Source organism: Stegodyphus dumicola, chromosome 9 (genome assembly GCF_044657685.1).
Source record: "Stegodyphus dumicola isolate Sdum_Otavi_A_Nest chromosome 9, ASM4465768v1".
In the NCBI taxonomy this organism is placed as follows: Eukaryota; Metazoa; Arthropoda; class Arachnida; order Araneae; family Eresidae; genus Stegodyphus; species Stegodyphus dumicola.
In genome coordinates, this window is record NC_140776.1 from 91,230,130 (window position 1) to 91,374,308 (window position 144,179).

The 144,179-nt window shown below is 33.0% G+C and overlaps 1 long non-coding RNA gene across 1 annotated transcript; it reads right to left on the reverse strand.

Annotated features, from left to right (window-relative positions):
- Nucleotides 1–37,001: 37,001 nt before the first annotated feature.
- Nucleotides 37,002–107,752, reverse strand: LOC146995416 (uncharacterized). The gene is made up of 3 exons (XR_015043214.1): nucleotides 106,501–107,752; nucleotides 84,447–84,552; nucleotides 37,002–37,409 (listed from the first exon to the last, which is right to left on the reverse strand). It is a non-coding gene; the product is annotated as an uncharacterized LOC146995416 (long non-coding RNA).
- Between the last annotated feature and the right edge of the window lie 36,427 nt (nucleotides 107,753–144,179).

A 144,179-nucleotide genomic window follows, 5' to 3' on the forward strand; every position in this document is an offset into this window, starting at 1 on the left:
CGCCCTGTATTATATGTAAAGAAATTAAATAATGAAGAATCTGCATTAATACATGTATGTTTCTCGCACTGTTACAAAAACGACAGTATCTAGAGCCCTCAAATTTTGAATAATGTAATCCTCCACCCGAACATAGGCATCTGGACGGCCGAATTTCGAATTTGTTTTAATCTATTTCATATTTTGTAAAACTTTAACGAATTTTTGATTAACAAACTCAACGAGTTCAGAGCGAGCACTGTACGGAAAATAACAGTTTTATCTCCAGTGCGGAAATTCTAAAGATATGCTGTTTTCAAATGTATGTGGTTTACGGGCGAAGAACATAATATTCAATAAATATAGGTAACACACAAAACTTTAAAAAAGAGTGCTTCTAGATTTTATTTTATCTTTTTTTTCTCTTCATTACGCTCAAAATTTTATGCTCCGAATTTTATAAATTATTAAAATAACGTATCCACATTAATGTTAATAATTTAATGATCATATAATCAAATAAATATGATCGTTTTGTAATGTTATTATAGTTTGGAAAATCACTGCCTGAAAATGTTCATTAAATTAAAAAAAAAAATATCAGATCTTGTTTAATTTTACCTTATTTATTTCAAAGCATCGCGTACTAATAATCTTATTTAATTTTGCTTTATTTTTACACAAAATTAAGTTCATAAATTTTGTGCTTAGAGTTTTTACCGTTTTACCAAAGTAAAGATGTTTGTACAAGAAAAATGCGTGAAATGCAGTAAAAAGTGCTTGAATGAGATATATTCAATCCTATTTGGAAAACACTTTGGCTTTCATAATCTCATCACTATTCAAAATTATATCACATTTAATAATTAAAAACAGTTATGTGATACAAACGCCATAGGTTTCAGTGTTAAAGTAAGTTTCAGATCGTCGAAACTCTTTCTTGTCGACATGTCGGTGACGCGCGCCCCGCAACTGGGTTAGTCTCTTATAAGGTCCATGATGGGAACAAACACGCAGTTCAACCATCCACACAGCCCGTAGCCCGAATCGAACACGGGTAGAAGTCATTAGCGACCTAATCACTCGGCCACTAGTGGGACTAGTAGTAAAAATATTATACGTAAAAACGTTTGTCAAATATACGCGTAGGCAGTCTTATCCTCGGCTTCCGAATAGTGTAGAACTATATCTAAATTTCTTTGAAACACCAAATCTTATGGTTGATGTATTCGTCTTTGACTGAATATTTATATTTTGCATTAAATAAATAATTATTCAGAAGTTTTATTTTAAATTTAAGCCTTGGAAAATAAACAAATATACACTATCATAAATTCTGAATAAAAGAAGTATAGAAGAGTGTCTAAAAGAACGCATACCCTTATTTAAATTTTACTGTTGCATGTTCACCATGTAAAGAGAATATTTAAATTTCAATGGGATCTTAGAATTTGGTCATTTTGTTATTATACGCATCTGAAATTTCATATAAAAGAAAAAAAAGTTCTTTTTGATAAGCCGTGAACTCCTCTTCTGATTATTTTAAAACTACCACCGATACTCATAAAGAAGGCTAGAATTGCTAATGTTTCCTGCTAGATTAAACTTAATTCTTTAGAGTTTTAATAGATTTAGAGGAAATGAGTATTTTGCTCTCGAAACTTTCATTTGAACTAAGTGTTCCAAACACTATTATAATGCAGCTCAATTACTTTAAGTGTAGAATCAGCGTCTTCGAGGGTAAATTTAAGACCGCAAGTCAATTTAGATAGTGAACAGATTGAAATTGTTTTGCTGTTAACTGTAGTTTCAACGTTTTGAAACTGAAATTTGCTCTTATGTCTAATTGCAAGAATGTGTTTCTGAATGCATTAAATACAAAATTTAGAATAGTTTGTCAAAGAATTAGCTATAAAACAGAGATCGCTGAATATATTGTAAATATAAATGTTCATTTTTGCACATTAATTCATTGTGATATTAAATCATTGAGCTAATAATTTTGTTAAATGTTAAAATGTAATCCCAAGCGCGATTTTGGAACCAGAGTTCTGTTATAATTGTTTAGATGGGAAATATTAATTCAGAGAGTTTGTCTTCAACCGTCTTCAAAAAGCATAATTTTCTTAGCAAACCGACTTTTCTTAAATGTTGTCAACAACTAGTCAAAGAAAGTAATAGACTATCAAAATAAGGGTAGCTTCAACATTATTAATTTTTCATATTTGATCGTGATCTTATAAACTTAAATGATCTTCAGACATAAAATAAGGGTAGCTTCAACATTATTAATTTTTCTTATTTGATCGTGATCTTATAAACTTAAATGATCTTCAGTAATATACATTCATTTGGTTTTGTTTATAGAGAGACTTGATCTATTAAGAAATATTAGAAATACTGGACTTCAAATGTATGATGAAAAGGTGTATGGATGCATCTGATTGAGACGTTATGCATTAGCAAATTAATTGAAACCATTCAAAAGTAACATTTAACGATTGCTGGATGTCTAGTATCTGTAACTAATCCTCTGGTTTGTTCTGAAGACCTCAAAGCTTCCAAAATGTACGTTTAAAAATATTTTCTTATCATTACTCCAAAATTTCCCCGCTGTTTTATACTTGAAATCTTTTTGTTCTAGTTAGCATCCATACTAATCTGGACACATTTCAAAATTTAAATACATGCAATTATTCAGAAGTGTCAGCAAAAATATCCTTGGAAGTTTAGATACGGCCTTGTCGGTTAGAAAATTTTAATAAAACGTTGGATCTAAGCAAAAGAAAAGCTAGAGTGTTTTTAATTAAGGTTCTCCGAGAAATTATCGCAAACGAAGATATTCTGGAGGAAATAACTCGAGTATGTCACTATACAAAATATCGGAGGCAGAAAAGAAAACAAGACAAGAGTAACGCTTTGTAGTTTATAAAGTAGTAATACAAATATAATAATAAAATAGTAATATAGTAGTAAAAATTATAGTAAATAAATATAGTAATAAAAATTTAATATAAAATTGAAATTTTAGAATATCGTAATAATAAAATATAAACCGCTGTATGCATCGCAAGTATGCATTTTACACATCATTATAGTTCATCAAATTCAGAAATGCATTTGATATACTTTTCAAATCATGTTGTTTCAAAAAATAACGTTTTGACCTTGCGAAGTTTTATTTTCGCAGGTTTCCCCACCACCACCAGCACCACGTTTCGTTTTTGCGTTTACCCTTTTCATGATATTCGTGTGTAATGTTAAATTTATAATTAAGTGAGCCTATTACTACACGGAAATTATACTAGAGAAAAAATAGTTTTGCAGCTATGTATATAAATTTCATTAAGTTTGGTTGAAGCTGCATACTGATTTTGACCACATTGTGATATAATGCAAGTATGCGATTATATTGTATTATAATTATTGCTCACGTACGCGTACAATTGTTTATTACTTAGCATTTTGTAACATTACCTGTTCATAATTATTAAATTTATAAATAATTCCCGGAGAACTCATTGTATCATGAAATAGTGGGCTTTTTTAACTATTGGTGAATTCCAGAAATTTGCTTTGCTTTGCTTTGAAGCTTCGTTTCCGTCAGACCATTCTTATGGAAATTAGGAGGAAATTCTAGAAATCGTCTTCCACTTTAGCTTCGAACATTTCAAATATTCAAAGATGCTGCTGCGAATAGATGCAGAACTCATCCACGAGAAGTTAACATTTAGTCATAAAACTCATGTTTCCAGTTCAAATTTCCTACAGGAAAAGGCTTTAAAGGTGAATGCCAGTATATCCGCTCCATATCCAAGTATTTGTCACAGCGGTTTAGTACGAACGGTGTTTAATTCAATGAAAGAATTTGCGATTCTGTGTTTTCCTTTTTGCAAACCCGACGTTCATGGTTTAAATGCGAATTATTTAATCCTCGTTCTTAATGGAATATTTTTTTTTGTATTTTGGGAATTAAATGTAATGCATTTAGTTCATTGTAAAATAAGTTTGGAGCGCCTATACTATTGCTGAGACTTGTAATTCATTTTTTCCTTCCATCATTTTAAATTATTCTTTTCCAAGTTCTGTAAGTTTTGTTTTAACTAGCCTAGATACGTTATTATTTTAGCTTTACTATAACTTCTAGTTCCGTTAACTTCTACAGAAATGCAAACTAGTTAAAGTATAAATAAACTTCCAGAGTCTACGTTTTTCAAAGAGCGCGGGGCAGCATAGATGAATGTCACTCTGCTTAGTTCCTGCTTAGTCTCTGCCGCACGCTTCAGTTTCCTTCCTGTTTGTTTTTGCCAGCATAAGCTTTTACTATTCAATATCCGTTTCTACTATCCGAAATTGCTTCACAACCACAGGGATGGGAGGCAAGATTTTTAGTTGGGAAAGTTGATTTTGTACTTCGCATTCTATTTAATTAGAATTCCTTTCTAGCTACCCGCAAGCAAATGATGTTTTATTTCGGATAAATTTTGAATTTATATAATCGTCTAGTCAACATGTTAATAAAACGTTTTCTTTTAATATTTTAGCGTAGTGTGGTCCTTCATTTTGAAGAAGGGCAGGACGAGAAGATGGTTGCTAATCTCTTACGATAATTTAGAAGACCGTATAGACATAACATTTTAACCATATAGACCGTTAACCATTTAGAATGACCGTTAGCCATTTAGAATGATCGTACAGACATAACATTTTATTAACAGGTGACAATAGCGATCTCAAGGACCCTCTTTTTCTGTAATACAGCTTGGAGGGTCACCTTCGATTATATTATTAAGAACCTTCTTTATGTAGAGCTTTTGCGCTGTAAATTTTTATGTTAAATAATGATTCAGTTTTATTATTTACATTTGATTTGATGACAACATTTTTCATATCACTATGTTGTTGCATATGTTACTGTAGTTCACATGCAAATGCAAAATATCCATAATAGTTTCTTTTATAAATTATAATTATATTCTTGTCTCATAATCTAACTCTTCAACTTTATTTTCAATACTAGACAATACAAGGTAACAACTAGTTATGTCTAAATTATTAATCATGATGTAATTGCCTGCGTTTCTTAAGGCACCTTTACATAATATCTTTTGCTATTAATTTTCTTGTTTGATTCCCGCATGCCGTCTAAAACTGCTGATGGTGGCATTTAAGATGTCTAAGGAACCTTAATATATCATTTATGCCATAGAATTTCTCTTAACAGGACAACAATGAGGATGTGAAAAGGAAGATGCCGGCCTTTGTGATGGTATCAATCATTCGGCTTTCTCATTTGACATCATGTCATAAATAAGATGCCATTAGTTCCTTGACATTTTAAGTGCCTTGTTGAAGAAAGCCGTAATGTAATGCCTACAATTCTGAGTCGTGTTTTTAGTAGAACATTTATCTGCAATAAAGCTACTTTCCATATTATGAAGTGTAGGAAAAATGAATGATGAATTGGCAGCAGCACTACAAAACAAAACACAATAACAAAAATATTTTAAATTGAGTAAGTTACATATTTGATTTTTCATTAATATAAAATTCATGTCAGAGGAAAGTTCGTTTATGGAAACATAATTTTAATAAATAAAAGAAAATCAATTACTCGAAACTCAGCATTTTCGCTTATATTTCATACAATTTTTTATTTACCAACAAATATTTCATTACCTCCTTTCTTCAAATTGAGTTTTTCATTGGATGCCTGTCTGAAGTGCGTTGCATGGTAAATGAACTTCCTAATTCATAATTCTCAACTTTTCGTGGGGGTGAGTATTTTTGGTTTCCCTTCTTGTGGGTAACGTTGTAATCTCTAAGTACGTGGAGAAATATAACGATCCGATTACGTAATAATTAGACAGCTCATCATAAAACGCACATACGGCATTTTACACGCATTAGTTACGCTTGCTCTAATTGTGTCTACCTGGATATTTAAACTGGCGAGAATAGATCTCTGATTTTTTCCTCTTAATGATATATTTTTTTAAAAATTTTCAATAATAGTGTACTTAAATTAAATCAATGTTTGCCATAATGCAAACTTGATTAAAATATTTGTCAAATATTATGTGATTTTGAATAAATCGAATGCAGATTTATTTTAATTTGTTAATAGAATATAAGATAAAAAACATTAATTTTTAAAAATTCATATTTAAATTATGATCGCGAAAAATTGGTTACTAGATCAAATTCACCAAATTTTCTCTTCGGGAAGAGGAGCGAACACTTTAACTTACCAGTTGTTTTAAATTTCGTTCATTCGTGATATTTTGCGAGTTGTTTTAAACCTTCTTCGTTTTCAGAAAAAAGAACTGCAAGCTAATGCACAAGACAAATGCAATTTTCATTAAGAAGTTGAAGAAATTGTATTTCGAATATTTTAACAACTTAATCGAATTATGACAGACAGCAAAGTAAAACAAAATTACCTTATAGAGTTGCGCGCCTCCAACCTGCACGCAACCAAGAGGTGACTGTTGAAACTGGAAAATAGACAGAGTCTTGCTAAGGGTTTAAGTCCCTTTTTATTCAACTTAAGAAATTACAATTGCGTGCTCTTGACGCTCACAAACTACGCCGACCCGGCGGTAAAATAAAATAAGAAACTGAAAAGAAATAATAACAATTAACAATTCTCCGAGGCAAGCACACAGGCCGAAACGCGGGGTTCTTCAATTTCTGACTAACTACCTCCGCGCTCGTGAAGTAAGAACAGCACACCTCGAACTCGTTTCCTTTCTATTTAACTCAGAATACTTCCGCTGATAATTTGAATCCTTGCGCGTTCTACTAAAATTTACATACTCTGGCATTGGCAGTTCCAGGGGAAAGTAAGGCTTGACAGGAAAGATAGTTTAAACTTAAAATAAATGTTAGTTAAAATAAATAGAAACCCTACAACATAAAGAAAAATTAAGCCCTTACTAATGCTTTATCTGTCAATGTTGCCAACTGAAGGCGCTTAAGAAATAGTATATAAATTAATCATTTACTAGATTTTTTATAAATTTACTCGCTTATACCAATTGCTACTTTGTTAGAAGTCACTGCATTTTCCCGTACGTATTCTTACGGTCTAAGTGGTTGCACATCCAGACAGCAATTAGAGGATCCATGATTCGTACCCCGACGAAGCCAGAATTCATTTGTCAAGTTTTAAGTTTTTTCGAAAGCCTTGGAAGGTCTCTATGAATTATATTAGAAATAAAATTGTTTTGGACGATAACTTATCACCACAATTATTTGATCTATTTGATTTTGCGCTTTTCTTTATCGCCATTAAATTGGGAAAGAATGCAAGGAGGTATTGCATTCCCAAGCGTTTTTTATAGTAGTATCGCTTTCCTTAAACCTGTGTTTTTAGTGTATGCAGTTAGCATATCCAACTAACAATTTAAAAGTCCTTGCTTCTAATCTCGGTTCTGCCTTTCATGATTCTTCGTTTCTTCTGCTCCGAAAAGTCTAGTGTATTTTGCAAAGTGAATGTAACTACTTTTCAAGCAAATTGTTTCAGCGGAAAAAACTATGTAATATTACATATTGCAAAAATACATTTTTAAGCACAGCTGTATTTATTTAAAATTTATTTATACAAAATAAATACATTACTAATAATTAAATCGGAAGCTCAAAATAATTATTTAGTAAAAAATGAATTACTTTCTATGAATTTGCAATGTAAATAGATTCCTTAGTGAAAAAATATCTGTAAACTAGGTGTAAATGTTTCGAAAGAAAGACATACTAAAATATTTTATAGAACTATTTTTCCCTCCTTATACTCAACTTCTATCAAGACATTCAGTAGCTCTTGCCGAAAGTGGGATTACGTCATTAACACCATTGCGCGCACGACAAAATCGCATTCCGGAAAGTGACCTTTTCATTGAAACAGCAAATTAGGTATAGTTCAGATTAAGAAAGTACATATAATTTATGCAAACCTAAATATTATCGTAATTAAAAGATGAAAATGAAACAAATGTTAATTGAAGGGATTGCCTTTAGTGCTCAAAAATTAGGTACATGATACAATTTCTTTCTAAATAGTTGGTGATTTTTGCTTGGAACAATGTCTGACGCAACACATGAAATGTTTCGTGGTTAGAAGAACAAAGGTTTTCAACATCTCCCGTAAAGTACCCTCTTTTCCTTCCTTTGAGTCAAACTCCTTAACAAAATCAGACAGCCCCTGTGACTTTTTTAACAAGCAGTGTAACTTGTACGTAGGTTAAAGGCTTTTTATCTTCTCCATTGCAGCTACTTTCACCGTCGGCTGGTGTTATAAGATCATTCAGTTCTTCATATGTTATTTGACGATCGTCATTCTCGACTAATTCTTTAATTTCTCTTTCTTCCATACATGAAAATCTTCCGCAGTCTATTAGTTTTGTAATATGTGTAATTCCCTTGTGCTCATTTATCAATCAATGGAAATCTATTTAAACTGTTGACTTCTGGCCACTGATAATGTCAGCAAGCGTTTATTGTTTATGAATTCACATGCCCCATGCGACGTATTCATTTCTGGGTAGTATCTTATGTTGAACTGCTTTAAACCCATTAGTGTATCGTACTTTCCTTCGTATGCTGCCTTATTTGAAGAGATCTAAACATACTTGAAATAATAGGCTTTGAATGTGTTTATGATTCTGTGTTCCATTGGTTGAATTTAAGAAGTGATGTTCGGTGGAAAGAGTAAAACCTCTACAATTGAGTGCTATTGTGAGGGCTTCAGTACTATGTCCTAGAGCTTTATAGGTAATTAGGATAACTTCAAAGCTCAAGTTTTGCCTCTCTATGTAATTGTTGGCTTCTTCAATGAATGAATTTTCAAACCAATTACTTAATAAGACTATCACAATGCAGCAGCGTAACGCGTATAACTGAAATTTTCGCTCTAGGCAAATTAAATGGAAACAAATAAGAAAATGCATATATACAAAATCGCTCTCCGCAAGTCAGCGTTCGGCAAGTGTATACTGAATTGGAAACGCTAAAAATAGTTAGTTAAATATATAAATAAAATGAGAAATGTAACAAACAAATAAAATTCTATCTTTAATTGAAACTGATTAGTAAACCTTCATACAGAACCTGGACAGGAACTGAATGCGTAAAATCATTACATAATATTAAACGACAAACAAAAAAAAATCAGTGCAGTAGATTAGTTTTACAGTATTCTTTAACAGGATTCATAAATATTGTTAATTTAAGCTGTTACTTATGCAACATGTAAACAAATAGGAGAATGCATTTGTTTTACTTCGTTGCACATTTTTACCATATCTAGAGTTCTTAATAAAATAACTGAATTAAATAACTTTTAAGCCAAAACAATATTAAATACTTGCGGCAAATTATAGCTTTCGTTCTTAATTTTTGTTCATCTTGTGCACTGGATTTATGCAGTTTCTCTAGTGATAGATTCGGTTACATAAATGTCAACATGTTAAAATTTGGTCAGTTTCCACAAAAATTTCGTTTATCATGTATAATTGCTTCTTGATTTATCATATGTAAATGTTCTGCAAGCAAGTCTATTACACATTACTAACGGAAATAAATCCGTGACAACACGACAGAGATTTATGACTTGCTTTCAACGGGGTGAAATATTCAAGGTTACATTCTCCTTGAAAGTATCTTCGAAACAGAATAATTCTTATTGAAAATAAATAATCTTAATGATCCCAATAAGATAATGTTTTTTCGTAATACTTCTTATTAACAAAGAATATCTCCGATAATATTTTATTTTAACAAAAAAGCATACAAATTTTAATTCAACGATTTTACCTGAATTCTGCATAATTAAATTTCAAGGCAAAATTCTGGTCATTAGCTTTCAAACTATAAGCGAGAAAATATAGTCTAAAGTAACGTAAGCAAGCCTAAAGAAGTTGAACTGCCTTTGACAGGTTTAGCTGTAACGCGTGAGGATCTGACCCAAAGAGGTCTATGGCTCAGAAGCGTCTAGTCTTTCAATGTTATTTTTATATTTAACTTGGCGCTACACTGACTTTATAAAAGCATTTTCAAATGATTATGATGATGATTATGAAGAGAATGCGATGAAAACATTTTATGAGATGAGTTTTACTAATTTTATTGTCTTTTACTAAACTTTTCGTATAAATTTATTTGCAATAAAACAAGAATATTTATCATGAAAAATTAAAAGTCTAAAATATTCGATATTTTTTCTGCTATAAATATGATAACTTATATATTAATGTGTGATGGCTTATGCCTAAATATTTTTTAGAAAATCTTTTATAACATTTCGTAAGCAACTTGTTTTTTTTTTTTTTTAAATCCTTATGCAAACCGTGTATATTTAAGTTTGTTCAAAATGCAAATCTGAATGCCTTAAAATTAATCAACGACTTTGCCCTTGATTTAATGTTTTTAGTTTCTAACGATTTGAATGCTAAGTTTACAGATATATTTTCATTCTTTAAATAAGAAACTTGATGATACATATTGAATAAATAATTAAATGCGTTTCCCAAATTTACTTATAAGAAAAACGTAGCATTCTATGCATTCAATCTAATCCCGAACTGAGCTCAATAAGAAACCTTAAGAAGTATTTGTATAAACCTCAGCGAATGTCTTTTAGAAGTGGAGGAAATTAAATCTAAATTACCACCTCAAGCTATCTTCATAAAATCTAAAGTTAGCTTATGCATTAAGTGAATTTGCCTGATTAAAAGTGCCAAAAGTAATGCGAGGAAATTTAAAAGCCAACTATTCAAATCTGAAGTAATCATTCTTTCAATAAAATCTCTTTCTTTTTTATTACTTTTAACTGAATTGTATTCTGACCAAACATTTTTTTTTAACAAAATTGCGCAAAATGAAAATTAAATAACTGTGAAATAAAGATTAACGCAAATTATGTAGATTCATTTTGTATTTTCCCTTCTTTGTTTATGTAAGGCTTGTGATGCATTTTTTTTTAAATACAGATCTCTAATGTGCTAAATGCTGGAAAACAGTTCGTTTAAACTATTATGCTTGAAACTCCGATTACGTACAAATGGTAAATTCCTCACTGAAACGTTATGCAAAATTAAAACTGCTAAGAAGAAATTTTGTGTATCAGAATGATTAAACAGCAACAGAGAACTGAGAACTCTTTTTTATTAGCACTTCAGGCTCTTTTTATTTGTAAACGTTTTTGAGGCAGGTGCAAATGAAAACAATTTTTCGCTAAGAAAGTATTGGAAATTTAAAAAGCAGCAATATAGGAAATATTAGAAAGGAGAAATGGATAAATTTTATGAACCTGAATAAACTTTATATTTTGGACTAGATAAAAAATACTGTTAAAATTCTGAATACTAAAATGGAATTTTCGATTCATTTATAAAGCGCCTAACTATCTTCAGGAAAGTAACAGAAAAAAAAAATAATATATTTTTCCTTGTAGTTAATAAATAAAGCTAGGATAATTGAGCAACAAAAATCATAAAAACGTTAGGCAAAACTGAATTAATGAATAAGCAAACAATGTTAAATACAAAAAAAAATTAATAATAGTGTGCATGAATTATAATCAAGCGTTATTTAGAAAAATTGAGTTGTATGTCAAATGTATCAAATTTGCGCAAGTAACGTAGTCAATGTAACGTATAAAAACCTCAGACCTTACTTACAAAATTATGCATTATTCCTGGTACCCATTAGTACTTTCCATTTTTAAATTCAAGCCTGTGTCGCCGGTAGCTTAAAAAATGCATGAAATGTGAAGAAAACGTTTCCGTGTTAACTTATGTAAAAAAAACTTACTTAAAATAACTTCGGCAAATATAAAACTCTATAGCAGAAAAAGTTGTCATGGAAAACCTTTCGAGTGTCTTGAATGCATTCAAAATTCAGACTTGACACAACAATTCTCTCATAACTTATTGTGTTTTAAATTTTATGTGAATTACCAGGAACTGTAAATGTTTATTTGCGAGCGATTCTTCAAATAGCTTTTATTGACTCAGAGTATTTATTAAATACAGCACTTATTAAAGCTACGGTTTTCATCATGTGGTGAAACACTGATTGTTAAATTATTACGCTTTTACCAATAAGTATAAATGCTTCACTGTAAAATAATTTTTGAACAACTGATATTATAAGAACTAAATAAAAACATCATAAAAGCCATGAATATATCTATAATATTCCAAGCAGGTAATCAAGTAGATATGTATTGTAGAGAAATTGCCCCAAATCTATGAAGTAGATGAAAGTTGACATGTTGCTTAAATATCCAGGTTTAACATTTAAAAATTTGAAATTTTATACATACTGGCATAAATATTCGCTTCATAATTAATTTAATTTTGCTTTAAGCGGTACATTTTCCGCGAATACTGTTGAACATTTTGTCTCAGACTTAATTCATAAAATTCTCACGCTAAAATACACAATTAAATGTACAGAAAAATCTACGCATTTAGATGAAATGATTGCACTTCTTCGACAAGATATCCTGTAAGAAGCTGGTAAGAATGCTTCTTGCCGGTGAAAATTAAAACTCATAACTAGCAATGTACATGAAAGCATACCTCTATTTACAGAAAAAACGTAATTAACATACTTACTTCTGTTGTGATAACTATTGTTTACACTGGTTTACACATTGCAAATAACTTAGTGAAAGCTTTATTTTTTTTAAAGTTAATAAACTTATCATCACTTTTAGGGAGGTTTTATGCTTATATATTAAATTTAGGAAGGGTTTATGCTTATGGAATATTTTCTCATATGCCGGTATGCTACACAATGCCAGTATGCTTTTTAAGCATTAAATACCTAAACAATTGTAAAACTCAGAGTACATTTCATATGTTTGGTTGAGTGCGCTAATTGCACTAAATAGTGGATAGATGTTGCATTAAAAATTTAAAGAAACATGCATAAAACAAAGGCCAAGAAAAGCAGGAAAATTATTCCAAACAAAGTTCTAAACAAGCCCCATAAATCCTGATTTTATGCAAGTGGCTAATAATGGCATACGTTCCAGCTTGGATTTTCATTGTGCATCTCAAATGACTCACTGTACACGACACCAGTAGGATGCCTCAAACACCTGTTCGGCCACAGATAAAACCACAGTTTTTACGTCGTTAATTTGCGTCACGTAGTTTGTGTGATAGCGAGAATTATAATTCACTTAAAAAAAGACTCAAACGAAGCTTGTGAATCATCTGTTTTGTTACCCCCAAGTCAGTGGACCGTGGAGTTATCAGGAGAAAAGATCTGTTCCAGACCGCCCTTGTGTCACGTGCGAACAACAAATTTCATTAAGTTCTTTGAAAGAGACAGATTGTTGTGGGAAATTTATGCATGAGCTTTAGATCGGGTTTATTTTCTTTAAAAACAAGGGTTCTAGACTTATCGTTTAAATCGAAGTTTTCGAAAATTTATATTATAAATTATAATTTCTAGAAGAGATTTTGCTTGCAAAATAAAAATAAGATTACACTTCGATGTAAATTTGAAATATCGCTTTCTTATGTTAGTCACATTTATAAAAATGCAGTTGGTGTCAAAGTGTCAGTTTTCTTTATGGTACTGAATTGCATTTTTCTATTTTTAGATGACATTTCAACGAGCGAGGGCGTTTTGATGCATATTAATCATGTTTGCCATCGTTCATGTAATTATTCAAAATGGAATACAGGGAAGTTGTAGCAATATTGTTAGACAGAAAAATTAAATTTTTGGTTTAGTATTTTACCACAATACTTCACATTTCTATCATATGAGTCAAAATATTTTAAGGAGTCAGTGGCGTTATAAATCTTAAACCTTTGAATTGTGAACAGACATACTCAGTTCGATTCGGATCAGCTTTTTAAAATCTCATATAAACCTCTATAATTTCGAATAGTATACGCATTGACCTCCAAGCAATGTACTTTCAAAGTGAAAAAATTCTATTAAATCCCGCTTAATAGATAATGGCCAACATTAGTGCAATATCACTAGAAAATGCAGGTTGCTTCATAAGTAATTTTGCTGAATTAGTTATTATTTCGTTAGAATGTATATAACTTAATCACTAACAACTTCACCCTACCTTTAATATAACCTGTAAACCAACTTATGTTTATCAATAAAGAAACATGAAATGAGAATCAAGTGAGTTTTAATAAAACGCAGATTAAAAACATGTTGAAATAATTATATTAACTTGAATAAGTTCAAAATGAAATTTCCAGAGTAAGAGAAAGAATTTACAAGTAAGAATATTTATATGCAAGGTAAAATTCAATGAACATTGACAGTTTTCTTCTTTGGCCACGGCTGAAATATGTGAGTATAATACATGAACATGAATATAATTTTTATGTGGAATTTCGATGCTCTATTAGCAAACTCATTAATAGGAGTACAGCTGAGGAGCAGCAGTAATGATCGAAAATGCATTAAGCTGTATTAACTAACTTTCTAAATGTTGTCTACACAGACAGCTTCCAGGGTTGTCAGAAATTCGTATTGATATTTAGGATAAAATAAAAAACAATTTGACGGATATCTCTGCATTTGTCTTAACAACGTTTTTGAAGTCTACAAATAGTGGTGTTTGTTCAGTGAGCATTGTTCTGATGGACAGACATGCTACAGCCATGCCTTACCTGGGACTCAAATATGGGCCATTTAGTATGGCAGTTAGAGTCACTAGGCTCTTTTCTCAAAGTTCGTGGCTTTTTCTCAAAGTAATTAAAGTATTAATTATAAAATTTGTAATTCTGCAAAACAGGTATTTTAAGTTTGAAGGAGCAATGAAATCTGTTTTTAGAGATTTTACATAAATTTCCGTAATAGAAACAATCATCAGTTTGGAATACATAATAAGAAAATTGGAAATAAAACCAGTGATGTTGTCGTCTTTTTCCCGTTAGAACACTTGATCCAAAATATTTTACAAGACTTTCTAGATTTATTTTGAAGTCTTTACTATTTTTCTTGAAAGTAAAGGGTATTCTGACAAATTGGAAATGATAGATGGATGTAATACCTAATTCATTACTGTTATAGTAAACTATCTAATGACTTTTAGTTTGGTACTTCGGAGGAAGATTAAGATGTTTTCATTGTTCTCGAAGTATTTTCAACTTTGAGAGGAAAAATAACAAATGCATTTTCTGATATCGAAATAAAATAAAGGTCATGCAAATAAATCAAAATATAAACAAATAAAAGTACAAAGAAAAAAGAATAAATTACGAAGTTTTTTGGATAGTTTGTTTAGATCAGTTTTGAAGGTGAATATGAAATGAATTCCTTTTTTTCTTCTTTCGCATAAACGTTCTCACAGGTAATATGATCAACGATTAATTTTCGTTTTTTAACAAAATCATATGTTGTAACATTGCCAAATTATCTGTTGTCATAATGAAACTAAATGATATATTTTCCGTAGTTATTTAGAGTATCGTATTATAGCGTAGTGTAGTTATTTATAGTATGATAGAATACATTCTAATAACTATAGAAACTCGTTCCACCCACCACACTATCAAAAAAAAATCTGAAAGCTTTTATGTTTTACATTACACCCAGAGGGACTTTTTTTTAACCATTTGTGTCTTACTTATATTTAGTAAATGTTCTTTGCACTTAAACCATAAAATTCAGTTCAACAGCAAAATCGCAAAATAATTTTTAATGAGCATATCGTTAGAATTTCCAATACACAGTCTTGCGCGCTGGAAATATAAGTGTTTTTGTTCCGTACAGTTTTGCCATTGCTCGCTTCGAAATCGGTGAGTTTGTAAATCAAGAATTCGTTGAAGTGTTACAAAATATGAAATCTATAATTAAACAAATTTTAAATTCCAAATTAGCGCTTCCAGATGCCCATATTCGATGGCAGTTACATTACTCACTCGGATTACGTTATTCAAAATTTGATGGCTCTATGTACCGTTGTTTTATCACAATGCAAGAAACATGCATACAATCATGCAGATTCTTTATTATTTAATTTGTCTAAATATAACCAGGGCGATAATATTAGGCAGCAATTATTGAAAAGTGAACCAACATTTAAACGAAATTAATAGCGCTTCCGGACTAACGCCCTTTGGGCTAAACAAATGTGGATATAAATATGTGATTCATTTCCTCTTTAAACCTAATTCAGTTCTGAATCACTCTCTATCTTTAGCAAAATTTATGAAGTTAATATACATCCATCAATTTATCATACAAACTTCACACATCAGTTTATATATAGTGAAGTTTATTCTTATCTTCGCAATATATATGTCACATTTTTTAATGTTTTACAAATGGGGGATTATAAAGTTTCCGTCTAAATAAACAACTTGATAATCTTAAAAATTCAAAATTAAACAAATGTTAACCTCTTGTCAGATTAATTTTAATTTTTTAGAAAATCTCTGAGTATTTCGAGAAACTGTGGCACAAAGATTTTTCATTTTTTGATTTCACTTTGAAAAAAATATTAGACTGGAACTGATTTCAAATTTCAATTCTCCAAAACGCCTGAAAAGACATTATATTGCAATGATAGAATGTTTCGCTCCTTTGATTCCCAATCTTAATTGCCATGTAACGATTTACTTTCATTTCATTTGTTTATTTTACTTTCTGTGTGTTTTACGAAAGTCTGGTGAAGACTTTTCATATCCAAGTCTTAAATGCTTTGTCACCAATCTTCTCTTTCGTAAGAGACAATAGTTTTATTCAGTTTTCTTCTGCGTTTTTAGTTGCCTTAAAGTAGAAAATCTCTCCTTAAATTCAGCATCATTGTATTTTCCTCATCAAAGGTCTTGAAGCCTGATCTTCAGCCACACTACGTAACTGAATTAGAAAAACCTCATCTTAATCGAGATGTTCGTAATAGAAATTATCATATTTTGTTTTGTTCCGCAGAACATATTTGTCCTTCGAAGAAGTTGGATCTTGTGCTAGTCTGCATAGAGTTCTTCTGTAATGCATCCGTTAACCTAATTTTGAATTCTACAATCCCGCATAAGTACTTTTTTGCTTCGATACGAAGTCATTCATTACATCAGTGATACACTTGAAAATTCATTGCGAACAAACTATGAAATCTATACTGTATTACACCGAAAAGGAATTATTTTTTTACATATTTCACAACGCCGTTTGTCCACCTCTGCTGGAACAATATGAAAGGGACACTGAAAGCACTCAACAAAAAGGTTCAACAAAACAGTGGTCGCGTTCGCTGCGAAACTGATAAATTTTTATATTATTTGTGATAGTATCTCATAATTAACCCAAAGCTAGACAACCTTTGCAATAATATATCAACGAGTATTCACTGTTAAAGTCAGCAGAATGCGAGAAAAGAAGAGAGGACAAGAACGTAACGAGTTAATGCAGTGTTTACTCTACCATTCGAATTCAATACTATGCGACTATTTCTTTTGAAAAGTGTGTAAAAGATACTGTTTCTGTTCTTCCAGTCCCTTCCAATCTCCAAAATCTTTGAGATTCTCTGGCTCCACTGTGGTTCTGTTTCAGTAGGGATATACGTAAAGATTTATGGGGTGAAACAGATTAAAATTTCATTGTTTATTTTACCTGGAACTGTCAATGTATGAAATATTTGCGAAATATTTTTAAAAAAATGAATGACAAAATGTTCAGTATTGGTGACATCGTTTATTTATTACGAGTTTTTAAGGCATTTCTCGTAATTATTTTAATTAAAAGTAACCTTACTGTCCTATGCTTCTGCCTATTATCACCACCAGAGTGCAAATCAGATTAAAATATAAACAACAGTCAAGTTTCAGTCTTCAAAATCGCCTGCTTATACTAGCCAGCCGATAAAGATTGATTGCTTTAATTCTTCCCGCATTGTTTGACAGGAAGAACGAAATTTTACAATGTGCTTTGCTTATGCTGTGAAAACATTCAGCTTACTTTAAATTTAACTTATATGTTTGTTATTCGAGCTAAAAGTTAACAAAAGTTTGGTATGTGTCCAGTTAGTGTAACCATCATGTCAACGCGCTGATAGATATTTGATTTTGATTTCATTTTGGTTGGGATCAATTTACTTAAGATGAGTGGAAAAATATTCGTCCGGCACTCTTTTACGGTTACGGACAGTTATTTGTTACTTTAAATTTAATATCGTAGTGTAAAGGGGCTAAAATGCAATTTAATAAGCTGAATTTTTCGAAGGGATATATAAGTATTATAGCGTCTCCAGTTTTACAGGTTTACATATTTTCTTCCTTCTTTTCAGCAATATCTTTAAAAAACAAAATAGAAAAATGAAAACATTTTTCAGATTGAGTTTATTGTTAGTAATCCCCAGTTAATATTAATAAAATGAAAATTTGTCTGCTTTTTTAAGTGCTTCTGTAGAACATTAGAGCATCAAATACACTATAATTAAATTAAGAAAACTTTTTTAAACATGTAATATACATTATAATATATTTGGATGAGTTAATGGTTATTATAAATTATACAAATATAAATTATTAAAAATTAAAGATTAGCAATTATCCACAGTAATAAATATATATCTCTTAATATTTATTTTGCATGAAAAGGTCTGACAAAATAGATAACTATAAAAATTTGTTAGTAATATTTCTTCATATGTTTCGGCTCTCAAAATATAAAATTTTGAAATTTCAGCTTATTATCTGAAGCCACCTCCCTTTTGCATGTTCCTTACTTCCGACTGTAACAAATTTAATTATACCTTGTCCTGCATACTTTTTACGACTTTTACAGCATTAGAATTATTTCATTATATTTGCATCTGAAATTGTAACTGTAAAAGATTCATTTTCTTTTAAGAACTAAGAGACTGTTTCAATAAACGTAATATAGATAATAACGGAAGATGTTTTAAAATATTTTGAGTCAGTTAATAGCTAAATTCATTTATTTTAATTACATTCAGGTTAAAAAGATTCACGAAACCTATTTAAGAATGATTGATAACAGAAGGTTTGAATTCATTTTGAAAAGAATATATACATTACGGCTGTGTCTCAAACCTTTTTTTTTATAGATGAAGAGTATATAAATCTATGAGAACTAAGCACCGATATTTTTCTTTCTTATTATCCTGATATTTCTGAACTTAGAATCTATGATCTACAGCTTAAAATCATGTCTTAAACGTTTTTACCTACTACTTGACTACTTTGCATTTTGCGCATATCTGCCTTAAATGAAAAGCTGCACAATCAACTCGGAGTAAGCTAACAGATTTAATGAAATCTGGCTTTTTTGAGCCTCGTAATTAGTACTAGGTGAGGCGACATTGGAAGCCAGCCAACTAAAATTGGATATCATTTTTCAAAGGAATGTCACGCACAAATCTTGGTACGTGCTTAGTTAGCGAGAAAGAGCTGTGAAATTTTATCGCAAATTCTCTCGTGTTAACTTCCAAACTTTGCCATAAAAAATTTAATTGTGTGTTGATTTTCGGCTGCAGGTTGCAAGAGATTCTTGAACTACGAGAAACGTTTTTCTACATGCATGAGTAATAATGCCATAACAAAATAGATGATTGTTATGCTGATGAAGTTTGCGTAAGAAATATTTTTGAAAACTTACTTTGTATCTAAATTTATTTTAATAATCTTTTCTATTTATTGCTATTTGAAAATTATTTATCACTTATTATTTAATTGTTTATTTATTATTTTTTATGAATAAACTATTTTGCAATATCTTAACTTCTAGAGGTTTTGAAATTCTGAAGTACACGTAGCTAAATGACAGGATTTTAAATAATTAATGTATGAAAATAACTGCGAAGGAAAACCTTAACTAAAGTAATGTATAATTAAGGAGTCAAACTTTAAATTTCAGCAAGATTTATTTCTTGATTTAGAGGGTGATAGAGCGAATGTTCTTAGCTTTAGAGGAAATATAATAACTGAAGGTATAGCATAAAAGAGGTATAGCATAAAAAACGGGTGATTATTACAAACATAATGTATAGTTTCAATAATATATTAAAAAGCAAAGTGAAAGCTATAGCGAGAAAAACTAAAGTGCGAGAGAGTGATGTTCTACCTTTAATTTTAAATTAGTATATGTTACTCCGTTTCAACGCAAATTTTGTTCAACGTTATATCACCTTAAAAGAGGTAGTCTGTGCATATTTAAGACACGTAATCTAAATGCACGGTTACTTTGCAGTAATTTAAAAGTCATGCCTAATTTTGCATAGCCGAAAAATAACATGAGCATGCTCGCAGTCAAGGAAATGGAAAAAGAAGACGAACGTTGAATTTTAGAAAGCATAACCCTCTCAGGTTCAGATTCAGGTTGTAGTGCAGCGGGCACCCCATTGTTTAAATCATTGTAGTGGTAATGTGGGCATTGCCCAACTGCACTATCTATCTTTATTTGAACATTACTTTTTTTTGAAGAATTTTGACGTATTTATAATTTTTATATGACGTTACAATAAGTTCGTGACATATGGTGCCTTTCGTACCCGAATGCATAATGGTAAATACAGAAGATAATGGTAAATACATAACATAAAAGTAAATATATATCATATTAATACATAAAGGCATATATATAACAATACCTTTACAAACATATATATAGCATGATTATATACATAAATTCAAAGAGCATTTTTTTTCTTTTTGCCTGTATATGCAGAGAGTATATACTAAATACATGCAGATATCATTTTGTATATGAATAATTTTTCAGAATATTTTAGAGTTTCCTTTGTTTTGTTGGATGCAAAGAGGTGTTGTATGGCCCTCTAGTCTTTTTGTCAATTCTAGTCTGTATTTTTGTCAATTTGTCTTTCAAATGTTTGTCAAGTAGGCCGTTTTGTCAATTCTAATTAAAATTTTTCAGTGTGTTATTATTCCAGAGTGTTATTATTTGCTTATCTTGTATTGCACAATTCTTCTCCTCCGCTAGCGAGGAATATGATTGAGAGTTCTATTTTCTTCTTAATTGTTTGGTTTTAATGCGATTTGCAAGCACTTATATATGTTAGTCTCAGGAAGTTACGAATGATAGTTTTTTGTGAATGGACATTAAGATGTAATGGTTAGAGTCGCTCCTATCCCCATATATACATTGCTTAGAAGGAGCTAGGTTTCGTTAGTAAAAATACGTGGGGAAGTGGCCATGTCCTTTCATAAACCAACTGATTAGATGGTTCGTACTAAGTCTCTTCGTATGATGTGAGGTTTATGTTGGAAGCGTCTTCTCTCCCTTATCACTATTTTTCAATTCATCTTCCCATACTTGTTTCCGTAAGCATTTAAGTTGGTGTTTTAGCTGAGATTTGGGCCAAGAGGGATTTTTTAATTCTGCGCCAGTGTCAAGTAAGAGCAGATTTTGCCCCTTTATCTGCTTCTTTATTTCCAGAAATCCCCACATGGGATTTAACACATGAAATAGTAGGATGTATATCGGGATTCGAGATAGAGATGTCATAGATATGTTGAATGATCGGAGAATTATGTTTAAAATTTTTCATAGCTAGAATCGTGGATTGACTATTTGCATATATTTGAATTTTTGAGTTCGTTTTCGGTACAATATTCTAGGGCCATTTTTATTGCTGATAACTCAGCTTGGAAAATACTGTTTTGATTTCTAGCTTTCTTAGCTTTTCGTATTATTTTAACCTGATAATTTATATAAGTAATGCTTGTAAATCTGACTCCTCCTTTCATTTTGGAGCCATCTGTGTATGCGCATCTCTAGTTTGTGTGTCTTTTTCAATATAGATGATTTTTAGATTTACTGCTAGTGCCTTCTGAATGAGTTACAGAGAGATTCGTAATGAGAATATTCGAATACTGTATCTTTTATGGAACAGTTCCTTTTAGCCTTAAAACCGTGCCTTTAGTATGTTCCATTTGAGCTGCCATATGCAAGAGGGCTATTCCTACCAACATACAGAGTGTAGCATTTGATCTGTAGCATCTTGTAATGCATAGTAAAAACGGGCGTTGTTTGCAGTTGTGTTTTCTTTCTTTTGGTAAGAGGTTGGGCCTAGAGCTCTGCCCTATATAATACAATTTTTCAATAATTATACTAAAGAGAGTTATTTGAATAAATGAATTTAATTCCCAATTTAAATTCTTTAAATTTTCGGATGTTATTAGCAATTTTGGAGGTTGTATTTCTAATAATTTTTAAATGTTCAATCCAATTTAATTTCTTGTCAATGATTAGGCGAAGGAATTTGATGCTATCAGTAATTTTTATTTTCTTACCTTCTATAGCAAATCTGGTCAGGCGTGTAATCGTTTGGGAGGGCTTTAAAAATATAACGGCTTTAGACTTTTCTTGGCTAATGGTTAATTTCAGACTTTTACAGAGGGAGTTGAAGATACATATGATTTCGTTAGCTCTTTTTTCTCAGAGGTTTCTGGTTTTTCCTGCTATAATAAATGCAGCGTCATCCACAAATGCTGTTCCTTTTGAATGGATTGGCCAAATATAGTTAGTGATGGAATTAAAAGTTAAATTCCATAAACCCGCACTTCGGTATGAGCCTTGAGGGCAACCTTTTTCTTGGCACCTTTCATTTATTCTACTGTTATGAATAATCATGCTTTTCCTGTTTTGTAGAAAATTCTGTAATATGATGAATATGCTTTTGGGGCATTTCGCGTCCCTGAGGGCCTGCATAATTGCGAGCCACCACATAGAATCGAATGCCTTTTTTTACATCAAGGCAAATTAATGTTGAGCTTAAATCTTGAGCACTGTTTTTCTGTATTTGAGCCAGAGCGTTGTCAATTGCGTTTGTAGTAATCTTGTTAGGTAAGAACCCAAACTGGTTTTCACTTATAATCTTGTTTTTTGTTAGTTGGTGACGTAAACAGCCTGCTATTGCTCTTTCTAGAAATTTTCCAATTGTTGGTAGATGGTTTATTAGCGTATATGAGTTCGGGCTTTCTGGATCTTGATCTGTGTTGCTAAAAAAGATTACTTGCCCTATTTTGAAGCAGTCTGTAAAGGTTGCTAGCTTTAAGCATTTATTGCATGGGTTTGTGAAGATACTTCTACTCGATTTATGAATTATTTGAATTAATTTGTTGTTGATCCCATCTGGACTTGGTATTTTGTATTGGGAAAGTTTTTTATAATAACTTTAATTTCTTTTCTTGTGAATGAGATATCTTTTGGTGTATAAGGTATTCTCTTATTGTGTCTTAATAATTGTTGGCTATGATTATCTTGTGATAGATCATCCGAAATGAAAACGTTGTCCATTTTTTCCTTTATCATTGCAACTGTGGTATCATCTTGTGATGATGATTGGGACTCTAAATTGAATGATTCTGAAGACCTTTTTTGTAGATTTTATACATAATACCATATGTGTTTTTATGAATTGTGCAGTATCTTTTTCAAGCATTATTCTTGGCTGTTAGTATTTTCTTCTTATATAAGGCCTTTTGTTTTGAGAAAGGATGTAAGCGTTATTTCTTGTTACGGACCTTTTTTTCATTTTCCGATACAATGCTCTAGTCGTCTTCCTATCTGTTCTCAATTCCTTAGCTCACCAATTAATTGTTATTCTTTTGTTAGTGTCTTTTATTTTAAATAAATTCTTCTTTCTTCGATTACTTTGATAAATTTTTCAGTGAAGTCATTTAATTCTTTACTATTATGTGCATAATTAATTTCATTGTTGATATTCTGGAAATCGTGTTTTATTGAGCTAATGAATTTTTTGCTGCAACTGGAGGTGATGTTGAAGAGCAGAGTTGTAGTTATTTCATTGTTGAAGTTGAGTTGATAAGAGATTAGTTCATGATCCGATATTGAGTCCATGTCATGAAATCTCCAGTTTCTAATTGCATATGCAAGTCCTATTGATGAGAGCGTGATGTCTGGCCAACCACGATCATGAATAGTCTCTCTGGAATAACGCTCTCTGGAAATTTTTCAAAACGGCTAAAATTCATTCAATATCTGAATATGGTCCATTTTCTGTTCTTTAATAGCGTTTCATGGCTAACCAGCGGTCGAGCGGTAAAAGTCGCTGAACACTGGTAGTTCAGTCTGGGTTTCGAATCTCGGCGAGCGGGCTGGCTGTGTAAGTAATTTCGTGATTTGTCCCGCGTGTAACGGGGTTACGAGACAGTTTACGTTAAAAAGACCCTCAAGAACGCGAAACAGTAAGTTATTATGTCAAGATTTGTGTTTCTCTTGATTTGCTTTGGAAACATAGAATGCCCTGCATAAGAACAGGGAGCTTACTCAAGCTATGTTCAAGATTTATGGACGGACAAGCAGGAAGGGTGTACGAAACCCTTTATTTTCAATACCTTACAAGCACTTCCGAACTTCGGAATACAGAGACCAACCACTTGTGGTCTGAACGTAAGAATATAAAACTACTAACTAAAACTCTAACTAAAAGCTAACTTTGATTTAGTATACAAATTCCTAGCAGTAAGACTGGCCTTTATTTAAAAGGGGGTACGTATGTAGTACGCCGAGCTGCTGAAACTACAATACGCTTGCAAATATCAAGAGGGCTAAACCTCTGGCCTTAAAGGAAACCAGCAACCGAGTGAAAACTAGTAAAACTACAGTGGCAAGCGGCTTGCTTCTTAAAACTCCTCTCTCTCCCGCTCTTGCAAAAAGCCACAACTTAAGTACTTAAGCGTTAGCAAGACAATTTGCATAAACTAGTTAAAGCATTTAATTCTGGCGGGAAGTAGAAAATAAGAATCGATACTACAGTTTTAAAATAAAATAAACGTCAGTAAAACTTAGGATCCTTACAATTATTTCAAAGTTTTAGTTTTGTACGCAATATTATAAACTATATATATATGAGTTAAGGTGCCGAATTTGTTATAGACGAAATTCAATATTGGAACTCATATATGTTGAGTTCTAATGCTGATATCCGTTATTCAACCCCTCATTCGTGAAATTCATTATTAGGACGTACGTTGCACTTTATCATAGAGCATAAAAAATGCTCTATGATAATGCCAAAAAATGCTCTATGATAAAGTGCCCTTTATATTGTACATAAATACACAAAAGTATGTATTCCTGAACTAGTCATGCTACAATAAAAACATCATTAATACCCGCCTGTCTAGACTAGAAGAATGGTATTTGCATTATTTTACTTTTCTTTTTATATATTTTCGCAATAACGCAATGCTTATTAAATGAACATAAAGACGAAAGTAAAATAAAAATTTAAGAATTAGGGTCATTGAATGATTGCGATTTTTTAAAATTTTCAACATAACCGAATTCCAATTGAATTTTCAACATAATCGGACTTCAGATACTATCTGAGTGGCTACAGGAATAAATTTGTTACCATTCTATTAAAACCTGATTTTGCTTCTTTGGAGAATTTTAATAACACCGTTTATTTCATCCTTTCTTGCAAAAAAACCTACTGAATATTCATTTCGTTTCATTCCAAATGAAATTAAGCGTAGATAATTTAGAAATTTTGCTGTAGAATAAGAGAAGAATTTCTTTTCTGGAATCATTATAAAAGATAAACATATACTATGAAAAAAGTCATAATATATAAAATGAAAGCTTTCAATTCTGGTTTTAAAAAATTCAATAGAAGTTTATTAAAATTTGCATTTCAAATTAATTTATTCCTTTAAAATATTCAATTTAAAAAACTAATTAAATCTTCCTTTTTTGATGTATGTAAGGTTTCTGTTTCACTTGTTTATAAGCATTTGAAGAAAAGACTTTATTTTGTTCCAAAACGCCAAAATTCTCATAAGAGTGTATGTATTGAGGTATTTCATAAAGATTTTGAATCGTGAAATTAAAATCCAAATAAGCATGCCATTCCTGATTAAATTGCAATAAGCGAATAAATGAACTGAGATCGCAAGTATATTAATTTTGAGCTAAAAACGTTATTAATTTAATTTACAGTATACGTTTCTTGAAATTCATTTGGCTGATTGCTCTCTCAAGACTACCGACGAAAACTTTAGCTACGTAAAATTTAAAAATGATGTTTTTTCATCCTAGAGAAGATTCCCAGACAAAGAAAACAGTGTATTTTCTAATTTTAAAATAACACTTATTGAAAGTTATAAAAAATTAACTTCCTTCTTCAGTATGGATCTACGTACGCATCAACGCTGTTCCTTTCTTTTCTTTGCTATTATGTCAATTAGTCGAACAGGATCTTTACCAGTAGCCTGAGACCTCAATTAAAAATTTATTCCGCTCCTTCAAATAATCATTTTGCGATACATTTAAAGGCAATATGAAAGAAGTGAATCATCAAATTTGTTTTTTCAGTGTTTAAACAATAACCTATCATATTTCTCCTGTGGTGTTTTGCAAGTGCTTCAAAAAATCATGCGATAAATCCAGAAGTTCGAATGCCTAGTGAAAAGAAATATTGAATTTGGTTCCGCTATCTCTACAATATTTAGAAATAAAAAGAGTGCTTTAAATCAGTGCTCCGCAACCTTTTCTCACCTGCGACGCACAAAAAATCTTTCTGGAATTTCGTGGCACACCAAAGAGTTCCGAGTTATCAAGGAAGTGCCGGAAAAATTCAAATGCTAACACACTTACAATCACACACACAACCACACTACAGTGAAATATATAAAAACATTTAAAATAGACATTATTAAGGAAAAAAATTGTCATTGTGTATTAAATACATGATAAAAAATTGCAAAATGTCAAATACATGTATTTGATTGCGGCACACCTATATCCTACTCATGGCACACCAGTGCGCCGCGGCACACCTGTTGCGGAGCTCTGCTTTAAATCAACAGCAGATTAGCGCTTAAGAAGTTCAGCATTACAGTTAGTTCAAGGTCATCAATCTGAGTTTGTGCTTTGCAAGTATGTGGGACAGAAGATAATTTGTGCTTCCGTTTTACCTAATGTTTTGATTTATCCAACAGTGTTAACGTTTGTATGTTAAGTTAAAAAATAAGCATGTACTTTAACTTTAATTACGTAACATCGGAACATGAAATAACATATTATGACTTAATGAGTACTCATAATATAACATATTATTCACTAATGCTACTGTAACATTATTAGCATATATTATAACATATGAGGGCATAACGAACATATGAGAACATAACATAACATACTATGAGTACATTTACATCGGAACATGAAATAACATATTATGTGAGTTAAGCATGTTATTTCATGTTCCAATGTAGTGAAGTTGAATTGAGTCATCACCTGAAATGACAAAGGGTTAAAACTCTTTAATATTATTGGACATCAAAATTATACCGCGAGAATAAAAAATTCTAGCTGTTTTAGTAATATCTCCGCAACATTATTCAGTATTACTTTTATTATACTTTATATGGCTTTTACAGCAGGATTTAGACGAATTAAATGTAGCTTTTCACAAATCTCAAAAGCGAATGGATGTAAGAACTAATTTCTAAAGTATAGACCTTCATGCAAAATAACGAGTTAAACATTCCAACAGTCTTTTAATTAAATTTTGTAAGCCTTTTAACAAACTATGGTACACTCCAAACTATGATGCGAAAGTAAAGTAAACGATTTGTTGTGAAAAATCGATTTAAAACTCAAATATAAGAATTATGAAAAAAGATTAAAAAATTAAAAAAATATTTTTAATGATCTATAACATGTTCCATAAATGGAACATTGGCGGGAGACATATTTTTCATATGATTTTTGTAAAACATGATTATCGACATTCTAGTTCGAAGCTTCATTTTTGTCTGCACTTTTTCAGCATTAGCAAGTGAATTTGACAACGAAAAATAGGGAGCAAACACCTTTATAACAGCAAAGCTACTCCACCAAAATTTCTTAGGAGAAGATATGAAGCTTCCATAGAAAAAAAGCTTAAATTAAAACAAAAATTACATAGTTGATAAGCAAAAATTTATAAAAGAATTCTACATTAATTGCTAGCAGTTTATACTGAAGCAAGGAAAAGAGTTGTAGAAATAAGTAACAAATAATCTCCATACAAAAATTCCCACTGCAGGAATGGAAGATGCCGAACTGTTGAAAGTTTTTTCCAGTTCTTCATAAAAAAGAGAAACTTCTTCTGTTTTATCTCCTAATGCCAACTTGGTATTATTTATAATATGAAAATATTTTTCAGTTTTCGAAATCTATTTCTTGGCATTGTAGAAGAAACTACTAGGACAGATAAATCTTCTTGAGTGCTCCAGTATAAATCTTCGCCGAGTACTCCATGATACCCACTAAACAACAGTAATCCAAAAACTGTCCAATATCGTTTTCATCTACTGCTAAAATTTCTCCTTTCTGCATTGTGTAAAGACCTGTCATATTTGCTAAATGTAGCAAATATTCTCTAGTTAGGAATTTGTGAAAAATTTCAACTGGAGATAAAAGTAACTAGTTCAGGAAAAACTTCGCAAATATTTTCAATGCTGCCAGTTTTTAGAATTTTGTTAAAATTTAAATTTTTCCCCCACCGATGCTCACTGTTTTTCTCTTTCGCATTTAGTTTTCGCTTCAAATTCTTCCTTTCCTTTGAAGATGAAAGTTCTTGAGGATCGAATGAAATTTCTTGAGATATTTCATCATCTATTTTATTAGAAATTTCGATTTTTCCACATACATCCGCTGACAGAACAGGCTAAAAAATATCTTCATTTACATCTTCCTCATCTGTCAAACATCCAGTTTCTTTTGGAGGCAGTTGACAAATATCAACACACTCTTCATCATCTGATAATGTATAAAAATATACCAATGCTTCTTCAATAGACTGAAATGGTTTTGAATGAGCCATCTTATCAGTCTAGCGTATCTTCACGAACTGAAAAAAAGTGCAAACAATGGGAAAATAATGAAATCCACATTCCAAAATATACTCCTTTTTTACTGAGTCATCAAAAACCTCTAGCGTCTAGCCTATCAAGAAACGCCACATGCTTTTCTTTAGTAGCTGTGAGTAACTCACTTCAAACCCTTATGGGAATGTGTGAAAGGAGAGGAGGGGAATATACGGGAGTCGAAAACAGATTAACAGTCATAAACGTCTGTTTTCTACACTTACTGGAACTTTTCACAGTTAGAAAATCTTTCTCCATGCCTCGATTCACGGCAATCAAAGTAATTTCATCATGTTAAAAAATATACCTTTACACGCCAAAGTTTCCTTTCTGGAACATCCACATTTCTTACCTCATAGTAAAAACTAATAATCATCTTTCTATGATAACTTACGGTCTATGCATAAAATGATCCTTTTTAAATATCCTCATCGAGTTTTAAAAACTTATGTTGAATTTTTATTTTATATGAATTTTTGAATTTTGCTCTTTGAAAAGAAAAAAGGTGAAATAATGAATTTTTTTATCAAGATAATTTTTCTTTTAGAAGAATTATATTGCTACTAAAACATCAATCCATATTTACTCTCCATGTAATAATTTATACAAAGCAATATTAATAAAATTGTGTTTTTTATAAAAATTTTAATTTGATGTTCCATTTATGGAACATTGGCGTGTAAAAGGTTAATTCTATTCGAGCATCCTTAAGATTCATGGAATGGTTCACTGCGTACTCATCCCTAACGTATGGCAACTAATTTCCGTATCCTTGCCCAAAGTCTCTTAGGATGTCCAATGAAATCATTAACTAAGAAGGCTTTTGGTTATTTAGGAATGTAGTGTTAAGGAATTTTTTTTTATAATTAAATGCACTTTGTTATCCATGTTCGTTGTACGTTAGTCCAGGATTTGTATTTCTTTGAGAAAAGTGAAAATAAAAATGTAAATCCTATTTATTATATGGTTTGTATTAGTTAGATTCAGAAAGAATCCATAAACTGATCTCTGGTACCCGAAATTCAAGTAAGTATTTGACATTTGCTTTCCTTTTACATTTCGCAATTAATCCTAAAATATTGCTATTAGAAAGTGGAATACCTTGACAGAAATACTTGTCGACAAGCATACTCTAACAAAGCAAAACTCATTCAGATTTTCTTCTTTGTATCTTGTGTATGCTAAACTGTCTATTATTGTATCATGCTTTCAGTGAAACTATTAGATCAAGATCTGAATCTGTAAGATTTGTATAGCTGAAAATATTTCATTCTTTTATATACTTATTTATTTGCTGTATGACAATGCATATAAAAGTATCTGAATAGGGAATGGATGCATTCAAAGAAGAATATTAAAGGGAAATTGGGTCGTACCCACGTTAAACATGGGTCAAACTATAAAAATTTCCTTGTAGTCAGCCCGTTTGTTGAGATTTCAATTCGGATTGAACTACCACCAATATTCGATGACTTTACCGCTCAACCATTGGTAGGGCAATGTTTTGCATTTGTCAGCAAAATTATGCACATGCGATACGAGAACTGCACACCATAGTTTAATCTATTTATAATTGCAATATTGGTGTAAACGCTAGAATAAATCAAAAGAAGTAACGCCTTCAGATGTTATTATTGCCACTATCGGGCTTTTAATAAAATATTAGCATTCATTTATTTATTCATTTAAAGCAATTTTCTTACTCTTAATATAATTTCATTAATAAAATATTATGCTTTTCATTATCCTTAAAGAATGGTAATGTGCAAGCCTCAGCAGAAATAAAGAAGAAAGGAACTCATAACCTCGAGAAAATTTGTATAAAGCGTAAATTCCTCATTTGCTTTCGGACATAATAGTTCAGTTTCTTGTTATTGTGTATTTTCATTATCGTTAAATTACACTCTATCAATTCTATCTGGACATTTTTGACGCATTTCATTTACACAGTGAAGTCGGTCATTATCCTGGAATAATTCACAGAGAACAAACACCACGTAAAAGAAAAAGAAAAACATTATAAGCGCATTTACAAAATCATGAGATTTTTATTACACAGAGGAACTTCTATAATAGTGCATTTTTATTTATGATATACCTAAATTTCCTATTTTAGTTGTTATGTCACATTCAAGTGTAGTCTTTTTAAATGTCCATGCTATGGCTTCATTTTACGAGCCATTTAAGGCAAACTATTTACATGTTCAACCATGCAAGAGGAAATAAAATTCAATTATGAATTGTTATGTTACCTTTTTTGTGTAGAAACATCAAAGAAATTATGCTTAAATACAAAGTGCTCAGAGACTATATATTCAACCATCAGATGACGCTACATTTAAGACAGGGGACCGCTCGAATATTAAAACTGGCTGTAATATGATATGAACAACAAGTATCACCATCATTCTGTGCAAGGAAGAATTTAATACCCTCTGGAGTTTTTTTTATTTTTTTTTTTTTTTATTAAAGAAACGTTCTGTTGTTTTGTGTTTAAATCAGTGTGACTTGATTACGAGATAGAGGAACCTTTCGGGAAAATATTCTTCTCCCTAATTCATACGTTGGTGTATTTAATTATGACAAAGCACACTAGGGCTATCTGCCTAAGGGAAGGGATGCCTTCGTGGAGGGCGTTTTAAGGGGAACTGGGTCGTATACACGTTACACATGGGAAAAACCACGAAAACACCCATGCAGCCAGCCCTTTCGCGGAATTCGAACCTCGGACTGAACTACCAGTGTTCAGCGACTTTACCGCTCGGCCGCTGGTGGGTATATCCAAAATTCATACGAAAAGATTCGTAAAAATTTTTAAAATACAGTTACAGCACAAACGATTACATGATAGATATTTAAAAAAATGTTTTAACTATCAACTTATCATATTATTCAATTTACTTTACTATAAACATTACTAAAATATCTAATTTAACATATGCATTTATTTATTAACCCTGTTAATAAATAAAGTAAGAAGAATCGCTTGTTCAGGCTTTAGTTAGTATCAACTTTCCCATGCGTTTTAGTAAAATGTATATTAATATGGAATTATTTCGTGACTATGTTTTAATTGCTGTATTGTTTCATTTCCGTTAGACACATGTGTAATGCAGAAAGTGTAAAACGTTTTATTATTTAGAGCTCCACTTTTCCGTCTTGAAATATATCCATCAGTGAATAAGTAATTCTCCAGACATTTTCACATTTAAAGAAACATACAGCAGTTTTATTCGATAACATTTTTTGTTTCCTTTTTTTCACTCATTCGCTGGGTTTAAAGAATAAATTAATCTCTCTTTGTTTTATATACAGAGAAAATAATAAACCTAGTTTGCCTAAGTAAGAAATTCTTGACTCAAATCATCATATTGGAGATATACACTTTTTAGAATTTAGGGCTTTTGTATGCATTTTTTAGAATTTAAGGCTGTCATTTTATTTTTGTTCATTAACAAATAAAAAATTAATATGCGAGTATATTTCGCTTAATATTGCTTTAATAACTTATATTATTGTATTTATTAACAAATTATCAGTTTACTTAAGAGTTTTAAAATTCGGAAAAATATCAGAATTTCTACATTAAATATGCTTAGAATTCCTGGAAATGAGTTTAAAAGGAAATTTGGAGTATTAATGACTTTTATGTATCGAAAAATGAGAATGTGAAAGCAAATTTTCCTTAATTTATTCAAAAATTATATCAATTTAAAATTTAAAACATTTTTATTGTCTTATACATATTTGGGTTGAATGTCCATTCAATCTTTAGTGCATTTTAACTCTTACAGCGCCAAAACATTTAATATGTGACACTGGAACTGTTATGATTATATCGTTTGTGGCTAACTGGAGATTTGCTGGATTCATGTAACTTGTATGTGCTATTATTACAATCTGCAATGACATGATTAAAAGAATACAGTTGTTAGTCACCCTAAATTTACCTGATGTGTATATATTTTCCTTTTTCTTCTCACAGCCTGGACTGCACATATATAGCACAAAGTGAACATCTTTCATACTAGGATATAGTATTTTTCATAAGTTTTTAATGATGTAGTGCAATCAGCAAAAAAACTTACATTTATTTCTTTCTAATTAATATCATTAATAAACACGACAGTTAGACAAATGAATTCATACCTTATGCTGAATTTATCAGAGATTTATAATGAGGAAACAAAATTAATTTTAATGCATTGCAAACTCTGTTACACAGCTGATGTGCGACGAAACACGAATTGAGTAATTGAAGAAATATGTTTGGAGGCAGCTGCCCCTTGATAAGTCTGTCTCCTTCCTCCTCAACAATTATTCATTTATGCATTTTTTAATTTCTTAGGATTAAATTTTTTGGAGTATTATATTTATTAATGGATTTTTATACCTGCGCTTATTTACATATGCTCTCAGAATTTAAAGGATATTGTAGATTAGTTCCCAGCAATAATTAAAATTTGCTTTTTACAAATAAATAATGTTTGTTAAATTTAAATTTCATTCCTTGCATCAATGGCGCAACAAAATTATTGAAGTTTAAATTAATTTTACTATGTATTCTTATGAAACAATTTTGTTAAATTATACATATATATACATTTTTCTTCTTAGCATTTCACTTATCAGTAGGTTAAATCTAGATATGGTTTACCAGGCCAATGAATACCCTATTCAGTTCCTAATTTACCAACAGAGCAGAAAATTAAATAGTCATAGGACATTTTATGAAATTTAAAATTGATGAAGATTCATTAAAAAAAGTAATAGAGCGGGACTATCATCCTGTATCATCTTCGGCTATAGTTAACTTTTAATATCTCATGCCTAGCTCTAGAAACCCTTCTAAAGCGAGTTTACATAATATTCATATACTTATGGGCATAAATAGCTTATGAAAAAACGTGTTGGAAGCGGTATTTTAAGCTTTTTATGTTTTGATAGATTTGATCTCGATGTTACTCTATCTGCAAAGTTGCTTCTAAAAGATAATTTGAGGCAAATATAGTTAACACACTGCTAACTATGCAAAACGCAACACCATGAAGGAAGCATCCATTAAGATGCGTACTTCGCTTAGGTCTAGATACACGCAAATCATGTGCCTCAGAAACACTACCTACAAGTACTAGAGAAAGGGAGAAGAGCAGGCTGCTGTAGTTCTGAAAAGTACTGTACTTTCATTGAAAGACATTTCTTCCAATTTTTCTTGGAAGATGTATAAAACAAGTTTTAATAATATTTTTCATTAGTAAACGCTATATATAGTCTTGTGACAATAAAATAATATTCTTAATGTCTGTCGATAAAATAAAAATATGCATTCAACTGTAGCTCCTTCACCAGTAAAATTTAGTAACTGTTACAAATATGGCAGAAATAACAACGTTCAGTTTATGCAAGTACGTTAATGAATTACAAGCTAAAGTAGCCCAAACATTGCGCATCTTTATTTGAAAACAATTTTTCTCATACCATTTTAGAATTTCAGATTAGATATAGCCCCCAAAATAACACCTGTAAACCATCTTTAAGAAACTTGTCCAATCCTTTAGCTCGGAAGAACTACGTTCTCCGTAATTTCTTCCTAAACAAAGCGGAAAGCAAACAACTCAACCCGATTTGACGAGCGAGTCGGCTAGCATAAAGTAAATGAGCAACAAAGAACGCCGAAACAGTAAAATCTGAGATCATCTGCTTTGTGTGGAACCAGTTAGCCTAGAAAAGTCGTTTAGAATGATAAATGCATCTTTCGAGCATTTTACGGCACGGTCTTTACGAGTTAGGAGGACAAGAAAAAAAAATGCGTCATAGTCTTCTCTTTTTTAAATAGCATTTTAAAGGTAAGTACATTATGCTATTCTCAGGTATTTACTGCACCTTATCTGCATAATTGTTCCTCATGCAGAAAATAGACTGTAATAAGAATACGAAAAGAATGCTCAGCATGAAAATCTGACAGTGAAGGGAGATAAATTTTGCTGCAGTTTCTGTACTAAAATATTTAAATTTTATTTTCATGTTTCTTTACAGCACTTTCATACAAGCAAAATAGTTAATCCTTCTTATATTTAAATTTCTAAATACTCAAAATCTATGTTAAATATTTTAATAAGAAATGTTATACTGTCGAGGGAGTTGAGATGTTATTCGTATAGCAGCTGTTTGCTAAAATGAACTTTGACAAAAGCCTTTTAAGTCAGATTTTATTTTATAAAAGTAAGCTCGTTATTTAAATAAAATATTTGATCACGAAAAATGAAACTATTTTTACCAAAAAGCTACATTTTTTCCCTTGGTGAATTGTGATTTAATAATAAGAATGTGAATTTTACTGAACTTATTGTGATTTAGGAATGGATTTGCATGCTTATAAGCATCTTTATAAAGCTTTTATCTTTCATCTTTATTAAATTAGATAAAAGAAAATAATTTACTGTTTGAATTTTTCATTAAAAACTGGGCTGAACATTTAAATAAAAAGCGTCTTACAGATGAGCTGGTGCAATTTTGAAAGTTTCAGTTATTGCTTTTTTAATTCTGAAATTTTTACTTTCGCATTCATTTACTGCGTTCATCTTTTTTTGTAAATTTTAATTAAAATCACCTGATACTACTTTAAAAGTTAGAAAGTACCTTTTTCCAGCATTCAAACGTAAAGTATTCCAATATTAATTTAAACTTGCAAAATTAAAACCTTCCGATATTAACTTCAAAATAATTATGTGGACTGAATACTCGACTGATTATTAGCATTATACAATTTATTTAGTTTGGAAAGCTTATTGATGCTCCCCATTAAAATATATGAATTTTCCCAAAATAGAAACATTGTAATATACTTGATTTCGCAAACGAAATGTTCTCATACCTTCAAATATCTTCATAATAAAAACTGGAAGTTATATTTTGATTCAAGACTCCAAAGATTAATCTGTAGCCCTCTACTTAATGACTTGTATCACATTATTTTAATTAGCCGGTTATTATGATTTAGAGCATTACTGTCAGTTCTTCATGCCGGTTTTATGCCAGTAAGCAAAATAGCTCGCGTGTATTTAAATTGAAGTTTTTAGATTCTAAAACAGTGCGTATTCTGCTTCTAGAGGCCATGTTACTAATTTGCTGCTATCTCAGATGAGATCTGTTGTCTTCAGCCTTGCATTACAGTTGCCGATATTTGAATATCTACGTCGGCTATATTGGGAGCCAACATCGCGTTAATTTGAATTGCACAGTCTTTAACTACTAGCTTATTTTAAATTTGAACTTAAAAATGATTAAAAAATTTCAAATAAAATTGTATTCAAATATTCTACAGAGGATGTTTATACATTTTTACAGCAATTTCTATATGTAATTAGAAAAAAAATTGGAATAAAAGCTTCCGACGCCGTCTTATTATTTGAAATGAGAAATATCATCCGCTGCTTTTCAATTCATTCGTTGCTCGAAATACTATACGTCAACAAACTGCGCATTGAAGGATGCGTTTTTGCGCCGTAAAAAGGGAAGCGTTCCTTTGCCGTAATTTAAAAACGTTGCCAAATTCGTGCCATTAAAATTTCTTAGTGCGAAATGGAACATTATTAATCAAAAAAGGGAAAACCGTCAACCCCTTCTTCTAAACGGAACGAAGCCTTCAAACGGATACCTGAAGAAGGTACGTAGTGTGTTTAATGTTTCTAAAGTTAAATCTTAAGAAGACAAAATCCGCTTAAGCAGAAGTTAGTTGAAAATCTTTAAATATATCAGGTAGCAACAATAAGTAAAATAATAAACCCAGATTTGCAGTTTAGAAAAGCTAAAAAGCATATTGTTCGTCAGTTTTCCCGACATATGGGTTCAAAGCAGAACAATTTGTAGAACCTTGTATGAAACATGTTTAGCTAGAGATAAATGGAAATGCATGGTGATTCTCGATGAAGCATCGACTTACCTAAATGATTGCAATAAAAAATATCTATTTATTATCGGAAACGAAGGGAAAAAAGCGTACAGAACTGGTTCCGTAAATGCAAAAAAAAGTTTCTGTAAGGAATTTATAATTGTCATAAAATTTTTTGGCAGTAATTTTTAAATTAAAAGTTAATTAAAAGTTAAAAAGTAAAAAAATGAAAAAAATTTTAAAATAAACACAACGTACTATCAAGAGAAAGTTTTATGTCCAATATTTACAAAAGAAATTCTATTTCATCATTCCAATATCTTTAAAATAGTGAAACTTTATGAAGATAAACCAACAAGATATACTTTGAAAAGCACCACTGCATTCCTTGAAAAAAATGAAGTGAAGACTGATATAAGCATAGCATATATATCTTCAAGGTAGTCCTGCAAAATACCCTGATTTTTCAATTCTGCTAGACTATTGTGTCTCAGTAAAAAGAACTCTTCCTAAGCAGAGCTCCTCTTAAACGTCTCGAAAGCAACTCCTCTGTTGATGTGAGCTCCTCTGAAGAGCTTCCTCTATTGATGGACTGTGGAAAGGAGTGTTAGAGGAATAGAAGTCAATATCCGTAGAAATTTTACGAAATGCACTTCTATCGTGGAAATCATTTTGCAGACCTATGGTGCAGAAAAAAAGGCTATCAGGTTGAAGAGTTACAAAAATGATCTTTACATATTAAACACTAATTAAACGGCTCCGAAATCGTTCTAAAATGTGTAAACACCCTCTGTACAGGGCAATGAACTGTTTAAAACTAATAAATTGTTTAAAAATAACATTAACTAATATAGTGGAAGTCAGACGTACAATTACTCAATACCACTGCTGTCGATTATTATTATTATTGTTATTTTTTATACAAAGTTTCATGACAAGGCAGTTTATTTCAATGAAAATTTTATCTCCTTTTTGCTATCCTTTGTAATTAATCTAACAAGGCAATAATACTACATATTCGAATCATAACCATACATACAAAATAAATATTACCTTGGATCTGTTTCTAATGTATCCTACATCACATTTTGTTTTTATGTTCAAAACTTATTGGGATGTTTGCGGCTAAAAGTTGAACTTTTTCTTATTCTAGTCATATATCCTTCCAATATTAATTTAAACTTTAAAATAATTACAAAAAATTAATTTTCAAGTTATTTATATCATTTGGCTTCTCAAATTGAGATACCAAATGATATAAAAAATTCGTCGCTGTAAAATAACTCAAAAAAACATAAACTACTCAAAAAAACATAAACATAACTATAAAGTAACTCAAAAAAGTTTTAACATTTCATAAGGCCCCCACAGAGAAAAACTTGCATCCAGTAAATTACTTATTATCCATTGAAAATGTATAAAAATCATAAGGTTTTTATCCAAATTCTCAGAACTATGCATCATTAACATTTTCAAGGCCAATTTAGCAAGTTTAATAATCAGCTGCTTAACTAGAAAATATCAAAAGCTAGAAAAATTTTAATCTTTTAGTTTATACTTTTAAATATATTGAAAATATTTTAAATTTCTCGTGCTAGCAAGTATAGGTAAATGACCCAACTCCGTAAATTCATTCTTAAATAGCTCCGTGATTTTGCGTACACCAATATGAAAGGATTTCTATTTCTATTACATAAAGCAACAAAAATATACAACATATTCATAGTGAATATTTTGTTTACTAAAAATACTAGAATTATAATTAAATTTTGCTGTATCGATTTCATATAAAAATTTAAATCTTGCGTTTTCTCTTAGCTCTTTTCATAAAATTATGTAATACGTGTTAAAAACTATGTATTTCGTAATACATAGCTAAGATGAATATTGAGGAGTGAATCCGAATGTTTTATTTGGACACTTTAATAGAATATGAAAAACAAAATCTGAAAGGTTTCAGATTTTAAATTACGTCCAAAGGGGCGTTTTCTGAACGTTTTCTGTGTTACCTTAATTTATTAAATATCATGCTCTTTGCAGTTAACCCTTTCCGACACGCTACCTTTTAAAGTCGGAGATCTGATAAAAAAAAAAGGTAGGCAGTCTAATTAGGCCTAGAGGAGTACACAAGTAAAATTTTGTGAAGGTGGCACTTATCGTTTTAATTCTGTGGGTGTGCCCAAAGTGGCACACTGATTGAACAGAGCTTCGAAAAGAGTGCTGAAACGAGCATTGTTGTCAATGAACTGACCGATGAAATACGGAGAAACAAAGAATACAGACTATCAGTCGTCCTACATTATCGGTGAGCCCGGTCTGGGCACGCCTAGAGTTCGCCGTTTGATTTTAGGCAATACTTCAAGGTAAAATTTTTAAACTAAGAATAAGATAACATAGAAATAAATATAACATAGAAATAAAAAAATAACATAGAAATTTCTTTTCAAACAATTCCTTTTATACCCTAAAAAAATCTGGAAGATTTCTTTGAAAAATGAGGGTCTTAAAAAACTAAACATGGCTAAAATATATGGACTGGTTTCTGCTGAGCTGCCATCTATTATAAATAAAAAAGGTTCAGAGTAACCTATAAATCCTTTTTTATTCAATTTTTCTGTGCGTACAGAAGGAAATTTTTAGGTGTGTCCAGATCGGACACACTGTGCTGCAAAGGGTTAAACCATAAAATTCAGTTCAATAGTAATATCGCAAAATAATTTTAAAATAAATAAATTTTTAAAATTTCCGATACACAGTTCCGAGCGCTGGAGATAAAAAGGTCTTTTTTCTCCCCGTAGAGTGTTGCCATTACTCGCTTTAAAATCCTTGAGTTTGTTAATCAAAAATTCGTTAAGTTTTAGAAAATATGAAGTCGATAATAAAACAAATTCCAAATTTCAAGTTTGGTCTTCCACATGCCCATATTCGTAGGAGTATTATGTCATTCAAAATTCGATGGCTCTATGTACCGTTGTTTTATCAAAATGCGAGAAATATACATGCATTTATGCATATTTTTATTATTTAATTTCTTCAAATATAATGCTGGACTCTAACGTTTGGTGGCGTTTGAAAAGTTTGAAAAGTGAAACCGACATTTATGGTGATTCAACGCAAAATCGCAAAAGGAAAACAATAGTCCTTCAGGGACAAAGCCCCTTTGGACTAATAATTCAAACCTTTAGGTCCAGTTTTTCACAGAGAAATTATAAATTAAGCTTTCACAAAGTATTTTTTTAAATATTCCTAACAAACAAGAAATCTTCAGTGATAGACAGCGTATATGAAATGAAAATACAAATTATGAGAATTAATAATTATACAAAAGACTTTAATATACATCAAGTTACGATGCTTAAATAAGACGAAAGGGAAAGAACGACCACAAAAATTAATGATTTTAAAATATTCAATAAGGTTAAAAATAAAATTCCAAAACTAATCAAAATGTATTAATTTCGTTGAACTATGTTTTAATTATCCTTTCATTAGGAAATCTTGCTTCTATTACCATACTTAAGTACCATTTTTGTTGAATTCTAATAACTTTTGAAGAAAGAATTCGAGACATTCGACTTTTATTTGTATTCATTGCATCCAAAACAAGTTTTCTCAATTCATTTCTTTTCAATAAGAATTTAAATGTATGCCTTTCAGCTGCAGTAAACCGTACATACATTCTATTAATCTTCATTCTAAAATAAGTGTTTACGTAATTCTAATTATTTGTCTTTGTTTTGTAGAGCAGGTTTCTTTAATTTTTAAGAAATAATTTCTTTTGAAAGAATTAATTATTTTTTAGTGTACTTGGCATGAGATAAAAAAGAAGATTGAAATAAAACATTAAAATTATTTTTTTTACGTTCCCATTAACGAAATACCCTAGGGTAAAACACTGCAATTTTTTTCCACTTAATCGTAATTAACTGAAACATTTCTCACAGTATCAGATTTATGGATTTCGTTTACCGCTTTCTCGGTAAACGTAAGTAAGAGTCAAACGTGTGCAATACATCGGTTTCAAATACTGTTTTTATAAATGCATAAGTAGAAAAAATGAGTAAATATGTTTTTCTGCTTTTTTAATTTTTTCTGATTTTTTATTAATTTATTGCATTAAATAAAGAAAATGTAATGTATCAATTAATTTGTCCTTTAATTTTTTTCATCGAAATATAATGCACTTTAATTTTAAATAGAAATTTACAATTAAATAAAAATTAAACAGAAACAAATGGATCTTTTACTTCTTTGCACGAAGTAAAGGAAGGATAAGAGGATGGGTGTACATATAATATATCCATCCTCTTACCCGGCTTGGTGAACTCTGCTTTTTTTTTTTTTTTTTTTTTTTATATACGTTGGTAAATTGCGCATTTTTTTACTTTAAAAGTGATTGAATTATGTTGTGCTCATATTCCGCTTAAGAATTTTGTGCCTTTAGTTAATCTGCATGCAATAGTTGCAGAATTGTGAACAATTTAAAATGTTGACTGCAGCTAAGCCTAATGTGGCGCGAAATTGTTTACATTTGAAACACTTAGTAGTATAGTGAATTAAATCAGTTGTTGCTCTAACTTGAGTGTCATTCTATCCAGTGAGACTGAAAGTAACTAATCTCAATGCATTTTCGTGCATTGAGATTTTTGACGTTCTGCCCGTTGGCAAAATTTTCGGTTTTTGTGTCTAATTTTAATTTAAAAAAATTTTTACAATTTTTAATGAAGATGTTTTGAGCTTTTTGTATTGCCGCGGAGTGAGAAATGATTAATTGAGAAATGCATACCTAATGAAATTCGAGGAAATAAGCTTAAATAAAGTGCAGCAAAAATTCTTATAATTTAATATACTGTACAAATAATGTGCTGTCCACGTGATATTTTTTTATTTCAGACTTTTTTTTTTCATCGACGGCAGTTTCTGACGATTTTACTGACTGTTCGTTGTTTTTTTACTGTATCTTCCTTTAGAAATGGCAGGATATTAAATGTAATATAGACAGAAAAACAAAAATCGTTCTGAAAACATTTTATATTTTTTGAATTTCTCCCAAAGATATGTTTTGATTTCTCTTATTTATATTCTTCAGAATTTTATATACTGCAGTTTTTCGGGTTTTTTTTTAATTTATTTAGATTCCTTCCAATTTAGCATTTACAGAGCAACAATATAAATATAAATTAATACAAGTATTTATAATTAAGCGTGTAAAAATACAATATTTTACCTCCTTTAAATTGAAATTTTTTTTCGATTAAATGCTGCAAATTGTAGAAGAATCAATTCCTTTATAGCTACCAAACTTTTGCATAACCAGATATGCATAAGTTTTAGATTCTCTATTTTTAAAAGATTTGCTTTGCCGAACATTTCGAAACAAAATGCGTATGTATTATAGGCACATTGTATTTTTTCAATCTATTTCATTGTGTTTTGTAAAAATAAAGTATGATTATTTTTTCCTTTATAGAACTCTGATAAAAGTACACTGCATTATTCTTGCTAAAAAGTCAGTATTTACGTGCTTAAGCACAAGAATTGACTTTGTAAGTTTGAAACAAAAAATTTCAACTCCATTCATGAAAATGTTTCATCTTTAATTTTTTTAAATATGCAAGCGATGCATACTTATCGAAATGAAAATATAATGTACACCTTTAAATTTTACCTTTAAACCAGGTTTTTGATTTCATGAATAAACGATATTTGAAAATATTAATGAAATACGTTGAAAATTCCCGGCCAGGAAATTGGGGAACTCTTAAAGGCAAAACGTTCATTAAGACGAAAGAGAAAAATAGTTGTATCAGTAGCTACGTATAAAAAGGACCCGAGAAATACGCAGTTCTGAAGAAATGATTTTGCTTGTATCATTAGCTGGATTTTACTTACACGGTGGATACAAATGGATAAAAGCTTAAGATGTAAGAGGAATGAAGGATAAAATTGCTTATTTTATATGATAAACAAGTATACAATGCACTCTTTTGGGAAGCAAAGAAGACAAGATTTATTTAGTCGCTTAAAATTACACTTAGCTTTTGATTATGTTAGTTGTAATCTGAATTATATTTTCAGTGACAAATGTCTGACACCCCCTTAAAATGAGAGTATAGAAAAAGAAAGATTAATATTTTCTGCAAATTTCATCATTTTTCGTAACCTCAGTTTATCTTATAGGTACTTAAATCTATGTAAATTCTATGTAATAATTTCCTGTGCTATTACTTTATATCTATTGAAAAATAAAGATGATTAAAAGCTTTGGTTTACTACTTTATGCTTTTTCTTAAATTTTCCCATAAGTTCAAAGTCAGTCAGATGATCTCTGTCATCAAGGATATAAGGTAATATTTTATTATTTTATTTTTAGAATATATTTTCCCTTGTCACAAATGGGATGTTTTGGATTCTTCATCTTTTGGAAAATTTAACCAGATCTTATATTATTGTATGCATACAGTGGCATATTACTTGCTTGAATATTCATACACGAAAACGACCCATAATTCCATTAACAACTGATCCAGGACCCTAGGTAGAAAAACATGGTCATACTGTTACATTCCAGACATCTTATTTAATTGTAAGAAAACTTATTGTCGTTTAAATCTTCAGCAATTTGACATCTCACACGTCAAATAATTATCAAAAGAGGCTCGACAGTAGTTCCATTCAACAGAAAATAAAATATTCTTCATCGGAAGATGTACCCGATCTTTATCTTTAATTCAGATCAAATGTTTCAGTGCTTGGAATTGAGAATTGTTTTATTATATGATCATTCCTCTTTTGACTAAAATTTTCTAAACATTCTAGTATTAATTTGAATGCCATTTTTATGTCATTTTTATATTTATTACAGTTGCAGAAGGACCATGACCCGTTTGAACTAGTCTATTGAGTCTATGAAAAATTTTGATGTTTTTCGGGATATACTTTTTTTAGCCCATTAGAATATATAAATATATACCAGTCATTAAATATTTGCTTTAAAATACGTTTGTTTTCAAACAGCTCCTTATCTATTCGTATCTCCTGCTATTTCACCAAACACCTTTCTGTTTTTGACGCACTGAAACTCGCTCTCATTTATATAGATGTGAATTTTGAGAGTGTGTGTGTGTGTGTATTTAATTATGGCAAAGCACACTAGGGCTATCTTCCTAAGAGGAGGGATGCCTTCGTGGAGGACGTTCTAAGGGAAACTGGCTCGTATACACGTTACACATGGGGAAAACCACGAAAACGCCCATGCAGCCAGCCCGTTCGCGGGATTCGAACCTCGGACCGAACTACCAGTGTTCAGCGACTTTACCGCTCGGCCGCTGGTGGGCCGTGAATTTTGAGAAATAGCCATGTTCTTGTTCATATAAATAAACCTAATGATGCATTATATACTGATTTCAATGTTAATATGCAGAATTAAAAATGAAACAAACCAAACTAAAACTAAAATGATAGAAACCAAACTACGCCAACCCATAAGAAACAACGTCTACTACATATACAGAACCAAAATAAGGAAATATTGCGACAGCTGTTTCACTATTTTTTCTTACTTTTGGTAGCTAAGCTTTTGACATTAAGAAATCCAGCCATTTATCTGTATTATAACATTTTGCTCATGTTACATTCTTGGAACCAAAATAATGATAAATATCATCTTATACTTAAGTTTGGTAATCTAAGTTAATCAAGGGTGAACCACGAAACAACTAATAAAAATGATTTCTAATATTATGAATCTGATTCTTATAGCAGGGTATAGTTACCCAGATGAGATCTTCAGTCCTTCACTAAGAGATCAAAGTGTCAATAGAACTTGTACCTGTAACTCAAGGATGTCTTAAAATGTATTGGTATGATTCAATTACACTCCATGTAGATTCACATTTCATTTGCTGCATGCGGTGGCTATGTAAATATTGATCGTGGTTAGTCGAATACTAAACTAATGCTTCCAGTATTTTTTTCAAACAAAACTCTTTCAATAACAATTCTCAGGCTCAGAACTCACTAATATGTAATATTTAATATGTAAATATATAATTAAATCTCAAAGATTTTTCTTAATATTATTAAATTTTATTGCAAAGGTAAAGAATAGATAAAATATTTTACAAACAAAACCTGTATACTTAATAAATATATTAAAAATACTAAACATAATGTATAAAGGAAGGGTGAAAATACGAAGCGATTTTTATCACTAAAATATAAATCTTGGTTTTCCATCGTATAAATAATCCAAGTAAAAACATGCAGTGCGGGAAATGTTAGACTAACTAAATCAGTTTTAATTTTAATAACATAACTTTTAATTTTCACTTTTAATAACTTTTAATTTTAATAACAGAACTCCATATTCATATGTAATTTTCTTAAATGGTTTAAAGTATGGAACGTGCAGTTCCATAAATCCCATTTAATTGAAATCGATGTACAAATTTTCGTTCTCAGTCAAATCCTCAGAAAACAGGTTGCATTATCGTAAAGCAACTTTCCAAGATGAATGATTATTTGCAGAATGACAAGGCGTGTTGGAAAAGAACAATGATCTGCCTTTCATCCATCTACAGACATACGAAGGAACTTTTATGGTTATCAAAAATGGAATGATTAATATAGCATGAAGCATTTCATGAAGGCGATACATACTACTATGCATCGAAGCATTGATAAATATATATTTCTCTGATGTCCTATGACAGGCTAAATCATTCTTCTTCTTGAGTTGGCCGGCATGTGTAGGAGTGTCGGTACTAGTATATTCTAAAGATACTTCATAAAGAAGAATATATGGACCTTGAAGATTGTACAGGAATATTCACATCTTTACATCCTTGTTAAACAAGAATGGACAATTTCAGTGGGTGTTATTGCGGCACATTTCTTGGAATATTTTTGAATATCTTTATATTCAAGTGCCAGTATAGAAAATTAAAGCATTTTTGGTATTTTATGTACTTTTCTTTAACTCAAGAAGTTTTATCAGTAGCTGAGTAAATAATACTACCAGTGAATTTTCTCGGGCTCCGCCCCCAGCGGCTGAACAGAATTATTGTTTAAACGCTTTATATTTTGTCGAAATGCGCAGCACGGATACAAGCCAAGCTCCCTCAGATTATCCTCCACAATGAAATCTCTATTGCATTATAGATCTTTAAATTGTTTGCCGCATTAAAGAATCTAATGTAACGGAACCTGATCGCAGGATGTTATTTGGCTGTGGTAGAATAGACAAAGTCTAGACAAGGACTTATAAAGCCAAGTCAAATGGTGTTTATGTTTCACCAGAAAAGAGTCTGAAATGGAACTATGTTTTCAGCTCCGATTTATGCTTCATATATAATTCACCAGGAAAGAACTTCAAAATGTAACCATTTTTTCAGTTTAGATTTATGCTTCATGTATTTATACTTTATTACCAGAGTACATCAAGCAACACTGTAATCGTCTTTAGAGGATTTTCACATATTTGACAAACGAGTTAAAAATTGTCGTAAGGGGTCGCATCACACATTTTTATCCGTTTTATACATTTTACATTTGTAGCAACCCGGTATGTATTACAGTGTGATGTTTTGTGGTGCCACAGCTATATGTTAGCTTCTTTTTATGTCACTATTATGTTTTTTTACATTTCTCTTATTTTTTTAGCCCAAAGGGTGTTAACCCAGAAGGGCTATTATAATTTCGTTTTGTTGTTTTGCGTTGAATCACTCTAAACGGCGTATCTCTTTTCAGATTGTTGTCGTCAAATGTTAGGACCCTGCATTATATTTAAAGAATTGATGAAAAATCTGTATAAATGTATGCGTGTTTCTGGCCCTGTGATAAAACAACGGTACTTAGAGCCATAAAAATTTGAATAATACACACGAATACGGGCATCTGGAAGTCCAAGTTTGGAATTTGTTTTATTAGCCATTTCATACTTTGTAAAACTTTAACGAAGATTTGATTAACAAACTCAACGATTTCAAAGCGAGCTGTACAAAAAAAAAAAAAAAAAAATTTTACCTCCAGCGCGCCAGTGTGAATCGGAAATTCTAAAGATATGCTGTTTTCAAATTTAATATTCAGGTAAGTATTTAGGTTTATTTTATGAATATAAAAAACTGCTTTTCGCTAATTTCTGTATGTATCAACATTTTCTGTACTTTTTGTTGTTTGATTTATAATAGTCATTAAAAGTAATCTTAATTTAAGTAAATTAATATACATTTTTCGAATTTCAGAATCGAGATGGCCGGGGGATAATCACCGAGCAATATTGAAACGGGTGGTATGAAGCAAAAAAAAAAAGGTTAAAATTCACTGCTTTAGTATAATTATCATATTCAGCAGTCTTATGCATCAGACCAAAAAATTTTATATAAGCTGGGAAAACTCAGTTTACACTTCATTTCCAAAATTAGCATATGAGGGTGGGTGTTTTGATATTTAGTTGAACATTAAATATTCATAGAAATACTTTTTCATACATTTAAAATTTCTTAGACGTTTTAATGTTTTAAATATTAAAATTTATATTATGAAATATAATCAAAATTATAGAGTACAATGGCATTCAAAATTTACATTGTTTTGAAAGACATCTAAAAGCTAATCCAATAATATCTACTAACATTTATTCAGGTAAAACTAGTTCCTATGTTCCGTAATATAATTGGAAAGTTTGTTGAGAAAGTAATGCGAAAAATGCAAAGCGTATCTCAGGTTTTATAATGAACATTGCAACATAATCATATCAGTGCTATGTTTATTGCATTTTACTCAATTATTGTAGCGATGTTTAGATTCAAAACGTATTCTTTAAGTTAATCTGATTAGAAGTTAGCTTTGCTTTTTATTTTTTAAAGTATACTTTAAAACATAAATAAATTGACATCCATCTCTGCGTAGAATATAAATAAATCCGTAAGAACTATAATTTCAGAGCTTCTTATTTGAATTCTTAACTGTAACAAATGATAACTCAGTTTAATCAGTTTAGGTCCCCGACCTATTAAATTATTTTTAGTTGTGTTTTTAATGCTTCGATTTAATTGAAATTTAATTAAATTTTGTTGTGTTATACAAATATTTTGTGCACAGACAATAAGAAAATCTGGTACTTGTCTTCTGCAGTTGCCTTGGCAAGAGAAAAAGTCGTTATCGCAATTCACTCTTAAATTGGGAATTGTTGCCAATTTTTGTAAACGTACACGTACAGAATGAATTTAATATAAGTTTGACAGAATTTTTTAAATAGTAATATAATTCAGCTAATTAATCGTATTTAATATTACTATGTAAATAATTTGTTTTAAATTAACGACACATGAATAAATATTATATTTATTATTTTATTGAACACAATTACATAAGTAATTTATTTTAAATTATAACATATAATGGAAAAATATTTTTATTGTTTTATTTAATAAATTTCGCAATTTATTTAAAAAACGGCAGACAAGAACATACCAGAAATTTCATATTCTACAATTTTTTTGGGGACAACAATTCAGCAATTGCTGTAAATAATACCTTAGACATCACGTAGCTTCTTTTTCTTATAGTTTTTTTTTCCGTTGAGGAAAGATTGAATATAGTAAGCATAATGACTATTTTAGGATGAGAAACAATTATATTACAACAAGCAACTACCAAAATCTACTTACATCAATAATCCTTTGTTTCTCGCACATGCGCAGATGGGTAACTATTTGTTTCTAGCCATTGCAGAAAAGTATCAAATTCATTTTCTCGCCAAGACCGCTACAGAAGACAAATACCGATTATCTTTTTGAATTAATTTTTTTATGTTGACTATATTTTAAAATTAAAAACAATTTGAAGCATGAAAATATGAACTCTGAAAGAATATTTATATTGCCACCTCAAGATTCTCTTTTCTAGATCTCGAATTAAAGTAACTCAGTAAAAGGAAATTTTAGGAGAACCATAGATATCCGTTTTTGATGCTATTTTAGAAAATGTGTCAGGCAAGAGCTTTAAAACCCACCACAAATTTTTAATTTATAGAAATGAAAATTTCGAAGTTCTTAAAATTACATCGTTAATAATTAGAATGACTGAAAATAATGGAAAATTTGAGCTGATAAAGTTGTACACATTTGAAATAAAGAAGAATACTAAGAAGTCGAATAAAATGTAAATTAAGAGATATTAAAAACGAGAAAGGAAAATTACAAGAAACTAAAGCCTCCACTTGGTTTAGCAACATTAGGGTAAAGATAGCAGATATTTTTCGAATAACTAACAGATCTAAGAAAGAAAAATATTTAATATCAAGTTCTCAATCAAATGAAATGTTCATAAAAAATTCCTTTATCTTCATAGAACTTGATACACTTTGTAAGAGATTCTGTCGTAAGAGATTTAGTTTACAATGAGAAAATATCTTGTTAATATTTAGAACAGTTGTTGGTTACTCGGCCTACTATTACATTCCGTGTAAATTAATTGGCTCTATTATAGCATTAATTACGATGGCAAGAATATGAAGGCATGATTTTGAATCCAGTTTTACATTATTTCCATTGCCATCAAAAACGAACGTGAAAAACGTCCCACAAAATCAATATATGGAGTACTATGGTATAAATACACTATGGTATAAAACTTATTAAAAAACTTGAAAATACAGATTTCATTTACTTTTTTATTACTTTTCAAAAGATAAATATCCTCAATTACTAATTTTTGAAACAAACGTAATCGCTTTGTTTGGGAATATACGTGAACAGTTTTTTTCCTCAGTTGAAAATTTTTAGGTCTAAAAGGAACCTGAGCATTTTCAATTTGGTATAAGGCCAGTTTATAATTTTTCTCCAAAGTTGCAAAACTTAATCAAATTCGAAATGCCATGAGGTGTTATAGCTGAAAACTGTAGCAAGAAATAAAGAAGTTTCTAATTATTTACATACAAATATATGTATATAATTTATATACGTCTAAGAAAAACATAATAAATGAAGCAAATATAAATGATTTTATTATTGCGTGTGCGAGAAACAAACGGGTAATCTAACTAGTTTTTCATAGTTGCCAGTCTTTAATTTCCATATTCTCATTATTTATTCTCAATATATTTACCCTATTCGGAAAGTTTCCGTAATTTGTTTAGTTTAGGTAAAAAGTAAGATTTTTAGTGGTTAATTCAATATATTAGGATTATTTGAAAACGTATCAGCCTGAAAATTTAATATTTAGCTAAATACATCTGAATTACAAACCAACACAAATTTCTTGTAACAACAGAGAAAAGAGAATAAAGAATTAATATCACCTTAAGGGAAAAGGAAAGCAGAAACGAATTACAAATTAAGAAATTTGAATCTAGAGCTATGTTATGCTGTGGTCGTGATTAATCTTAATTGTCTGCCCTCATCGTCAGAACAAGCAGACGAAATTTATCATGGCAGAAAGTGTGAGATTATACCTGTTCGTTGGCATGAGCTTTGGGCATCATACAGGTAACAATTCGATTTTGTCAATTTCCATCCCCAGTTTTAAAGAAAGCAGCCCAGGGGATGCACCCGAGGGTCTGCCATCCTTCTTCCCCTACCACCGAACAACACGAAAGAACTTTCGGCTCGCCACATATTTAGAGTGTTCCCATGCTACAAAGACACTACACATTTACACACATATATGCCTGCTGCGCGATTCGAACTCGGGCTCTTCGATGCGGTAGTCAGAGTCACAACTATCCCGTTTGGAGAGCAATCTAGAGTTACGAAACAGTCAATCTGTAATTGAGTTCAGCGACGAGGCTAGAAGCATGCGTTCTGTTTTCTTTCCTTTTTGCTATGTCCAATACCTTTCTGTTGCTGAAAATTATAGGACTCATACGTTCTTCATCTTTCACTCTAAAAATTCTTCTTGATTGCATATCGAGTTATTTTATATGAATTAACCAATTGCTTTAGTTTGGATCTTACTATTTTTGTATTATTCTTTCTGTTATCCTCACTAGGATTCAAACAAGGTAAACAGTATTAAAGGCGAGGTTTCGACTGATTTAGTTATAGAGCTTTTGGAAGCAACGCTTTCACCTTTACTTTCTATCGTCCAGTTATGCCAGTTAATATTTAGTCATTAGTGATTTATTTGTTGAAGTTAAATCGTGCCATTAATGTTTGAGCCAGTAAGTGAATCCAAATTTATGAAGTCTAGTTCCACGATTCCTCTTTAAATCATAAATGTAAATTTTTATTTTTTTAATATACCTGCAAGGGGCAAACTCTTGAATATATGCACAATCTGTACCTTCTGTTCAATTCAAGATTGACTAAAAAGCTTTATTAAAAGCTTCATAAGACTCAATTATATGTTTTCATACAAAGCGATTCTTGGCAATATAATAGTATCTGAAGGACTTCGAATTAATATTACACAGTGCGAGACCCTATATCCGTACCCGTTCGGTAGGGCATTCGAAACAAATAGCGCCATATAGCGTCTACAGAGAATAATGTACCCCATATTTTAACTTTTCTGTCAATACTTATGCAGAACCCTGGGAAGATAGGGCGTTATTACTAGCTGTTCTAGAAAAGTCTTCCCTTTGCGCAAGTTGGGGAAGAAGGGCTCGAAAATTGGACGTGTGAACAATAAAAAAAATTTCTTCATTGCAAGGTTAGGAGAATTTTTTTCCACAACGCTGTAAATTCAAAAAAACAGATTCGCTCTCCTCCCAGCAATACAACTCCTATAAAATGTCTAAAGCTAGAGATATTGAAAGAAACAGAGATTACTCGTGAGATATCGACGGTGAAATTCGCTTTTTTGGTATTCGGTCCTGCGCATGCGCGTGAAGTGTAACATGTTGTTATTGTCGAATTCTCTTTTTATGTTCCTGTTTCGTGCTGTAGATATTGAGAGGACATTTACATAACATGCTTAGCACTTTTACCACTTTGTTGAATAGAAAATATTTTCTGTTGAAGTGAAGAGTTTTGTTTTGCGTTTTCAAGGCAAAACAAAACTCTTCACTTCAACAGAAATAGAGCTGTGCTCATTAGAGACAGCTGTGCTCATTACAACAGAAATAGAGCTGTGCTCATTAGAGCTGTGCTTCAATAGAGCTGTGCTCATTGAATGGTCCTTATACTTGTATCTGTGACCCATTTACAGTTATTTCACAAAATGGAGTATAAAAATCAAATCAAATAATGGTAGTGAAACATTAATGTGAAAAGACATTTGTAGCCTACTCTCAGTTCCTTCAGATCATCGAAGCTTACCAAAAACTTCAAATTCAAATAAATATTTAGATATATTATTTCCTGTTCTGTATATACTCAATTTAAGCCACTGCTTTATTTATTTTACAGTGTTTTATTATTTATTTTCAATATTTGCTTTTGGGTTGTAGAAATTTTATGTGTGACATTGTGGTGACATCCTCCATGAATTTCAAATGTTCAAATTCAAGGATATTGTTACTGAATATTGTAATGCAAACCTAAATATTTAATAAAGAAATTAAAAATAATAGTAAAGATATTGATTAAGTAATCCATTTTCTGTTGTCTAGTCATTACAATTTGTATCCATTAAAGGAAATTTGAGGAAAATGAATTCATTTTGTGTAACTTCAGTGATAAAGAAAACATTTTTATAAAAAAAATTGTAATAAACTTTCAAGCTTTATCTAACGACAAGCAATATCGAATATATATAAGGTAGGAGAGAAACGACTAATTCAGTTGTTTTTCAAGGTGACTAATACTTTTTCTCCAGTTTTTTCTGTTAATCTTCGGAATCGTTTTTGCTGATCTTCACTTCTTCGCTATCTATTCGATATTTGTAATGATGTGTATGAAGCAAAGGTGTTTACACAAACTTCTCCACAGTTACACTTGCCTTCTTGGAAACAGCGTGCTCATTGAGAATAAGATGCATTGTGTGATTACCTCTCACTTCTAAAACAGCAACGTTGGAGTATCACAGGCGAAACGTTATAAGCCTAGCGAGATTATAATTATATATGATGGTTTATTATAATAGCAGAGTTCATTAAATGGTTTGAGAATTCAATACTTTTCACTATCATAAATCAAAGAGAAGCACTGAAAAAGTTTGCCGTTACAATCATATCCTAACTCATGTGTAGTTACTCTTAAAATTTTCATATTTTGGATTCTCTCTGTTCTTTTTCTCTTTTCGGCAGAACATTCAGCCACTGAATCGGAGTCTGCACTGGAATCTTCTCTTCCCATTATTCGCAAGCACTAATAAACTGGGGAACGAAACCATAATGTTGTCGTTACAAGGGACAAGAATGGACAATAATAAGCCTTAAAGGAGCATGCTTAATGCTTCTTCCTTCTCGGTGCGTAGACGAAAATTTTATTCTCCCGGTAAGCAAAATCTTTCCTCGGGTATAGTTATATGTATATATATATATATATACGTTTTGTCTTGAAATTATTGATAATGTAGAAGCTATTACTATTGCCTGTTAGATGGTATTGTTATTTTAATTTTCACAAAAATGGACATAAATAGTTTCTTCCCTCTCGAATCTTTAATTATTTTAAAAGATTATTTATAGTGAAATAATCTGTATTAAATCTCCTGGAATTATAATTAATTCTCATTTATAAAGAAAGTTAAAAATTCATTTGATATGATGGTTGAAATAGATTAAATAAAACTTCATTTATTAATTCTCCATTCTACAGAGCTAAATGCTCTTATCAGAACCAATTTTTACTCTTGAATCTTTGTGTATTCCCTTATTAGCAACTTCTGTTTAATAATTTTATACTTTTCTATATTCTTTATGAAATGCCATTAATAAAAATTGAACTTGGTGTAACAGGTTTCTCTTTAATTGTTAAAAAAATACTGGGATCTTACAGTACATTTTCTAACTAGACTTCTGTTTATTTAAGACCATCTTACCTTTCAAAAATCTTTTCGTTCGAATAATTTCAAATTCATATATTAAATGAAAGATTTAGTAGTCCGATACATTTTATGATACGTTTTAAATCCACAGTAATTAAAATAATTATTCGTTACTAGTATTTTATATAGAGACCCGGTAGCGCAGTTGCTAGCGCATCGCACAGCAGCACATGTCCGGGGTTCGATGCAAGGCTGACTCAACCTTACATTCCTAGAGTGAGTCAATAAAATTAGTACCAAGTTCGTTTGGGGACTAAACACCGTGGGTCTTGAGACAAGCTGACTACTTGTCCGGGGCAGGTGACAGGTGACGGAGGACGGGGACGCCTGAAGTTTAACAGAGGTTAACAGGCATATGTCCCGCGTCCTCCCCTGGAGTTTATTTAATAGTTATAAGTGTGGATACATGGCCATACAGGGGCAACTGTTTGACATCTGGCATTTGAAGTACATTTGAATTAACATACAGGCACGGTAAAAAAAAAAAAAAAAAAAAAAAACACTTAATAGGTTATAATAAAAGAAGAAAATTAAACACAAAAATGGTGTTCAATTTTCTTCTGCTCCCTATGCAGTCAGAGATTAGATGGTAGAGCATTAGAGTGCACATGTCAGTGCAAGTAATGCACGTAAGCCATATTACTCTGGTTGACAGAGGTCCTGGCCATATGCTGCAATGGTGGTTATTATTTTGCAGATTTTATTTATGGCCGCTCTGTTTTTGGCTAGGAACTTGTGAAATGCTGAGATATTGGCTGGTATCGGGAAGTGGAACTGTTCCGTGAGTGGGCACTGAAAGATATAATGGTCCGGTGACCCCTCACCCCCGCAAACACAGCGATCCGTGGTTGAGATGGTGCGGCGGTAGAAGTAATCCGGGAAGGGACCATGACCAGTAATGAAGTTGGTAAGGGAAGCAATTGCCATAAGGCGCTCCGTGGTTACTTTTGGCAAGAAGCTATGCGCTCTCCTTCCCGTGTCGCCCTGATCCCATTCTCTTTGCCACCACTGGATAGCGGCATTTCGCAGTTGACTTTTGAGGAAAGATGGTGGTGCTGATACTGATATCGGTCTGGCATTTTGGTTCGAAGCAGCCTCTTTAGCGAGTTCATCCGCTGTCTCATTACCCATGTTACCTGCATGGGCTTTAATCCATACTAGGTCAACATGTGCGTGCCGATTATCTTTTAGGATATGCTGCAGTCGTATGATCAGCGGGGAGGCGTGACTATGTTTGTCAAGAGCAAGCAGTGTCGACATACTGTCTGTATAAAGCTGCACATGTGTGATGTTGTTGAGCGCCACGTATTCAATGGCAGCTGTTATGGCAACTACTTCTGCTTGAAAAATGCTATTATTTGGATTGAGGTGCCCTTTCCAATGGTGTGCAGCATGGCCTTGCCTGTAGTATATAAAGGCACTACCTACACCCTCAGCAGTTTTCGAGCCATCTGTGTAGAACGCGCGCATTTAAGGGTTTCCTTCTGGTTGACTTCGTGACGGTTTGAGGACAGTGTGAATGCCAAGTCCCTTGTGTGCTGGGTGCGTGTGGAGAGGAGTACATGGATGTTCGTAATTTGCAGGGCTATGTAAGGTGCCTGCAAAGGTGGCGTCTTTCTGTAGATGTATTATTTTAGTATATGTGGCCTCTAGCTCCGCTTGGATATGAAGTGGTATGATGCCTGCCAAGGTGAGTGCTGCATAAGTTGCAGTGGTGCGGTAGGCTCTGCATAAGCCTATGGCGAATGGGCGCTGTAGTGATAGGAGTTGCTTAACCTTGCGTGCGGTCATGGGTTGTGCCCATATAGCTGCCGCATAGAGTGCCATCTTCTCAGCTACAGTTTTATAAAGTACCTTTTGAATGTGGGGTTTCCGTCCCCAGTTCCGGCCTTGGAATTGTCGTGATCTCCTGGCAATTGCAGATGTTTTAATCTTTTGTGCCTGGATATGCGGAAGCCAAGTCAGACCTGGGTCCCATATTACCCCAAGGTATCTTAAAGTTTTTACGACTTTAATATTCCGGCCTTGTAGTTTGATACATGGGCTACGTGTTGGATTTGTACCCTTTCTTGGAAAGATGATAGCAGTGGACTTTGTGGTGGATATTTTGAGTTTTAGCTCTTCGCAGAGGTTGGCAAAGATAGTGCATGACTCACTGCCATGGGCTTCAAGCTCAGCGCGTGTGCGGCCTCTGACCAGTAATGCCGCGTCGTCCGCGTATGCAACTAACACAGTATGTTGTGGCCACCTTGCCTCTAAGACTTTATTAAAGGTGAGGTTCCATAGCAGAGGCCCTGCACAGGACCCCTGTGGACATCCTCTCACTTGTGTTATTGAAACAGTACTACTGTTGTTAGAGATCATCAGTTGCCGGTCTGCCAGATAGTTGTCCAGAACTTGAAAGATATTTCTTGGGCATCTTGCCTCTCTGAGGGCCTGCCTGATGGCAGGCCACCAGAGGGTATCGAACGCACTTTGCAAATCTATCGATATAAAAGCCGTCTGGTAGCCCTGCGATTTGTTCTGAATTATGACTTCATGGATTCGCTGCAGGGCATGAATGGTAGAACTGCCTTGTTTGAAGCCAAATTGTCTTGGGCTAATGCTTTGGTATTGATGTAGATGAAATTTTAGCCTGTTGACGATGAGCTTCTCGTAAATCTTTCCCATCGCCGACAGAAGGCAAATTGGCCTAAAGGAACTCGATACTAGGGGGTCTTTATCCTTTTTTAAAAATAATACCACATTGCCTTTTTTGAAAGCTGTGGGGAATATTTTATAATGCAGAAGCTGGTTGTAGTATTTATGGAAGTAGGATGGTCGTGCCTGATATGCAACTTTGATAATTGCGTAATCGAGTGCGTCTGGACCCGGGGCCTTTTTTAGTGGCAGATACCGGAATATATTACGTATCTCCTGTGCAGAAAACTGTATATCGTTCGGTGTGCATGGCGAGCTTGTATCTTCTCTAATTTGCCTCTGTTCTGAAGTATCTGCTTGTGTATCATCTGTGGGAAAGATAGCATTTAAAAGTTCCTTGGCGGTGGAGGCCGCTACGTCCATAGTATGTGGTGCTGTTGGTTGAACTGGTACTTGCGCTGGTTGGAAGATCTTCTGCGTTGCCAGTTTGTGTAAAATTCCATATGGATTACTGTTACTGGTGCAGAAAGATCTCCAGCTGTTAATTTTAGCTTCAAGAATTGCTTTCTTGTAGGCGGCCCTTTCTTGCCGAAAGGCTGTAAGGATGTTGGAAGCTACAATTTCGTTGGTAGCAGATCTGAGGCGGCGGCGCAGAGCTCTGCACCTCTGTTTCATCTCTCTCAGTCTTCCCGTCCACCAGGATATGCCTTGGAGTTTTTTGGCGGTCCTTGTAGGGAGGATCTGCTGGCATATTTGTCTGAGTAATGACAGAATGTGGTCTGTGTAATCATCCAGTTCTTGGGGGTTGGTAAGCTCTTCTAGTATGTCTTCTTCTCTGATGAGCAGCTCCTGAAAGGCATTCTTCAGTCGTCGTATCTTTCCGCCCGGTAGTTTGAATCTCTGGAGGATATTAATGCTGGCTTCAAGTGTTAGTGTGAAGTGGATATATCGATGATCTGAGTTACTCTCATCATCTAGAACATCCCATGAGCTAAAGTTGTTGGCAAAATTAGCAGTTGAGAGTGTAAGATCAGGCCATCCTTTATGATAGGTATTGTCATAGGTTGGTTGTGCCCCTTGACTATTATGTAAATGTAGATCGTGACAGGCGATAAAGTCTTCCATGTCTCGCCCTTTAGGCGTTGTGTCTTGGTAGCCCCATATAGTATTATGTGCATTGAAATCTCCTCCAACGACGTGAGGTACTGTTGGGCATTTCTGTTTCACTCGTATAAAGTTGCAAGTCACATCCGTAAGACCTTCCGTGGGCGGGGAGTAGACGGAGGTTAGGAGGAATTGCTGCTCTTCAAAGATGACTAGAATAGTAACGAAGTCTCTTTCTGTGGTTACTACGTATGGAGACCAGGAGGGGTTGCAGCAGACAATGGCTGCCCGTGGTGCTTGTTCTGCATTGGCTTTCTTCTGAAAAATTTTCCATGCCATTGGTAGGCTTGCCACTTGTCCCTCGCGACAATAAGGTTCTTGAATTATCAAGAAATCTAAGTTATATTGAATAGCATGCTGGACTACCTGCGTGGTCGCGGCTACCGCCCGTTGTAAGTTAATTTGTGTGCACTTTATCTGTGCTTGATTAGAATTAGCTTCCGCACTTGAAGTTTCTTGGGTTGGCCCGCGTATCGCTTGTTCTGTTGTCGTGCTGTTCGGCTCTTGTTCATTATTCATAGAGAGTGCTCCTTCTGACGCGTTCGATGTATCGTCCATACGTTGGGCAGTTGGTATCATAGGTCGGATGGTTGCATGGCATTGTGCTGCGCGTTTTATAGTTGGCGTCTGAACAGTTGATGCATGTTGGCCTGCTGGCGTGACAGTCCTTAACACTGTGACTTCCAGAGCAGAAGGCACAGTAGATTCTATTGGTGCATGTTTGCTGCAGATGGCCAAACTCTTGGCATCGGAAACATCTTTTTGTGCCGAAGTGCTCAGCAATCCTATGTCCTCTCCACCCAATGAAGAGCTTGGATGACTGGAGGAGGCTTCTAAATGCCGCTGGTTGACATTCAAGTATCCATTTGACGGTGTTTCCTCTGTCCTTGAGTCGGTACATGACTTTGGCTGTTGTTTTGGTGGAGTTCTGAGGCGAGTGCATTTTCTATCTCTTCTGGCTGGACGTCAGGAGATACGTTGTGGATAGCCACTCGTGGTAGTCTAGTCAGTGGTTGCTTGATCTTGACTATTACTTGTCCCTGCGTGCTTTGTAAACTAGTAATGAGCTTGGTCACGTCCTCTTTGGAAACACAGTCTACAGCTAGTCCTCCTTTCTGTAGATTTCTAATGGAGGAGATTTTAACTCCAAGCTTCTGAATAGGGAAATTTTCGTTAAGGACAGCTTTTAGGTCCTTATTACCCTGTGCAGTACCCTCAGAGGGATAAATTAAAACCGTATGTTTTGGCTTCGGTCTGGTTGCTTGCGCGTATGTTTTGACTCTGACGACGGTATCGCTAAGCGCTGATGAATCGTTGGGAGCTGTGCCGTGCAATGAACCGCAACAGCCTATGGAGGGAGTGTTGGTACAGGCGTCTGCTGCTTCAGGTTTCGGTATGTAATTTGGACCTTCGAGTGCCAAAGTGTGCACTGCGTCTATCAAATCCAGGAGAGATACCTTTACGTCTGAAGGAAGAAGGTATCTGCCTCGTCTTTGTATGGAGGCTGTTTTTCTAAGACTTTCGCAGAGCTTATTGATTTTTGTGTGATAGTCTAATTCTGAGCCAGCAAGAGTTGCCGGATCAGAGTCGCAATTAGAATTGTCGTACTCAGCCACTGAGGTTGATGGCCGTGTCATAGTAGCAATCACTTGCACTATACAATGCGAGAAACAGTTGTGGACTTGAGATGGCGCACTGAATTTGATGCAAAGAGTAAAATCACATAGAGACACACAGAAGTCGCTTCACAGGTATCACTGTTACACTTAAAGATCACTTATACATTTCACTGTAGTAAAAATTCCACTGTGACACTTACTCTGCTCGTAAATGCACTCACTGAACGTAAATGCACTTGTGCTAATCAGCACTAATCACTAATGCACTTTTTGTGCACTAATTACTTGCACACGTATCACTGTAAGCACTTAATAATCACTTATTCACTTTCACTGTGACACTAACTCTAATCAGCACTAATCACTAATGCACTTTTTGTGCACTAATTACTTGCACACGTATCACTGTAAGCACTTAATATCACTTATTCACTTTCACTGTAGTAAAATTTCACTGTGACACTAACTCTAATCAGCACTAATCACTAATGCACTTTTTGTGCACTAATTGCTTGCACACGTATCACTGTAAGCACTTAATAATCACTTATTCACTTTCACTGCAGTAAAATTTCACTGTGACACTAACTCTGCTCGTAATTCACACACACTTGCACTTTAAGTAACGCTAATGCTCTTATTCGAAGAAATTTGTAATGGACAACAAATTAATTAATGCTAATTAATAAAATATAATTAATGAGCCAGTTTGAACTGAGGTAAATAAAACAGATTTGTAATGGGAGCTAGAGCCTTCTGTGCAGAGTACAAATTAAATGCACACGATCACAGCAAAATTGTAGCGTTAGAAACTGTAATTAAATTAACATAGCAGTAATAGATATTATTAGATAGCACAAAATGACACAAATTGACATAGTTTGATAATTATACAGTATCCGGTGTTATACCTGAAGCCTATTTTATAATATGAAGTTAATGACTAAAATTAGCCGAGTCTAACCAGTAAGTAATGCGATTCTTAATTAAACTAATTGATTTAATTAGAAACAGGCAATCCTACCTTGGTTGCTAACCTTCTCTGTACTATCTATAAGCAGCCGCGGTAAGCAAATTGACACTTGACCGCTATTTTCTCTGCTCTTCTTCTGTACAATGAGTTTCTGCAGAAATCGTTCAAATATTGTCACTGTGTAATCCAAGAGATGGACATAAATCAGGTAAACACTGTACGTAAACACAGGCGCGCGAAGGTGAAAATCCTGTCCAAAATAAAGTCACAAAAAATGAAAACTCGGGTTGTAGTCGTCCAAAAAATTTGAAATTTATATCCCTGTAATCCCTGTCACATGAGGAGTCCAAAACTGAAGGTTCCGAAGAGCTACTTCAGTTAGTTGCCTAATTAGCGAAAAGACAAATTAAAACACAGTCCCTTTTGTTGGTCTTCTTTCCCCTTTGTTGATAGAAAGGAAGTCGCTGACGCCGGGGGGGTCGCTGGACTGCAGGTGGTCGTTGGATCGCTTGAAAAGGTCGAGGGTCACGGACACCTCGTGGCTGCAGAATCACTTACTTTAAAAATTAATTACTAGCGGTATAATTAACCAATTGTCTTGAAACTGGTCTGTAAATACTCCTTGTAAGGTCCTCTTTCCAGCGATATAAAATTCAATATGATTCGGCTTCCGGCGGTTTAAAACAATTTAAGGTTCAGCCCCGTTGGATGTTAAACTGAGAAATTAATGAATCCGTAATTAATGAACCGTTGGTCGTAGAACCAAAACATTAGTGTCTACGTATTCCTACTGATGTGGGCTAAATAATAAAACTTGTTTCAGCACCTGAAAATAAAAACTTCCGCTGCTAAAGACGAAACACGAGGAGCGACGAAAATGCGACCTACTGCTGCAAATATGGCCGCTGCTCATTAGTACTTGTCCGGGGCATATGTTTAAGCACCCCGGAGTCCAAGGTCCAGAATGCAGATATCAGGGCACTCCCGTCCATGACTCTTTAAGGGCTGTTTGTGCCGCCGTGTTTAGTTTAGTTTTAATATTTCATATACAGAGTATGTCTTTTAGTCTTAGCTAAAATTCAGTGGTATTTTGTTTGGGGGGGGGAACATAAAACACATTTTCTAACTGAGTAAAAACTGAATTTATCTTTCCAGGATTTCTAAATTTCGATGATTTTTTGTTCTACTGATATTTTAAAATGGCAGTTAAATCGATGTCCTTTCCCGTGAAATGAACGAGTATTGATCGAGTCACAGCTTAAAAATTAGTTAACTTTAAATTAGTACAATGTTTTTGTCCTCCTTGATCTGAAAGCAAAACACACAATGGGTCTTTTCCTTCTGAGTCACTGAATTATTAATTTTTTCCCCTTCCATGAAACGTGTTGTTATTTTAAACTTTGTTATTAAAATTGGTGGATTTTTCCTTGAAGTAGAGCTATCAATTAGTGTAATATCTCCAATAGACGTGAAGCGAATTATCGCTATGTCTCAGACATAGTAACTACAGCTCATGAGAAGGATTTAAATAACCTTTTTACTTAAGGAGGCACAGGACCTTCGAACTCGTCGAACTCGTCGTGGGCTCGTCGAAACGATCATAAAAATACTCAAACTCGAAAACACAAAAACTTATATTATATAATTAAAAAGTTATACTTTTTTTTACTTTATACCTTAAATAGATTTGGAAATGAAATAAATAAATGAAATGAATAAATGAAATGAACATTGTAAATAAAAAAATAATTTGAAATTAAAAAGTTAAAAATGTACATAAGAGACATGTAAATAAAAATTGTCAAATGTTGGACGCATCATAAATTTGAAAATATTGCATATAGAAAACAATTTTTGGTAAAAATGTATTCGAAATACATTCCCCTCTAATGTTAAACCAAAATATATGAAATTCAAATCTTAAATTTGAAAAATTAAGAAAACATTTTTTAAATTTAAAAATATGTAATTTTTATCACTTTTTGAAGGTATTTATATATATTGACATATGTAATTTTTTTGGTTTTAGCATGCAGAGTAACAACAGTAGCATACACACTTAAATTTTTATAGGCGTAGCATATATGATTTGATAATAAGACTGCGCGCAAACTCGAAAATTATCAATTTGAGAAAATCGAATTTAAAGATAAAATATCAATTTTCTCTAATGCATATTTTTCAAAACACATTTAAAATGCACCAGAAGCATAACTACTCCTTCAGTTTCTTTATGGAGCTCATCAGCTTCCCTTTTTCTCCTTCTGGTAATTCGAGCCTCTAAAGTATTGCCCTGGGCTCGTTTCTGTGCGAATTTAATACGAATTCTATTTGCTTCTGCCGCAAATGCTACACAGTTAGCTCCAGGTATACATTCTAGTTCTTTAATTACAAACAACGTTGCCTGTTTTCCATCATTAAAGTTGGCTACTGCTAAATTTGCAGAAAATTTCTACAATTTTCCTACTATTGTTTGTTGTTTTCGGACAAAACGTCCAAATCAATTAATTTAGTGACTCGTTCACATTTTGCGTTCGACCACCAATGCATCTCCTTGGCAATTCTGGGTGAGATAAATCTTTAAATACAGGTTTCATAGCATCCATAACTGCTATAGGAACTGAACTTTTGCGTTTAAAGTTTTCATTTGTGTCATTTACAACTGCTCTTTCGTATGCGCACCAAGAATCAACACCGTCGGGGCAAAAGTCATGCGTTATTTCATTATCATTTGAACGTTTATGGTACCAAATAGCCTATATCGCTTTTTGCATATCATGGTAATTGTCAGAATGCTTCCTAGTGGCATTACTATAATATGATGTAATTTGATCTATCAGCACATCCATAAGTCGACCTTTACCGCTAAGAGGTTTCTTGTCATACAGTTTCTTGCCACGGAATTCCTGTTTTAATTTCCTCAAACGGGCACTCATTCGTTTTTGAATGTGGCCTACACATTCTATCTTCGAAATCGGAACATTATACGGGCTATCCTTCGTAAGGGCTAAGAAAGTTTTACAATCTCCATCACCTATATAATTAACGTAACGAACATTATACTTTTCTTCGGATCGCGAAAACATATTTAACATACCATTCACTTCCATTTGTGCAGATGAACCTAAATGATTCTTACTGCATACTTTGTTAATTTCAAATAGCTTTCCTTTGAGGATATATTTTTTCCAGTCTCACAACCTTTGCAGTAGAAACTTGAAACATAACAATCAATAACTTTGCCCGTTTCACCACCAATAATGGAAGTTACATAGAAACGTGAAGAAAGTCCTCTGGTTTTCCATATGCCATCTCCGCTGACGGTCAAATCTGAAAAACCAGTCATTTTTATTTCTTCGTCAGCTGCTATCTTCATACTATATTCCGCAATATTACCTGTAGCAGCATGCATATGACTTACAATTTTGTCGTATGACTTCTGTGTTACAGGTGGTGGTAGATCCATAATTCCACAAAATGTTCTGGATTCTGTCAATCCTTTTCCAATATACCTCATTGCTAAAGTAAATCTTCATTTTAAATCAGAAGCATTTTGTTTTTCACCTTCAAGCTTGGAATTTCTTATAGATGTTAGTACTCCACAAGCGCAGCATGAAATATTTATTTTTATGGTTAAACTATATACTACTTCAGAAGTAATACTAATTTTATTATGGCAAATATGACAGCATAAGTATTCTTCTAATCCAGAAAATAATAAACTTTTATCAATGATTGCACACCCTTCAACTTCGCCGTCACCTTATACTACTAAATGATCTAGAAGTTTTTTTGCTGATGCAGAGACATTTGCATCTTTATCATTAATTCTTGTGTACTGATTTCCCCAAAATTATTCCTTTTCCTTTTCTTCGTCTTTCACCTGAATCGCTTTTGATATTATTATTCATTTTTAAATTTCAAAACAAATATCTTTACATAAACGTTTCTCAGTAAAACAAACTTGATATGAAAGACCGAAATAGAAACACTCAAACGACGTTAGATTTAGCAGCGTGGTAATAAGAATTATCATGTAAACATACTACCAGCAGTGAAGTTGAGTAGTTGCCATCCTTCCTCTCCTACACGAAAAGGAAATTAAAAAAATAGTATTAAATATTTCTTTGCATAATAATAAAAATATGAGCTCGTATACAGGGTAACCAAAATGCAAACAACCACCATATTTGTTTCTTTAAACGAGCGTTGCTGATTTACTATATAACTCAAGAAATAATGCGAATTTTACAACGCGGTTTTTTGCATTTTGTTCAGAAATGTTTATATATTCATAAAATGTAAAAATCTGAAAATCGATTTTTTTGAAGATTTATAGGTCCTGTGCCCCCTTAAATAGAATTTAAAACCTAAATGCACTTTCTTGGCTAACAATACAAGCCACAGCTCGTGGCGATATAACTAAACAGAGTCAAATCTGAGGTCGACCGAGATCCACAACGGCAAATAAGGATCGTTTATTTGGTGTTGACACCGGATTGCTACTCTCTTCACAGCTCTCACGTGATCTGTATGCTGGCACTGGAACTTGATTTTCACGGTTTACAGGTATCCGAATGCTTTATGAGATAAGGCTGCATGCCAGAGAACTGTTGCTATTTACTTCCTGCTCACTGCATCGTCACACATTGCATCACTCAAGATAGCACGTTCAGCATGGTGCAGAAAACATACAACATTGAACGAAACCTCAGTGCAGGATGAGTTGAGATCCAGCCTGACCACTGATCCTCGGTGTACCTGCATCTGAGCAGAGCCTGGGACACGGTACCATCCCTCCCTCATCAAGGAAAAGGATGATTATGGTGGTGGTGTTGTAATGTTTTGGTCAGGCATTATGTTGGATGGCCACACACGCCTAAATGGCTTTTACAAACGTTCTCTGACTGAAAGGAGATTATAGAGCCCTATAATCGACGTTTCAGGTGTGCAGTTGGTACTGGGTTCTCTTTAATGGACGACAACGCTCGTCCACATAAATCTCATCATGTCCTCACTCATCTGGTCTACAATTACCTGGAAAGCGAGGATATTCATCTCACGGATTAGCCAGCGAGATCTCCTGATCGTATTTATTGGGCGATATTATGTCTTTATCCCTTCCGAGAACTGTTCCAGTGTTGAAATCTGCCTGCCTGTAAGAGTGGGATCGCTACGCGAACTATTCAACTGCCTCCCGAACAATATGTCGTCACTCTGCGCCACTTGTCTGGCGCAGCGTGACGAGTAAGAGGGGGCCATTTCCCATATCAGACTCATTTTCAATTCGATATTACAATGTGTATTTTGAACATCCATGCACTATGATCTTTCTGGTAATCATGCGTATAAAAATGATTTTTGAGTAGTATATCCCTTTTTCTGTTATAAATGTATATTATTTTCATTAAAATTTGTTCATTAGTTTTTCAGAAATTAGACATAATGTGTAAATTCTCTTAATTTATCGCACAACTGTAAGAAATATAAGGATAGGAACTCTCCAAAAAAGGTAGTTGAGAAGAAACTAAATGAACTGTACGCTTCTTTTTTCTCAATATAAGGATATTTCGCTTTCCGGTAATTAAATAGAAAACTTGGATCTTTTCGTCAAAACGGAATGAAATTTAGCAGAGATCCTCATTTCTTGGCTTAACAAAGTTTACGACACTATTTAAGTGCCAGAACCTGAACACTTGAATATTTTTGCTTTAAAATTGTTCATTCAATTCTTTCACACATTTTTAAAAATTATTCTTTCAGACATAGGAAGTAATTTCCAGAATGTACTGAAGTACGGGCAAGCATGAATTTATTGAAAACTGAAACGGGTAAATTCAGAATATTATAGACTAAGTCAAGCAAAATAATTTTAGAAAATTAAAAATAAAACCTATTAAATACAGAATCATTTTACAAATATTTATAACGATTAAACGATAAAATTAAAATTAAACGATAGGATAATTATTAAAATGGTAAAGAAATTTAAAGCATTTCAAAAGAGTCATTTGAAATATCTTGTTAGATTAATGTTTAACTATGCTCTGATGCAATTTAAAATTTCTTGTTATCAATGAGTGCATGAAAACGAGTTTTGGATCGATATCTACACTTTTGCTGTTGACGAGGAGAAGTATTGATATTCAGTAAATAAAAATGATTTCCATAACTATAAGCATAACGTTTCGGAATACAAATTATGTAATAGTACTCATGTTAAAGAATTAAAACTTATGAGTATAAACTTACAAATTATCGCAGTGTCTTTAAATATCTCTGCACAAATATAAAATGTGTTAATGAACATTTAAATTTTAAAAGTGCTGAAAGCTATAACGTTAATTGCCATTTGTTTGAGCCTTTAGCTGCGTGAGGAATATGTTTTAAAATTCTTTATTAAATGCCGTAAACAAATGGATATATATATATTACAATTTTTCACAAGGGGTGCATTTATTTAATCGACTGTAATAAATTATTGTAATGATCGATTTATAAAAGTAAGAGGAAACGAAAGGTTCTCTTCTTGATTCTTCGAACGAAAGGTTCATTCTTGATTTTAAGAACTGAAAGATTGTTTCAGTATGATGATCATTTGCAGTTTTTTTATGCAACAGAAAATTAAAATGAAAATATGTTAAAATCAAACCTTTGTGTTATAAAAATAATATTTTGACTCTTTGTATCAAGGGAATGAATATCTTCGAATTACCTTTAGAACCAGAAAAACTTTCACCTTTATCAATCCAAGTAGATTTATCATTCATACGCAAAATCTACCTTTAAATTTCTTTGAAAACGATCAAAGGCTGTGTTATTTGTTCATAGTTTTTTGTTATTTTACCAGTGGATTAGTGTGTAGTGATAGTAAATAATACATCCTTTCAAAATTCTAAATACAGGTCTAACGGTCTGAATGGGCTATGGAAAACAAGTAAAAGGGAATGTAATACCACTGACAACTATAAGAAATTCTCTTTTATCTTTGATATGAATTAAAGAGCTAAGAGTTCAGGGAAAAAGCCCTTTCACAAGAAATATACGAAATAAGAATTTTTGTTAAATTATTTACTCGAATTCAATTTGTTCTAAAAGTGTGCAAACAACTCCTGTATATTTAAAGAATGTGGAGTTATTTTTATTGTATCAATAATTTGTTTCCCACTACCGCTCACATAAAACTTTTCGGAATAAATGTCACAGAATGATACGATTTTATTAATCACACAAATGGATAATTATCAAGTTACTTCAGCAGTGTTAACAGTTCTTGGTATGTATGGATAAGTATTCGTATAGTCAACGAATTTTCCAAAAGAAAAACTATTCTAGGAGCAAATATATTTCAGACATATACGTATGCAATTTTCAATGACACGTATAGCATTATGCCTCCCATTAGACAGATGCATTTAAACCAGAGATTCCTCGAAATACATTTCATGGACTTTAATTTTGTGTGTATATGTGTGTGTAAGAGAAGGAGAGCTAAATTATTGCAATTTCTTTACTAACCTCAAATTCTGTTCATTCCAAATTGATGACTTGCTTACAATTATGATTTTTAATTAAACATTGAGAAAATGTTTCTGAGATTTTACTTCAGATAATGACCAACTAAATTTATTACGAAATATATAGTATCCGTATAAATTTGTATTAAATACGAGCATTTTTAAATTAAAGAAGGTGTGTTGTTGAATTTCAAATTTTTAAAACAATACTAACGTATAGGTTAATTTTACATGATCGTTAGATTAACTTAATAATATGGATTCTAGATCATTAGATTAACTTAATTTAATAATAATAATCAGGATTCTACGGAGTTAGATGGATGTTTTAGACATATTCAAACGAAATCGAATGATTGTATGTTAGGTAATTATGTTTATTTGGTAACATGATATTCTAAGCACAAAAAGGTTTAAATTTTACAGGAATATTTTATTTCTTTTAAAATTAATGTGCACATACAAAGCGTTTATGTTTAGAAAAAATGTTATTGATATTAATGCTTACATTTTCATTTTATTTTACTAGACTAGTAATATTAGATATATTAGAATATTAGACAATTTACTAGCAACATTAAACTATACGACATTCGCAATCAATCGTATGGCATAGTTAACACTATTTCAATATTCTAATTTACCACGTTCTGTTGAATTTAATTTCACACAATAATAAGTAATTGTTTATCGTTTATAGTTCTATTAAATTTGAATTAAAATGCACTGTTTATGATGAAAAAATGTACTCGTATGGAGAGAAATTCTTTTTCAAAAATTTGAATCAAAGCATAAAAGCAACGGCTTTGGCAAATGTAAATTATTAACTCAATCTGGCAATTGGATGAAAGTAATCCATAATCGAATAATCTTTGAACAGAGAGAAAAATAACTCTAAATATGAAGAATGTTTGAACATGCGAATCCACAGAACTAAGGAAAACAAATACAAGTTCAAGCTGATTTTGAATGACAAACTTAAAAACTGGGACTCAAAATCAACAAACAAACTTAAGAATTGTGAATTACGGAATTTGTGCGAAAATAAATTACAGCTTGACAGATTTAAAGATGACTAAGAAAATCTGTTTTTTTGCTCTAATCCACTTTGACGAAAAACTAAAGAAAATGTAAAAAACAAGAGTAAGCCTTCCTGACATTCCCTTTGTTTCTATCAGGCTGATAGGCACAGGTTGAAATTTAAGAAGTGAGCAATAAATTTACTTGTAATGCTTTAAATCTCTTACAGAATGTAAGCGAGATTTAAAATCTGGATTATTTAGGCCAGAATATTTTGAGAACTAAGAAATGACGTGACAAAAACCGGAAACTCGATAAAATGAGCTTAAATACTGTTACCACGCATATACATACATGCTTCTGCATAAACATATACGCAGAAAACCTAAGACTAAAATACATATAAAGAAAAAAAAATTAGTTTTCACAAAATTAAATAGAAAGATTCTCGAGATGAACAAAAATAAAATAAAATTTAAAGATTTCATTCAAAATGGATTTATAAGAAGTCTTTCATGTGAAAATAAAACTGGATTAGATAATCTTCATTATAGATTGATACAGAAATAATAAGCATTTTTGAAATTACCTTTCATAAAATCTTCATACGAACGATATTAGACGGACGATAATAGACAGATTGACATTCACAATATCTGCTTACAGCAGTTATGAAAAGAATTATTTGCTGAGACACATATTTTGAGCACCTGGTCTTGAAAATATCCATTAAAGTACACTACTAAGGAGTTATTCAAAAAATATAAAAAATCCAAGCCTTGTTTTAGCTCCATATGTTAGTTAATCAATTAATTTTATTAATATAATTTCACGTAAACTCTAATTCCCAGAAATTAACTTGATTTTATCAGATTTGTATCCAGTTTAAAATGGTAAAGTAGACTGATAATATTAAGAAATGCAAGTTTTTGATCAATTCTCCCAGTTTCTTGTATCATAATGAGACATGCATCATTTCTTGAACAGTCTATAAACATTTTAGTCAAAAAATACCCACTGATTTGCTATTCTGAGATAATTAGTGTGCAAATATCTCATTTATATTCAAATCCGATATATCGTGTCAAAGTGTGTTTCACAGAAATTCTTTTATTGCTCAACGATGTATTTAAACTCTACAAAAATTATAAATGTTAATCTGACTAACTTAATTTTCTCCTGAATTAGCTCTCGTTATCTTTCTTATATAATAACTACTCAAATGAGCCTATTCCATTATGTTTCTTAGATAATTTAGCATTTTTCGCTTCATCTAATCTCTTAGTGTACTTTATGACTGAATGATGAAGAATATTAAAATATTGTTACTTGGTTCAATCTCAGAGTTAAACAAATGACCCCTCATGAAATTTCTTTTTCCCAAATCAATTTATTCAAAATCCTTCTGTTATTCGCTACCTTGTTTAAATTAAAAAAAATCTGATGTGTACACCACATGACTTCCTTGTACGGAATATTAAATTATACACATTTTTTCTCGCATGTCATTTAAACTTATTGGATTGAATTAAATCTACTTCGACAGCGCATAAACCACAATAGAATAAATGCATTCTTTAAATTTCACTCTATTTGTTTACCATAGCGACACTCTGGCGCTAAGTTCACTTAAGAGTATTATATTTCGTTCATATTATAACTCAGAATGCCCAAAATTTATATCATTTAAAGAATTATCTAATCGTTGCCACATGTTCTATTCAAATACTATAATAAAGCTAGAACGATGTATAAAAGAAATTAAGCAAACAAAACTAAAAAGAAACAGTTTTTCACAGACGATTGAGTACTTCTCATTCAATAAATTCAGTTCTCACTTCGCGACAAGGCAAAATACAAAAAAAGTCAAAATATCTGTATTAGAAATTACTTAAACACTTATTTCCTCGAAAAAATTCCAGAAAGGATTAAGAATGGTTTATTTCGCAATAATAAATGAAGGCGTTATCTTTGTTGTTGCGAAGCTAAGCTTCTCTAAATTGGCAACAAATCCACTAGTCTGCTTTTTCAAATGTAAACAAGCAATGGCCGCCATCAAAAACATTTTTAGGCTTAGCGGCACTTAAACAACTTTAAATGTGTTGATAATTCTAAAAATATTGCATACAGATTTACTAAAGGTATAAAAACCTAAACCGGAAGATAAGAACAACATATTTCAATCATTTTTAAAGCAAAAAATGTACAATTTACAAACATATAAGAGTAAAGAAACTGTGATCACTGAGCCGGGTAACAGAGTGGATATATATATATATAAATATATTTATATACGTTTGGTGCGGCCGATTGCAACCAAAATACGAGGTGCACATCTACATGTTATAGCAGTCCTATATACAAAATTTCAACGTTTTGAGGCTACTCGTGTTTGAGGTATGCGAGATACGTACATACGTAGAAACGTTCGTACAGACGACACGAAAAATTCTCTTCAGAATTAATTTTAAAGCAGTTTTATAATTTTTTTGGAGGAAACGAGTCTTTTAATCTGTCCTTACGTACAGATATCACGCAAAAAGATCGTTGAATTTCATTCGATAGCGGTCAAAATGGATATTTTCATTGAAATATGCTACCTGAAATTTTTCGCGATTACAATACTTCCTTTTTACTTCGTACAAGGAAGTAAAAATCAGTATATTACTGATTTTTCAGAAGAAAATTTATTCTTTTTGAAAACTGAATAGTAGTACATTTAGCTGAAGTCACTTATTGCTGAAAGTGAGACAAAGTAAATTCCAGAATTTAATATTACTAAATAAATAGCAGGAGGATTTATCTTACGTTTTTAGAAAAAGAATACCAGCATGATAATCCCATTAATAATAACCACATTCCTCTTTTTTTCAGACTCGTCTATTAAAAATTTAAACGCATTTTAAAAGTATGGGTTCGAGAAATGCACCTATGTTTTTTATACTGCGCCTGTATGACTTTAAGTTGTTATTGTATTTATTGGTGGATGAGGATAATTTTGTCTTACTTTCTTTGATTCATATTCACAAATTGCGATATCCAGAAATTGTAGCTATTGAAATTATGATACTTATTGTGATTTAATTCACAGAACAAATTATATTTTTCACGACGGATAAGATATAAATATATATAAAAAAATTTCACATTCTATCTAAAAGCATGTGAAATTCGCCTGGATTCGAACCCAGAAGCATTTAGCTTAATCTCTTGACTACTGGTGAGTGACTTTACAACGTGTATCTTTAAAATTAAATATCTACCAAGATACTCTAATTAACATACCTTTTATTAGATTGCTATTTACTCTCAGCAGTAAGTAGTTCGCATAAACTCTTTCCTTGCTTCAGCACGGCAATATGCTTATTTACAAAGCCTACTGTTCATGTATTTGTTGGAAATTCAGGACTAAACTGCCCATGGAAGAACTTAAGTAAGCAGCCAAATGTCCAGCCTCAACTCTACTGGGTAGTCAGTGTGTGATAAAATGGTACACCCGTTAGTGTGATAAATATACTCGATAAGTTGTAAGGTATATTTTAATTTTATAACAGTTATTTTTACCTGGATCACTTTTCCTGTCTTATCTCATTTCAACTTATAACTCCCTACCAGAATGAGGTTTTAGAAACGCGGTAAATGCAAATGAGGAAGAGAATAGTATTAAAATTCAACTGACTTCGAGAGAGAGAGAGAATGAAAAATCCTGAGTAGCTCTCGTTTGCCTTTGGGCTACGTTTCTTTAAGCTGTTGTTACACTTGGCCGTATTATCGCGTGCCTCTATATAGTTAGCCGGCTAAGATTACGGGCCAACTACATTAGAATTGTGTCAGCTTCAACTAAATCTCTTAGTTAGTCATTAGTTAGCTCTTATTTCTTACTTTTTGAGTTTAAATTATTTATATTTGATTTTGAATTTCGGATTTGCGTATAATATTTTTAGACTAATTTGGTTTTTTCCCCGACTGTTCGTTTTACATAATGTAAAGTTTTATGGATTTTTATGTTACAACTTGAAACAATGTTGTTTTACTCTCTTTTTCCAAGTGCTTCGAAGGCGTGTAGGGAAAATTCTGGTACATTTGAGATTCACGTTTTCGGTTTTATATGAATTTTAATGTAATGAAAATGTGTTTCTTTTTTCAGTTTCTGGTCTGAAATGAACGAAAAGAACGAAACACGTTTTCGAAGCATATTAATCAACTTTTATGAAGATTCAATCCTTTTTCCTCTGATGAGTTCTAGATTGGAATTTCAGTAAAAGGAGAGTAATTTTTATATTTTTATTTCTTGTATATTTTTTCCCTTATGCATTTCTAGTTCTCGAGGTTGAACTACTATGATCCTTTTTTAAATTTTGAATTGTTTAGATATTGTTTTAAACCTCTTATACAAGGACGAAATTATTAAAATTTTTGATAAATTGCCTTGCTTTGACTCCAATTAGCTTTTAACTTTAGATGCTCTAAGTTTATTTTACTTCAATCCTGAAGCTATAGAGCAGGATGGGTATAAAACATGTGTTTTTAGTTTTTGCCTTTTATTAAGTTTCTTTATGTATGTATATCTATATATATGTAATAATAAAATTCCATAGTCAAGAATACACTTAAAATTCTAACTGTATGTTCTTTTCATTTTTTAATGACGACGTTCTCTTATTTGAAAGTACTGTTTAAATCCACAGCCCCGTAGTCAAGTTGTTTTTCCCGCCTTTTCTACACGTACAGTTATAGAATGCTCTGGAAATATTTAAAGCGAACTGGATTAATTGACAAGGCTGACGTCATTTCTTGGAAGCTCCGCCTTTCCAGAGGCTATAAAAGGACTCGCAAAGCAATATCGGGGGCTTTTTCTTAAATGTCACGATGCAGTAAACTTCATACAAAGAGTTCTTAGTAATTCTTTTTATTTACTCCGGATATCTAATTTTGTAACTGCTATTTCTCCTGAATAATAATAAATGGATCCTGTTTTTTAAAACTTATCGTCTGATAATATAAGCTACGACTAAAGCTGATACATCACATATATATATATGTTACCGTGAAAGACCGAAATTGGAGAATGTCGACTTTCACCGGAGAATGTTAACATTCACCAAATACGTCGGTGAAAGATCGAATATTGCACTACATTCTTGTATATTCGGACCCTCACCGGTGTATGTCGACAATCACAGATATGCTCTGGTGTAAGTCGAAAAGAGAGGTCATAAAGTGCCATAATAGTTTAAGTTGTTCCAATAAATAAGATTTGAATCACATAATTTAGTAAGTTTTTTATTACTTTTATTTTATTTTCTCATTTAGAACGTACTATATAATTAAGTTTTTAACTTCTATTATTTTTCTTTCTCACTTTGAACATATTGTGTGTTTTAGGTTCTCGTGTTCTTAAGTTCTTATTTCAAGTTTCAAGTGCGTTTATTCGCGACTGAATTACGGAGAAGAAAATATAATATTGTTATATGTTCAACATTCACCATTAGTACATGGTGAATGTTGACATTGACCGGTGTAAGTCAGAAATAAGAGTATTTGGAAAATATTTCAGACATATACCAAGAGACTATGTGAATGTTGACATTCACCGGTGAAAGTCGACATTCTCCAAATCTCGGTGTTGTCGCGTAGATAAAGGGCCGTACAAATGAACAGGCAAGTACTCAAATCTAAAGACATTTTATTAACTCGAACTGAATGAAGAACTTACTTATATACAGCTGGTTAATATGCTGGAACATTCCAAACTGGAAATTCTGGAAGAATAAGAAGGAAATTTACATAAATAAGATAACATTAACAAGAAGGAAATTTACATAAATAAGATAACATTAACAAGAAGGAAATTTACATAAAAACCAATTATCAGGAATCTTGCCTTTGATGGGTTTGGAACCCGGGACCTTCGATTTTCCAGTCCTGCGTCTTCTCCGTTAAGCTATGAGTAGGTCAGCCGAAAAGACCAATTTTCGCTACATTTTCCCCTGCTTAGGAAGAAACAGCGTCCCACTACGATCTGGTCTGGCTTCTTGTAACAGGTTTCCTGGAAATATCGGGCTTTCTTAGATCGTCTTGTTGTACTTTTGGATCAAGATAGGGCTTCAATCTCAATTCGTCAACGATGTCTTTTGAATTCCGTCGTTTCCTATTGTGTTCCATATTTTCCACTTCGTACGTCACGTCAGAGAGCTGTCATGTTATTCGATACGGTCCAAAGTAACGTCTTAGGAGCTTTTCGGTTTTCGGATAACCCAAACTTTCGCACTGGAGTGAAGACCCAGACTAACTCTCCGATGTTATAGCTGACAGGTCGATGCCTCTCGTCGTATCAACGCTTGGTCTCGTCGTATCAACGTGGTTTGCGCTTTAAGAATATGGAGTTTTGCAAGCTGTCTAGCTTCTTCAGCTCTAGTATTCAGATGCTGCGCATAACTATCGCCGGAAACTTCGATATTATACGGAAACATTACGTCGAGAGGAGTCTGGCTATCTCTGCTATAAATGAGAAAGAATGGGCTGAATCCCATTGTGTCTTGTTTGGCTGAATTATAGGCATAGGTTACAAATGGTAGGATAGTATCCCAATTTTTCTGTTTAATGTCTAGGTACATGGACAACATTTCTGCCAGTGTCTTATTGAATCTTTCAGTTAAGCCATTGGTCTGAGGGTGGTATGAAATGGTCAGGAGATGAGATGTCTTGCATAAGATAAATTACTTCTTTAACAACGGTGGATAGAAAGTTGCGTCCTCGGTCACTTATCATTTCTTTGGGGGCACCATGCTTGCAATGTTCATGTTATGATTAACAACATAATCATTCTTAGAAAATAAAAGTAAAAAGGGTTACCTTTTAGTCGATCTTCTTTCTCGATCCAAAGGCATATCCAGGAATGTTTTTATTAATTACACACATCAAAGGCACAGCTCACGCAAAAAGAGAGGCTTCTAAGGTAATAAGATATTTAATTTAAAAATCACATCATTAAACTAATGTATATATATATATATATAACACAGAAGAGAAGTATTACATGTGTCATTCAAACGTCCATCACGAGTTCTAAAATTTCAGTTAAAGTTCTCTTTTCGTTTTTTGCTGCGCGCATCCGCAAACCACGTGGCGGTCGGTGACAGTTTCAACAATGCTTCAGTACAATTTCTTCAACTATAAACTTGGCGATTTCGGTGCCCTCAGCTGCCGGTATTGCCTTTGTGCCAAGTAGATCTATTAGATTTTGGTAAACGGGGTGTCAGGGGGTTTTATCGGATGAAGCTATCCTGGTGGACGTTGCGGTGGCGATTTCCGTCTTTGACATTCTCGGCAGTGTGATACATATCGCCGTGTGCTTCCATATAGCCCTAGCCAATATTACTTTCTCCTTATTCGTTCGTACTTTTTAGTAAATCCGAGATGGTCAGCGGTTGAAACCTCATGAAGACTTCTTAGAACCTCGCTACGAAGTTGCTTTGGTACAATCAAGAGCCATTGCTGTCCCATAGGATCATAGCTTCTTTCTTTTCTTCAGGATCATAGCTTCTTTCTTTTCTTCAGGATCATAGCTTATTTCTTTCTTTTCTTCTTCTTTCTTTTTAGGAAATTTCTTATTTATTAATTTTGATATGCGTCACCTCTTGTGAGAGTTGTAATGATGGATTTTAATCGTTCGTCCTCCTGCTGTTCTTTTCCGAAATCTACGATTGCTGCAAAGAAGGGGATATCTTCATTGTTCTCAATCATTGGTTCTATAACAGGCTTCCTTGATAGTGAATCTGCATTGGAGTGTTTACGACCGACGATTTTGTAGACGATATTTATGTCGTATTCCTGCAACGTGAGATCCCACCGTACAAGTCTTCCGGATGGATCCTTAACATTAGCCATCCAACATAAAGAGTGGTGATCTGTGACTACTGTGAAGGGTTTTGCGTAGAGATATGGCCTGAATTTACTAATTGCACAGATAACGGCAAGGCATTGTTTTTCGGCGGTGGAATAGTTCCCTTCAGCTGCAGTAAAGAACCTGGATGCATAGGCTATTGGTCTTTCTTTGCCATCCTGGATCTGAACCAGTACTGCACCGACGCCATAGCCGCTAGCTCAGAATGTATCCAAGTTTCAGCGGCTGGGATGAAATGTCCCAAAACAGTGCCACTGGTCGGCAGCCTTTTGAGTGTTGCGAAAGATTGTAACGTGTTCCAAGAAAATTTTGCATCTTTCTTCAACAAGTCATGCAAGGGCTTTGCTATATAAGCGGAAATTTTGATAAATCGTCTGTAGTAGGAGCCCAAGCCCAGACATCGGCGATAGTTTTCGGAACAGGGAACTTTGTTACAGCCTCTACCTTTCTTGGATATGTCCCATGCTGATCGATTAAGTGTCCAAATATAGTCAGCTTCTTTTTGCCAAATGAACATTTCTTGGAATTTAGCGTCAGTCCTGCTTTTTGGATACATATCAGTATTTCCCTCAAACGCTTTTGATGTTCATTGAAATTAGATGCGTACACGATTATGTCGTCGAGGTAGCAAAGGCAAATATTCCATTTGAGATCTCTTAGTAACGTTTCCATCATCCTTGCAAATCTGGCTGGAGCATTGCGTAATCCGAACGGCATGACTTTAAATTCACAGAGATCATCTGGAGTCACAAAAGCTGTCTTTTCACTGTCTTTATCATCAACCTCTATTTGCCAGTTTTATCGTAGAGAAAATTTTTGCACCAGCCAGGCAGCCCAAAGCATCATCGATGCGAGGTAACGGATGGACGTCCTTTTTAGTTACCTTGTTCAACTTTCTGTAATCGACACAAAAATGCCATTCACCGTTTTTTCCTTCACAAACGCTGGAGACTGGAGGTGACCACGGACCGTCTGATGGTTGTATTACGTCTTCTTTTAGCATTCGTTGCACTTCGTCTGCAATCACACGCCTCTCAGCGGCTAACACACGATATGGCCTTTGTTTGATTGGTGCACTGTCACCTGTATCAATTTTGCGCTTCACCGCATTGCATCGGGATTTTTTCGCAATATTATTAAAGTAAAAAATGTCACTAACTTCATCTAGTAGGCTCAATAGCTCGTCTTTCTCAGCACTGGTCAGATCAGTATCTAAAATTTCTTTTACGTTTTCTTGAGATAACCTTTTCCTGGACCTATGGTCTTTGGAACCTTCTGGAGCCTGACTACTTAGGGAGCAAATAGCGTCGTTTTTATAGTCGTTAAGCAGCCTACATTCATCCCTTTCGGTATCAGTTGGGTTCGTCGAGAACAATTAGTTACCCATAACTTACCACAACCATCCTCTATAGTGATAATTGAAGCTGGTATCGATAGTTATTTTTCGCAGATCAGAAATCTAATTCCAACAATCATAGCTTCATCTGCTTCTCGTAGTTCTGAATTCAGTGCAAATATTCGCCTTGTGGTGTTTGCTTCAATTAGATAATCGGTTACGTCAAACGAGGAGGGCTCTGATTTATTTAAATATTCATTGTTTGGAATGATTTATGCAAGTGTAAATTCTTGATTTCCACAATCGATAACGGCACCGGTGGCACGGAAAAAAGTTCCATCCAAGTATCATTTGATGACTACATTCAGGAAACACAAGGAATTCAAACGGCTTCTTAGTTTCATTCAAATCAACTTTTAATATAGAGCGCCCCGAGGCGGCTGCAGGTTTACCACAGGCAGTTTTCAATACAGGTCCATTCTAAGCAAACATAGGAGCATTCAGCTGTCGACGTAATTCTTCGGATATAACGGAATAATCGGCACCCGAATCAACAAGGACTTTCACACACTGTCTGTTAACGGTGATAAAAGTGTTATTCTTTTGCAATTTGGCTGTGGTGTACGTCGGAGGATTTTCTTCAACTGCGCCCTCTCCTCCTGTACAGGTCTCTTGAGTTAGTTTTCCTCATTGGTTCTGCGTGGGGAACGCTGGAGCGGCGTGCTGGTGACTGCAATAGTCGGCGGTTGACAGAGCGTCGCGGATAAGGTGAACTGCTTCTTATTCGGGAAGAACTAGGTTGTGCATATTTGTCTTCGAAGCTGTATGTGGATTCAGTATCTCTGTCCCGTCGAGGGTTGGACGTCTTTTCGGCTGTTACATTTTCAAATATCTGGCATCTCTCTCTACAGTACCTCAGAACATGTTCTGGGTTTCCCCAATGAAAACAGAGAGCCACATTATCGTCATTCCTCCACAGATCTGTTCTACGTTGTGGAGTAGTTGTCTGGCTTGGCTTCACGTCTTGGCTGCGACCTGATCGGAAGTGAACGTTGGGTAGTGTTTTTGTTTCTCCCAGCTTCTGTGTGGGGTGCCAGCGCCTCCATAACCTCTTCCCGTCCCACAGATGCTATGTCTCTACAGGTTCTATTTCCATGCAGCCCTGAATCTGGCAGGATCGTCTTAAGCTCTCCCCTGACGATGGCGCGCATTATATACCTTAGTTCGCCGGCGTCCGCATCGGATAACACAGCAGAGACATTAGGCAGCCTCTGGAATCGTGATCGGGCGATACGTCTTCGTCGAAGGCTTTCTATGTGACAACAGCGTTTCACGCAGACATCAACGCTGTCATAGTTCTGGGACGACAGGACCTGGTACAAGGCTTCAGCAATACCTTTCATGAGATGGGCCACATTCTCGTCTTCAAACATGGATGTGTTTGCTTTTCGGAAGAGAGCGAGAACATCTTGAATGTAAGCTTCAGACGTCTCATCGATCTCCTGGGCACGTGTGCGTAGTACTCGTTCAGCTTGGTGCTTAACATCAGCTGCTCGGGAAAGGTGTTCTTAAGAGAAGTCCTGAAAACAGTCCAACTGGTAAATGTGTTTTCATTATTATTGAGCCACTGTCGAGCGGTTCCGCCAAGGTAAAAAATGACGTTCTCCAGACACATTTGATCATCCCAGTGATTATAGTTGGCTATTCGATCAAAGTCTTTGAGCCATCTATTAGTATCTTCTTGGCTGTCCCCGGTGAATATACACGGGCTTCTGGGTAGTTGTTACGTCAGGATCGGTATTGGTGCGATGTTACTCGAAGCGGAACTTGCTTCTGTTGGAGGGTTTTGCTCGGTTTCCTACTCATCAACCATTTTTCTCGATCTTTTACGCGAATCCTGGAAGAGGCCAAACTCAAGAGGAAGTCCTCGAATCCGCAGGCTTCGGCGTAACTCGGCCGTAGTAACTGAGTAATACCAAACTGTCGCGCCTCCACCAAACTGTCGCGTAAATGAAGGGATCGTACAAATAAACAGACAAACTTAAGACTTTTTATTAATTCGAATTGAATGAGGAGCTACTTATATACAGCTGGTGAACATGCTGGAACATTCGAAAAGTTTCTGGACTCGAAATGTTTCTGGAAGAATAAGGAGGAAATTTACATAAACAAGATAACATTAAAAAGAAGGAAGTTTACATAAAAACCAATTATCAGGCATCTTGCCGTTGATGGGTTTCGAATCCAGGACCTTAGGACCTTCGGTTTTCCAGTTCTGCGTCTTCTCCGCTAAGTTATGAGGATCTCGGTCGGAAAGAGCAATTTTCGCTACAATATATATATATATATATACTCAATCCGTTACCCGATTAGGTGAGCTCAGTAGTTTTATACTTTTATGCTGGTAAACAATGTATTTTTTGCTTTAAAATTTAAAAGCGGTTGAATGATGTAGTTCTCATGTTCCTGCTGCTCTTGCAAAGAGCCTGGATTGCCCCTTTGCAAGAGTCAAATTTAAAGTCATTGCTAACGTACCTGCTTTTAATATTTAGCTGAAAGATTGATCTGCAGAATTAAACTGAAACCAAACTGTACAATCACAATTTAGAATAGCGCAGAAATCCACATATATTCTCTCCTTAACCATCGAAACGCAAAACGCTTGTATCGAATTTTGTATCATTTGAAGAATTTGCGATGAAGCAGCAAATGTCGGAGGGAAAACTTAATTTAAACAAAAATGATTAACATATTAAATCTTACAATCGTATAACGTATATATGCAAACATGTAAGCGAATCATGCTTTAAAAAATTGCTTAAGTGGCATATAATGCTAATTTTTTTATGTATGTTAAAGCCCTTAGAGACTGATAAAATTATAACTGATGTAAATTTAAAAGTTAAATATTTCTTTTTGCAGCACAGCTAGAATAGCTAATTTCATTATTTCTTACTCTTCCTGTCTGTCCTAATGTGGTTTTTAACATTAGTTTTGTATATAAATATATTTTAAGTATTTAATTCAGACACCGCTGAAATAAATATAAATTTAACAAGATTTTGCTTAACATCATATTCCATTTTCAAGAGTTTTGAAATTTTACCTATTTAAGTTATGAACTTGTCAGTAAGACTTTATTTCGCAGTAAAATAGCTTGGAAATTCTATTTATCTGTTTGCCAATTCCATGTGTGCAAACTACTTTTAGATCTGGCTAAAATAAATGCCTTTTGAGAAATTCAGCGTTACTTAGATTCAAATCATCTTCAATAGTACGCAAAATGTTTTGAAACTCATGGAACATGAAATTGAGAAGTTAGAAAATGGTTATATTTAGTTTCTTTGCTTGCTTCAGTGAAACTGAATTAAGTACTGCCAAGAATTTTCAAAGGATCTACGCTGTTTAAGCATCACTGATTACAGTTTCACAGCTTCACAGAATTTGCAAATGTGCATTCATCATACTATTTATGCTTATGAGTTTCTGTGCCATTTAAAACTCTAGAGCTAACCAACTATAAAAGGGAAAATTAACATCAATTTTAATCATATAAGGTAATTGCATCACATTTTTTTCAAGGACTTTTGATAATATCATATAAACAGCTTTCATTTGTTTCTCTGTGGTTCTAAAAATGTGCAAGTTAAATGCGATTAAGTTTGGCCTTGTTACTGATCTTTTACGATTTATTCGTTTCACCATTAATGATAAATGATAGTTAAAACCCATAAACTCGCAGCACAGTTGGTTCTTTCAGTATATTTTGTAAATTTAAAGGTTAATTTTTATTAACTTCTATGTAGCTAATGTATGGCAGCAAAAATATAGTGTTATTCACATTTTAGGAGGCCAAAATACATTTTCAAATTAAAATACACGCTAAGTTTAAATTTTGAGAATTTCAGTTTTCCATAGATAACTGAACATTAATTATAAAATTAGGTAGAGAATATCTGAATTTATTTTATATTAAAATTCAAATTAGTATTACATTATTTTCATTTGCCACCGCGTAATGATTCTTCAGTACTCTGCCCGCAAGTTAAGAGAGTGAAATGCAAGTTTTGGGAGAAATTATACTTTCTTTTCTTCGTTATTACTTTTATGCAAAGAAAAGCGAAAAGGGTGGTAGAGAATGACATCATTTTAATAAAAAACTTTAATTATGAAATTAATTAGAAATACATAGCTATCCATTTTGCCTTGAAACCTTATTAAAACTAACAGCAAATGAACTAAGCAACAGGTACAAATATTTTATTTCTCTGAAATATTGGTGATTTATTAAGTTTTATATTACATATTTCAAAAATGCTCAATTTACCCACTTTTCGGATTCGACAGAATATTAATTCTCATTCACGGAGTGGGGGGGGTTACTATGAGATGATGGAAAATTATGATGAATATCTCTTTTAAGCCCATATCACACGGCGTTTGCTTCCCACGAACAACTGTTTCGGACAATTTTTCTGCCTGGTTTACTATTGAAAGAAAGACGTGCGACTTTTTCCTTCCTTTCCAAAAAATTTGCAAGTTGTCCGTTTTCAACCAATCAGCTATCATCTTCGAATGCTATCAGCTTGTTTGTAATGGGGAACCAGTTTTCCCTGTGTTAACCCCAAAGCGATCTATGGTGATTGGCTGTTGTGACAAAGCAGAAAAATTGTTCCAAACAGTTGTTCTTCCGAAACAAACCGACGTGTGATAGCAACCTTACAAAATAGCTACCCAGCTCATTATAGAATTTTCTCGGAGAATATCTCCGGCAAATTCGTAAGAAAATGACATTCGCTAGAGTATCTATATCAACGCTTGACAGGACACAAAAAACGAGCAGATGAGCAAAATGTACTAGAAAATTACACAGTTGTTCGCAAGAGTATGACAATCAAAATTTGCTGAGAAGATGGATAGGACATACAAAACGGAGAAACGACTTCTTAATTTTGTCTTCCCCACGCTTTTTGGACTTGATACAGTTTGAAATTTTCTTGTGTTTTCTTCTACACAATGGATCGTATGAAATTTATCGTCTACGCATTTCATCACGTATATGAAACTTAATGCAATGTAATTGCTATAAACCTGACCGATTTCTTGCTAAAATGAAAACAAAGTTTTTTTATATCTTTCTATCGTACTCAGTAGTCAAAAACAACAAGTTACCATGCACTTCAGATACATTAGTGAAAAGATAGGAAACACAAACTAATGCAGCAGTATTTTATTATGAACATGTCAATAACAGGACTAACTCGACGATTCAAAGTTAGAAACTAGGGTACAACATAAATGATGAGGTTCTTAAATAATCATGAAGGAACTCTCTATGGACTGTTTCGAGTGCTAGGTCTCTTGCAGAACGCATTTCAAAATTGGTAACACAAGTCGTTTTTGAACAAAGAACAATGAGATGTACCACAGTATTCAAGAGATTTTCCTACCGCAAGAGTCTTTAATAAACATGAAACAAGCCAGGTTAATAATAATAAATAAATAAATAAACAAAAAATATTTAATGATCTTGTCGGCGATTATCAACGACATCTACTTATTTTGAATGTGACTTTATAAAAACTGGAAACAATAATGCTTCAAAACGATTTTCTTTGAAGTCTTAACGATAATAATAATGTTGCCCGCTCACAAGTTCGTAATAGACTGAACGCACACAGAACCTATGATAGCTTGGCAAAATTTATTTTTCCAAAGGAAACCCGTTACATTTTTGGAACTTTCTATATTCGTACATCCCTTCACAGTACCACAGAGTACAAATCAGTACTTACACTTAAAACTACTAACAAAGTTAAACACAACTGAATGAAAAGCACATCTAAAGAGCTAACCTAACACTGAGATGTTTCAATACTCCGAACCACGTTGAACTAAATAACAACTCCGAAACTTATACTCTCTTTGGTCTTATGTAATCTTCCCCCAGCTGACGAGAAATATTATATAGTACTTTTCGAAATTACTGGAAGGCATATGAGGGTCGAATGGGTTACGGTTATCTATAGCATCAATTACAGTTATTCAACTACAATACCCATTACAGTTATACAGGACAGGACCAAAACGCTGCCAAAACCATCATTAGTTTGACGATCGTTCACCAATTTAGCGAGAAAGTCATTTACTCAATGTTAAATAGACATGCTTCTGTATTCTTACATTTTCTGCAATCTGCGCTTCATTAGATTTTCATGTGTTACAAATACAAAAGAAACACAGTTCCACATATAATTTCATTAAAAGCATTCGTATGTGTACAAAATGAGTTACAGTAGAATTAAAATTAAAAAAATAATAATAGAAAGCTAAATATATGAAATGATTCAGATTTTTAACGTGCACCAGAGGGTTTGTTAAGGTTTTTCATGTTCTCATTGAGCTCTCAGTTTTCCTGTCTGCGTTCCGATTAACTCATGCTGATATTTAGGATTAACAGTTTTCATGTTTTTAGCTTTCTAATTCATAACTTCCTTCGCACTTACCTCGCTTAGAATTCAGCAGCAAAGTCATAAAATTTTTAAAACGGCATTTTATTCTACATTTGAGATACAGTGTTAACTGTATCAAAAACATTTTTTCTTACTTTTTAGCCTAGAAGCGTTATTATTCTCGAACGTCACTTTTGCGTCAAATCACTTCTGTTGTCCTCTTCACTTTTCACATAACTAGCGGCTGACCCGTCCAGCAGCCTGAAATATTTTTAAAAAAATAAAAAATATATGTATAATGATTTTAATAAATTCAATTAATGTAATTTCACGGCTCCAACTGATAATTAATAAAAGACACAAGAAACTACGTTTGTTGCTTTTAAGTCACTTAATTTGTTTGTCAATAACAGGCAAATTAAATATTTTACGCTTCACCAAATGGCAACAAACTAGCGCGTGAAAGTTTAAATATTTTCTACTGGCTATCTTAAGAATTTCCGATAATAGTACGTATTTCTTTAAAAACTACACATGGCGATAGCATTTGGTGTCAGCACGCTTTATTCATGTTGCCATACTTTTTATTCTCTATATTATTGTAGGATCGGTACTTATTGCCTAGAAATGTGATGCCTGTGAACTTACTTCCGAGGTGGCTGCCTAGGGGCTAATAAACTAGTCTGATTTACAAATAACTGGAATATTTAAATCGAAACTTGAAAAGTTGTTGTTACGAACTATAAGATGATTACATGCATAGAAGGAAAAAGATGAGATTATTTACCAGATGTACAGAAACTAACATTTTATACACAGAATACCGTCTTCCATCTTAATGGCGTCATCGTCTTAATATGGCGGGATCGTCTGTGCTCTTCCATCGGAAGGAAAAGATTTGTTTTCACAGCTTATCGCGTCATCCGATTATTATCGACGATGTCATCCTACATTATTTCTTTAAAAATAACATTCTTTTATTTGTGTTCCTATATTTTTATATTTGATATTTAAAAAAAATAATACATGGCGGTAACATTTCGTGGCGACAATGGAAAAATTATATGAACACAAATGTTACTAGGTTTGAGACTAATAGCACTTCATACGCTAAGAAATCAAATTAGGTATACAGCACAAATAAACGATTTGGAGTTCGTAGTGAAAATCACGTAGGTTCTGTTAATAAGTATCAATATGGAATATTTGACCTTTCAACGCAAATAAAGACTTTACTCAAACCAAATGAGCCTAAGCATTTCTCATAATGAAATGTCAAATGTTACTAAGTTCAATTAATTTCTCTTTCATGAATAAATGAAAGGGGATTTAAGACTTTATTCCACGAACTGTTTACTGTTTTAAATATTTTTTAAATAAAACGGTTTTAAATTGTATCAATTTCTTAAAAGTTTATGTATTGAATTTTGAAAATGTACATAAGAGGTAATAAGCCGTTTTTAATTAGGTAGTTTTTCATTATTCACTAAAGAAACAAACATGATTTAAATTCTGCTCAAATGTTAAAAAACAATAATATATTTAAAATATTGAATAATGAAACTCCAATAACCTCTTGCACTTGCATCCCAGCCCCAAAATAAGTTCCTTTCGATAAAATGATTGTAGTTTTGCGATTTTGCTTCTCGCATTTTATCCTGTCGGCTTTCATTCGGTCGTTGGACTTTTAGGGAAGAAATGCTCCGCGAAACATTGTATGGTCCTTCCTCTTCCCATTGTTAAAGTAACTGAAGAGCCATTGTGCTGCACGACGACGAAAGAACCGAGATAGAGGGAAAAAAAACTGTTTTCGGCTTAGTTTTGGAGAGCAAAAATAACTAGGCATATAGAATGAATCTTCAGAAAGAAAAAGGTAAAAAAGATTTATGTTTTGTTTAATTAAACAAGGAAAACAATGAAGCAATTTTTTATAACTGATTGATGTCATTTTGAAAATTAAATGAACATATTTAACTTTTGAATATTAAAACAGCAAAACAAAATCTTTCAAAACTTATATTATCGTGGCCAGTGTTTGCTGATATATGTACAAAACAGTTTATAAAATATTTGTACTTTTTTCTTGCATATAACTGTTAAATGTTTTGGCTGATGAGTTGAAGATACATATTTAGATTTTAATTCAAAGACCCTATATATACAATGTTATGCCAACCGAACAAGTGAACAAGGGAATTTGGTTTCGTGTGGCTAACAAGGCATATCAATACCAAATGCAATGTTTACGCGGAATCAAAATCTGTATAAACAACAACCAAAAAAGGGAAAAATAATGTTCCGCGCGTACGGGTTCGTAATAGATTGTATGCACAAGTCCGATAATAGGTTAATAAAATTTATTCTTATCAAAAGAAATATACCAGAAGTCCGGAATTTTCCTCAAAGATATTTGTAGAAGTGTTCACAGTATCACACAGTATAATCAGTAGTTACACTTCAAACTACTAAAAACATCAAATAAAACACAATACAAAGCGCATCTAAAGAGAAAGATAACACGGATATCTCAGTTCACGAAGAACTAAACAACTCCCAACAACAGTAACTAAGCAGTTGAACTCAATTTCTAGTACTCTGTCTTCGGCTTTTTATAGTTTTTAACCTGCTAAGAGATATTTCTAGTATTTTTAGTTTCTCTAAATTACCGGAAAGCAATAAGAGTGTGGAATCACGGTTACAATTACAAGGCAGACGAAGATCACGAGTGAAGAGCATTTGAAGTGGAGAATAGCCGGTAGTTTCGTAGACATCACTCTGATAACCACCAGCTCGGAAACTCTGATAGTTCAGAATAATTAAAAGCCAATTTACAGCACCGTTTTGTTTAACTCCAAAATACCGATGATAGAGAAAGATTCCTTTGACTATCCTCAGCATTTTGGAGTTAAATCCGATATTTAAGCCACTTTAAATCCATTTTACAATCCGTTTTGGAAAAAAGAGTCTTTTATTCTACACTGGCATACAGCCATCAAGCAGAAATATTGTCCAAATGGATTCGGGAACAGTTAAAACAGATATTTTCTTTCAAATATGATATCCGAAATTTTCCACGATTACAGTACTTAACCTTTAGCTTGTACAAGGAAGTAAAAATAAAAACTTAACGAAACATTATTTTTTAATTTAAATTAATGCTTAAAATATGTCAACTGCTTTAGCAGGCCTTACATTAGACTGCCAGATTTCGTCTCCATGTTAGCTTCTATCAGTTACTGCATCTCAGTTCTGTGTGTTCACAACCACATTAAAAATTACTTATTAAATCATGAAGAATTTTAAAATGTAAACTATCTAACATGAATTTCTTAAAAACAGCAACTTAACAGAAGCAAGCAAATCCAAAGATGGAAGAAATGAGAAAACACTTCTATAGAGCAAAGCAAAATCAACACTTTGGAGCTATGAGGAAGTAAAAGTCTTTCTCTCCACGTGTCTATACGGGGCAGTGGTAAGCACTATAGATTTAAAATCCGATCTTAAACTCATCCAAAGAACAGATTCACTTTAGTGAGTGAGTGAAAGGTGATTCGACAAAACGAAATGGTAGCTCCTTCCAGAGTTATTGGAAAATTGCTAGGAAAATTCGATTGACATTTTATGGAAGAAATGAATTTTTCGTCTCCCATCTTAAAAGTTAACATCATAGTTATCATTTTCTATCTTTCTAATCTCTTTTATTCTAGAGTTTTATTGCTAGTATTATAGGAAAGAGGTTTTAGGGAATCTCAGAATTGCAGTTGAAAGAAACACATGCAAGGAAAAAGCAATTCGATTAACTCAATTCTTCCGGTCCAAGTGCTGTCCGATTGTTTGGTCTTCGCTGCACCTTCGCATACCGCTCTTGATTAACTCCCCGTTCTCAATCTTATTAATCAAGTTATTGTTAGTGGGCGGGGAATCTAAAAAAGAACTGAGTTCAATGAAATCTGGTTTCATCTGACAACAATGGTTTTGCAAGCCTTTAGTCAGCTCATAGACTAATAAGTGAAAAATCTTTTTTTAATTCTCGGCGACAAGAAAGTGAGTTTGTAAGATTCCTATCCACAAAAACCTAATGAATCTGTAGTGCTGCTTAAACTGAAAAAAACTTGTTTCCAATTCTCGGCAACAACAAAGGGAGTTTTCAAGTTTCATATTCACAAAAGCCTAATGATCATGTAGTACTGCTTAAACTAAAAAATGTAATGGACTACCAGTTGTCCTTTATGTGTCCGAATCGGTCACTCCTCCTTCCATGAGTCATTCTTCCAGTTAGGAGATGTGGGATTCAGCGCAAAGAAAAGTAAATCAAAAGAGAGTTTGTAGGTTCAATTATTGTTGAAAGTGCTATTGATTTTTTAACCTTTTTAAAATTTCTTTCTTACGAAAAGCTTAACGTTTCTACAGAACAAAAAGCAAACATGTTCTGGAATTATTGTAATTGAAAATTAAATTAATTAGCGAGAATATTTTCTTTTCATGGGAGTTTGCAATTCCTTACGAAAATTTAAACGAGCATTTCAGTTTATATGTATTTTTGTTACTTTTAAATGATTTTATACTTACCGTTACTAATTTTTTCACAATACTCACACCTTTACTTATATTTTACTTGTGAATGAGTATATATAGTTGAGTTCAAATTAAAATGATTTTTTTTGATCGAATGTCCTATCGGCGAAAAAAAGTGTAGAGCCTATAATTCTTGTGGTTATATTAAAAGTGAAAATATTTGTAACCAAATTTGGAAACCAAAATTTTGTTAGGAAAGCTATAAGGTTTAAATCGTGGTGTAAAAATTTTATTTAAAGATAGAAGGAATATATACATACATGCATGTTCTTAAAACGAAGTGCGACATAAAACGGTTCAAAATTTAACCTACCAAAATATTCAGTTTCAGATGATTCTAAAAATGCTATAATTTTATAGGTTTACAAAGCTTAAAGACGTAAAATACAGAAATTTGATGTATGTGAACAAACTCTGCCTCGGGATATGCCACGTTCTGAGTTTATTTTTTCTGGCAATTATTGTAATAAATTTATTGATTCCAAGATCTTAGCTTAATTTGCTGCATCTGTTTGGCTGTTATGTTGATGAAAAGTGAAACGTTCAAAACATTTTCCATGATGGCATGAAGAGAAATATTTGAGTTACATGAGAGTGACATGAAGAGCGATAAATTTGTAATGCAAAGCGAGTGTCTGGCCATGGTCGTTTGACTGATGAGGAAATTCTACAAATTCAGATTTGTACTGTTTAGTCAATTGTTATAACGTCAGACAGGCAATAGTTAAATGCATATAGCCAATTAATTTTCATAAATTGTCAACGGGCAATAACATGCAGCATAATTTATGCCTAATGGATTCTACCGCATAGTGTGACTACAGCAAAGCTCTTAAAACTTGTTAAAAAACCCACATATTGCCAAAAAACTATCTAAATTAGTCAAAATAAAGCATAAAATATTAAAAGTTATGATGTAGGTATACTGAATGAATATGATAATGGTTTGGGAAATGATAATGATAATGAATGAAATAGCTCTAATAAATTAATTTATGGAATTACTACTATAGAGCATTTATGAAGTATAATGTTTATACTTTCGAGGTACTAAATATATCAGAACATTTTATTCTGAATTCAATTATATTTTTATTTAATTACTGAATGATGTGTTATGCATTTACGTAGATACTGGAAAGTTTATGTTTGATAACTATTTACACATAAATTTAATATTTCATATAGTGTATTTTTTGTACTTCATCCCTTAGGGTTGGGAAAAAATATCTCCTTTCTTTTAAGTGACTAAGATGTTGTAAAGTTAGAAAAACTTTGAAAGAAATTCTAGCCTCTTTATACAAAAAGAAGTGTAAAACCTCCGAGTAGTAATATAATCTTGGTATTCTTTAATTCCATAATAAACAGGATCTCTATCAGATCTTTTTCTGAACGGATATAACCATTAGTGTTTTTATACCAAATAGCCCCTTTCGAAGTAAAAGTAAAAAGCACGGAAAAAAAATAGTTGAATCTAGAAAGATTACAAGGAAAAGTCACTTTTTACGCAAAAATGTCTAAAAAACTGGCTTGTGCGGCACGCAACTGACGATAAATGTCAGAGGTGGAAAAACGAATTAACGGAAAAAAGTGTTTGCGACTTTTTGGCAAGAAATTTATATGTAGAAAAAGAAGATGAAGCACATAACCTTTTAAAAAATACCTCAATGTTATAAAACTATCGTTTTTATTGAGATTAGTTTCATTTCTTTTGACTTATAAATGTGTCCTTTTTCTTAAACATATTTCACCCTAAACCGCAAATAATTAAACTTTTTTTGAAATTTAAAGAAAAACTTTGGGAGCAATTAGAGGAAGAGATATACAAAACAAAAATGAGAAATAAGTTTTGAAGAATATTTAGTTTATTTGGTTTATGAGTACCAGTTTGTTTACCAGTTTATTTGATTTCCTGAATTCATCCCCTTTGATCGCTGTTTTACTTCTGATAAAATCACATATCTGTTTCTCACATGAAGTTTTCATTTGCATTTAGCAGGTTTCAGTCTTATGCTTACAGAATTTTTTATTTTTAATAACTTGTAACCTTGACTGTTTTTTAAAAAATTATTAGTTCTTCCTTTTCATAGTTTTAGGGTATTAAAAATTGTGCATCACATTTTCTGGTAAGAAAAACTTTTATTTTAACTGCTTTTAATACATTTTGGATTTTAATAAATCGTAATAAAGCAATTAATTATTGAAATCTAAATTGAAATGAAAAAAGTGTAAGGTTTCAAATTTCTTAATGTATAAAGAGAATATTTTACTAAAATATAAAAAACAATTTGATAAAATTTAAAAAGAATGTAAATTTTCTTTTAAATATCTGATAATTTCTGCTTTTCTTACATTCCAATATTTTTTAACATGGTACCCTCTTCAAATGAAGAATATTAGTCATCTTATAGCTCCACAAAGTACTTGTGAATAGTTTAATAGTTGGAATGCGCTACTGACCAAAGAATTCTGGTTAATGTTACTTCCGCTAAAAGGTTAATGCAGAATTGATGGATAAAAAAAAATATCAGAAATTTAATTGAAGAACTCATTGAATTTGTGAAGTAGGGCTTTCTGTGAAATATCGAGGAATTGTTTTTCATGAAATTAAGTCCATTTGTATAGTAATCACGTGCAGAAGCTTCTAAAGTACTAGTGAAGAAGAGCTTCTAAAATACAGCTCTTTAGTAGTAGCCTAAAAGAACTGGTTAATAAAATCAAATTTGCTTGATTTTAAATTATATACTTTGTTTTCATTTTAGTGTTTCTCAGCAAAATGTCTGTACGATTTAAAAGGAATTAACGTCCTTGAAAAATAATAATGATGAGTAAAATTCTTGTTTTAAAAGAACCATTTTCAGAGTATTGAAGCATGTCTTTTCTTCCTTTCGGAAGTTGAAATGTGATGTGCAGAGTGTTAAGGATAAGGAAAGGTAAACCACGGAAAAATTGAACGCTGTCACTTGAAGAAGAAATGCAAATTCGAGACCAGTTTGCAAATGGAAAATAATGATTAATATATAATTAGGTATTAAAATTGAAGCATTTTCATGAAGGTTGAAAAATCTAGTTTACTTAATTGAAGAATTCAGAAAATATTTCTGACGAATAACGGGTGATATTCCCTCCCATTTATTTTAATGCGTTGCTTTTGTTTCTTCTACAACCATTAATTCATATTGCAATAAAGTTTTATCTTCGTCAAAGCTATTGCTGTTCCTTTTTATGTTTTTTGTTTTTCAGAGCGTTCTTAAAAGTTGTTTTATAATAGCAGTTAGCATATTTCTTATTATATTATGATCGTAACAACTTGAAATTACTTATTTTTTATGATTTCATTGTATGAAATAAAGGAATTGAAATCGGGAAAATTTTCCGATGTTATATTTCAAATAAAAGATATATTTTGACCATTCCCGAATTCTCTTGGACGATTATTTGCGTCACGTCTGACCGTAAGCACAAAATGATTCGTTTTTTTTTTTTTTTTTTTTTTTTTTTTCAAAATGGATTGTAAAATGGACTTAAAAGAGATTTCTTCACGTACGTAAGTATGACTAATATATGTATCTATTTCTCGAAATTCAAAAACGAATAGCCATAGAAAGTTGACATTTTGTGTATTTTACTGCTATAACATCTAAATGTGCACCTCCCTTTTGTATTACAATTATCAGTATCAAACATATATATATATATACATAATGTAATTTTGGCCGAAGATACAGGCAATCACATTCTAGTCTTGGCCGAAACTACTGCTGCGTAGATGATCGGAAATTGCGTCATAGTGGAATGATCAGACAGAATTTTAGACGATGCATGACCAGCTTGATTATTAAACACCATTTATTTTTGGATGACGAATTTCTGAACACTTTCTTCAGAACTGATAGAAGACTAGGGGTGCTAAACGTGCCTTGTAAATTTAATACGCAATTACATTTTAAATAATGGCGAATGGTTAGCAGAGGCTGAGCCCCACGCTGTCAGTAGGCAAACCGAAGAGGCCCGCTGTTAGTAGCTATTTATACTAGGTAGGAGCGTGTATAGCTAAGCTCCGATTGGTTAATTTTAGCTTTTAGTTCCCTTTACAAGTAGTGTTATGTAATTTGGAAAGATCTCGAATTTGGGAGAACAGATGAACTTAGTGGAAGAACATAAAATTTAGAGCAGTCAGTTTTGAGGTTGCTAATCATTTCGTAGCATAGCCATCGTATTTTATTCTATATATGTCATAATAAAAGCGAGGAAAAGCCGAAAAACCGCTGATGCGTAATATCCAGATAAGATAGATCGTCGATAATAGCTAAAAAACTTGGCAGCTTTAATACCATTTTAATTTTCCAGTTGAAGCTTGTGGCCACAATTTACTTGACACCCTAGTCGTGCCTCTTCAAGAGCATTTACATTTTTAATATTATTGCTATAGCAAGCATGCCAGCGAAATTGCGTTCTAGCAGGCTAAAGAAAGAAGCTAAAGTGCGTAGTTATGCCTAAAAGAACTGGTTAATAAAATCAAATTTGCTTGATTTTAAATTATATACTTTGTTTTCATTTTAGTGTTTCTCAGCAAAATGTCTGTACGATTTAAAAGGAATTAACGTCCTTGAAAAATAATAATGATGAGTAAAATTCTTGTTTTAAAAGAACCATTTTCAGAGTATTGAAGCATGTCTTTTCTTCCTTTCGGAAGTTGAAATGTGATGTGCAGAGTGTTAAGGATAAGGAAAGGTAAACCACGGAAAAATTGAACGCTGTCACTTGAAGAAGAAATGCAAATTCGAGACCAGTTTGCAAATGGAAAATAATGATTAATATATAATTAGGTATTAAAATTGAAGCATTTTCATGAAGGTTGAAAAATCTAGTTACTACAGTTTTTGGTGTCAGAAGTGGGATTTGAATGCCAATCACAAGAGCGATGGAAGAGCAGTTAAGACAGCTGATATCAGCCTTTGCTGCATTTAAGGAAGAAATGAAATTGGGCCAAGATTCCGTTAAAGGAGAGAAGAGATCCGTTAAAAAGGAAATGGAAGCCGTTCACGAAAAGTTGTATGCTGGTCAAGTAACTTTTAAAGAAGACATAAAAGCTGTACAAGAAAAAATTGAGGCAGGTCAAGACGAAATGAAAAGAGAAATAACCTGCGTAATAGAAAGTAAATTTGAGGCTATGGAAGACAGAATAGGAGCTGTCGAAAATAAAGTCGGGCAAATTGAAGAAAAGGTTTCTTCTGTCAAAGATGAAATAGAAGATAGAGTGTCGGCTGTGGAGCAACGAGTCGAAGGAAGAGTTTCGGCCTTCCAACAACAAATTGAAGAAAGAGTTTCTGCCGTCGAACAACAAATTGATGATAGGGTTTCTGCTGCCGTCGCCAAAGAAGTTGACAGCCCAAAGAAGTGCATAGCGACGGTAGGAAACAATTCTGAAGGTTTCAAATTTTTATCGATGCCTGCTCGTTCCGTTCTGAAACTATCTACATATGATGGGAAGACCTCCTGGCAGGTGTATAGGACACAATTTTCTATCGTTGCGGATGCGAATGGATGGGATTCCCAAGCTAAGGCCTGTCATCTCGCCGCTTCTCTGAGAGCAGACGCAGCGGATATCCTGTAGACGCTTCCCGAAAATCAAAGGCTAGATTTCGAAGCTCTATCCGGCGCTTTGGAGCTGCGCTTCGGCGAGAAATGTTTAAAAGACTACAGCAGGCTCCAATTAAAATCTCGTCAACAGAAGCTCACCGAAACGCTTCAGGAGCTTGCCGCGGATGTTGAAAGGCTGTCCCATCTCGCCTTTTCGGAATGCCCGACAGAAACAAGGGAAATCCTGTCCTTGCAATACTTTATCGACGGCATCCGAGATACTGAAATACAGAAAGCTCTTCGAATGGCAGATGTAAAGGACATAAAAAGCGCTCTGTTGTACGCCATGAAGTTCGAGGCAGCCCAGCAAGCAACTAGTGGAGATCGCTACCCAGTTACAGCTGTGCGAGTCCATGAGCCAGTGGATCAACTGATGGCTCGTTTAGATGATTTAGCCAGACAAGTCGAAGATTTGATACGGAGTAGGAGCGAGAAGAAAGTGGCTCTAGGGTGTTGGAGATGTGGTAGTGAAGGTCACCTAAGACGGAATTGCAGAACGCCCCAGGGTACGGAATATAAAGCAGATGATTTTACCAGACAAGTCAGTGGCTTGAGACGGAACAGAAGTGAAAAGAAACTAGTTCTAAAGTGCTGGAACTGCGGAGTTGAAGGCCACATACGAAGAAACTGCAAAACACCCCGATTTACGGAAAATAAGATCATTTCCCACCAACGACGCAATAAACAAATTAGTGACCATATCGAGGAACGAAGGTTGCCAGATAATGAAAAACCCTGTTTTAAAGCGCTTAAGATCTCTATAGTGAGTGGCAACAATAACGGACTGTCCATCAATGGGAATAACGATGGAGTTCCTTGGAATATGATCATTGACACAGGAGCTAATGTTACCATCATTAGGAAAGATTTAGCTGAACAGTTTAAAGATAAACTTATTTGGACGCCATCCTGTGTTACCCTTCAGACAGCGTCTGGTGATAAGATCGATATAACTGGGAAGTTAAACGTAAGCATCACGTTTGGAAGTGCCGTCTACCATCACACGGCTATGTGGCGGATATCACAGATCCATGCATACTCGGATTGGACTTTTTAAGGAAATACAATTTTTCCTTAGACTTGAAAAACAACAAACTGCTTTCAGCATCTGATGGCATGACTATCCATCCTCAAAAAGGATCCTCGCCTGGAAATGCCGACGCCTTGTCCGAAAGATCCAGCTTGGGAAGCTGCCGAAATCATACTAGGGTCGGAAAGAAACGCAAGACTACCAGCTCTTCTCCAGCCCAGATGCTCTTTAGTCGAGACCTTCGTCTGCCTTGTGACCGCCAGTTTGATCGCCGTACGGATGCGCCTTCATCGCCTGAAGAACACATCCAAGATGTCCAGGCCCGTTTTGAAGTGATGCCCCGTTTCGCACGAAAGCGAGTGAACTTGGCGACGGAGAAAGTGAAGACCAGATACAACACGAGAGCTACTGGACATAGATCCAACGAAGGAGACAAGGTGAGGTTGTGGAACCCGATTCAACGAAAAGGACTCAGTCCTAAACTACAGTCACCTTCGGATGGTCCATGTACAGTGCGGAACAGACTGAATGACGTCTCCGTAAGTCTTCGAACTCTAAACCTAAAGTCGGTCATTACGACAGGTTAGCTCATTACTATGGCCATAGTACGTAAGGTAAATAATTGTAAATAGTATAAGACCATGGTCCTTTTTGTTTTTAAATGTGTATTCGATTTGATTTGTATTTAGTATTTGATTTGTGTTTGATAGCATTTGATTTGTTTAAGTTAGTTATTGCATTTATTGTTCATGTTGTTTGATATTGTAATGTAATGTTTATGCCTCAGTTGCATTTATGCCACAGTTGTAAGTTTAGCTTCCTGTCCAGGGATTGTACTGCCCGGGACGTGCAGTCCTTGGGAAGGCGGCAGTGTTACGAATTTGGTATTTATAAAGCTAATGTTAGTTCAATTACAAATTAAATGGTTTTATTTCTCGCGCAGTGCAGCGCGTGACGAATATCAAAAGAAAGCTAAGCCGGAAAATTGAAAATACAAGAGCGCGTGCATTAAATAAATAAATATCTCTTTTTGATTTCGAGAAAGTACTGGAAAATACTAGCGCGTGATTTTAAAACCTTATAAAAGGAGGAAAACATCTCAGTTTGTAGTAGTTGCTTAGTTTGTTGTTGTTTAGAAAACTACTGTTGTTGATTGTAGCGAATTCGCGGATTAGCGTTCTTTAGCTGTTTTGAATTACGTTCTATTGGACAGTTGAGTAGTTAAAAGATAACTACTGTGAGATATTGTAATACTGCACGATAATTTGAGAAAATTTAAGCATTTTTGTTGTGATAATAATAAATTTTTGTTCATTTTTCATCGGACTTGTGCATTCATTTCATAACGAACCCGTACGCACGCAACAATATATTTGGATTCATGTTATGTAGCCAAAAATATATCCTGCGACTTTTTATACAGAAAATGTGTTGATAATTTTCAGCATATTTTATAAGGTATTTCTCCCGCCTTCTTAGCATGCCTTCGCAGTGTAGTGGTTAGCACGCTCGGCGCGTATTCGAGAGGCCCGGGATTCGAGTCTCGGTAGGCGTTGCTCGTTTTTCATAATTCCTGCTTCAAAAAAATCCTAATGACTCTGCAGTGGCGCCAAACTAAAAGGGTGGTGGATGATGATTCTCTCCACCAAGATTTAGCGATTGGGTCCCCTAATCCCAAGTCGCCCTTTAAAAAGGGGAGTAAATAAGGTATTTCTTAGCATGCCTTCGTAGTGTAGTGGTCGGTACTCTCGATGCATGAATCGTCTTGAGGAAAAAAAAGAATTGAGTTTCTATTTGTGTATTCTGTATTATCAATGTTTGTATGTGTATACTATCATAAAAAATCACTAATTTACACTTTGAATTATTTATTCGCATTTGTATGATAAAGCATATTGTAAATATAAAGAATAATGGTTTAAGGTGTGGGATGATAACTAGCGATTCTTGTTGAGTAATGTATGGTACCAATAACCAGGCATCCAAGTCTTTGGCACATTAAAAAATCTGACACGTGTGCCACCGATTTGCGCGTTATCCGGAAGAAGACAAACATATTTTCTAAGAACTCTCTCTGGAAACATTTAGCCGTTGTTTCGCTGCATTTCTGCTAATCAGGCTCTCTTTGCAATGCATCAAAAGTAATTTTGAAAAGCATGGGTTTTCTACGGATATCCGCTTTTTCCATATCTTGGACCTAAAAATTTTTTGAGATTGCCAGCAATGGCACAGAAATATTGGACAATGGTATGGCCATTTCTCTAGCCTTCGAATTCGTATCAAGCAAGTTTACACCAGCTTCAAATATAACTAACTCTGTTGATTATGCTGTGGACAAAGGATTTTTCAAAAATTTGAGAGGAGGCTTCTTTGAGAATAATTGATTAATTATGAATGCAGTAGTCTGAAAAGAATTTCAAACTTAGCTCATACAAACACAGTCCTTGCCATTTCTGCTGCTTAAGAATAGCATAAGGTTCCAGTAATCTTAAGGAATATCACTGCCCATTAGGAAGCAAAATTATTTTGAAAAAGGCGAAAATATTGTTCATTTTATTGTACATTGCTCTGAAATTTTAGTTGCAATTCAGAGTGTTCCTTCGAATAATACACGACACAGAGTTTCAGAAGATGAAATGAATTACCTCAGCATAGGATAATTACTGCAGCATATGAGAAGGAAGACTAGGTTTATGAAATAGATGTATAATTAAATTCTATTTAAAATTCTTCATAATCTTCCTAATAATAATTAGGCTTTCATACAATAACAATGAAGTTCAATTCAAAACATAAATTAACTAAGAATTTTATGTTACGCTCACATTTTTTTTTAACTAATTCTCAATCATTTAACACATTTGCAGGGTTGATTCACTTGTATATAAAAATTTTACTTTCTGTAACATATTAAATTTCACTAATAAAATCATTTCGCATCATTAGAAGTCCAGTAATCCAGCATGTTTGAGGATTCAGAATCACCAAAATCCCGAACATTCCGGATTATCAAACCATTACTGTATCATTAAAATGATAAAAAATACTATTAATAATTTTTAATACTGTAAGCTTATAAGATATTTCGGTACTTTTCCGTTTCGCCGGCGCAAATCTCGCCAAGCAGACTTTATTGGCGACAACATACATTATACACACAAAAAATATTTAAAAAATTTTAGTCCTAAGAATTCTTTTTTTGAAGGCATAAACATTTTAATATCGCTTAAAATTTTATAAAAAGCCAATAAATAAAGACAATAAATTTATAAAAAGACATTAATTTAAGAATTTACTATGCTTTCATGGTTCAACATCCTGTTTCGCCGGTTCATATCACGTGACCCCAAGCGATCTCATCTCACGTATACTACTCTACAAAAATATAATGCTCTCAGTAATTATCTACATTAATTTCAAGTTAAATCTTAATTTGGAACACAAGTTTAAATGCAAGAAATACTTCAATTCGTACGAATAGCTTACTCAGAAATTATGTAAAACTGCAGTGCTTTAATTAACTCAGAAATTATGTAAACTGCAGTGCTAATGCATTCTCATTAGAATTGATGAATTTAACCCTTGACTTTACCTTTTCTATATTTTCGGCTTCGGGTAAGCGCTGTGATTGCATCCTAATTAATTTAATTGCCGAAAATGGCTTTAGACATAAAACTGAACTATCTGAATGAGGTGTAAAAGGTTACCAGCGAGAATATTCCGTTTGGCATCGGTTGTACCATTATTGGCGACTTTATCGCAATAATAACCGATATTTCTCCCACTTTCATAGCGTCCTTCGTGGTGTAGTGGTTCTGCACGCTGGGCCGGTATTCCAGAGGTCCGTGGTTCGATTCCCGGCGAAGGCGGTTGCATATTTTTCATCTTTTCTGCTTCCAGTTAACCTGATGACTCTACAAGTGGCGCCCGAACTAAAAGGGTTGTGGATGATGATTCTCCGCACCCAGTATTTGGCGACTAGGTCCCCTAAAAGCCCTAGTCGCCCTTTAAAACGGGGAGTATATAAGGTATTTCTCCATTTTCCTAGCGTTCTTCTTTGTGTAACGGTTCTGCACGCTGGGCCGGTATTCCAGAGGTCCGTGGTTCGATTCCGGGCGAAGGCGTTTGCTATTTTTCATCTCTCTTGCTTTCAAAAAAAATCCTAATTACTGTACAAGCTACGTAGAATAAAGCACAGCAAGAGAAAGGATGATCTGAAAGCAACAAAAGAATTTTAAGCTATTATTGACTTCTCATAAGTATTCATGTCTAGTGTGATATAGTGTTAATGCATCAACGTTGTGGTGTTGAACTCCAATGAAAACGCTAATGACGGAGCACCACATGAAAATTTTATTGAACGCCCAAAAAAATGGCTACATACCATCAAAAATAGAAAAACCTAAATCTTTTTCTTAAAATCAAATTCTATACATTTTACGTGCGAGAGCAATACGTGGCTCTCGAGCCTGCGTTTTTAACATTGCCAACAATTTAATTATTTTAATAAAAACTATTTTAACAACTATAGAAAACGCATTCGGAAGTTGAATAATAATAATAATTTTCATCTTATGCTCACGAGACATCCCTGTTCATATTAATCCTCAGTTTCTTCTTCCTTTATGCGACCTTATCACACTAGGTTTATTAAAAAGTTTAATGAAGAAATTATTTAAAAATAAATTATTATTAGAAATATTAGATACATTATGGAAAAAAATAACTTCAAATGAAATGAATGATTTATTTTGAGAATAATAATTACTTCTGATCTATGCTAAAGATTTCTCTGTTACAAAAAAATGAAAACTTCTTTGAAAAACAAAATTAACATTTACATTGAGTTTAAAGGTACGCCTTACAATTTTTTAAAAAAAGTTCTTTTAGATGGCTTTATAAAAATTTTTTTGCCTTTTTATTGTTTTGCATGTTTGTTTTATTTATTAAACATCACGTCCTTGGCGCGTACGTCACATAAAATCTGATTCAACAGCAAAATCACAAAATATTTAAAAACAGCATACCTTTACAATTTCCGACAGTCTCTTGCGCTGGAAAAATTTTTTGGTGGTATATTGCTGCTACTGTTCGCGTTCAAAATCATTTAGCTTATTAATCCAAAATCCGTAAAAGTTTTACAAAATATGAAATGTGTATTGTTGTGACTTATCTCACTTGTCTTACAGTAGCACCAGAATATGCCCACGAAATTCATCGTTAAAAGGAGAGAAATATTCCTCCTGTTGTTGGCCAGAGCTTTGAGCACCATACAAGTGTCAGTACGACTTCGCTCTGTTCTGCCCCCAATTTTGATGGACAACACCCCGCGCTCCGAGGATCTGCCACCCCTCTTCCCCTACCACTAACCTCTCGGGAGAACTTTCGATTCGAAATATACTATTTAGAGTGCCCTATGCCGCAAAGACGCACCCGGGCCCTTCGGTACTATAGTAAGGTTCCGTAACCACTATATCGTCTTAGAGGTCACAATACATGAAACATATAATAAAACAAATTTAAAATTCAAAATGCAAACTTCCAAGTGCCCATGTTGCGGCGGAGGTGTACATTATTCAAAGTTTTATGGCTCTAGGTACAGTTGTTTTTTCCTAATGCCAGAAACATGTATACATTCATGCAGATTCTTCATTATTTAGTTTATTTAATAATATTTGGTGGCAACAATTTGAGAAGTGATACGCGGTTCATAGTGATTCAATGGAAAATGCCGTTTTGAGAGTAATATCCCATTCGGGACTGACGTTCCTTTTGGGCTAAAGAGGAAATTTTTTTTAAAAAGTTATGAATTTATTATATACGAGTATTATAAAAAAAAAAAGTTATAAACATACCAAAACAATTTGCATGAAATAAATGGGTTCTTGTAAACGAGTCGATAGTTGTGAAAGAATATCCTCCGTAAAAATTCTCTTCTCCTCCAAACAGCATCCATATCAGAATAGAAATATCATCAAGTGTAAAATGTTCTTCAAGAATATTAGCTTGTATGATTTTGAACACATTACTCAACTGGTCGGGAATATTTTCAAAATTCAATAACTTTAAGTCACAATATCTGTTTCAGTTTCAGTTGATCATTTTCGATCTGACTATATGTTGCTGTATGCGACACAAATATATGAATGGATGATACACATAAAATATTGTTATCCTTTACGGATTTGCAACATGGATTACTTTGAAAGAAAACTATAATTGAGTTCTTTGGCGATTTTTATTTCCCTGCACGCTATGACGGGTAAGTAAAAAATATTCTCTTATCATTTAATTCTAGATCTGAAACGTTTTCGAACAATTGTATTATTTCTTTGAAGGGAAATAAAAAAAAAGTATGTCTGTCTGCGTTGTAAAAGAGAAAATGTCTGGAATGAAGCTTTTAACTAGAAAACAATAGAAGAGTAAAAAAGATCCAATTCCTAGTCGGAATTGTTTTCCCAAATATTTATCTTCTCTAGCAGCAGTTCTTTCAGAAAGCATTTTTTGTCGACATAGGATTGAGCTACACTGGAAAGAATTCTGTGGACACAAACCCGCAAGCGACGAAAGATCCAAAAGAAGATTTATGCTTGATTGGCTGTCATGACCGTTGACGTAATTAAATCTAGAGACCCACGAGGGAACATTATTACGAGTTGATTAGAGACTGGAAACAAACAGAAGTGGCGAAAGGGTTGGAAAGGGACATCGGGACTTGAAATACTCATAGTAATTCGAAATATCCGCATATTCCGGACTGATGAGCTACGATTAAGAATTTATATAACCAGACTGCCGCTAGTCATAAATTTACAATTTGCTTTAATATTTTGTGTCAGAGAAATTCATTTCAAAAGATGTTTAAGAATACAATCTGTTCTAGAAATAGCTATGCAAATGTATTCAAAATTTGACGGAATATAACTGGGAAATTTCAGCAAGAATATTGATCAAAGGAATTATGAAAACTACCTTAGCGAGGAAGATTCTCAAAATTTTAAAACGTTTAACATATACAAATTTACACATAATCGATTATTTAGTTTCAAACATGATTCCCTTTTTAAAGATGTTCATTTTCATAGAATAATAATTGTAAAAGCATTCATCCTTGAAAAATAATTCATAGGTTTAATTATATAAAGAACTGTAGGAAAGGCCGCCCAATCAAGACAGTAGATAGTGAATCTGACAACCGTACTGAAGATCCTGGGTTCGAATCCCAGAAAAGGCATGGATATTTGTAAATGTATAATGTCTGCGGCCTGGGGTATTTTAAATATGCGACGAATCAAAAGTTCTCTCAAGAGGCCGGTGGCAGGGGAAAAGAGGGTGGGATACCCTCGGATCCGTCCCCTCGGGGTACTCTCAAGATTGGGGACAGGATTAAGCTAAAGTCGGGCGGTCATCTATATAGTGTTCAAACAGTCATATTTTATGAGAAAGTTGTATTTGGAAAACCTTAGAATCTAATAGTCTTGCATTGTGAATTAGTGCATTATTATCGAATGTTATGTAAGACCATAAACGCCAAGCGACAGAAGTGTTTTCTAGAATTTAATATTTTTTTAACAAATGAAAATTCTTCATAAAGTAATTCTAGAAATTACACCTACAAATATTTTTGATTCATGCATTCTTCTAAAAACTTATTTAATTAAAGCATTGTTTTATTAGAAAAATAATCGTACACTGATGACACATCTAACACATTTCCAATAATGTAATATACTACACATCCCATTCGCTTCAGGCTCAATGTATAAGCAGAGACAATATGCAGGGTTTATTATAATTTAATTCTCACATTTAGTCAATTAATCAATATAATTAAAATCTGCTTGATCCTTCAATGAACACAAAGGAATTGCTAATAAGCCTTTGTCTTATTTTAATACGAAAAAAAGAAGTAAATAAAGTGGGACTCTAAATCAAACTATCAAACCAATTTAGGCATTTTTGAATAGTTATCTAAACAGATTACTTCTCTGTAATCTTCGTTAGCATAACGTATCTCAGATGGCTGAGATGTCGTCTAATGTATGCGATATCTTTCAGAAATTCTGAACTCTATGTTTTATAAGTTTCTTCAGTGAGATAGAATAAGTAAATCGTGATTTTCATACATATAAAATAGAAGAAAATAATATTCCAAACAAAAATTTTGGAATATTGTTATGCTTTTTCTTTTGAATTTTCTTTTTAGATTTGAATACTTTATTTCTAGGAACAAAATTTTCCGCTTCTCGAATCTATAGAATATTTTTCTTATAAGGACGTAGAGCAACTTTTGAAATATATCTTAAAATTATTTTTCTCAAATTAAATAATTTCGTGCCACATTCTGGTAGGAAAATAATGCTATGACTTTAGGGAAGGTCAGGTATCTCAAATTCCGTAATAATTTGGTTTCAGTTCAATGAAACTAGTGACGGATAATTTTTTGTTTGGTAAAAGACAGGTTAGGGGATACCGAAAACATTATTTACAAAAACGATTCAGTTTAAAAAAGCTGATATAAAGCAGAATAACACTTTTATTTTTAATTATTCTCTTAGTAAATGACAACAATCAACTCACTTTCTGGACACCTTGAAGTAAAACCGTTTCATAATTCTCCGAGGACTCGCAAATGAATGCATATTATTTTATGAAAAAATACTTCTTTCAGCAGATTAGTCTGGTTATAGGAATTAGCCAGAGGGTGCTAAGTCATACTCAGTAGAAAGCTATTGTCTACTGCTTCCGAGTTTTCGGATAAACGCATTCTTAACTATTTATGTTATCATTTTGATGAGTATTATGTTACATGCATATATTCTGATATATTATAATATTCGGTATATGCTATAAACTGCATAATATAATAAAATATAATATATGTCTGTCTATCTATCGTTCTCTCTATATATATTTACTGAATACATTTAGGCGCAAATATTCGTTGCGAGCGTTGATGGCGGAATTTTGAAAAAAAGAGTTTCCTTTTTATATTCAGTGCTTTCACCAGAAATTGACTTTAAGGAAATGGAAAATGAAGTGATATACAGACAAACTGCCTACCTGGCTTATTGTTCGAACAGCTGTTTCTTGTGAATTCCTTCTCTTAACAATGAGAGATATAGAAAAAAAAAATAGAGTTATCTGTCGAGGGGGTAGAAGATAATGAAGTTGCATATACTATCTATAGCATTTTTTTTTTTTTTTTTTGCCTGAATGGTTCCGAAAAATATCCGTTTAACAATGCGGAATGACATGTCGTTCTAATTTCGACTGATAATTAAGAAAGAGATAAATAGTAAAAACTAACTAAACAGATATAGTATTGCGAGATTAGGACAGAAAGTTGACAGAGATGGAAACGAAGTGAAAAGGGTGAACGTTATTATTCAGAAGAAAGAAAACGATAAGGAGATCGAAAGGTGATGAAGAGAAGAGTTCAGTATGATAGGCAGATAATTCTGATTAATACAAATACAGTTAAAAATTGCTGCGGATGGTCTGATTATGAAATTAAAATAAAATAAATATGAAGAACACGTAGATAGAGAGAAAGTACGAACTGTGTGGAGCTGTGATTGGATTATCCGTATTAGATTATTGAAGGCCGACTGTAGTGTATAGTGTAACTATGACATCTCGAGCTTGAGAGGAACTCAGGACTTGATATTTATTTGACATTTGTTTTGACTATCCTACAGATAGTTAATTAAGGGACTGTGAACTGAGCTACAATGAGTATTTCATTCGAGTTCTACGGATGATCCTTATACTCGGGCAGCTCAGAGAATGGCTTAGCCTGTACATAGAGACCACACATTCTAGAGCAACTTATTATCCGATGATAAATTGAATTGTGCTGAAAATTAATTAATTAGAGCTATTGTGAAACAGCACGGAGTTTAATAATGGGAAAAGTTAGTAATTTGTTAAAAATTGTCTTTCATATTTTACAACCTACACACTTTATCTTTACAAAGTCGATGATTTAGTTATGGACCGAGATAACTGACTAGAGAAGGGGGCCGTTTAACTCTCTAGTCATAGAGCCGTAGTGGTGGAAGATGAGGCAGACATGCAGATTGCGCTATAACTAGACGGAAGTTTGGAAAGCCACAAATAATTGGGCGATTGCAACATAGCTTTATTTCTTTATGACTAATTTGTTAAGATATGTCTTCTTGATTGATAGAACTCTAGGTGTGCTATTAATGTCCTAGAATTTTATATACGCAAATCCCATTATTAACAATAGATGAAAGCTGCCAAGCGGTTAATTACTTGCTTGCGTGGCGAGAGGAAAGCAGAAAAAGTGACTGCGTATTTAGAAACCGTGGTATTAGTTCAGCTCTTTTGTTTGAGTTTTCAATGGTGACTGGACAGGAATTTTTGCATTTCAGATCACTGAACAAGAAATTGATGGCATAAATGGCACAGTACAGATTCTTTGAAGGGGATGTATCTAAATTAAAGAAGAATTAAAAGGGCTAATATTACATGAAGTTAGTAATTTGTTTGTTATTTTCTTTCATATTTTATATCTTACAGACACGCACACAGACACACACACACATATATATAATGTAAATATGGCAAGTAATCTAGAGGCCTATAAAATGATGTTTAGAATATGTAATTTTGAATATTTTATCCACCTGCATTTGCATTTAGGTGTATTATAAGAATCAAAATTTTTTATATGAATTCAAATTTGGGTGTAATTATTAAAGACCAGTTCAAAAATAAGCAAATTAAGAAAACTAACTAATGTATAACAGGAAATTGTCAATTTGGTCAAATACCATAATTAAGTCTCGATTTTTTCGTTTATTAAAAAAATATTTTCTGCGTTTTCAATGTTTATTTTCTCGATGTCTCAGAATATTTTCTCTCAGGTGTTTGATATGTATAATTTCTTATTGTTATCTCAGAGCAATTAATATTTAGCAATTAATACATACTTTGTCTTCTATCCCTTGGAAAGGCTGAGTAGTCCCTGGAGCGTAGAAGGCTTGTTCGTCGTAATCTCTAGGTTTCGTTTTCTGTCTCTTCTGAAAGATAGGATATGCAAAGCATGTAACACCGCTCGGCATGTTGGATTTTCTAGAGTCTCGCATTTCCAGTATAATGAGGACGAACAAGAGAAAAGCTGTGTAATTTCTCAGTAGATCTGTAATTTATAAAATAAATTGTAATGAGGAAGAAAATTAAACTTCGTATTTATTGATGTTCAAGAAAGAAGCATAGCTTTAAAACAGTGGGAATTTTAAGAAAGAAAAAAAAATCTTGAAATTTGATTCGAATTTTTTTATAGTGGATAACGTATTTGCTATGTGTTGGGTTTTGATAGATGCCGAAATTATGACAAGTATAAAATCCCCATCACTTTATGATTTTGAAACAGAATTACAGGAAGATTATGAAAACGTTTAAAGAATGAAAAAGCAGTTAACATATTAAGTATTATTTTAGAGTCATGTGAAAATTTCCATGATGAATTATAAGATTTGATTATTATTTTTCAGAAATTTATCTCGTCCACAAAGACCGGATTTTAATAACAGACTAGTATTTCCATTATTTATTGGAGCAAACAATTTAAACTTTGATAAAGCTCGTATATTAGGTTCAGTAGCTCAGATTCGAGTTAAATATTGATGAGATCTCATACTTTTAAACATGCGTATTCCATGCCCTTATTATTGCTCATATAAAATTTGTCATAAATTCTCAATAATTTCGAAAAATTTTTATGCCGAATTCTTTTCGAGGTTTCGAAATTCAAGGTAATATTTTCGAATATATTGCTTTTTATGTCTAACAAAAGAACGCTTGAAGTCATCATTTCTACTATTCACCTCCTTGGTTACATTTGAGTACTAAAACAAATATAGCTTAAATTTCAATAAACATTTATGCATAATTAATTTACCATTAAAATTAGTAGTCACTTGCAAATAAGTGTTCCGTGCGAAAAGGAGGCGAAAGCTAGGACTATTATATTTTTCATATCTGAACTTCCTTAAACGAAACAGAACATTTTTTAATCTTAATTTTATATCTGTATATAAATCACAACCAAAGAGATTGGTTGTTTAGCTTTTGTTTTTGGCAATTTCTCTTCTTGAAACTTTCTTTTTCAATTTAAACTCCCTTCCTCTTTTCTTACATATCTGTTTCGTCATCTACGATTTGCTGAATCAATTCAGGAGTTTAACCGATTTTTTATTAGGTATTGCCCATACTATTGGATGCAGTTCCAGCTATTCTTTATCCCTCCCCTATTGTGTATTACTCTTAATGCCTTATTCAGTTCTAGATTTTAAGAATAATTGGATCAAAGTTTTACGTTCTTTGCTAAATAAAAAAAACTTTTGTGCAGTGCACATTTATTTTACTTAATACGGCATAAGTAGACGAAAGTCTAAATAATGCATTAAAGCTAAGTAGATTATTTAAATATTTTTTTGAGAATTCATACGTTAAATTGTACTATGAATTATCCTTCTGAATCAGTTTTTTATTTAATATATCATAAATTGTATTAGTTAAAATTACTTACAGTTCTTCGTTTTTTATATTTTAATGATTTAATCATTATTCTAATGGTCAGAATATAATAAAAAACTGAAAATTAAGTAAATTAAGTAAGTAAGCATTAAAATTTAGCCTTAAGTACTTTATAAATATAGTTGTTGATGAGCTGGTTCAGAAGGTTTGCTCACTTAGAGATTGAAATTAATTAACAATTTATGATTTTAGACACGTAATCTTATCTAAATGGTTTTTTACATTAAAATTAAAGCGTTACTCCATATTTCAAAGATTCTCCCAAATTACTAAATTTAATACAGTCAAATTATTCCTTTCCTTCTCTTTCCTGTTGATTAAAGAGACTGCTGTATGTAAGTACTTTGATGAAAATTGCGATATAAGTACTTCTATACTCTGCATATTTCATCAGTTGTGCAGTGAACAACACTATTATGTGAATTTAAATAAAAATCATCTTGGACAAAAGAAGCAACAGCACATAAAAATGCAGTGAATAGTCTACTTAAAGTGCATGTAACTACTCTCAATACACAATACTTAAAAATCTCTGTTTCCATCTAAGACGTCTTTCAGTCTGCAGATGTTAATTAAGAATAACTGGTTTTGACTATAATTTAGCTTTAACGAATTAACAACAGTTAATTATACTTCTTTCCTTTTTGATCATTGATTTTTGCCATAGCATGTTAATCGTATTCATAGCATAATTAAAGTTTTGTTGTGTTTATTAAACATTCTTGTTGATAATATATGAATTAGATAATTTTAAACCTTCGTAAGCCCTTAGCAATTGAAGATTTCTCATTTAAAGCCTGATAACTGAAGATGAGACTAATTTTTTTAATATTCATTACGTAAAAAATCATAATTATTTCAACTATTTGCGATTATTTCAAATGCTAAATTGTACAATCTGGAGTAGTATTTAAAATAACTAAATTAATTAATAAATAAATGAAAAGAATAACATTTACAAAAGATATTTAGTTACATATTCATATACTATGAAACTTTAATTAGACGTCATTCAGTTATGACATTGACAGTCTGGAATAAGGCGCATGAAATTTTAATTTTTTGCATTTTGCTGCGCATCTGTTGTTTTATCTTAATTCAGACGAGTATTTCATATTTCTTTCAAGTAAAATCATTCTTAAAGGAAAGTTTGTTTAACTTTCTAAGTCAACTTTGCTCTTTAGCTTGAATCAACGTAGAATTGTTTGACCGTTACTCTTGGTACTCATGTCGCAGATGCAATAAAAAATTTCTCTGTAGAGAATATTATATAATGTTCTTTTCTTTACTTTCTCACAGAAAATGAAAAAGAATAGAATAAGCGAAAGAGAAGAATAAATTTATATCGTCTGCTCAGATTGATGGACTTTTAAGAAGTTTCTGGAACGTTCAAAAGCAACAACAATAAAAAAGGTACTGTCTCATTTAAATTTGAAAGCAGAGAAAACAAAAGGGTTTGAGAATATAAAGCACTGGAAAAAGTAAATTTCCTTTCTTTCTCAGCTTTCTTTTTAGGGAAGAATTATTTGCGCCGTTGAAGCGTGTAAAATATGGGAAGCAATCTGTCAGATTGGAAGGAAAAGGTGTTGGGGAAAATGTTTGAATCAAGTAACGAGAAGTCAAGGCTTTAAAACCACAGTGGTGGGGATTTTATCCTTAAATGCACAATTTTCCCTACTCCATCAGACGACTACGTAAAGAGTAGACACAAATAAATATATAAAATGGTTCAATTGTTATAAAGCAAAATTTATGAATGTATTTTGCGCTCTGCGTAGAATCTATAAGACAAAAACAGGAAACAGCTTTTAGAGCTGGTACTGAATATAGAGTGTTAAAGTATCTGGCATGAAACGCTTTCGAAAATACGTAAAAAAATAATAACTGTTTATGATAAAGATATGGCATTCACAGTTAGTACGTAACATTTATTTATACATTTACTTTAAAAACTATTTAATGATTAAATACACTTTCAAATGTTGTTCCAATGCAGAATGCTTTAAATGTTTCAGATCAAGAACTTTGCTCCTCATTTCTGTAGTCATTTAATCATGCCATCACTGTCTTCTGATATAGTTCAATGCTCTTTTTGGGGGCAAATTTGGACGAATTTTCCTATTTTCTTCTAGAAGCTAATTCACTAATTATCACGTTCTTCAAACCTTTAATTTTAACTAAGAAAACATAAAAAAGTTTATAACGTGACAACTGTCAATTTTCAATTTCATCACAACGAATCTATAATTTTTTAATCGGTGACAAAAAGAAATACTGCGATTCATAAATGTTGTTTGTACACCAGCAGACAATCTGGTCAGCTAACTGTATCATTTCATCTAATATTTTCAAACAATTTTCATTATTAATATGATTAATTGAATTTTTCTCAAGTATTTTAGTATCTACCAAATCTATTACATTATTTTCAAAGTATTCGTACTCATGTGTACTACTCAGTAATAGGAGTTTAATAATGTAAAATCGAAATATGACTTACTATGATGATATGCACGCCATTACTATGATGTATTATTCACATAAGACTTAAAAGTTTTTGGAGTAAGAGCAGCATCATAGAAAGAAAAATAAATAGTTTAGCAACTTTAGACAATAACAAAATCTGAATGACTGTTTAAAGCTCATCTCTGTTTTGCAAGGACTGGGATACGGGTTTCAGATTCATTAATATTTACATATAATTCAGTTTCTCAGTTGTTCTAACTTCAATCAATGAGAGTAGTTAATCCTTGTGAAAAGGCTATTATGGACACTAATATAATAGTTGATGAACTAAATAAACTTACTAAAGTGTAAACTGTTGTGTCTGCTATTTGTCAAATCAACTGACAGGGGGGGCACAAGTCATATATATGGAGAATTTCACAGCTCTTAACCACTAACCGTTTTTCCAGTCATTTTAAATATTAACTAAATGTATACAATAATGTAGAGAACTGACATGGGAAGAAACAATGTATGAAAGTAGAACTAGAATTAAATAAAAAATTTCAACAAAAGGCACAAACAAAAGTTAATTGCTTTCATGGAGAAATTTATCTTTATAATTGTTAAAAAGTAATGAAATACTGAATGATGTTTAAAACTATTTACACTGCATAAATTGAGTTTTATCATATATAAATGACATCGTTTCATTTCCTCTCATTATGAATTAAGTCATAGATCAAAATAAATGAAATATGAAAAGATTTTAATGTAACTTCAAATCATGTGTTTACCATCACAATTTTTTTATCACTGAAATCATTTTGGCTGTTTTTACATGGCTTATTATATTTAAACCAATTTTTTGTACAGTATATTTTCAGAAATTTCCAAGTTCTTTTATACTGTAGAGTCATTAGGATTTTTGAAGTTGGAAACACAAAAAATGAGCAATGCACTCGCCGGAACTCGTATATGGACCTCTCGAATATGCGCCGAGCTATCCTTGCACTACAAAGACATGCAGAAAGGAAAGAGAAAATACCTTATATACTCCCCCTTTTAAATGGCGACTGGGGATTAAGGCATCCAGAGGCTACACCGGTTTGTTCGAGTGCCACTGTAGACTCATTAGAATTTTCGTTTTGAAGTTTCAGACGTGAAAAATGAGCAATGCCCTCGCCCGGACTTGAATCTAGACCTACCGAATACGCCCTGAGTGTGATAACCGTTACACCACTAAGGTATGCAGAAAGGAAGGAGAAAATACCTTATATACTCCCCCTTTTAAAAGACGACTGCGGATTAAGGGACCCAGTGGCCACACCTTTTTGTTCGTGTTCCACTATAGACTCATTAGTTGTTTTATCCCTTTTGAAGCTGCAGACGTGAAAAATGAGCAATGCCCTCGCCAGGACTTGAACCAACAACCTCTCGAATACACGGCGAGTGTACTAACCGTTACACCACGAAGGCATGATGGAAGGAGGAAAGGTTCAGAAAAACAACCACATAAATTGTCATTTCTCATATAATAAATTAACGAGAAAGAATAGTTCTCTCTCTCCATGGTTTTAAGTTCACGATCTTTGATTGCATTGTTTGTGGAATAAAGATAAGAAGAAACAGCGCAATGCTAAAAGAAAATCAGTATGCAGAACTAAATCATAATTATTCATTTTGTGAGATTAAAGTTGTTAAGTAATTCTATATTTATTTTAATTCCCTACACATCTTAAAGTCTGAAAACAATAGTATTAAGAAATTTTAGTATTTTCCATTTGACTAATCAAACTCAGACGAAGTCAAATTTCAAATCACTACCGTTTTCGGGGCAACTTCTCGTCATCACTGCCGAATTTCCGGAACCTAAACTTGACTCTCCGGAAATAACTCTGAAGCCATAAAATTCTCAGATTAAATTTTACAGAGGATGATCGTGAAGTAACCTTCTCTCCAGGCGCTCATTTCTAGACTACAGGAAGGAGGGAGTTGTTTGGTTTCTTTAGAGTGCTTCAGAATCGACTCGTACAGTCACCGGAACGCCATTCAAAGGCGGCATGAGATATATTGCACACCTTTGACCGTAGTTTCTCTGCAGATTCAGCTCAGAGGAAATGCACTTATCTACAGAAGTTACTTTTTTTTCAGTGATTTATGTAAATATGCTTCATCAAGGGTCACAATGTATTTCCATTTATCTCCTGCTAAATAGTTTTCATCCAGGGTTCTACAAATTGTTCTGCTTTGAGCCACACGCTTCAGCGAAAGCTAGTGAATATTATGTTTTTTGCTTTTTCAGGTAGCAAATCGTAATTTATTATTTTATTTATTGTTGCTGCAGATGTATTTTAAGCATTCTGATTAATTTCTGCATAGACGGATTTTCTCTTGTTACTAAAGATTTAACTTAGATTAGAAATATTACGTACCTTTTTTGGGTAGCTGTTTGGAGTGTTCTTTCCATGTAGGAGTAGTGATTGGCGTTTTTCCCTTTCCAATTGATAATGTTGCTTTTTTAGCACTAAGAAATTTTACTGCCATGCATTTCGCAAGGTTTCTGAATTATGGAATAAGAATATGTCTCTTCGAAAAGAATAAAAACATATCCTTTAGTCCACAACTTGTTTTCATGCAACATTTTGAAAAAAGAATAAATTTAAAAATAGAAACTGGTATTTCTCATTTCAAATAAAAAGCTGTTCCCCAAAATTTGTATTCCAAAACATTTGCTTTTTTAAACTTTTGTATAGAAATCTTTCTAAAAATGTGAAAAATACCTCTACATATACACTTCAAATGTCAAAATTAATTTTATTTCCGAAACGGGCAATTTTCATTAGACAGACACCTTGTGCCTTAAAAAATACTTTTAATATGCTAAATGAAAGACTATAATAATATTGCTGGCTTTGAGATTTACAATTAGAAGAATAAAAAATATAAGTTAGATTTACCGGTCGACATATTTAAGTTTTCGAGCAGATATTAATTTATGAAAGGCACAAAAATATGGACTGATTAGACAGATAAAGCTTCTTTTGTTCTTCATTCAACTACTTCACCTCACTTTCTTCTGCATGTTTAACTAACGATAAAAATGAGATATGTTTGAATTTATGGATGAACTAACAAATAAATGTAATATTGATCCACCGGTTTAAAACTATCATGAATATCCTTACCTGTAATTCCTTTTAAAAAATAAAAAAATTTAATCTTAAAGAACAATCCATAAATAATTATCTTGTTCAAGGAGCATAGCTTTCTTTTATTTCTTGCTATTTAATTAATTCCTGAAGATTCAGTAATAAGTCATTTATTTCAATTAACATTATTTTCCGAATGTTAGCATTAAATCTAAGCGATTAGTTCAGAGACACAAATGAGAAATAATTGAATTTAGTTTTATCGTAAGATTTTATTTTTAAAAAGTGTTTGTCTATTGTGGAGGGATGACGGAGAAAAAAGTCTAAAACGTGTGCTGATTTTCATTAGATGCTTATATTTTTGCTAATTAGTGAAATGTTATCTATTTTGAAGTTTTAAAATTATGAGATTGAGAAATAAAATATACAAATATGAAATCGGTAACTAATTACGCATAAAATACCTCCGAAAGACAAAACATTAAATCGTTGGAATGGAAGAGCGATTTTTAGGGAAAAAAAATGGTGCTACTATTTGTTTACCTGATAAATGAAAGGGAGTAAGATTTTATACGGTTGAAATATTTTATGCCTCAATTTTTAATAGATGTAAAATAGAGCAAAAATTTATTTAATTTCCTTTTATAAATGATGCGTAGTCCTTAGTGCAATGGTATTCCTCAGTTTAATGCATTCATACCCCAGTTTAACGGTTTCTTACATCAGTTTAAGGGTATCCATGCAGCTGTTTAAAACAGAACTATTCACTTATTCGATGAAAATTGCATCTGTTAAAAATATGTAAATCTGTAATATCCGCATGACTAAATTCATTTACTTAACAGTTTCGCTCATCCGGAGTGCTATTTGTTTCCTTGAAACCAGTTTATATATTTTCTCATATTATACTGATGTTGCAGGATATTATACTGATATATATACTGATGTTGTCTCATATTATACTGATGTTGCAGGTAAGTAGTTAAAGCTGCCGTATTTAAGGTTGTTATCCAAGTTCTGTTTTCGGTGACCGAACGGACTAATGTATATGGTTTGCTCTATCTGTAATGCAAGTAGATTACAAGAGGCTCGATAACTATCTTCCTGTTTGGATTTCTGAAATTCGATACGCAGTCGAGATCTTACGTACGGGACTTATTAGTCTTTGGACTCGATGGATGCCAGAAGCAATTCTGCGTTCTTATTTATGCAAATGTAGTTCATCAGATCCACCGGTCGATATTGGTAAAATTTCACAAACCTACAGATGAGCTATACATATTTTACATATTTCTTTAAAAAGTGAAATAATACGGTAACTTAAAACAATGAGTGTGTAATTTTATCAACAACATTTCTGTGTTTTCCAACTTGTATTAAATTTCTAATTTATGTCATATCTGGAAATTTAAGCGACAGGCATGTGAGAATCGCTGCTTTATGTTTCGTCTCAATTTCTATTCAGAATTCATTAATATTTTCCATTGATATTCAGTATTTAAAGAATTTAAATTAGTTGTGCTTTAGGATTTCTAGAATACGATGTTTATAATTCTCATTAAATTTCAATTAATGTCACTTTTCTCTGCAAGCAAAACATGCTTATCTGCCGTCGATTTACATTTGATGAAAAAAAGGAAAGCAAGCAATGTTCCTGTCAAACTTTAGAAAACTATTCGAAATTTAATCATGTTGTGATGGGGGAATCATGTTGTGATCATGTTGTGATGATGTTGTGATGTAATCATGTTGTGATGATGAGAGAAACAATTTATTTGGAACTCAATAAGAGAAAAAGTGAACAGTGAGGACAAACACTGTGATATTATTTTAAGCCAAAGTAAAAAATATTTGTTAATTTAGATAAATTCACCAAACAGGTGAGGAATTACACGCAGAACAGTATGGCGAAGTTTAAGAAGAAGAAATGTAGTAAAATATAATTTTGACGTTAGAAAAACCTATAAGATACATTTTTTATTGATCGCGCCATGTTGCTTTACTTAACATTACTCAGCGAGATTATAATCCATTTCACTCACACGACTTTCAGATATGAATTTTGTTACCCAAATTATTAGTTTTGGCAAGTCTTGTTATTTTGCGTTATTTAGACTAAAAAATACACCGAGTGCTGCATTTCTAAAAAAATAGTTTTAGAATTTACCTTTCAGATTGCAGTAGTTACTGCTCGCATCAACTTGAGCAATTTAAAAACAATGTACATTTCCTAATATTTTATTATTAACGAATACACCAGTTATTGCAATCAAAATGTATGTAGAATATATATTTATGTATACCACAGTGTAATAAATATATGTACATTATGCACATTCATGAAATAAGGAATTTTATGAATCCTATATTTCCTAAAATGTGACCATAAACTGAACATTTTTTCTTTATACAAAATAAAGACAGTCTTTTTTAATTTTGCATCAACATTAATTAAACAAAATTTAATAAGATATTACGTTATTCAGAGTATTATCACATTATTTAAAGGTAAAATTTAAATTTCCGAAGACCTCATGAAAAGTCAGTAATTATTTAAAACAAAAGCACTTGTTTTAACTATTAATGCTTCAGAAGGACTATATTTATTTCGATTATAGAAAAGCAATCAAAGGCTATCGGTCACATGTCTCTGTAAGGGTCTTTTAAGGAAAAATGGCTAATATTTAGATTAACATCCTTCGCGGACACTTAGCCGACAAACCACATAACCGACAGGACATTTATCCGACGCGGACACTTAGCTGACAGGACACTTAGCCGAAAAGAACATTTAGCTGACAGGACACTTAGCCGAAAAGGACATTTAGCAGACAGGTCATTTAGCCGACAAGGACACTTAGCTCACAGGGACACTTAGCCGACAGGACACTTTGCCGACACGGACAGTTACCCGACAGGACATTAAGCCGGCACTGAGTCTCGCTCTTCCTAACGCTTTCAAATTTCACATTTCATTACTACTTTGCTAGACATGTCATGTTAAATTCTTTGCAGTATAAAGTCGTTCTGCTCCTCCCACTAATGAAATTTCCTTTCTCTGTCAGGACGTAGAGTGATTCGTCCTACACTTCGCTACACTGGACTTACTTTTTTTTCTGAAATGCTAGTTACACGTTCAGAATGCTATTTACACGTTAAGCATCGTATATTTATTAATTCGGGATAGGGCTCCTTCCCAAGAATTTGTGCCTCATGGCCTGCGGCCAACTAACAGAAGTAGGTTCGGTTTATGTAATTGCGATAAAGACAGAGGGTAATCTTCCTAAGCGGAAGGATTACTTCGTGGGGTAATCCCTCCGCTTAGGAAGATTACTTCGTGGAGGACTTTCTAATGAAAACTGGCACGCATGCGCGTTACACATGGGAAGAAAAACCATTAAAACGCCCATGCAGTCAGCTCTTTTCCTGGGATTCCAACCCCGAACCGAACTACCACTGTTTAGCTACAAAAGCTTACGTTGTATTTAGCTGACGTAGTACTTACATTAAAAAATTCTGTTTTTCCTTTCGAAAATTAATTTATATTCTCTGACGAGAAATTTTAAAGTTTTTTCAATTTGGCCAATATACACCAAGCAACACGATATATATCAAATTATGCTACATTGCACAAGAATTAATAGGACATATGAGATCTTTAAGAACCGAAAATTGAATTTTACTGATAGGTGAAAAACTAAAATATTGAACTTATGGCGAAGTCCAGAAATTTTGTAATTGATAGTAAATTTAAATAATTATTGGGTACCTGTCAGGTAATCGCCATTGTCGGCGTAAGGTGCTAAATGTCTTTACAGTTAAATAGCCTGACGGCTTACTCTCTATGTCGGCTAAATGTCGGCTAAGTGCTTTTGTTGGCTAAGTGTCCTGTCCGCTAAATGTCTTGTCGGCTAACTTTCCGTGTAGGTTAAGTCAATTGTCAGCTAAGTGTCCATGTTGGCTAAATATCCTGTGGGTTAAGTGTCCGTGTTGGCTAAATGTCTTGCTGGCTAACTGGTGTCTGTTAAATGTCTCGTCGGCTAAGTGGTTGTCGGCTAACTGGCACAGACCCCTTTAACATAGGAGCTTCTGTGCAGTTCGTTTTCCAGGATTTGAGCTCGGTTCGAATTACCACTGTTCAGCAATTTTACTGCACAGTAACTGTTAGAAAACCATACATCAGGCTTTAACTAACAGCGATTGTAAGACGGAATGCACACACTTAAACGTTCTTTGGTAAACAGGATATTTAAAAAATTTAGTTAATTAATAAAATTAAGACAAATGGTGAAACTTATGAAAGACTGATTATAAAGAACATATGCGAAATCGAAACATCTTACATTTGTAAATAAGTAACATCTCTAAACAAAGGAAAATAGGTCTTTGCGAAAATTTTGCCATGAGATCTTGTGCTATTTAGATCAGATCGGCAACGCTTACTGAACTAGCATTTTCTGTTGGCTGGAAATTTTGGTGTGAAAATACTTCTCAAACTGGGGCTGTAGATACTCGAACAGTGATGAGCCTAAATTTAGCGTAAGATGATTTTCATATTTTTCTGCCAAATGAAGGAAAGTTGTTACTTTTTATAATGATATAAAACGATTAAAATAACAAACAAAACAATAACTGTCTCCCCTCATTTGAGGCTGTACTGGTCGGAGGGATTATGCTCTCCTATCCCTAAATTTCGAACTTGGAATCTATGGCAGTTTGTGATAAACAAAAAAACAAAAAATACTATGCAGTGACTCTGAAGCAGTTATGGCAGAACGATGTATAATCCATCATATTTGTATTCGCATGTTCTTTGTAATAGTTTTAGCTTCTGTTTCTAGAGTAATTATTTTAAATTTACATATCAGCCATTATTATGGGAGAACATTTCCTTTCATGTTATAAAAAAGATCATCCATCTTTGCAACCTTTTATGCTTATGACGATGCAGGTTCCTACATATATGAGAAATGTGCACTAAAATTATTTGAATTTCTATTGAAACAGAAAGCAAATTTTCTTCAAAAATTTTGAATCATTCTAAAGTTTAAATAACTATCATTGTCCAGCATTATTACAGGAAGATATTCCCTTTAATCCTAAAGAAAGAATTATGATATTTAGTAGTACAAGAGTTGGTGGTAGTTTTGACGTTTCTTTTCTGGTTATTTGAAGATGATGATCTATCAGAATTACTGACGAAGACTTCGAAAATGAACAAAAAATATGGAATATAAAATGAGTTTGATGAAATTATAACTGTAATAGTTTACGAAATGACATCCAATGCACTAGCTCATAATATTAAGAAATATTAATATTCACCTTTGAAATATGAAGATTGGTGATTTAATGCAGCAAAATATTTTTTATGCATCTTTCAGTCAAAGGATGCAGAAAAGAGATAAATATACATCATAATATTTTTTTAATAATGGTATACAGTTTAGAAAAATTCTAGAACGTAGTAAGGCTCTACAGTCATACTAGTCTATGCAATCACATGCCATTGCTAGTGTAATTAGCTGTTAGTTTTCAATAAACTATTTCTTATAGCAAACTATTCTATATAATCAAATTTAGCTAATATATTGATTTGTTCCAATCTTTTTTTCTAGAGTCCCATGATTTAAATCTCTTTTCAAGTAGGAGCATTTTAAGAATTTTGATTTCTTGTTATTAATTTGATTTTCAGTCTTCTGCAGCAGGTTAATCTAATTCCTGATTTTCGTAGTTGCAACAGTCTTCAGAGACAGAATTCAACTGATATAAGTGCTATGCAAAACATGTCTTCAAATGCATTTAGGTGAAAGATTTTAATATTCGCTAAACGTAAATAAAATAAATTTTATTTATCAGCAATGTTTAAAATGAATTTTGTTTTCTGTTTTATTAACGCTAAAATAAATTTTATATATCGTTATTTTTATAATCATTATATAAGGCGCTTTAGATAAACTTCGCTTTTGTAAATTACTTATCTACTTTATTGCTTTAAAAAAACTACTTGTCTCTGCCCATTGTGTACTGCATGTTAAGCGTTTCACGTGAATTTTATATAATAAATCATAAACCTGCAGAATAGTTTCAAGCCATATTGTCAGAAATACATTTTTATTAAGGTTGACATAAATTTGAAATGTCCAAAATGTGACATACTCATTTTATGTATTTTATAACATGTATTTTGATGCTCAATACCTCTATAACCAACCGATTGACGATAGTTGAAATTATATACACTTATTTCATTATCCCTGATATTGTATTTGCTCTTTTACTTTATGTTCCAGATATTATAATGCTTTAATGTAAAACATGACCTGATATGCAAAAGAGCTGCCAATTTTTCGATGCCTGAGTGGGCCGGAAAGGACCGAAGAAATGCAGATGAAAGTAACTACAACTCTACAATGTACGGGTGTCTTTTGAATGCATCGCTTTTTACATCCTGGGACCTCTCTGAGAATCTCCTAATGACAACAAATACATTCTCGTTCTCATTGCTTATTTCAGCAAGTGACCTGAATCAAATCCTACTTATTGATCAATACGCTCTCTCAATAGCAAATATATTGATAAAGCATTGTATTTTCAGGCTTGAAGTGCCTCTTCAGTTACATTCTAATCAAGCAAGGATTTTTTTTTCCTGTGCAATTAAAGAATTCTCTAAACTACCCAGCATAGGTAAAACCCAAACGGCACATATACATTCACAGTCAGATGGCATTGTAGAGAGTAGGCATGTAAGAACCATCCTTAATGAACACTCGTTGATGGTTTCCAGAAACCCACAGGACATGAACCAGAAATTACCTCTTTTCTTGGGCCTAGCAAAGTGCTGTCCATAAGATCACAGAGTATTCTCCATCCCAGATAATATTCGATCCTGACCTTCGTCTGACTTGTGATCTGCCATTTAGTTGTTCTCTCGATGCCCCTTTATTGACTCATGTGTATATTTAGAATTTTCAGGAACGGTTTGAAGTGATGCACAGTTTCGCTCAACAGCCTGTAAGCTTGGCGATGAAGATATTGATGAGTCGTTACGACACGAGAGTTGCATGACATCGATTCAACGTGTTTCACAAGGTCTGGTTGCAGAATCCGATCCGATGGAAGGAACTTTCTCCTGAATAACAGTCATCTTGGGACGATCCTTATACAGGCCTGTATAGGCTCGACGACGTTATGGCTTGGATATGCAAGTGATCCAGTTCTAAGCCTAAAGTCGTTTATTATGACAGGCGAGCCCCTTACTTTGTCATAGTGCATATAATGTAAATAGTATATATACTAAGACCATGGTTCTATATGTATATTAATTTGTAAACTTATGCACATATTTATTTATTTAGTACTTTATTAGTTGTATATTATTTATTGAAATTATTATTTGAGTAGTGCGTTTAGTATTCAGTTATTGAGTTTGCTTAGTTATAAGTATGACTTCCTGTCGAGGAATTGTACTGCCTAGGATGTACAGTCCTTGGGAAAGAGGCACTGTTGCAAATATGTGTACATGTAAATTATAGTAATGCAATTATACGTAAATTATACTATCTCTTGTATAAGTAGCATGGAAAGCCTCAGAAAACAAAGCATCGCCGGAAAAAAAAGTAGTACAGGGTTCAATCCATTTACAATTGAGGTAAATGGCTATCGCCACAAATTGGCGAGATAACGGTAAGCTAGAGATGGTTTTTCAGACTACTTTTTGTCGCCTAAATTGGTCAAAAATTCGCCAAAAGTTTCCAATTTTGCCGAGATTTTAGCTGCATTTTCGCCCGATCGCTATGGAATTCTAACTCGTCCAGTCCCTGTCAAACTCTAACTGCATTCGGCCCTATGTAACTGTAACTGTATATACCTTTCAGTAATTTTGAGAAATCGAAGTTTCTGGAAATTTCTCTGGCAGACGGGGAAAAACTATTTAAGAAAGCAGAGAGCATATTCAATTTTAGTTCAGAGTACTATAGTCAGGTTAGAGATCACTGCACGAACTTTCGTGCACTTTCGCCTTGCGTTAACGTTCTTAGTAGTTTGAAGTGGTAACTATTGTTTGCGCTCTGTCGGACTGAGGAGAGCTCTATGAATATTTTTGTGTGAAAAGTTTCCGAACTCTAAAGTATTTTCGGAAAAGCAAATTTCATCAAACTTATCATGGGCTCTGTGCGCATTCAACGCATTACGAATTCGTGCGCATGTAACACTATTATTTGTGAAATTCATACAATTCGTTTGAGTTTCCCTGCAATATTGCATGGACTTCCAGATATGAGGTAGTAACGGAAAACGAAAACTTACACAGCTTTAGATATTACGTATACCTGTTAGATCATTCAATAATTCGTAAAAATATGCTTATTCGATTCTCTTAGCTAAATATGGTAATGGAAATATTTCGAGTTCATTTGAAGTTACTTAGAAATGGATGAGACAATAACATTTTTCCACTACATCGTAACATAACTGTTGTCACATATCAGATTTCATAGTTAAATTTTATGTTGAAATTTCTTACAGAAGTATTTTCACAACAAAGATCTAAAATTTCGTACAAAAACCGCATTTGTCATGCACTAATTTCGCCTTAATTATTATGCAATTCCAACTTTTTAATTTGTACGTAAAAATGACTTTTTACAGCAAACAAACTAAAGTCCCCAACTTTATATTGCTAAGTAAAATGTGGAGTTTCGTTTCGATTACTGTTAGAGTTTTATATGTAAGATTTTGAGTTTGCTGTATAAAGTTTTATGTATTTATATTTTTAGCTATAACAACTTGCAATTTGCAAATTCTTTTGCATACTGAAAAATGCACTTTAAAGATACTTTCGTCCTCAAAAGCTAACATTTTGAAGATGAAATTCGTTGCTACTCATTCTGGAAAAGAGAATCTCTTATGAGGTAAGTAATGTAAATTCCACTAAGCGTTTTACTAAGTTAATGAAATTAATAGTCACAAATATACACACGTTTATGGTGCTAGAAAAAAGTAACTCTAAGACAGCAAATACATTAAGAATAGTTGTTAAATTTTAAATGATGGTGCTCTAAAAAGACACAGGCTGAAAGTTATGATTAGGACATGGTGAAAGATATAACACTAGAACCATACGAAGTTAAAATATCTAAAATAGCAAATAGTACTAAAGCACAGAATCAAAGAAGTTAAAATTCCTGAGAAGTTTTAAATTGAATATTGTGAATATCTTTAGCAGCTTCCTCTCTTTTGTTAACAAACATAGCAGATGAATAATAAATGCTTCTTACCGACGAAATTCGTAGGAGTAATAATAATACTGGAATTTTTTGTTCGATGTGAAAAGGGTTCATTTTACTGGAATCTGTTGTAAACTGTAAAAATTAATTTTACCTGAGTGATGATGTTATTACACCTAAAGGAATGCAGGTAACGGATAAATGAATATTAAGGCTATCTACTGAATTCCACGCTGTTGTTTTGAAACTCCTCATTTACAGCGATTTCACTCCAGCATTAATGAGTAGTTCCTTCAAGGATCCTGAATTTTTGTAATTATTATATAGTTCTAAATATCAAAGATAAATTACTTCTTCGTTAAATTTAATATAGTATCAGAAGTATAATACGATTAATACTTTTGTTCTAAAAGATAGTGCCCCAGGTTTATAATTTTACATGCGAAAGCATTAGCAGTATTTCTTTCCAACAACTGAGCAAACAATGGATGCGACTTTTAATATGGAGAGACACTAAAAGACGTTCCTCGTCATGATAATGTGAGAAGTTAATAGGATAAGAAGTCAGGCATTAAGTTTTCATACATCTAACATTTCAGGAGAACAATTACATAGTTTTGTACTTTTTGATTATTGTATGCTGCTAATAATGCACGTGAATATGTTGAAATTTATCTATATCAGCCCTAATCGCAAATTTAAAGTTATATCAATTAATGTTTATATATGCTTCCTTATATTTCACGAATTTTATACGTTTGTGGGGATTTTAAACGATGAACAAATTAATTAACGAAAGACATTTTAATTAGACAAACGATTATTACATAAATTTAACATTTAAGAGAATTAAACAAGTAATGATTCGTCAAAGTTCTTTTTGAACAGAAGCAGCGTCTCTGCTTTCACGTCAATCGTCTATCATCTCAAAACGGTAATACCCCTAATTTTTGCTTGGCGCCTTCGCAGCTCGCAGAGAGAATGACGTCACGGCATCTGGTTTTCATCACAGCTCCAAGCGATCGGCACTACATTTCGGCCATCCGAGGGTGGACTGGCCCTCCAGGACACTGCAAAAAACAAACAAAAAAAAAACAAAGCAACAAGCAAGAATATACAATAACAGAAATAAGTGTTCGTGAAAAATTTTAAAGTGCCGTCCATTTCTTGAGGAATTCGGCACATGTGGTGGTGCATATGGGACCCTCATGGCATTCTTCCTTTATTACGTCATAGGTGTTGCCACCCTTAACTTTCTTGATCTTATAAGGTCCAAAATACTTCGCTCTTAATTTTAAGTGTGGTCCGAAATGAGTCCTTTTGATTGCCACTAAGTCACCAACTTTGTACGGCTGTGCTTGTCTTCTTTTGGCATTATATGTCTTTTTATTTTCCTGTTGGACTTGGAAAATTTGCCTCTTGGCTTGCTTTCGTAATTCTTCTCTTTGAGACTCGAATTGAGATTGAAACTCACTTTCTATCAGTTCTTTGAGCTGATCGGTGCCCTTATTGTTCATTTTAGTACCGAAGAGTAATTCGAACGGAGTAGTGTTAATGCTTCTTTGATATGTTGAATTAAGCGTCCTCTGAACTTCGTGTGTGGGTTTATACCATTCGGTTGGTTTTTTTAAGGACAGTTTCGCTAATACTGATATAATGACTTGGTTGATTCGTTCGACTTGTCCATTTGCTCTCGGCAGGCCTGTGGTGATTAGATGATGTTTAATATCTTCTTTAGCACAGTAGTCAGAAAACTCACTGGATGTGAAAGCCGTTCCTCTATCAGAAATGATCTGACAAGGGTTTCCAAAAATGGCCTTCTGATTCTCTAACTTCGCTATCACCTCGGCTGAGGTCGTAGATTTTGTTGGATAAATCCAAGTAAATTTAGTAAAGGCGTCGACCACTACTAATAGGTGCTTGTAGTTTTTATGGGTACTTTCCAGAGGACCCAAGTGATCTATATGATAAGTATGCAACGGAATGTCCTCTTTGAATCGCGGATGTAAAAATCCTTCCTTTTTCCCAGCTTTACGATTTATTAAGATGCAATGAACACAATTCGCGATAACGTTTTCTATCTTCTGCCGAAGTTTGGGAATGAAATAGTATTCATCCAGGTGTTTCTCTGTATGTTTGATACCGGTGTGCCCTTTCTCGTGAGCATCTTTTATGATTTCAGTCTGCATACTTTCCGGTACGACTATCAATTCTTTACCGTCAATAAACTTGTATAGTACGCCATTTCTATTACAATAATTTTCATAACTTGAGGTTTTCAATAATTCCTTAATGGTGTTTATTTCAGTGTCATTTTCTTGAGCAAGTTTTAATTTAGGTAAGATATTTTCAATAGAAATGCATAAGACGTTTACAGGAGCTCTACTTAGAGCATCTACATGTGGCATTCTAACACCTTTACGATGCTCTATAACATAATCGAATTCTTGTAACAACAGAGCCCAACGAGCAACACGCGTCGCTAAATCTCTTTTTTCCATCGTCCGTTGAAATGCTGAACAGTCCGACACTATCTTAAATGAAATTCCCAAAAGGTAAACACGGAACTTTTTCAGTGCTTCTACGATCGCGAGGACCTCCAACTCGTAACTTGAGTACTTTTTCTCTGCATCAGAGGTTTTCCTACTCATAAAATAAGTGGGGTGAAAACTGCTATCACCTGGGAGTTTCTGCATTAGAATCGCCCCATATCCTTCTATACTGGCGTCTGTGTGTAGTTCGGTTTCATAATTAGGGTTATAAATTGCAAGTACAGGCTTCTCAGCTAGCGCTGATTTCAAACGATTGAATGCGATCTTTTGTTCTTCACCGAATTCGAACTTATTACCCTTTTTTAGCAGGTCGCTAAGTGGCTTGGCAATTATAGAGTATTTATTAATAAATTTTCTGAAATACCCTGTCAGCCCAAGAAAACTTTGGATCTGTTTTAAATTAGATGGTTCAGGGAAATTTATAACAGCTTGCGTCTTCAAGGTGGATGGGAAAATTTTACCCTCTTCTATGACATGACCTAAAAAGTCAATTCGTTTCTTTAAGAATTGCGATTTTTTAAAATTTATTTCCAATCCGTATTCACTCGCTAGATTTAAAACTTGATTCAGCCTCTCGATTCCCTCTTCGTATGAGGCGGACAAAATGATGATATCGTCCATGTACGGCAAAACGATGCCATCGTTAACTAACGGTCGGAAAATGGTATTTATGAATCTCTGGAATACAGCTGGTGAGTTACAGAGTCCAAACGGCACTTTCAAAAATTGGTACTGTCCTTCATGCGTAACAAATGATGTGTACTTCCGACTTTCCTTTTCGACGTCCACGTGAAAAAAGCCATTTTTGAGATCAATAGTGATGAAAATACGTGCTTCTTGAAGGCGGTCTAGGATATCCTCAATCAGGGGAAGGGAAAATCTATCCTTTACGACAACTTTGTTTAAACGACGATAATCAACGCAAACTCTTGGTCTCCCGTCTTTCTTTTTAACGATGACCAATGGGCTGGAATATTCCGAAGAACTCTGTTCTATAATTTCTGACTTTAGCCATTCGGATATTTGGGTTTCAACAATTTTCTTTTCCGCAAACGGTAATCTACGCGGTTGATGCGATACTGGTTCGTTATTTTTAACGCAAATTTTTAACTGTATGTCCGTTGATTTGGTCTTACGTGGCATATAGTTCGAAACTAACTGTTGAACAGTCTCTTTAAAGTAGTTTGGAACACTAGGTGCAATGTTTATTTCGTTTTCGTTACTAGCTAGGTCAACAGGTAAAACAGATATAATATTTACTTTCTCTACACTCTGTGACTTACTTTTTATGGTAACCCCATTTTCATTTATTAATATTTCACCTTTTAATATTACGTTTAAGCCTAAAATGGCTTCATGTGTCATTACATTGTTGTCTACAACACAAATATCTGCAGTACACTGGAAATCATTAATTTTAATATTACCTTTAAAAAAACCTAGAGGTTTTACTTGACATTTACCGAACCCACTCAGCGTTGAACTTACGGGCACGAGGCCTTCGATATTCAGTTTATCAAAAGTCGATCTACATAACAAAGTAGTTTGACTTCCTGTGTCTATTAACGCGGTTACATATACATCATTAATTTTTACTTCTTTGGTCAACTTCGAGACTACATCAATATTCACGGTTGATACTTCTGGTTTCGAATTCGTATTTGAGCATTCGAAACTTCGGTGCCCAAATTCTTTACATTTAAGACACTTGACTCCCTTATCTTTATGAACACATTGCTTGGAAATATGACCGCTTTCACCGCAGTTGAAACAGGTTGTATTACGTTTAATTTCAGTAATTGTTCCTCGACTATCGGTTACGTTACCCTTTGTTTGGTTAACAGAATTTTTTGAGTCATATTTATGCCTAGATTCAATTTTTTGTTTACTTTCAAATTTTGTTTTAGACGTTCGCGACTTTTCTTCATCATCACATATCTGTTGATAAAGCTTCAATTTGTTCTTAAAATCAATTAATGTTTGTGACCCATACAAGCAAGATTTTTTAAACGCGGAGCCTGGTATACCATCTATAACATATCGTATTAAAGCAACATCTTCAATTTGACCATTTTTAGCAATTCTTTTCATATTTAAAAAATACTCATCAAATGTTTCATTGCTCTTCATTTTTTGTTTTGATAATAACTCATGCAGTTCGGCCGAATTGCAGCTGCACCGGAATTCATCAAGAATGGCATTCTTAAAAATTTGCCATGAGTTCAACTTTGGTTCACTAAGAACAAATAGTTTTGCTTTGCCTGTCATCAGGCGTTTAGCAAAAATCAGTTTTTGTAAATCATTTAACTGAAGAATGGTAGCTGCATCTTCAAAACTTTCGACCCAACTACTGACATTTTCGTGGCTTTGGCCATCAAATTGAGCAACAAAAGATTTGATGTCTTCAATAGTAACATTTATACTACAGTTATGAAATACATTCGACTTGTTTTCAATTGTACTAAGAATATTATCATTAGCACATTGGGAAGGAAGTTGTCTCACTGTGGCACCAGAATTGTTTCTTAGTTTCGTTTCATCTCGAACATTATCATCTACTTCATTTTTATCCCCACCATCCACACCCTCTAAATCACTTTCGTTTTCACTTTCTTCTAAAATTACATTTTAAGCAATTCTAAATTATTCAGATAAGAAACAATTCGGGTTGCTAAGTCATCTTGTGCGCCAGAGCTATCAATGCATAAAACATTGGCAATGGAAATTAATTCATAAGCCTGAAAATCTTGTTTGATTTTTTCGAGTTTTTCATTAAGTTCTTTACTATTCTCTTCTAAAGAGAAACCACTAAATTGTCTTAACCTTTTTCGATTATTTCTGTCGCCCACATCGTTAAATATTATTTTGTGTAATAATTTTATATTATGCGCTTTTTCACTTTTCAGGACATCTTCCATTCCCGGCACATCAATTAGAAACATAGTTAATAAAATTGAGAAAATCACTCACTTCATATAATGGTAATCCACGATGTTCCTGGCTCTATAATCCGGAAACAGAAACGAAACAAATTACTTCCATACCATCCAATGGATCACAAATGGTGTCGACAAAAGGCGAGTAGAAACAGGTTATGTCCGATGGATTTTTGGCCACAATTCACGTCTTGACACTTGACATCCAGTATTATTAAAATTAATTCCAGTCTTTAATAGAGCCGCACACTATTTACTCACTATTACGCAGTTTCAGTTCAGGTAAATCAGCATACATTCCTAGGAGCTTGATGAGGTTTTTGTTCGAAACATAGTTGATTATACATCGTAAAACAGTCCAGCACAGCAACAGTTATTCTTCAAAACCGGTAGTAATCCAGGAAAGCAGGTAAAACTACAGTTCATTCGAGTGCTTAATTGCTATCCCACTTCTGAGAAAATTTTTGTGGGGATTTTAAACGATGAACAAATTAATTAACGAAAGACATTTTAATTAGACAAACGATTATTACATAAATTTAACATTTAAGAGAATTAAACAAGTAATGATTCGTCAAAGTTCTTTTTGAACAGAAGCAGCGTCTCTGCTTTCACGTCAATCGTCTATCATCTCAAAACGGTAATTCCCCTAATTTTTGCTTGGCGCCTTCGCAGCTCGCAAAGAGAATGACGTCACGGCATCTGGTTTTCATCACAGCTCCAAGCGATCGGCACTACATGTTCATATGGTTCGAAGTTTATTTAGTTACTCATTCTGGTATATGCACTCTCTTTCCTTGCAGCATGTTGATGCTAATTCTTATATGCTAATTCTTAGGGATAACTCTTAGAAACAGTTTTATAACTTAAGATTTTCTTAACAGGTAATATAAACGTCTCTTTTGTTACTTATCTTTCAATTTATTTGTTTACATTTTCTGTATTATGTTTCTTTTTTAACAATGAAAATCAGATGAAATAACTGGTATCCTCCTTTTAAAAAATAAGCTTTAAAATTAGCTTTTTTTAAAAGAAAATTCTGTATTTGACGATGCACCTTTTTATACAGTCTTTAATCCCATTGCATACATTAATGAGTCTATTTTCTTATTTCTGTGATTAAGGTAACAAATGAGGGGTTTATATGTTTTAGTCTAAGTAGAATTTCATGATTAAATTGGTAGTATGCAAAGTATTTGATTTCAGCTTTCCTTAATGTTAATTAAATAACAGATATTTTTCAATACGTTACTTCCCTTCTGAATGTTAAATAAGTATACTAATAGTGTAGGCAAATCGTTGACAAATAGAATGAAGATTTTTATCTTCCTCACTAATTAGTAAGTTCATTACACTCTCTATATATTTATGTCACAGTGAATAACATTTCTTGACAGGGACGTTGCTAAATTCTACCCTCCTTCGGCCTTAAATATAATAGTTTTTGGCTTAAGTTCTATCTTTCCGAAATAGGTAAATCTCTTTTTAAAATCGCGACACGCCCAATTTTAAAATTCAATTTTTCTTCTCCATCCATAAGAGGATTTACGTCAGTTATTTAAATGCATCTTCAATTTTCGGGAATAATTATTCCCTATAAAAAAGTCAATTTGAACAAAATTAGCGCTTTACATGAACTTTTTCTATACAAACAGTTATTGCTTAGCATTCTGCTTAGCAGGCAATTTGATTACTTGTAGAAAGAGTTACGTAATTTGTTTGAGAAATATTATGAAAGTTATTTTGTTTTTAACATTTTTAGAACTTCTTTAGTTTTTTAAATTTGTTTCTAACTAATTTCATTTTTATAGACGATACACTTTTATAGTTGGTAGAAAATATTTTTTTGCATTTTACATCAAATATTGTAATTCTTATAAATACGTTTCAAATGTAGTTTTTAAGCCAAGGGTCTATAAAATTATAAACATATATTTTGCTTGAAAGTTAAGTATATACTTCTCAACATTTGTTTTTCGCTTAGTTTGGAAACAGTTGTGCTCTGTTTTTACGGAAATTTTAATATTGTTACGGATTTGGTATTTAAATAGCTAATGTTAGTTGAATTATAAACTGTTTTATTTCCCGTGCTGTGCAACGCGTGACGAATATTATAGGAAAGCTAAGTCGTAAAGTTAAAAATACACGAGTACGTGCATTTAACATTTAATAAATATCTCTGTTTGATTTTGATAAAAAGAAAGTACTAGAAAATTTTCGCGCATTTTAAAAAGCTTATATAAGCGGCATGAAAACCTCTGAATTAGTAGTTGTTGTTGTTAGTTATTTTTTTAGTGTTTTAAGATTTTGTTTAGAAAACTGCTCTTGTTGACTTTAGCGAATTCGCGGATTAGCTTCTCTAGCTGTTTTGAATAAAGTTCTCTTGAACATTTGAGTAGTTAAAAGATTACTGTGAGATATTGTAATACTGTACGAATATGAGAAAATTGAAGTATTGTGTTTTATTTATTTATGATATTAATAAATCTTATTCATTTTTCATCGGACCTGTGCATTCAATTCCAAACGAACCCGTACGCACGCAACAATATAAATAGTTTTAACATTGTAATAAACAAATCATTAAAACTGCTTCCAAATTTGATGAAAGCATGAAGCTGTTTAGTTTATCACAAAAATTCCTCTCCTCCCAAATTATTTCAATCTTTCATTTAAATCCATCACTTCAATTTAATGCTAAATATCAAGATACTAAGATTTCTAACTTCTCTAGCATTTCTACATAAAGGAGCACCAATGCTCAACTAACTAGTTTTTGCTGAGATTTTTTATTTGAATTTGCCTGAGTGATGATGTTTGTACACCTAAAGGAATGCAGGTAACGGATAAATGAATATTAAAGCTATCTACTGATATCCACGCTTTGATTCCATAGCTTTGATTCTCTAAAACTTTCGATATCTGACTTCAAAATGTATCTTTGTAATAAACACTAGAGGAAATTCCCAGGTATTGACGTATATTTCATTCCAGATCTCTAACTTTCTACACTTGAACTCTCTTTTTAACATGAAAGATAGCGGCTGGATTTCAGTAAAATGTCTCAGCTCTCTTCAGTTCAGTAGTAGAGTCTATAATTTAATCTTCTCAGTTCACTTGTAGAATAAAACTCTTGCGGTGATTTATTATAAGCCTGTCTTTTTGAATAGACTTAACTTGAGAGTTTTTATGCCTTATCACGTATTTTACAACAAAATGTATGCATTTTATTTTGGTTGTAAACCTTATAGCTTAAAGATTTAAAACGTTCAATATGTTATATTTTAAATTTGTTAATATGCGTAAAAATGTCTGCATTTTTGAACAGATAATTTATATGCACATCTCTGAACTATAATATTTTAAACTGAGTGACATTAATAAAATAGTTTTAAGAGCCTCATTAAGAACGCTGATAACTGGTTGAAATTTCACGTTTAATAACTGAAAAGTATCTCAGCAACAACGTACACATGCATTTACCAAATTTCACCAATTAAAAATATAAAGCATGGTATAAGGCAATGGGAAGGCATCTGAAGAAATTCCTACCACACTTAGACAGAAGTAATTCAAGAAATCTATTTTTAGTTTAAGGTTTTGAGCTTCTGTAACTGCTGTACTTTGTATAACGTATTCCGTTTCACAATGTTGTATAAAAGTGTCCGTGTGTAACATCAGACTTTTCAAAAGTAGTTTTAGACAACTTTCTCTACTTGCTACCTTGAATTATGCTGAAACAGTAAGTTTCAGTTGGAACATAGTTTGACGTTATGTGTCACAAAAGAGCCAACAATACCGGAGATTACGGTGTATTCCATTGAGCAGGCGGCAAGTTTCGAAGAAACCAGATGTTCCGCCACTCAGTTCCCTCTCATGCCTACACGAATTTATGCGCGAACCGACATGACGTTCCAACCTGAGTTCGTGACCAGCTAGTGGTGTTATTTATTTCGCAAGAGCTATGTTCTATTCCTCAACAAAGGATCGAGTTTTTGAAAAACCGTACTGCTTGTAGAGTAAAAAAAAAGCGGCAGGGATCAGATTTTAAAATTTTCTTATTGAATGTTCTTTTTGTAGGTCGTCTGTGTAATCGATTACGATTTAAATATTTCATTTTGATGCAAGAAACTGTTTGACTTATTTTCGGCCCATTTCACTTCTTAAGTATTTTACATAGGAGTTAAGAGGGGAATAAGTATATCAATATAAATGACAAATATGATATCGTTAGAGATTGTAGTATAGTGTTAACCTTTATATATAGAGCTCTGATATAAATTACCAGTTCTATGTATCATGTTTACTTTATTAATACTTCTTTTGAAACGAAATGCATATAATAGGCAAAAATATAAGATGTCGTTTTTACGTAATGTCTGAATAGTCTGTTGCTATGGAAATTTGTGCTGAATAGTGTGTTGCTATGGTAATACGTGTGCATTGCTATGCTACAGTATTAGCTTATATTGAGGAGTCTTTCACCTAAAAATAATGTACATATTTTCTTATGGAAACACAAAGAGAGAAAAAATGAAGTAATTACTTCGAAACAAAAAAAGTTTTTAAAATGTAAATTTGTTTTGATGGTTGTTAAACAAGATTTAGGGTTTTTTTGCGTAAAATGTTATTATACTATTTTCTCAATTAAAATTAGATTTAGAAACGTGTTTAACACTTAATTATATACAAACGTAAAATGAAATATTTTACATACTTAATTTGTAGCAATTAATTTGTAATACATAAAATAATTATTTCCATAGATAAGATTACATCATTTTCTATTAAATTTCTTCACGTCAACAGAACTGAAAAAAAATAAACCTTAAAGCTGCTCTGTTTTTTCCTTTCCCATGTTACCAAGTTGTGACATTAGTTCCTTCCAATTTGTTACTGCCTTTCTTTGGAATATTTATATTGTATCAAGTTTTTAATTCATTTTTCTGCACTTAAAATGTTCTTCTACAGGGATAATGGTTAGGGTTGCTGACTGCCGTACCAAAGGATCGGAGCTTGAATCCCGGAGAAGGAATGGATGTTTGCAAGCGTATAGTGTCTGTGCAGCGATGGGACATACCAAATACATGGCAAGCCAAAATTCTCTCAACAGGCTGGTGGTAGAAGAAGAGGATAAGAGACTCTTGGAGCGCATTTTCCCTCCTTAGCAGTTAGCATGGAGAGGCGATACCTTCTTGTAAATACCCGCTGTCCCCCCAAGAATTGTCTTGACCTGCACTTATAACGGGGGTATAAAACGAAAATGGTTAAATTTTGTTTAACCTTACAGAGCCGGGAATCCATTCTTTCCCTTTTATGTAAATTTTAAGAGTACACTTGGAAGTGTTCATTTCTTATTTTATACACTAGTCTTAAATGGGTATTAAGAAAATTTATAAACCTCTTTCTTCGATTCAAAAAGTATTTTAAGACCATTCCTTTTCCTTATTCGCCTTATCTGACTATGAAAATGTTAAGTTTTCATATTCTCATTTCATGTCCTCTAAAAACTAGTGTAGCGTAAAAGAACTGAATTAGTAACTCTAGCAGCGTAAAAGACCCCAGTTACTAACGTCTCTATCAAAGCAAGAAAAATCTATCTCGGTTTGAAGTAAATGCATTTGTAATTAATAGTCTAAGAAGAAATTTAGCTCTATTTACGCTCAGGAAAATCAACAAGCAGTAACAGTGCATACGACTAAAACATACCACTTTCGAGAAGGAGTTGTGAACAAAACTACCATTATTCAAATGAATTATCCCTCGACGTTTGGAAAAGGAAAGCAAAAGCAAATGAAAGAAATAAGGAAAAGCTAATTAAAAGAAAACAAATGATATGATACAAACAAACTAATTCCTAGTTCATTATTTCACGAAAATGTTGGGAAGTGAATTTTAGAGATCTGCGAAAGCTCAATGATATGGTGTTCCGATACATCCATTTCACGGAAGTTAAGTAAGAAAACTACAAACGTAAATATGAGTAAATTGAAAAGAGTGAAGAGAATTAGTTGAAAAATAAAACTGAATCAGTATTTTCCTGGTTTCTTAATAAACACGTATGAATGAATTTATAAAGTTAGATTTTAACCTTTTAAGAAATATGGCCAAGATAAAAGTTTGGCATTAATTATTCTTCATTTCTTTAATTTCATAAGAGTAAAGAAAGGCTCTACTATATACTACTATATTTTTTAATTTCTGTATGACACTGTTTTAGGTATCGTTACATACTTTTTAACTGCATTATATGTAGATGAGATGTACCAAAATTAAGCACTTTGAAAATGCGTAGCACATGATCACAATCATGAACTGCAGATTCACGAAATGCTAAAGTGCAACTCTGTTTTGTACAACGCATCATATACTAATGCTATATAATATGATTTGGGCTTTTTGAGTACTTTCTGACAAAGGGAACGCTGTTAAAACTTTAATCAAATCCGAAAACTGTGAAATTCGAATTCTGTATTCACCTCTTGTGTTTAATCTATCAGTTCGTAAAACGAATAAAGCTAATACATTTCGTTCAGAGAAGATTCAGAATCTTGTTTAAAATATATCAGTAAAGAAGTTACAATATTTTTAGAAAGCGAAGTAAAACGCCTTAAATGTATGGTAATTTATGTACTCTTCACGCGAAACTGTTGAAACAATTAAATTTATTTGTGCAAATTCCTATTTATTAAATTTATATGCTCCTCTTCTCGTGATACACTTTCACAAATATTACAAAAACTGCTTCAAGACTGAGACTAATTTTAAGTTCCTATAGTTAAGGGAATCTCTATAGAATATACTCAGCAAAGACGTAAAAATCTCAAGCTAAACATAGAGACTAGGAAAGCTACAAACGCAAATACAGGGAAATTCAAGGAAAAATCAGGTTTGCTTCTGAAGCTCAGTCTATTGATGAAGAATTTTCCTGAGTTCAGACACAAAAGGGCTTACTGCGTCATTTAGTGATTGATGGACCTTGTAGGTATGTATCGAAAATGATTCCTCCATGTAACCAAAGGAGATTAAGAGATAGCGTTTAATCTAACTTAACTGTAATAATTTATGCGTTGTTGAAGTGCAATAATTAGTCTTTGAGCTTGAGGACTGTGCTGTCAAAATAGTTAGGCAATGTGATGAATTCCTTATTCTATACACGCGTGAATAATTGTTGTGCGTGTGAATCATATTGCAATGCAGATATTGATCATGAGTATTACGACTCTCTTTCCAAAAAATAGCCACCTAAGCAGTAAATAATGCATTTAGGATTTTGAGGAATTTATCGACTAAATATAATTAAGGCAGCTATTAGTAGCAACTGAAATCTGGGTAAAATAAGTAAATTTTCATGAATATAATTTCAAAATCAAACAAAAACTCCTTTAATAGCTGGAACAAGAATGACGAAAAGAAACATATCATTGCGTGCTATATGAAATATATGCTGCATGAGCTCGAGATATTCTAGAATTCTCTTTGTTTTTCTTAAATGTTTCTTTTCCTCATTTTCACACTAGAAGATGGGGGAAAATATTTACTTTCTGAAACTATAGTAGTGCAAATTTGCTCATGTTACATCAATTACATATACTCTATAGTTTGTCGATAGGAGAAGAGGGGTGGGAGAACCTAGGACTCTGAGATCTGACAAGCTAGGTTAGTCACAACAACAACAACATATGCTTTAACATTTTGTTCTTTAATTCCTTCCTTTCGTTGCATATTAATAAGCTAAATTTGGAGATTCGGAACCGGATTACCTCCACTTCAGAAGATAAATGAAGCTTCGATATTCTTGCGAGTGAAGGATACCTAAGAACTTTTCAAAAACTATGCCAAGCAAGCAGGACGAAATTGTCAATTTGTTGTAAAAATAACAGCTATAAATATCTCAAGGAACATGCTGAAATAAGGCAAATTCTCATTTAACATACAAGAACTATCGCAGATTACGGATAACATACACGGTGTAAACTCTAGAGCTAAGTTTTCTCAGCTTAGCTGTTTGAACTGCACGCTGAAGAAACTGGACTAACTGCTGCTGCTTAAATAACACCCGCTTAAATCTTCTGGATGCTTCAGGAAAAACCGATGCTACAACTGCAAAATTAAGTTTTTTGAAAATTTCCGAAATCTCACCACGTTAGTCGAAAATCGCCAGATATGGTAAACCTAATTTAGCGATAAAAATTACCACCAAGGCTTTTCAAAAGCATTTTCTTTTCTAACCTAGGCTGCCGCCCAATCGGTATAGTGGTTAGCGTCGCTGACTGCCGTGCCAAAGGGCCTGGGTTCGAAACCCGGGAAACACATGGATGTTTGTAAATGTATAGTGCCGGTGCGGCATGGCGGCGCTCTAAATATGCGGTTAGCCGAAAATCATCTCGTGTGATCTGGTGGCAGGGAAGAGAGGTGGGAGACTCTCGTACTCGTCCCCCGGTGTGCTCGCCATCAAAACTGGGGGCGGAACTGAACCAAATCGCACTGAGCAGAAGCAACAAGAACAAATCTCGGCTTCCAGTCAAGCTGATTCACAATTTTAAAGTTGAAGGATTTAGAATCACTGCATCTACAATTCTTGCTAAGAAATAAACGTTTGAAAGGACATTAATATAGTCATAAATGCATGCAAAACTTATTATACATATTTCACTAAATAAGCAAACAAATTAATTAAAACAACACATAGCATTAAAGAAATACACAAAAATAATAATACAATCAATTTCAAAAATCTACAGAAATTTACAGTATAGTAATCTCCTTAAGAACTGCTCATCCACACAACACTGTGTCGTTTTCTGTTTTGATGAAAAGGAAGGGTTCCTCCCTGGAAGTCAGCGCTTTAGGTGAGATCATTCGACAACGCTTGGCATCGCAACGTGTTTTTGTCCTCTCAGTCGCTGCACTGTTCCTTAATTTGATGTTTAGTTTGTGTGTGATTACGGCAAAGCCTCAAGGGCTTTCTAAGGAAAACTGGCTTGTATACCCGTTACACGCGGGGAATACTACGGAAACAACCATGCAGCCAGCCCGTTCGCGGGACTCGGACAGAACTACCAGTGTCGAGCGACTTTACCGCTCCGCCACTGGTGATCCCTTACTTTTGAGGAATCGATGAAAGTCTTCTAAACATGACTACTGGTCTTTCAGTTACTGATAAGGGGAATAAGGCTATCCCAATGAACCTTATTCCCCAATTATTAGGGTATCCAAAGGGCAGGTTACATGGCAGGTGAAGATCATGGCCCAAAATCATTTGCGACGAAGAAATCCATTGCACTACGGGCAGCACTCTGATACGCTACCAAGGGTGTAGGCAGTTTTCGATTTCAGTCCTGTTGACTCCGGGTTGCGTATGCAGAGTATTTATCCAATATTATTCGGTTAAATCATTTTGATATCTGACAGTGATTGTCAAGGTGTGATTTGAGGTTTTCTCATAACTAGAAATTTGCATAGTTCTGTCCATATGGTAGATATGTAGCCTTTTACTTGCTCAGAGAAAATAAGAAAAGACGAAAAGACACATCTGATCGAAACATCTTCTAGAATTTTTTATATAATTTGTTATGTCTGCTTGGCATCGTGCCCGAAGAAATGTTCCCGAATTATATGTAGTGTTTTTATTACACCAAAATAAACATCAGGAGTGCTACCGTGAAGCGATTACTCAATACTAGGGATCCGAAATTTCTGTAGGATGAGTTTCTGTTTGAAATCCTTTCCTCTGTTGGCTTTATATTTGTGGTAGGGAACTTCTTTTTACAAATAAAGCAAATCCAATAAAGCCCAATATCTTTTCGTCATCGAGCAAAACGTTGCCATTTCTGGCTAGATGAGGTTTCACTAGTTGTTTCTATTAAATCCCTTAAGCTCCGTTCAAGAACTTTCATTTGAAACTTTTGCAGCTCTTCTTTGCTCCAGAAGTCTTTGATTTTATAGCGTTTTATTAATTTCTCTGACCACTGGGACTTCAAATCCTAGGATTTCGAATGATTTTTGAACTTTTCTGCATAAGGTCCCCTTGAAGTGCACCACATTTCGTGCAAAGTTCTTTTACGACGTCAACTTTCTATATATTATTCTCGTAGTTATCATCTGAAAAGCTAACAACCTGTTTATAATACCCAGCTCAGAAAGTTGTAGATGTTTTCCCAAGCGAATCACGAGTTGGGACTCTCTCTATTTTCGAAACGGAGTCTTCTACAGGAAATTCGAATCGGATGATATAAAAGCAGCTCATATTACAGGATCATGGTTCCGTCCTTACAGAACTACCTACCCGTCCGACAGTAGGTTGCTTGTGCAAAATATGAAATAAGTCGAAAACAAATTTCGGCTTAGAGATGGTCATGTTTGAGAGAAGGATTATGTGTATTAAAAGTTCAGAAGTTCTAGATGCCGTCGTTTTTAATGCGAGGAATATGCATTCCATGTATCCTTATCTTTCTGACGATGCTTCTCATTCTGAATCCTTTCATGTTATATTTTACAAGAGATGCCACAATTTACATACATTTTCACTTAAATTACTTACACATACTATATACAAATTTCGCACCAATATTTTAAATATTGTTCCAACTTTATATGTTATAGGTAATAAAATTAAGAAAGATGAGTTTTTCATGCTTACTAAGTAAATGAATGAGCTTCAACTAAAAGTTTCAGTGAATAATTAGATCGTTAGTACAAGGTAATTTATTAACAAAGAAATTGAGTATTGATATAAAAAGAAACTTATTTATAACCTTAAAAACCTTATTTATAACCTTAATTCTTAGGGATTTATAATACTCTTTGTCAGTGTGATTTGGTAAATGTTGGTAAAACTAAGCAGATGGAAATATTTCGCATTAAAGAGCATGAATCCTAAATTAGAGATAAGGAGCAACAGCTAATCCTAATTGCTCCCTTAACTCAATTGTGTAACCCAGCTTTAGTTCCGCTAAATTATCAAAGGACTTTTTCACTTGAAGAGCTCCACACTCAGAATTTAATTAATGGTACGAATTCAAATTTACGTTTTTCCAAAAACTTTCAAAATTATAATCTTTAACTTTGATATTTATCGTCTTTCGATTCTTTTTGTTCGATAGCTGTTCCCATCTTGTCTTCTGATGAAATTATTTGCTTAGTTTCTTCAATTGTTTTAACTACATGTTTAGTTATCACTGCATTTTGTTTTCCTTTCAAGAAGAAGTAGAAACGACAATGGAGATTTAGAAGACAATCCGTCGTCTTCAAAATATATAGAGCTTCATGTAAACCGACTTCAATTTAAGTTCTTTTTTCGTCTAATTTGGAATTTTACAATGACAAGCTATTTTCGCTGCAGAGAATTAAATGAAACTAAGACGTCATTTATCATTGAGTGCTATAGAATAAAAACGTAAGAAGCATTTTTGTTAGTCTATAACCCAGCATAATGTTTACAAGGAACCCCACACATGTTTAATAGGAAAAGTTCTTGGCATATATGCATTATTCTTAAACTCTTACTTTTCGAATTCTTGTTTTTTTATTAGAAGTTTAGGCAACAGTATAAGCAACTTAGGGACCGCTGTATGTTGATAAATTATATGGTTAAGAGCTACACAAAGACTTCAATATCTAAATGGTCAGTCTAGTGACGCTAACTTACTGAAAAAGAAAGAAACATCAAGTAGACATCAAAAGCACTGAACGAAGATCAAAGATACCGAACAACTGCTTATGGTCACTCCTGCTTAAATAATGTTTAAATACGTGGCGTAAATTTTCAGCGCCACGTCAGTATAGTTTCTAACATATGAAGCACTTGCTGGAAATGCAGATTCTCAACAGATGTGTTTTATATTAAGAGATAAATAATATAATAACTACTTGTTTACAGTACTGAGTATTCAGGAAGGCACTGAGGTACTACAGTTGTATAATTATAAAAGTTACATTTCCTTTACAGTCAAATCATTGATTATAATATTGTATGATGAAAAGGAGCAAACTATATCTCTTTCGTGATCAAGTATTTTCCTATTTAATCAAATTAATTTCTTATAAAATTCTGATCTCAGGTATCATTGTAGAGCATAGACTTTGTTGTCTTCTCTTTAAAACAAAAATACTGAATTATTACCTAACAATTAAGAAACTTTTCAATGCGGCCATTACTTGAAGCTCTTAAAACCGAGATTTCTTTGCCAAGAATTTTCTTATTCAAGAACATAATTCTCGAATTATGCTTGGATTATAGTTAAACACAAACTCGAATTATTAATATAAATTTACTTAAAGCATTTGGTACCTATCTGTTCAAGCATAAAAGAAATGGAAGCACCAAAAAATAAGTATAAAATAATATAGGAAATATACAATATTTACAAATACTTTTAACCCACTATGCTTTACGGTACAATTTAGAATAATGTGGATTAGAATATTTATAATAGAAAATATATTTATCCTGTCAGATAATTCCAGTTATCGCCCATTTAATCCAGTTAATCGTCTTTTGATGCTTCTATTAAAATAGAATGTTTTTATTGAATCTTTTCAGATATTTGGTCATTAGTAACTGTTTATTTTTAAAAACGCAAAGGAAAAAAATAAAATAAAATCCATTGCAAAGTCTGAGTTATATGTAACTTGCACATTATTTACAAAGTATAAACAGAGAATGACATCTACTAAAAAATTATGAGAATATGAAATCCATAGAATTTCCTCTTCATTCAGTTTTCACACAGCAAAAGTGAATAGATTTTTTAGAATCATTCCATCCTAAAATAAAACAAAAGCTGGAAACAGAAAACAGAAAACAAGGATTTAGAGCTAGAATCAGAGGTTCTGAAAACAGGAATTACGTTCAGAGAATATTAAGCTTCTCTCCTGTAGCTTCCGATTACGTTACATTTATACTATGTCCTTGTAGAATAAAAAATATTTTTGACTTTCCTTCAAGCTATTGTATTTTAAAACTTCTGTAAAATAAGTTTTTCTCTCCCAAAATACAGTTTATTCTTTTTCTTTTGCCATGACAATGTAATGTGTTGTTGAAGCAACTTTTTTATTTGTATGGAAGATTTTATCATATCGCAAATAGTTGATAGTGTTCATGAAAAACCTTTAAACTAATAATAAAGTCCTAAAACTAAAGATATATATATTTATGTGTGGAGAGGAGGTGTGATGTTGTAGTTTTGCGAAAGATGAAAGTAATTCTTCCTTTCGTCATGGTCAAAAACTTAGATATTGCTTAAAGAACAACCAGTGAGACACTCACAACTCGCTTGATCATTAAAACAACACTTTAATTTTGCACAGGAACAATTACTCAGAAATGCATTTTTACTTAAAACTGTTATACACTAGGGCTGCTAAACGCGCCTCACAATTTCTATATGCTCAGCTTACATACTAAACAAAGGATGTGGTTTACTCAAGCAGCTGCAGGCGAGAAAGAGCAATGCGGATTAACAGCGGTGATTTTTATGGCCGTCTTTGTGTTCATCTTAAGCAGCTATTGGGCTAAAGATGTCTCAGTGCAGAGAAATTGTATGTAAAGAATGAAGTAAGGTGCGACAGAGGGACGCAAAATGGCGCAAAGCGCATAAAATTTAAATTAAAATTTATGAATATGAAAGTCTATGACAACTTGGTTTTTAGTAATTTTGTTTCATATTTTGTGTTTTGCATAATCGTATGTAAATTATGTTATAATTACATAACATAATATATGTAATAATTAAAATATAACATACTTAATGATTTATATAATTTTGCAAGTAATTTTATTCAAAACTCAAATTCAAGATTCAAACATACTTAATCTCTCACCTGAAAATCAAGAGGAATAAATTTTCTCTGTTGTCTGGTATAAAAATAAAAACATATACAAGCATTTTAACAAAAATAAATTTTACATTTCGTTATCCATAAAAGTCTCTTATTGAAATTGTTATCTCTCAAAAAAATCTATACCATTAAAATCCCTAAGTGGTCTTTCTGGAAAACACAAAATTGCCGAACAAAATAGACAATAAACTAAAAAATTCTCTAGAAATTCAATTCCATCAATACAGACAGAACCTTACGAAACACCAGGAAAAAATATCCATAAAATAACGCTAATTTCATAAATTCAGTTGTAGTTCAGTTATTTTTCGGTATCCTACATTAATCAAAATTTCTCAATGAATCATCTAATTAAGTGGTTAGAACAAATTTACGTTGTGTTCTTTTACAAGTATGTCCAAGTAAGTAAAAGCTCTTTGTTTTTAAAAGCAATTTGAATCTTGGTCAAGCAATTTGAATGATCAAGTTAAACCATCAAAATAAAAATACATTCAAGTTTTAACAATAAACTCATTTATTAATTTGATAGATTAAATAATAAACATGCAGCTGGGACAGCTGCCCGGTCCCTAGCCATCTTTTAAAAGAATTTTTATTTTGAATAAGTGAAAATGCAAATTTGCTCTTTCATGTAATACAGAAACTAATTCACCTTCTAATAGTTATTAATTTCATTACTATATTATTATTTATTCATTAAATCAATGATATTTTATATGGTAATACAATGAAGCTTACTTCACCTACTAACTTAATTTACGACATAATTTATAATAACTTGTAGAGTCGTCAAGTTATATCGATGCAGGAATGCGCATTGCCCTCAACAGAATTCGAAATCTGGAACTCCCGCATATGTGTTGAGCGTGCTTCCAGTTACCCCTCGAAGGCATGCAGAAAACAGGGAGAAAATACCTTACAAATTAAACATTAAAAATTCTGTTTCCCAATTATTCATTTTAAGTCAAAAAAGTCTAGTTCTTCTAGAAAAATACAGTGTTATTAAAAAGCAAAATTCAATCACGGTGGACAAAATACTAGTTTATTTTACCATCACAAGCTCATGACCTGAGAACAAATTAAGATCTGCTCTAGAACGTCAGACTCGAGGGAAATTCATAATCTCTTCCGTCCAGTTAATTATTCGTTCGAAACTGCCCAAAATGTTCTACAAATCTTACTAATACTTAGCAGCTTTCCCAAACCGCAGTTATTTTTATCCACTTTGTAGAAACAGCGTCGGAAGAACTCAGAACTCTGGGTAGTTCTGATCTTTGTCGCTCTTAGGCGGGAAAAGACGTGTTCCATGCCGACTTCTAACTCATGATAGTACTTAACACTGAATGGCAACACGAAGAGATAACGACCAAGATGCAAGAAAAAAATGCCCTCATTACTTGGGGTTTCATCAAGTCACGAGCAGCCCACATATTACGTTCTCTCTTACTATGTGACGTGTGGCCCAAAGCACGCTGACGTAGCAAAATTTCTTCACCCATTGCTCCTGTCTGAAAAATCCATGGAGGTAGCAAAATCGATGGTAAGGTTACTCGTAGAAAACCGATCCACGCGAAAGGGCCGCGGGGAGCACAAACAGCTCCTAGTAACCTTTTCCTTCTTCTCTCTAGCAATCTCAGTAGATTTTATTTCAGCCCTTGTGCGAATTCGAAGGAAAATTTAGATTACAGATTTATAAAAATATCATAGGCTGGAAGATAAAAATTTAAATTAAATTCTGAACAATAAAGATTATTTTTCTTTCCCAAAGCAATTGTGAAAACTGCCCTCACCACGGCTCATCTTGACCATTTGCAGCAATTAGTCCCCAAACACACGTGCCAATGAATTGGAATCCCAGTTATCTTCCGTAAACAAGGAAATTTTATACAATGAAGGAAAGCAAATCGTGCCTTTTT